Source organism: Oncorhynchus masou, chromosome 32 (assembly GCF_036934945.1).
Source record: "Oncorhynchus masou masou isolate Uvic2021 chromosome 32, UVic_Omas_1.1, whole genome shotgun sequence".
Lineage (NCBI taxonomy): Eukaryota > Metazoa > Chordata > Actinopteri > Salmoniformes > Salmonidae > Oncorhynchus > Oncorhynchus masou.
The window spans coordinates 28,358,684-28,502,862 of record NC_088243.1 but is presented as its reverse complement, the minus strand read 5'-3'; the positions used below and the strand labels follow the sequence as shown (position 1 = coordinate 28,502,862).

Below are 144,179 nucleotides of genomic sequence, written 5' to 3'. Positions count from 1 at the left end.
ATGTACACACCAATAACCCATAACGACAAAGTGAAAACAGGTTTATGGAAATGTTTGCTAATTTATTAAAAATAAAAAACAGAAATACCTTATTTACATAAGTATTCAGACCCTTTGTTATGAAACTCGAAATTGAGCTCAGGTGCATCCTGTTTCCATTGATCATCCTTGAGTCCACCTGTGGTAAATTCAATTGAATGGACATGATCTGGAAAGGCACACACCTGCCAATATAAAGTCTAACAGTTGACAGTGCATGTCAGAGCAAAAACCAAGCCATAATGTCTGTCACGACTTCCGCCGAAGTCGGCTCCTCTCCTTGTTCGGGAGGCGTTCGGTGATCGACGTCACCGGCTTTCTAGCCATCGCCGCTCCATTTTTCATATTTCCATTTGTTTTGTCTTGTTCCATTCACACATGGTTTTCATTCCCTATTCACACTGCATGTATTTAGTCCTCTGTTCCCCTCTATGTCTTTGTGTGAAATTGTTTTATTGTTATGTGGGTATTGTCACGCGCCAGACTTTTGCTCATGTTCCGTGTTTTGGGCACGTTTATGTACTTATGTGCTTTCACTTGGACCGGAATAAAAAGTGCACCTGTTAACTACACTCTGCTCTCCTGCACCTGACTTCGCCTCCAGTACACACACGTAACAAGGTCGAAGGAATTGTCGGTAGAGCTCCGAAACAGGATTGTGTCGAGACACAGATCTGGGGAACGGTACCAAAACATTTCTGCAGCATTGAAGGTCCCCAAGAACACAGTGGCTTCCATCATTCATAAATGAAAAAAGTTTGGAACCACTAAGACTCTTCCTAGAGCTGGCCGCCCGGCCAAACTGGTCAGTTAAGTGACCAAGAACCTGATGGTCACTCTGAAAGAATTCCAGAGTTCCTCTGTGGAGATGGGAGAAACTTCCAGAACGACAACCATCTCTGCAGCACTCCGCCAATAAGGCCTTTATGGTAGGGTGGCCAGACGGAAGCCACTCCTCAGTAAAATTCACATGACAGCCCGCTTGGAGTTCGCAAGGCCATGAGAAACAAGGTTCTCTGGTCTGATGAAACCAAGATTTGAACTTTTGGCCTGAATGCAAAGCGTCAAACCTGGCACCATCCCCACGGGGAAGTATGGTGGTGGCAGCATCATGCTGTGGGAATGTTTTTTAGCTGCAAGGACTGGGAGACTAGTCAGGATCGATGGAAAGATGAACAGAGCAAAGTACAGAGAGATCCTTGATAAAAACCTGCTCCAGAGTGCCCACTTTGAGATATCAGCTGATGTACGAAGGGCTATATAAATACATTTGATTTGATTTAGACCCTCTCAGGAGGTTCCGGACTGTGAAACGTCGCTGGAAGCTCTGGACTGGGAACTGTCGCCGGAAGCTCTGGAATGTTGATCTCAGGGCGAGTGCGAGGAAGAGGCACAGGACGTACTGGACTGTGGAGGCGCACTGGAGGCCTGATGCATGGGACTGGTGACACGCACCTCAGGGCGAGTGCGGGGAAGAGGCACAGGACGTACTGGACTGTGGACATGCACTTGAGGGAGAGTGTGAGGAGCAGAAACAGGACACACCTGACTGGGAAACCTCACTTGAGGGAGAGTGCAAGGAGTTGGCACAGGATGCACTGGGTCTTGAAGGTACACTGGAGACCTGGTGTGTATAGCCGGCATCAATTGTTCCGGAACTTTAACACACGTTTCAGGACGAGTACGGGGAGCTGACTCAGGTGGCACCAAACTGACAACACGTTCCTTTATTCCAAATCCGTGCATCCTCCACCACCTCATCAAGTCCCCCATTTCTCTCTCCTCCGAATTCTCCTTCTTCTCCCAGACTGGCTCTGGTTTACTCCTCAGCTCTGCCGACTGCTCCATGTACCCCCACCAAAAAAATTATTGGGGTTTCTGTGGACTACCTCTCGGACTTAACTCCTCGTATTGACGCCGTTCCTCTCTCGCTGCTTCTATCTCCTCCTTTGGACAGCAATACTCCCCGGCCTGCGTCCAGGGTCCTTTTCCATCCAGGATCTCCTCCCAAGTCCAATCCTCAAGTCCAATCCTCAAGTCCATTTCCTCAAGTCCATTTGTGGTGGAATCTTCTGTCACGTTCGTCGTAAGAGTGAGATCAAGGCGCAGCGTGGGATGCGTACATTCTCATTTCATGAATTAAACACTTAACAAAAAACAACAAAAACAACAACCAACAAACGAAACGTGAAGCTATAAAACTTAGTGCAGACAGGCAACTAAACATAGTCAAGATCCCACAACACAAACGAGGAAATGGCTACCTAATATGATCCCCAATTAGAGACAACGATAAACAGCTGTCTCTGATTTGTGAACCATATCAGGTCAACATAGACATGCAAAACCCCCTAGACATACAAAACCCTAGAAATACAAAAACTAGAGTACCCACCCTAGTCACAGCCTGACCTAACCAAAATATATAGAAAAACATAGATATCTTAGGTCAGGGCGTGACATCGGGGCTGTAATCGCTGCCAAAGTTGCTTCAACAAAGTCCTGAGTAAAGGGTCTGAATACTTTTTATTTTTAATACATTTGCTAAAATGTCTAGAAACCTAGTCATTATGGAGTATTGTGTGTAAATTAATGAGGGGGAAAAACTACTTAATCCATTTTAGAATAATTCTGTAACGTAACAAAATGTGGAAAAGGTCAAGGTGTCTGAATACTTTTCCCGAATGCACTGCATGTAGTAATTTAAGTAGTAATGAGTGGTAAATTGGGACATTTCATTACTGGCGAGCACTACATATTTCCCATTCAAATCACTACATAATTCTCCCTTAATGACTAATGTGTAACTACTGAGCTTTTGGGTATCAACTACTTAAAACCTACACAATTCCTACATGTTAATTTTTTAATTACCACTTAATGCCTACACATTACTTCTGTATGCCTACTCAATCCCTAGTGAATTACTACTGCCATTTGTGAGTGTAATGTTTTGTCACTACTGAATTGCTCCTGATCTTTTTACTTTCCTCATTTCTCATTACAGTATTCAGAGGTAGTCTACAAACCTCAATTGAAAAGGTGAACCTTCAGTTCTACCGTTAAACTAAACTACACTATTTCAGCCACACCCGTTGCTGACATGTGTATAAAATCGAGCACACCGCCATGCAATCTCCATAGACAAACAATGACAGTAGAATGGCCTTACTGAAGAGCTCAGTGACTTTCAACGTGGCACCGTCAGGATGCCACCTTTCCAACAGGTCAGTTCGTCAAATTTCTGCTCTGCTTGAGCTGCCCCAGTCAACTTGAAGTGCTGTTATTGTGAAGTGGAAAGTCTAGGAGCAGCAACAAAGGCTCAGTGGTAGGCCACACAAACTCACAGAATGGGACCGCAGAGTGCTGAAGCTTGTAGTGCGTCTGTCCTCAGTTGTAACACTCACTACCGAGTTCCAAACTGCCTCTGGAAACAAAGTCAGCACAAGAACTGTTCGTCGGGAGCTTCATGAAATGGGTTTCCATGGCTGAGCAGCTGCACACAAGCCTAAGATCACTATGCGCAATGCCAAGTGTTGGCTGCACCACCATTGGACTGCAGTGGAAACACATTATCTGGAGTGATGAATTACGCTTCAACATCTGGCAGTCTGATGGACGAATCTGGGTTTGCGGATGCCAGGAGAACGCTACCTGCCCGAATGCATAGGTGCCAAAAGTTTGGTGGAGGAGTAAATGGTCTGGGACTGTTGGTTCGGGCGAGGCCTCTTTGTTCCAGTGAAGGGAAATCTTAACGCTACAGCATACAATGACATTCTAGACAATTTTGTGCTTCCAACTTTGGGGCAAAAGTTTGGGGAAGGCCCTTTTGCTGTTTCAGCATGACAACGCGCCCATGCACAAAGCGACGTCCATACAGAAATGGTTTGTCGAGATTGGTGTTGAAGAACATGACTGATCTGCAGTGCCCTGTCCTCAACCCCATCAAACACCTTTGGGAGGAATTGGAACACCGACAGTGAGCCAGGCTTAATCGTCCAACATCAGTTCTCGACCTCACTAATGCTCTTGTGGCTGAATGGAAGCAAGTCTCTGCAGCAATGTTTCAACATCTAGTTGAAAGCCTTCCCAGAAGAGTGGAGGCTGTTATAGCAGCAAAGGAGAACCAACTCCATTTTAATGCCCATCATTTGGAAATGAGATGTTCGACAAGCAGGTATCCACATACATTTGGTCATGTAGTGTTGCTATTTACGAGGCTACTGTGAAGTGGGTACAATTATAAGTATGAAAGATGGGACGAATGGTAGCCTATCCTAACTTGTTGTAGGTCTATAGGCTATTTCGCGGGAATGAAACCACCACAGTCAGAAAAGGTGAGGAATTTATTCTGCAATGATCATGGAAATAAATAATAGGAAATACATGCCCATTTTAAGGCCTCCCAGGTGGCACAGTGGTTAAGGGCGCTGTACTGCAGCGCCAGCTGAGCCACCAGAGACCCTGGGTTCGGGCCCAGACTCTGTCATAACCGGCCGCGACCGGGAGGTCCGTGGGGTGATGCACAATTGGCCTAGTGTCGTCCAGGTTAGGGAGGGTTTGGTCAGTAGGGAAATCCTTGTCTCATCGCGAACCAGTGACTCCTGTGGCAGGCCGGGTGCAGTATGCGCTAACCAAGGTTGCACGGTGTGTCCTCTGACACATTGGTGCTTCTGGGTTGGATGGTGCTGTGTTAAGAAGCAGTGCAGCTTGGTTGGGTTGTGTATCGGAGGACGCATGACTTTCAACCTTTGTCTCTCCCAAGCCCGTACAGGAGTTGTAGCGATGAGACAAGATAGTAGTCGAACTTGGGGGGAAATTTTTTTTAAAACACAAAAGAAATACATGCCCATTTCTAATTATTTTTAATGCAAAGATAAAATAGATTGTAGCTGTTCTCACTAACGGCAAATAATTGCATCTTGTTATTATATTTAGCTACCTGTTGTATTGTTATGAATAGGAGTGTCATCATACAGGACAATCCCATTTCCACAAGGCTACTAGGCTTTAGCTTTCTTGCAATGCAATACCTCAACCACTAGAAACAGTGCGTACATGGTCTGAAGTTTGCAGGAGGATCAGCACATTATCATGTCAAGTTCAGTTTTTATGAATGCCATCTTTTGGTTGAAAACTGACTGCATGAATACATTTTGTGTAACAATTCAGTAGTTATTTGTCATAAGGGATATGACCCTGACACTTTCCATTCAGATAACTGATTAGGTTTGGAGAGGTGGAATGCTGGAAGCCACACTCTGCCAAATGATAAAATGGCCTGTAATGACAGACAATCACATTGAGTCCCAGAGAATAGGATGGTTTAAATGGTTAAATGTTAACTATCCCTTAAGTAAACTTAAAAATATGTTTTAAAAGACTCTCCGGATTGTAATCTTAATTGTAAATGGTTTTAAATAGAGAGACAAGAGAAGGTGTTCCTAACATTATCCACATCTCCATCACATCTCCATCACATTTCAAAAACATTTTTGAAAATAGATCTTGAGATAGAAGCCATCCTTAAAGTCAAGCGTAATATAAATGTTGGGTTTATATTGGCAGCCTGCTGCAGTATGCAAACCTGTTGCTGGCAAATCTGAACTAAAATGTATGGAGTTAAATGGGAGCAAGACCCAAACTACAACCTTTTGTTCCCACTGTTGAAGCCAGTTCAAGACCAGCAGTGCATAAAGTTGATATCTGTCTGTTTGATGCTGTTTCCACCATCCTAGGATACTTCCAAGATATGCTATCCAGTCATAATTGTTTTTTAATAATCCATGTGAGCTGTGGGCAAGCGTTTAGAGTATAGAGTGCAGAATCAGCACTTACAATTGGCCATTTCATCTTTTGATGTTTTGAATGTCATACTAAGTGTATATGATATCCGAGTTGGCAATCTCCAGACCACGACCCATTTGTATATTACTGAAATCTCCTAATGGGAGCTAAACTGAGGTCAATTAGACCTGTAGTTACGCTTAGTACAATCTCTCCCCAAAGTACACGATTCATAACCTAACAGGCCATTTTTGCCAACTGCATATTGCGTTGTACGGTCAGAACTGATATTGATCATTCAGTACAGATTAGTCTCTCCAAGTAACGGCCATGGTGAAGTGACCTTATCTATGTGATTGACTTGGCTAGGCCTCGGACCTGACAGATTTGAGCTTTGAGAGAGCTGGCAGTGGGTTATGTTCTACAAACTACTCACAATTTCCGGAAAACGATTGTGAAATATTATAATCTTATAGTAACTGAGTTCCCAGTCAGTGTCATCATTAGGTCATTCTTCCACAGAATGAATTTGTCTTTTATAAGATGCCAATGCATAACTTTTGACAAAGTCTATTCTGGTCTGTTCTGACTGAGCTCAGAGAGTAACACTGAGTGAGAGTGTCAGTGTTCATCATGTCTCTCTGCACTGACATTGATAATATATACCATACCAGCAGCATGGCCGGACTACCGCATTTGGGGCCACGGGACACATACCTCCAGGGGAAAACAGCTAACTTTTTTAGGAAAACAGCGAACTTCCTGCATTTCAATACATTTTGCCATGGGGCAGAGAGAAAAATGTGCAGTTTTATAATGCTATTCTACACATTTTGTCATGAGGCTGAGATATTTAAAAAAAAATAGTTTTGAAGGTAATTTCCTGCTATTCTACACATTTTGCTATGAGAATGAGAGTAAATGGTGTAGTTTTACCTTCTTAAGAATCGGAGTCCGGTGAAACTGGAGTCCGTGCAATTAAAAAAATAATCATAAATAATACGGATTTTAAACATTTATGTACATATACAGTGGGGCAAAAAAGTATTTAGTCAGCCACCAATTGTGCAAGTTCTCCCACTTAAAAAGATGAGAGCCCTATAATTTTCATCATAGGTACACTTCAACTATGACAGACAAAATGAGGGAAAAAAATCCAGAAAATCACATTGTAGGATTTTTATGAATTTATTTGCAAATTATGGTGGAAAATAAGTATCTGGTCAATAACAAAAGTTTATCTCAATACTATGTTATATACCCTTTGTTGGCAATGACAGAGGTCACACTTTTTCTGTAAGTCTTCACAAGGTTTTCACACACTGTTGCTGGTATTTTGGCCCATTCCTCCATGCAGATCTCCTCCAGAGCAGTGATGTTTTGGGGCTGTTGCTGGGCAACACGGACTTTCAACTTTTTAAGTGGGAGAACTTGCACAATTGGTGGCTGACAAAATACTTTTTTGCCCCACTGTAAGTGTCTTATATCGGCTGAAAGCTTAAATTCTTGTTAATCTAACTGCACTGTCTGATTTACAGTAGCTATTACAGCGAAAACATACCATGCGATTGATTGAGGACAGGTTTCATAAATTCACATAAAGATGAAATATTCACTTACTTTTTGAAAATCTTCCTCTGATTTGTCATCAAAATGATACCAGCTATAACATGTAGGGTCATTTTGTTAGATAAAATCGTTCTTTATATCCCAAAAAGTCAGTTCAGCTGGTGCCATCGATTTTAGTAATCGACTCATTCAACTTGCAGAGAAAGGAATCCAAAAATCTACCCTTAAACTTTGTTTCAACAAGACAAAATATTTGTTTATTTACGCCTCAGATACCCTAAAATGTAATCAAACTACAATATTTCATTCGGAAAGAACTATGTTCAATAGGAAACCGATTTTAACAGGTGCATAACGTCTTCATGGAGCGCGCAAACACAAATTTCCAAGACTGTGTCCCTCTACTAAAACTGTTACTTCTTCTTTGTTTTTGAAGTTACAAGTCTGAAACCTTGAACATAGACTGCTGACACCCTGTGGAAGCCATAGGAATTGCATCCAGGGAGCTAATTTCCCATATGAAAATTCTTTCTCTTGCATTTCTAAGAGAATGGTTTCTCCCAAAACATTATTTCCAGTTGGTTTTTCTTTGGATTTTCTCCTACCATATCTATTGTTATATTCTCCATCTCCTGATTTTCTTTCCAATGGTACCAATAACAGTTGAAGTCGGAAGTTTACATACACTTTAGCCAAATACATTTAAACTCAGTTTTTCACAATTCCTGACATTTAATCCTAGTAAAAATCTTAGGTCAGTTAGGAACACCACTTTATTTTAATAATGTGAAACGTCAGAATAATAGTAGAGCTTTTATTTCTTTCATCACATTCCCAGTGGGTCAGAGGTTTACATATTCTCAATTAGTATTTGGTAGCATTGCCTTTATATTGTTTAACCTGGGTCAAACGTTTCGAGTAGCCTTCCACATACTTCCCACAATAAGTTGGGTGAATTTTGGCCCATTACTCTTGACAGAGCTGGTGTAACTGAGTCAGGTTTGTAGGCATCCTTGCTCGCACACGCTTTTTCAGTTCTGTCCACACATTTTCTATAGGATTGAGGTCAGGGCTTTGTGATGGCCACTCCAATACCTGGACTTTGTTGTCCTTAAGCCCATTTGCCACAACTTTGGAAGCATGCTTGGGGTCATTGGCAATTTGGAAGACCCTTTATGACCAAGCTTTAACTTCCTGACTGATGTCTTGAGATGTTGCTTGAGAGTTGGACTAGGAACCGAAAGGTTGCAAGATTGAATCCCTGAGCTGACAAGGTAAAAATCTGTCGTTCTGCTCCTGAAAAGGGCAGTTAACCCAGTGTTCCCAGGACGTCATTGAAAATAAGAATTTGTTCATAACTGACTTGCCTAGTTAAATTAAGGTAAAATATAAAAATGCTCCTTCAATATATCCACATAATTTTCCCTCCTCTTGATGCCATCTATTTTGTGAAGTGCACCAGTCCCTCCTGCAGCAAAGCACCCCCACAACATGATGCTGCCAACCCCGTGCTTCACGGTTGGGATGCTGTTCTTCGGCTTGCAAGCCTCCAAATTTTTCTTCTAAACATAACAATGGTCATTATAGCCAAACAGTTTCATCAGACCAGAGGACATTTCTCCAAAAAGTACGATCTTTGTCTCCATGTGCAGTTGCAAACCGTAGTCTGGATTTTTTATGGCAGTTTTGGAGCAGTGGCTTCTTCCTTGCTGTCGAGATAGGACTCGTTTTACTGTGGATATAGATACTTTTGTACCTGTTTCCTCCAGCATCTTCACAAGGTCCTTTGCTGTTGTTCTGGGATTGATTTGCAATTTTCGCACCAAAGTATGTTCATATCTAGGAAACAGAACCCGTCTCCTTCCTGAGTGGCATTACGGCTGCGTGGTCCCATGGTGTTTATACTTGCTCATTATTGTTTGTACAGATAAACGTGGTACCTTCAGGCGTTTGGAAATTGCACCCAAGGATGAACCAGACTTGTGAAGGTCTACAATTTATTTTCTGAGGTCTTGGCTGATTTATTTTGATGTTCCCATGATGTCAAGCAAAGAGGCACTGAGTTTGAAGGTAGTCCTTGAAATACATCCACAGGTACACTTCCAATTGACTCAAATGTTGTCAATTAGCCTATCAGAAGCTTCTAAAGCCATGACATAATTTTCTGGAATTTTCCAAGCTGTTTAAAGGCACAGTCAACTTAGTGTATGTAAACTTCTGACCAGCTGGAATTGTGATACAGTGAATTATAAGTGAAATATTCTGTCTGTAAACAATTGCTGGAATAATTACTTGTGTCATGCACAAAGTAGATGTCCTAAACGACTTGCCAAAACTATAGTTTGTTAACAAGAAATTTGTGGAGTGGTTGAAAAATGGGATTTAATGACTCCGACCTAAGTGTATGAAAACTTCCGACTTCAACTGTATATGCATATCCTGGCTTCAGGGCCTGAACTACAGGCAGTTTTCTTTGGGCATGTAATTCAGGCAGGAAGTGGAGAAAAAAGGGCAGAGCCCTAAGAAGTCCTGCACTTCTACACAGTTTGCAATTGTTTATGATGTGTTTATATGCTATCTGGGGGCCCCCTGGTGGTTGGGGATCCCGGGGTACGTGCCTTGCTTGCCGGTTCAGTAAGCCAACCCTGACCAGCAGGTCATAAAATGCTATAGTATACTCAGGTGCTTTTGTAGAGGAGCCAAACATAAACATAAGGCTATAAGGCAGTATGATTGTAAGTTATCATGGCTCAGGACAAGACCCAGATGCAGACACTTCAAATAACAGACGTCTATTTATAAAACAGGGGGCAGGCAAATGACAGGTCAAGGGCAGGCAGAGGTCGGTAGTCCAGGGCAGAGTCCGTAAGGTACAGAGCGGCAGGCAGGCTCCGGGTCGGGGGCAGGCAGAGGTCAGTAGTCCAGGGCAGAGTCAAAAGGTACAGAGCGGCAGGCAGGCTCCGGGTCGGGGGCAGGCAGAGGTCAGTAATCCAGGGCAGAGTCCGTAAGGTACACAGCGGCAGGCAGGCTCCGGGTCGGGGGCAGGCAGAGGTCAGTAATCCAGGGCAGAGTCCGTAAGGTACAGAGCGGCAGGCAGGCTCCGGGTCGGGGGCAGGCAGAGGTCAGTAATCCAGGGCAGAGTCCGTAAGGTACAGAGCGGCAGGCAGGCTCCGGGTCGGGGGCAGGCAGAGGTCAGTAATCCAGGGCAGTGTCAAAAGGTAGAGAATGGCATGCAGGCAGGCTCAGAGTCAGTGCAGGCAGAATGATCAAAACTGTGATCAAAACTATAAAACAGGGGCTCAAGAAAACAGGAGTATGAAAAACACGCTGGTAGGCTTGACGAGACAAGATGAACTGGCAACAGACAAACAGAGAACACAGGTATACATGCACAGGGGATGATGGGGAAGATGGGTGACATCTGGAGGGTGGTGGATACAAACACAATGACAGGTGAAACAGTACAGGGTGTGACTATAAGTAATCATTTGGCAAGGATGGAGTGAGACGTGATATTGATTTCTTGTTGTTCCTGGAAATACAAAGTACCAAAGATTAAATTGAACAAATAAAAAAACTTCCAAAGAAATATAGGGACCATCTATGGACATCTAGGTCATACTGGCTGTCTTTAGCAACAGCTAAACTGTGTCACAAGTTTCCACGTGATCATCCTCATTCTCAAACCATTGGAGGAGAAACTGGTTGGATGGATTTCCCAACTTTAAAACAGTTGTTTCATATACCCAGTTTGGCTGTAACTGGTGGTTAAAGCAGTCTTCCAGGTGGAAACAGACGGGAAGCTTTAAACTTGTGAAACCTCAGATAAAGTTTGTGGGAGTTTCCCTGAGCCCAAGCCACTGTGCTCCGCCTTGACGTCATACATACTCAGCACACAACCACCTGCTTAGATACAGGAACTAGATAGGCTACGCAGAGTGCACAGTTTACACAGAGAATTTCCTATCTAGACTTATGCTTCCTTTTCAATTGTTCATGGTGGAAACTGTAACATGAAATTGTATCATGATGTAATCAGCTGTGTGATCAGCTGTATAATAAAGCTGTGATTGACCATACTTGCTTGGAACTGGTTTCGATAGTATTATTATGTGTGGCAAAGGGACACCATTACATTATGGATCGAAACGGAATGATTTCACACAGGTTTCAAAGTGATTTACCCTTTCCACATACTATGCCCATTTTTAGGGACAGATTCAAAACTGAAGTCGGAGGCCTGTGATGCCTGTCCAGCTTGAATATAGTCTTAATGCTGACCACTGCATGAATTCAACAGGACCAGAGTCTTTTGCACTTCCCAACACCATGGCAACCCTGTGGAAATTGGGAGATAAGTGTTGTGCCTCTGAAACGGGTGCCATCTGGCCTGGTGTGGCGGCTGGGCTTTGCCCATTGACTCGAGTGCCTTAACACACAACCCAAGAGTGTTTGGTTAATGCTTTGTGCTCCCATGGCTCTTGAGGAAAGGTCTTTGTGGGAAAGAAGAGGCTTTTGGGAATTATTGAGAGCATACACAGACTTAAGGTAACCTCAGAACTGAATCCTACTGGAACACTTAATCCTACTGGAACACTTAATCCTACTGGAACACTTAATCCTACTGGAACACTTAATCATACTGGAACACTTAATCCTACTGGAACACTTAATCCTATTGGAACACTTAATCCTATTGGAACACTTAATCCTATTGGAACACTTAATCCTACTGGAACACTTAATCCTACTGGAAAATTGCAGCTCATTCCTAACCCCATCAATCTATTTGTATTATGCAGTTCTATCTACACTGCAATTTACTATAATTATTGAACTGTCTACACAGTTCTTAAAAGAGGGGTAATGATGATTACAGAATAAAGTATTGACACAAGGCCTTGAGGGCAATTGCTGTTTTACTAGCACCAGTTTAAGGAAATACGCAATAAGGCCAATCCACTCAACATGCCCACACCATAGACACAATTGTGTCCCCTAGTGCACTTACTTTGTATTACCTCAATAAACAATTACCTCCGTCCTCATTACTGTCTTGTTCATGCCTTTATTAAATATATCTAACTTGATTGTTGAAATATTTGATAAAGTAATTGCACCTGTAAATAAAAAATACTGTAGATCTTATGGATAAATGCAAAAACCTATAACCTAATGCAAGTTTGTGCTGCACAGATACTGACATCATGAATGCTGTTAGGCTACATTGGTCCGGGGCAGATAATCAGACTGACCTAACTCTCTACATCCTGAAAGTGATCATTCCCAGTGGTATAAAGTACATTTACATTTACATTTAAGTCATTTAGCAGACGCTCTTATCCAGAGCGACTTACAAATTGGTGAATTCACCTTCTGACATCCAGTGGAACAGCCACTTTACAATAGTGCATCGTAGAAATACTTTAAAGTACTACTTAAGTCGTTTTTTGAGGGCATTTGTACTTTACTTTACTATTTATTTTTTTGGACAACTTTTACTTTTACTTCACCACATTTCTCAATAAAATAATGTACTTTTTGCTCCCTAAATTTTCCTTGACACCCAAAAATATTTGTTACATTTTATATGCTTAGCGGGACAGGAAAATGGTCCAATTCACACACTTTTCAAGAGAATAAGTGGTCATCCCTACTGCCTCTGATCGGACTCACCAAACACAAATGCATAAGTTGTAAATGATGTCTGAGTGTTAGAGTGTGCCCCTGGCTATCTGTAATGATGTCTGAGTGTTAGAGTGTGCCCCTGGCTATCTGTAATGATGTCTGAGTGTTAGAGTGTGCCCCTGGCTATCTGTAATGATGTCTGAGTGTTAGAGTGTGCCCCTGGCTATCTGTAATGATGTCTGAGTGTTATAGTGTGCCCCTGGCTATCTGTAATGATGTCTGAGTGTTAGAGTGTGCCCCTGGCTATCTGTAATGATGTCTGAGTGTTAGTTTGCCCCTGGCTATCTGTAATGATGTCTGAGTGTTAGAGTGTGCCCCTGGCTATCTGTAATGATGTCTGAGTGTTAGAGTGTGCCCCTGGCTATCTGTAATGATGTCTGAGTGTTAGAGTGTGCCCCTGGCTATCTGTAATGATGTCTGAGTGTTAGAGTGTGCCCCTGGCTATCTGTAATGATGTCTGAGTGTTAGAGTGTGCCCCTGGCTATCTGTAATGATGCCTGAGTGTTAGAGTGTGCCCCTGGCTATCTGTAATGATGTCTGAGTGTTAGAGTGTGCCCCTGGCTATCTGTAATGATGTCTGAGTGTTAGAGTGTGCCCCTGGCTATCTGTAATGATGTTTGAGTGTTAGAGTGTGCCCCTGGCTATCTGTAATGATGTCTGAGTGTTAGAGTGTGCCCCTGGCTATCTGTAATGATGTCTGAGTGTTAGAGTGTGCCCCTGGCTATCTGTAATGATGTCTGAGTGTTAGAGTGTGCCCCTGGCTATCTGTAATGATGTCTGAGTGTGAGAGTGTGCCCCTGGCTATCTGCAATGATGTCTGCGTGTTATAGTGTGCCCCTGGCTATCTGTAATGATGTCTGAGTGTTAGAGTGTGCCCCTGGCTATCTGTAATGATGTCTAAGTGTTAGAGTGTGCCCCTGGCTATCTGTAATGATGTCTGAGTGTTAGAGTGGCCCCTGGCTATCTGTAATGATGTCTGAGTGTTAGAGTGTACCCCTGGCTATCTGTAATGATGTCTGAGTGTTAGAGTGTGCCCCTGGCTATCTGTAATGATGTCTAAGTGTTAGAGTGGCCCCTGGCTATCTGTAATGATGTCTGAGTGTTAGAATGGCCCCTGGCTATGGTGCCGTCTGCTTTGCTTAATATAAGGAATTTGCAATGATTAATACTTTTACTTTCGATACTTAATAATATTTTATCAATTACATTTAGTTTTGAAACTTAAGTACATTTAGAACCAAATACTTTTTTGACTTTTACTTAAGTAGTATTTTACTCTGTAACTTTCACTGTTACTTGAGTAACGTTCTATTAAGGTATCTAAACTTTTACTCAAGTATGATAATGTGATATGTTTTTCACTACTGATCATTCTAGTGGATTCTGTGAACTGTTTCTTCCCAGGAGGACATTCACTAGAACCACACCACCCAATAGAGAACACATCAAGATAAATCTTCACCCATATAGTGTCCTGTCAGTCCTGTCAAGTTAGGGGTGTGGTCGAAACTGGGGTTTATCCATTCTTTTTCTATGCTCTGGATACAGCATAACCTGTTATATGAAATAAAGACAACTCAATTCTATCTGTAGTCAGCAAAACCACACATATGGGCACCCTATTATATTTGTCAGAATATAAGTCCTTCTAACCTTTGTTGCAATAGAGATTGCCATTTTGGTGGGCATATCAATCTTGTCAGTTGTCAGGAATGAAGATTATGTTTGAATTGAGTTGACATACTGCATACAGGGAAAAAAATAATTCAGAAAAAACATTATGAGCTTGACTGAAATGACTGAAAATCACGTTGATGAACAGAAGAAAGTCTTCTGAAAATATATTCTGAGCTTGACTGAAATGACTGAATCTCACTTTGATATATGTTCTCCGCTACCTATCCTACTGATGAGGCAGCCGCCATGGAAAATTACATCTCCAGAAGACCCGAGATCACAGATTCATCCAAAGATATTCACAGTTCTCCTGAGTCCCAAGCCCAACATATAGGGTGTAAACACAGACCAGGAGAGCAAATGAATGCTATTAAGAGAAACAACACATTAGCAAGAAGCATAATATCATTTGATGATCCACATAAACCACTAAGCACCATTCCCAAAAGAGATGGTATGCATCCTGACGAACAGGTACTTTCATGAATAGCTGCAATTGCACAACAAACAGCGTAAACTCTCACAGTGTATCAAACAATCACTTGTTTGTGAAGGAAATTGTCTTTTCCCCATCTTCCCTCTGTAAGAACAAACTGTTGAAATTGTCCACATTGCGTTGTATACTGGTTGTCCACAGGGTGGCAGTCTAGTCATATCCCTAAAATCGATGTCAATAGGCAAGTAAAATAACCCAAAAGATCAGTGTATGCTACTGTATACTCTCTCTATGCCTTTAGAAAGTATACATACCCCTTGACTTGTTCTTCATTTTGTTGTGTTATAGCGTGATTTCAAAATGGATTAAATTTGAGGGGGTTTTCTCACGCATCTACACACAATACCTAATAATGAGAAAGTGAAAACATGTTTTTAGAAAATGTTACAAATGTACTGAAAATTAAATACAGAAATATCTCATTTACATAAGTATTCACACCCCTGAGTCAATACATGTTAGAATAACCTTTGGCGGTGATTACAGTCTTTCTGGGTATGTCTCTAAGAGATTTGCCCATTTCTTAAAACAATTAAGGGCCTTCAAGGGCCTCCTGAATGGAGCAGTGGTCTAAGGCACTGCCTCGCAGTGCTTGAGGTGTCACTACAGACCCGGGTTTGTTCCCAAGCTGTGGTAGGTGTCACAGGTGTCACGACCTTGTTGTGGAATGCGCACTTATAAGCCCTTAACCAACAATGCAGTTCAAGAAAGAGTTAAGAAAATATTTACCAAATAAACTAAAGTAAAAACGAATAAAAAGTAACACAATAAAATAACAATAACGAGGCTGTATACACGGGGTACAGGTATAGAGTCAATGTGCGGGGAACAGGTTAGTTGAGGTCATTTGTTCATGTAGATATTGTAGGGTTAAAGTGACAATGCATATATAATAAACAGTGAGTAGGGGGGGGGGGGCAATATAGACAGTCCGGGTGGCCTCGAGATTGGTTGTTCAGCAGTCTTATGGCTTGGGGGTAGACACTGTTATGGAGCCTTTTTGTCCTTGACTTGACGCTCCTGTACCACTTGCTGTGCGGTAGTAGAGAGAACAGTCTATGACTTGGGTGACTGGAATCTTTGACAATTTTCCTCTGACACGCCTAGTATATAGGTCCTGGATGTCAGGAAGCTTGGCCCCAGTGATGTACTGGGCCGTACACACTACCCTCTGTAGCACCTTACGGTCAGATGCTCTCAATGGTGCAGCTCTAGAACTTTTTGGGGATCCGGGGCACCATGCCAAATCTTTTCATTCTCCTGAGGGATAAAAGGTGTTGTCGCGCCCTCTTCACGACTTTCTTGGTGTGTTTGGATGATGATAGTTTGTTGGTGATGTGGACACCAAGCAATTTGAAACTCTCGACCCACTCCACCACAGCCCCGTCCATGTTAATGGGGCCCGTTCGGCCCGCCTTTTCCTGTAGTCCACGATCAGCTCCTTTGTCTTACTCACATTGAGGGAGAGGTTGTCGTCCTGGCATCACACTGCCAGGTCCCTGACCTCCCCCCTATAGGCTGTCTCATCATTTTTGGTAATCAGGTATACCACTGTTGTGTCGTCAGGCAAACTTAATGATGGTGTTGGAGTCGTGTTTGACCACGCAGTCATGGGTGAACGGGGGATTAAGGGGATTAAGCATGCACCCCTGAGGGGCCCCAGTGTTGAGGATCAGCGTGGCAGATGTGTTGTTATCGCCCCTGATCATTGCTAGACAACCATTTTCAAGTCTTGCCATTGATTTTCAAGCAGATTTAAGTCAAAACTGTCACTCTGCCACTCAGGAACATTCACTGTTTTCTTGGTAAGCAATTCCACTATAGATTTTGCCTTGTATTTTAGGTTATTATCCTGCTGAAAGGTGAATTCATCTCCCAGTGTCTGGTAGAAAGCAGACTGAACCAGGTTTTCCTTTAGGATTTCGCCTGTGCTCAGCTCCATTCCATTTATTTTTTATCCTGAAAAATTCCCCAGTCCTTAATGATTACAAGAGTACCCATAACATGATGCAGCCACCACTATGCTTGAAAATATGAAGAGTGGTACTCAGTATTGTGTTGTAATGGATTTTCCCCAAACATAACACTTTTTATTCTGGACAATAAGTTAATAGATTTTCCACATTTTTTTGCAATATTTCTTTAGTCCCTTGTTGCAAATAGGATGCATGTTTTGGAATATTTTTATTCTGTACAGGTTTCCTTCTTTTCACTCTGTCAATTATGTTAGCATTGTGGAGTAACTACAATGTTGTTGATCCATCCTCAGTTTTTCCTGTCACAACCATTAAACTGTAACTGTTTTAAAGTCACCATTAGCTTCATGGTGAATTCGCTGAGCGGTTTCCTTTCTCTCCAGCAACTGAGTTAGGAAGGATGGCTGTGTCTTTGTAGTGACTGTGTGTGTTGATACACCATCCAAAGTGTAATTAATAACTTCACCATGCTCAAAGGGATATTCAATGCCCTTCTTAGTGAGGCATTGGAAAACCTCCCTGATCTTTGTGGTTGAATCTGTGTTTGAAATTCACTGCTCGACTGAGGGAGCTTACAGATAATTGTATGTGTGGAGTACAGAAATTAGGTAGTTCAAAAATCATGTTAAACACTATTATTGCACATGGAGTGAGTCCAAGCAACTTATTACGTGACTTGTTAAGCACATTTTTACTTCTGAACTTATTTAGGCTTGCCATAACAAAGTGGTTGAGTATTTATTGACTCAAGATATTTCAGCTTTTTATTTTTTATTCATTTGTATAAAAATCTGAAAACATACTTCCACTTTGACATTATGGGGTATTTTGTGTATGCTAGTGACAACAAATCCAAATGTAACACATTTTAAATTCAGATTGTAACACAACAACATACTTTCTGAAGGCACTATATTACTATTTCAACAATATGTGAAATATACTACAGCCTAAGACAGAGCATTTCTGTCAAATACAGGAGGCTGATGAGTGCTCAGTAATAGTTCAGCTCACTCAGATCAACAATAACAGTCAGATCTTGTTGTCGCAGGCAGCAGTAGTGTTGAGTGTGGTTCTGCTATAGAAGAAGCCACCTCAAGGTCATGAAACTCATGTTTCTCCCATGAATAACCCAGAGTCTGTCTTAGGTGTCTCTGACTGTACTGGAGTAGAGAGTAGACAGAGATCAGCCTGACTGCAACCAAACCTCAACAACAACAGGGCCGTCAAAGCTTTATTTACTGTAACTCCACAGATGCAAATCAATCCTATAATCCCATCCATTCATACAACATAATACAGATTCCTTAGCTAATTAATTACTAATACACAGAGGGTGATGCCATCGTTAACCAGTCATGGTCAGGTCATGTCACATGTAAGGTCTGGTAAGTAATGCCTACTGGGTTGAGTTACAGAAATATCACTGTCCAATTACTCATACTAGAACCCAGAGGAGATCTTATGAATGATCCATCAATGATCCTATCTGGCTGCCAATACCAGGCAGGATTGGTCCGTTTTTGGCCACAGAAGAAATTCTCTGGGCCAGTTCAAGCCAAGGGAACAACCTTGGGGTCGGGGAGGCATTTATCAGAGGGCATTGATTCCCTGTTAAGTTGCCCTTGGGTAGACAGTGATCATGGGAGAGAAAGCTCAACCTTGTGCCTTAAACGTCAGACTGGACAAATTGGTTTGGTTATGCTTGCCCTCTCGGGAGGAGAGAGGGGCATTGTGGGTTATGTGGATGCATGCGCTGTGTCTTTTGTGGTAAGGCAGATCAATATGTGAAACAGGGAAGCTGTCAGACTGAGATGGAGGGTGAGCATGGTGCTGCAAGCAAGAGATGGCTGACAGGATACATCAATGGAGTGCTTAACAGTTATCTGGCATGTTAGTGGATAAACACTAAGCACAATGATCTTTGTTCGAATCAAAATCAAATCACATTTATTGGTTGAGTTCACATATTATGCAGATGTTATCGCAGGTGTAGTGCAATACTTACACTGTATGTTCCGAGCTCCAATGGTACAGTAATACCTAACAATACAAAAAAATACAAGCAAATTCCAAAACTAATATGGGGTGAATATGGGGTGTTACAGCACAGAACATAATGATTACACAAGTAAGAGATATAAGTTTAATTGTAACCCATGGAAATCTCTGCATGTATTAGGTAATCCCAGTAGTGGTCCAGTATTATAGGGGCCAGTATGGCAACCCTAAAGATGAGGACCTATGGACATGGATACCCTTACAAAAAAAAACGTTGAAATACGCAGTTTTACATATGAAAAATAAGCGTGAAAAAATCCATATAAAACTTTGCACGTGTCTGACTCATGAATGTGACATTTTTCATGTGATTTGTTTACAAGTCAAAAATCCATGTAAAACTTCTGTCTGAAAATCAGGTATTTTAGATTTTTTATGTGACATTTTGTCACATCTCCTGCTCCTCCCCTCCGACGTACAATGTTGCCGGAATACTAACCACCAGTCCTGGGATTCATCATTACGCACACCTGTCACTCATCATTACGCGCACCTGTGAATCATTTTGATTACCTTCATCATTTCCTCCCCTTTATATGTCACTCTCTTATGTTCACTCACCAGTTGTTATTATTCTTGTGTACCGATGTGTAGCCACATGGAATTGTCTCGTTCTTGGTTTTGTTGTTTTATTAAACGTTTCACCTGCTCCATTATTAATCAATCAATCACATTTATTTACAAAGCCTTTCTTACATCAGCTGATGTCACAAAGTGCTGTACAGAAACCCAGCATAAAACCACAAACAGGAAGAAGTGCAGGTGTAGAAGCACGGTGGCTAGGAAAAACTCCCAAGAAAGGCCAGAACCTAGGAAGAAACCTAGAGGCACCAGGCTATGAGGGGTGGCCAGTCCTCTTCTGGCTGTGCCGGGTGGAGATTATAACAGAACATGGCCAAGATGTTCAAATGTTCATAGATGACCAGCAGGGTCAAATAATAATAATCACAGTGGTTGTCGAGGGTGCAACAGGTCAGCACCTCAGGAGTAAATGTCATAGCCGATCTGATATTACTAGCCGATATTACAGAATACCAACTCAAACTATGGAAGCAGCAGGAAAATCTTATATCTCTCAGACGGTCGACGAACAAGGGTACCTTCTACGTCAACACCATGACCAGCTGGCTCAACTGGGGATGGCCATGGAAGAGGTTCTCAGTTCTATTTTTCACACCAGTTGGGAGCCCCCACCACTGAGAGGTCTAAGGTTGCCATGGTTATTTCTCTGCTGACCGGGTGGGCATTGGAATGGGCTATGGCCATCAAGGAGAGAGGAGAGAAGGAACTAGATTCTTATGAGGGGTTCATGGCTCTGTTCAAAATGCATTTTCGATCATCCCGCGGAAAGCAGAGAGGGAGGTGAGCGTCTGCTTCAACTACAGCAGGGGGATCAGACGGCTGCTGAGCATTAGCAGCTTCCAGTGGATAGAATGAGCCGGCGCTTCGCTCGTTATTTAGAAGAGGGCTGCGTGAGGAGGTCCAGACAAAACTGGCCTGTCGGGATGACAAGCTCCCCCTGGATGCACTCATTGCGATGGCCATCCGTCTGGATAACCTTCTCCTGGGAGCGTTGAAATTCTCTTCGTTTCTCTCCCTCCTTTGGCGAGTACTCGGGATCAGGGCCGGAACCAATGGAGGTAGGGGTCACATGCCTTTCTGCTGCAGAATGACTCAGACGGATACAGCAAGGGCTTTGTCTGTACTGTGGGCAAGGAGGGCACAAGCTCCAGCGGTGTCCGGTACTTCAGAATCTGAGATTCACTAGAGCAGAGGGACGGTCACGGGATGTTTCATCCCCTGGACCAGGAGTGAGTATTCCAGATTCAGCTCTTCCTGCTAGATACTTTTTTGGTGTTCATCACTCTGGCAGACTGTTCCTCATGTACTGTGTCTACAGCTTTAGTGGATTCTGGCACCGCGGGGAACTTTATGGATCAGACCCTTGCCTTCTCCCTCAACATTACCATCTGCTCTCCTCTCCTTTTCCGGTTTAAGGTCTTGACTGTCGGCCATTAGGATCTGGAACCATCACACACATCACTCAACCACTCACCCTCATCATGGAGTCCAATCACCAGGAGAACATCCCCTTATTCATTACCAGTGCTCGGGTTCACAAAAACATCCTCGGCCTCCCATGGCTCCAGCGCCATGACTTTACCATCTCATGGTCGTGGATGAGAATCACAGACTGGTCACCTGAATGCCGGAAGACCTGCATCCCTGTCCCCTGTGGTTCCACGTCGGTTGAGAGTCCTGTGGCTGCCCTTCAGCCCAACATCCCAGAGGAATACCAGGACCTAAGGGAGGTATTCTCCAAGACCTTCGCTACATGTCTCCCTCCTTATCGCACCGGGAACTGTGCCATCGACCTGTTTTCTGGTGCCATACCTACATGCAGACACATATACCCTCTGTCTGACTGAGACCCAGGCCATGGAGGATTACATTCAAGAGGCGCTCCAACCGGGTTTCATCCGCACATCCACGTCTCCTGCGTTGGCTGGTTTCTTTTTTTGTGGCCAAGAAGGAGGGAGGATTACACATGTATAGATTACAGAGGACTCAATGACATCACCACAAAGTATTGTTACCCTCTCCCATTGATGCTGTCAGCCATCGACCAGCTCTGCGGGGACCAGTTCTTCACCAAACTGGACTTGTGGAGTGCCTACAATCGCATCCACATCCACGAGGGGGGGATGAGTGGAAGACGGTGTTCAGCACGATGTTTGGTCACTACACGTACTTGGTTATGCCCTTTGGCTTAGCCAATGTCCGTCATTGTTCCAGGCATTTGTAAACGAGGTGTTCAGGGACATGCTCGGACGTCAGGTGACTGTATACATCGATGACATCCTGATATTCTCGACCAACCTGGAGGATCACATCACCCACGTTCGAGCAGTCCTGGAATGCCTCTTGGTCAGTCACCTGTTCGTAAAGGCGGAGAAGTTCCAATTCCATCAGAGGGCTGTATCCTTCTTGGATTACCAAATCAGCCCGCAGGGAGGGAAGATGGAGGACAAGAAGGTAGATGTGGTAATGTCATGGCCAGTCCCAACCACCATCAAGGGGTTACAATGGTTTTGGGGTTTGCCAACTTCTACCGCCACCTCATCAGGAACTTCAGCGCCGTCGCTGCCTCTCTCACCTCCCTACTCAAGGGTGGGCCTCGTAGGTTGGTGTGGTCTCTTTCACCTCCGCCCCCTTGCTAAAACACCCAGATCCCACGCTACTTTTTGTGGTTGAGATAGAAGTGTCTGAGGTGGGCGTGGGGACAGTTTTATCACAAAGACGGGGAAACCCATTGAAATTGTATCCTTGTGCTTTTTTCTCTAAGTCCGCGATCGGAAGCTACAGGCGGTGAAGTTGGCATTAGAGTAGTAGAGACACTGGCTGGAGGGCGCCAAGGAACCATTTGTCATCGGAACCGACCATCGGAACCTAGAATGCATAAGGACATTGAGGAGACTGAATCCGCACCAACCCAGGTGGACACTTTTCTTCACCAGGTTTGACTTCACGCTGATCTATTGCCCAGGTTCTAAGAACATCAAGGCCGATGTCCTGTCTCGTATCTACGATTCGGGAGAGGTTCCTGTCCAGAGTCGTAGGTCCAGTGGTTTGGGACGTAGATGTGGACATCCTTCAGGCTCTAGAGAGGGTGCCCACTCCCCAGAATTGTCCTCCCGAGCGCATCTACATTCCCACAGGGATACGGGATTGGCTGCTGACCTGGGCACACACAGCTGTTGTTGCCGGGCATCCAGGTATTTCTCGCACCATCCATTCCATCGCTGAGAAGTACTGGTGGCTCACCTTGGTGCAAGTTGTTACGCAGTATGTCAACTCCTCTTCCGTATGTGCTCAAACCAAGTTCCCCCGGAATGTTCCAGCAGGGAAGCTCCTGCCGCTTCCCGTGCCTCAGCGACCTTGGTCACATCTATCCATTGACTTTGTATCCGATCTCCCCCCTGTGATGGTTTCACCACCATTCTGGTGGTAGTGGATAGATTTTGATGTTGATTACTCCCTCTTTCTGGTCTCCCTACTCCAGGTCTCCAGGAGACTGAGGCACTCTTCCATCAGGTCTTCCAGCATTATGGCTTTCCGGAGTACATTGTCTCCGACCGTGGCCCCCAATTCACATCATGAGTATGGAGGGCCTTCTTGGATAAGCTCGGGGTCATGGTCAGCCTCACTTCCGGGTATCGGCCTCGGTCCAATGGGCAGGTGGAGAAGATGAACCAGGAGCTGGGGACGTTCCTGAGGAGTCACTGTCAGGAATGCCAGGGTGAGTGGACACGATTCCTTCCATGGGCAGAGTACGCCCAGAACTCCCTACATCACTTCCCCACTGGGTTGACCCCCCGTCCAGTGTGTTTTGGGTTTCCAGCCGGCCCTGGCCCCGTGGACCCGGGCCAGACCATGACTCCTGCAGTAGATGAGTGGTTCCAGGGTGAGGAGGAGGAGTGGAGCAACGTGCACGTGAGACTCCAACACGCCGTCCATTGTCAGAAGGAACAGGCAGACCGCCACTGCAGTGAAACCCCTGTGTTCCATCCTGGGGACCGCATCTGTCTCTCTACCAGGAACCTCCCACTCCGCCTGCCCTGCAAGAAACTGAGCCACCGGTTCATGGGGCCGTTCAAAGTTCTCCAGAGGGTCAACATGGTGACATACAGGTTACAACTACCCAGTCACTATCTTATCTCACCCTCTTTTCATGTCTCCCTTCTCAGGCCGGTGGTTCCTGGTCCCTTAGCTGATACTGTTCCCCACGACACATCTCCACCCTCCCCGGATATCAATGTGGTTCCAGATCACTACTTGACTCCCGACGTCGTGGGGGTCGGCTCCAGTATCCTGTGGACTGGGAGGGGTATGGCCCAGAGGATCGGTGTTGGGTTCCAGTAGAGGACATTCTGGACCCCAACATCATCCGTGATTTCCACCTTCACCGCCTGGACCGTTCCTCGGGGTTGTCCCTCTGGTCTGCATCGTCCTGTGGCTGGAGCCAAACATTAGGGGGAGGGGGATTACTGTCACAACTTCTCCTCCCCTCCGGCGTACGGCATCACTGGAATACTAACCACCAGTCCTGGGATTCATCATTACACACACCTGGCACTCATCATTACGCACACCTGTTCAACATTATGCTTCACACCTGGACTTCATTACCTTCATAATTTCCTCCCCTTTATATGTTACTCTCTTATGTTCACTCACCAGTAAGTATTATTCTTGTGTACTGGCGTGTAACCACAAGGAATTGTCTCCTTCCTGGTTTTATTGTTTTATTAAACATTGCACCTGGTTCGCGACTCATAGCTCCATTATTACACATTTTTCATGTGATTTGTTCATTTGTGTGCTCAAACGTCTGAAAACCATGTTATTTTTGTTGTTGTTGTAAGGGCACTCTCAGGAGTCACGGTCATAGTGCTAAATCAGGCTTACTTCCATCGTAAAGACAAGAGACCATACCACACTATAAACTTTCTATTACACAACAACACAGACACTTCAGTATGCTCACTTTGAAAAGCAGGCCAGAGGAGAGTCATCAAAGGCAATGTGGAAACCATCCCTCTACATGTCTCATATACCATGTGATGTTAACTGTTCTCTCTCTCTAATTTCATAATAACAAATGGCTGCCATTGGCATGTTATATAGATACAGTTTAGTGAGTGGTCAAGTAGGAGCAACTCATGACAACACTTCACTTGGTTAGGGATTCTACATACGTGAGGAAATGGGCCAACCGTAAATACCCAGAGCTTAATGAGTGTGTGTGAAGCCAGTGGAGGAGGACTGAGCTGAGAGAGGCTGATTTAAAGCGACACTGGTCCTGACCTGGGAGGGCATCATGCTCGGCCAACCATCTCCATACTGCTCTGAACACCAGCTAGTGGAGAAATCTTTGCTTTTAGATTGCCAATCTCCAAAAACATTTCTCTCATTACAGACAAATGACAGAGGCTGGTACAGAGGGCTCTTTTGAGACTTCCCAAATCCCTTCACCGGTCTCTTCCTCTCTGGTGACGTCGACCTTGAATCCCCAGAGTAAGTGGTGCCTCTTCTACCACCAGGGCTCAATGGGTTTTGGTCTGAGGAATGAACTCTCTTAATGACCGATAAAAGAGTGGCTACAGGCTGCGTGGTCAATGTTAGGGTCATAAATCTAGTCAGGGAGTAGAGTGGAGTGCAGACACCCACCACTACACTGACTCCACGGTAACATAGGCTTATCTCATAGTGCTGATGCATTTCAGGAAGGAAACTGCAGCGCAACCATAAACTTCGAAAATGACTGTCAACAGATAATTAATAGTTGATTGTGGATAATTAATAGTTGATTGAGTGTCTAGGTCTTCATCGATTGGTACTTTTATCAGAGATGCAGTACTAAGGTTTGGTTGATTAAGTGATAGAACTCCCATGGGACCTGGTCATAAACATGTGTTTTACAGAAGACACCTGATAAAATTCCATATCCATTCACCTATATTCATCTCTTCTTTCAATCAATGAGATTTGTATCTGGTAGCTGATAAAGAGAAAAGGTGGTTCTATGAATTTCATCACGTAGGTCTCAGTTTTTAGAGTGAAGTTTTATGGTGGAGGTGGTCAGTGATGAATGGCTTGATCATTCTATGTTTTTCTATTTTGGACACTCGCCTGCATTTTACACTTGCCTTACTCTTGCTTTCTTCAGAGACTTTTCCCCTCATAATTGTCTTAATCTCTGAGAATTATGTAAACCAAAACTATGAAATAACAGATATGGAATTGTGTAGTGTTAAACAAATCCAAATATATTTTAGATTTTAGATTCTTCAAAGTAGCCACCCTTTGTCTTGACAGTTTGGCACATTTTTGGCATTCTCTCAACCAGCTTCACATGGAATGCTTTTCCAACAGTCTAGAAGGAGTTCCCACATATGCTGAGCACTTGTTGGCTGTTTTTCCTTCCCTCTGTGGTCCAACTCATCCCAAACCATCTCAATTGGGTTGAGGCTGGGTTATTCTGCAGGCCAGGTCATCTGATGCAGCACTCCTTCACTCTCCTTATTGGTCAAATAGCCCTTACACAGCCTGGAGGTGTGTTTTGGGTCATTGTCCTGTTGAAAAACAAATGATAGTCCCACTAAGTGCAAACCAGATGGGATGGTGTATCGCTGCAGAATGCTGTGGTAGCCATGCTGGTTAAGTGTGCCTTGAATTCTAAATAAATCACTGACAGCGTAATCAGAAAAGCACCCCCACACCATCACACCTCTTCCTCCATACTTCACAGTGGGAACCACACATGCAGAGATCATCCTTTCACCTACTCTGCGTCTCACAAAGACATAGCAGTTGGAACCAAAATTCTCAAATTTGGACTCATCAGAACAAAGGACAGATTTCCACCGGTCTAATGTCCATTGCTCCTCTTCTTCTAATTGGTGTCCTTTAGTAGTGGCTTATTTGCAGCAATTCGACCATGAAGGCCTGATTCACACAGTCTCCTCTGAACAGTTCATGTTGAGATGTGTCTATTACTTTAACTCTATGAAGCCTTTATTTGAGCTGCAATTTCTGAGGCTGGTATCTCTAATGAACTTATCCTCTGCAGTAGAGGTAACTCTGGGTCTTCCTTTCCTGTGGCGGTCCTCATGAGAGCCAATTTCATAATAGCGCTTGATGGTTTTTGCAACTGCACTTGAAGAAACTTTCAAAATTCTTGACATGTTATGTATTGACTGACCTTCATGTCTTAAAGTAATGATGGACTGTCATTTCTCTTTGCTTATTTGAGCTGTTCTTGCCATAATATGAACTTGATATTTTACCAAATAGGGTTGTCTTCCGTATACCACCACTACCTTGTCACAACACAACTGATTGGCTCAAACGCAATAAGAAGGAAAGAAATTCCACAAATGAACTTTTAACAAGGCACACCTGTTAACTGAAATGCATTCCAGGTGACTACCTCATGAAGCCGGTTGAGAGAATGCCAAGAGTGTGCATAGCTGTCTTCAAGGCAAAGGGTGGCTACTTTGAAGAATCTCAAATATAAAATATATTTGGATTTGTTTAACACTTTTTTGGTTACTAGAAAAACCCTGGAATGAGTAGGTGTTTGTTTGTTTCCAAATGTGACTTTTTTTTTCTTCCCCCAGACAGGGACAACCAGGTAGGATATACAGTGCCTTGCAAAAGTATTCGGCCCCCTTGAACTTTGCGACCTTTTGCCACATTTCAGGCTTCAAACATAAAGATATAAAACTGTATTTTTTTGTGAAGAATCAACAACAAGTGGGACACAATCATGAAGTGGAACGACATTTATTGGATATTTCAAACTTTTTTAACAAATCAAAAACTGAAAAATTGGGCGTGCAAAATTATTCAGCCCCTTTACTTTCAGTGCAGCAAACTCTCTCCAGAAGTTCAGTGAGGATCTCTGAATGATCCAATGTTGACCAATGACTAATGATGATGAAAAATACAATCCACCTGTGTGTAATCAAGTCTCCGTATAAATGCACTTGCACTGTGATAGTCTCAGAGGTCCGTTAAAAGCACAGAGAGCATCATGAAGAACAAGGAACACACCAGGCAGGTTCGAGATACTGTTGTGAAGAAGTTTAAAGCCGGATTTGGATACAAAAAGATTTCCCAAGCTTTAAACATCCCAAGGAGCACTGTGCAAGCGATAATATTGAAATGGAAGGAGGGCACTGTAACCTCACCCACTTTAGCAAAGCACAACCCCAACACCACTAAAGGGATATCAATAGGCAACTAACTTACTACCCTGAGACAAGGCCCGAGTATAGCCCACAAAGATCTCCCCACCTCCCCAACATTGACAAAAAATACATACTGACATTGTAAAATAAATAAAACGGTGTTAAAAATAATATTTCATGCTGAAACCCTCATATTCACATTTTAGCAGAGGCTCTTATCCAGAATGAATTACAGATTAAATTAGGGTTAAGGGCCTTGCTCAAGGGAAATTGACATATTTTTCACCTGGTCCGCTCAGGGATTCAAACCAGCAATCTTTGTCTTACTGGCCCAACACTTTTAAACTCCACCTATCATACACTGCAAATGTAATGTTCCAGGAATTCCTTCTTCTCCACTGTTATTGACATGGTTGTGCAGAGTGTTACTTGTCAGGCTCCTCTGCTGCATTCATGTTACCACTCTGGAGACCTTGACCACTTCGGGAATTTTATGGAAAAGGTACGAATATGGAAGAAAGCCAGTTTAGAGGGTACTAGAGCGCAGCCCCAAGGTTGATGTCACATGGTTTCCGTGTGGTGGCAACGTGATGGAATGAGAGAGGACAACACCTTCACCACCACAGACTTCCTCGAGTACTTGTCTCTGTAGTGGCACATCTGACTGTCTCTCGCTAAAAGCGTGTTCAAACATGTATGAAATCAAACAGGTCGGAACTTGGCATGTTAGAGTAGCCCAGCGCTGTTCATCTTCTATTTTTTTAAATGTAGTCTGTTTACTATATGTTTTATTCATATAGAGACTGGCTGAGGACTACTTACAGCAATTGAATTTTCTAGAGGCAAAACCAACCTTTGAATGTCAGAGGAAGAGGAAGAAGAAATGTCATGGGCCGACCAATTCACAGCAAGACCAAGTTACAAAAAAAGCTGACTGTACTGTATGTGTGTGCTGCAGATCAAAACAACAAAGAAAGGTCATCATCAAATGGCATCTTGATATTTCATCTAGAGTGCATTGTCCATGGAGGTGGAGGCAATATTATTCCATAGATAGGCATTTTGTTTCAATGATGAAGCAAAGCTCACACATGTAAGAATGGCCCTAAGTATTATATTACTGTATGTTATATTAGGGCCTCAAAGAATACTCTACATTGGGGAATAATTCAGTGATCAGGTTCAGACTGCATGCACAGTTCGTTCTGTATTGGCTTTTGATTATACATAACTCCTGAAATGCTATCTGGCGACTGCATGGCCAACATCAAAGGTGTTTGATCACACATATTATCTCCTCTCTGATTTGGCTGAGGCTGCTATAGTTTGCTTCCATCCATCCCAGTAGGTACTGACTCTATACTTTCCCGAAAGTGTTCTCAGTCCTGCCCCACCTCCACCCCCTTTGATTAAAATTACAGCGACCCACTGATCAAAGACATCAAATATTTAGCAGCCTTTTAAACCTTTAAGCAGGTCAACACAGCATGCAGCCACAGCTGGCCTTGCTATATTCTAATGAGAAAACATTTTCTACAACAGACCTCTTTCTTCACCACCATGGCACGAGCCATGCAGGTTAGCTTTAGTGCACATTGAATAATTATATGGGCAAGAGGCTGGGAGCACCGCCACTGATCTCTAAGGTGACATGGGTACTTTTGGATTCTTCAGATTATCTGTAATCTGTGTGTCTGTAATTATCTCTGGCCCTCTGTGTGGCCTTATCACATGTATAATATATGAAATAATTAAACAAGATGATTTGAAAATAAAAAATAGAATGAGAAAGCTTTAAAACATTATCCTAAATAGTAACCATAAACCAATGAATACCATTGGTGATTAATACAAGACAGCAGGTAGCCTCGCTGTGAAGAGTGTTGGGCCTGTAACCAAAAGGTTGTTGGTTCAAATCCCTGAGCTGACTAAACAATCTATTAATGTGCCCTTGAGCAAGGCACTTAACCCTAAATGCTCTGGATAAGAGCCTCTGCTAAAATGTAAATATGAGAATTTCAGCATGAAATACTCTTTTCACAGTTTTATTTAATTATGTATTTTTTGGTTTTGGCTTCAAACTGGTGGCAGTTTGAAGTAAATAGAAGAGTTGCAGAGTTCATTGAAAGTAATGCTAATGTTGATAAGACGCTTTTTTATTATTAATTAAGAATAAATATTAATATTTTAAAAAGTCACTCAAGTATAAATTACCAAAGTTATGAAAGATTGCCATCGATTTTCTGTTATTTACCAAAATTACTAAAGATTACAGTAACATTGGTATATTACCGGTAGCTTTGCAACCCTATGCTGGTGGAGGGGGCTGGCAGTGCTGGGGGAGGGGGCCTGGCTTTCAAAGAACGACCATCTGCACAGTGTCACATTGCACATCACTCTCTCGTTTAATGACATGTGCCACTCATCCTGGCAACCCATTCATCCGTAAAGCAGCACACTGTTGTAAACCATAACAGCGTACAGTATGACGAACATCACGTCGTACCATACATAACATTTCACACCCCTTTCCAAAACCAGGGACTTGTACCATGTATAAAAATGTCCATAGGGCAAAAACCTAGAGTGATATCTGTAAGAAAGAAACGTTAACCTTTAAATGGAAGAGGTAAATAACGACTCTCCAAACTAGCCAGTTCAGTCCATTAACCTGGAGGCTGACTAAGACGCCTAACGGAGCCTAAGAATGAAAGGAGGTTAAGTAGTCCCCCAGATGAGTAGGGCAAGTTCGTGCCCTCATAGGCCGTTCTTCAGCCATCCCCGCATATGGCTCTGGACCTTGGGGAGCCCACAGAGGCTGGGGCTTGGGTGGTAGAAGTGGAGGTGGTCCATCAGGTGGCGTCTCTGGTCACTAAGTCAGTTTTGTGGGCATTTGTGTTCCTTGAGGGGCAGGGACTTTTCCGAGGCGGCTGGCATGCTAGCGTGATCCATTGCTCAGCATGAAGGTGACGGGCCCCAGTTGTCGACTGACCTGCAAGGTGTCTGACCAGAATTAGGCCATTTTGTTGCACCGCTGAGGTCGTCGGGCTCGGACCCAGTCTGACACTTGGATGATTGGCTTCTTCACCCTGTGTGCCTTGTCAAAACTCTGTTTCATTGCTCTTTGGTGCCTGGTCACTGCCTGCTTTTCTTGGGTGTGTCTAGTCGCCGGTTCTGCTACTCTCTGTTCTGAGTCTGTCCAGTGGCAGTTCCATCTCACAACCTCGCATGAGAGATGCCGGGGAGACCTGTGTTGTTGTGTGTTTTCTTGCTCTGTAGTGCATTAGCGTTTGGTTCAAAGCAGTTTGGAACATGCACCGCTGGACCAGGTGCGCTCTGATGCTGTTCTTCAGCGTTTGGTTGAATCGTTCCACCCCTCTGTTAGCTTGTGGGTTGTAGTAGGACGTGCGGATGGGTCTGATTCCCTTGTTGCTGAGATAGGAGGAGAACTCGCCAGAGGTTAGCTGGGGCCCATTGTCTGTGGTGAGGGTGAGGGGTATGCCCCACCTTGTGAACAGGCTGTCTAGGATGTCCACGATGGCCTGTGTTGTGACAGTTCTGACAGGAAACACTTCTGGCCACTTAGAGTGGAGGTCATACACCACCACCAGGAAGCTCTGATGACGAGGGACTGCGTGACCATGGATCTTGCCACAGATGTCCAGCTGGGTGTACTCCCAGGGGCGGGAAGGCCACGCGAGAGGGGGTGGTGTGGACGGGGTGGATGTTCCTGTTTTCCCACTGAGGAGGCATGCAGCACAATCCCTGACCACAGCTTCAATGTCATGGTCGATGCTTGGCCACCACACAAGTTCTCGACATCGCTGCTTGACCTTCACTGTGCCCAAGTGACCCTCGTGCGCACACAGGCCACTCGGGACCACAGTGCAAAACCCCCCGAGAGACACAGACTTCTTTCCAGCACGAAAGTGTGTGCTTCACCTGGAGAAAGTCACGAGCTCTTCCGACACACGTGCTGGCCGTCCAGTGCGTATGTAGATGTGCAGGGTAGACAGTGTGGGATCCTGTTTCGATGCTTGCTTCAGCTCCTCCAGTGAGACGGCTGGCTGATGGAGAGCGTAGAGCATTTGTATGAGCTCTGTTTCATTGTCATCTGGCAAAACGGTCGGAGTAGGAGCATCAAAGGAGCGTGAGAGGGGGTCTGCCACCACGTTATCCCTCCCCGGATTGAACTTCAGCTGATAGTCATACTGTCTGAGGGGGTCTGCCACCACGTTATCCCTCCCCGGATTGAACTTCAGCTGATAGTCATACTGTCTGAGGGGGTCTGCCACCATGTTATCCCTCCCCAGAGTGAACTTCAGCTGATAGTCATACTGTCTGAGGGGGTCTGCCACTACGTTATCCCTCCCCAGAGTGAACTTCAGCTGATAGTCATACTGTCTGAGGGGGTCTGCCACCACGTTATCCCTCCCCAGAGTGAACTTCAGCTGATAGTCATACTGTCTGAGGGGGTCTGCCACTACGTTATCCCTCCCCAGAGTGAACTTCAGCTGATAGTCATACTGTCTGAGGGGGTCTGCCACCACGTTATCCCTCCCCGGAGTGAACTTCAGCTGATAGTCATACTGTCTGAGGGGGTCTGCCACCATGTTATCCCTCCCCCCCGGAGTGAACTTCAGCTGATAGTCATACTGTCTGAGGGGGTCTGCCACTACGTTATCCCTCCCCAGAGTGAACTTCAGCTGATAGTCATACTAGGGTGTCTCCGGAAGGTGGTGATTGACTCCGCTGTCCTGAAAATTAAGTGAGGGAGTTTGTTCCACCATTGGGGGGCCAGAGCAGCGAACAGTTTTGACTGGGCTGGAGCGGGAACTGTACTTCCCTCAATGGTAGGGAGGCGAGCAGGCCAGAGGTGGATGAACGCAGTGTCCTTGTTTGGGTGTAGGGCCTGATCAGAGTCTGGAGGTACTGCGGTGCCGTTCCCCTCACAGCTCCGTAGGCAAGCACCATGGTCTTGTAGCGGATGCGAGCTGTCAACTGGAAGCCAGTGGAGAGAGCGGAGGAGCGGGGTGACGTGAGAGAACTTGGGAAGGTTGAACACCAGACGGGCTGCGGCGTTCTGGATGAGTTGTAGGGGTTTAATGGCACAGGCAGGGAGCCCAGCCAACAGCGAAGGCACGTAATCCGGGACGTGAGATGACAAGTGCCTGGATTAGGACCTGCGCCGCTTCCTGTGTGGGCAGGGCCGCATTTCCGGATGTTGTAGAGCATGAATTTCTGGTTAGGACCGGGCCACCGCCATGCATGTTGGTTGAGAGCGACAGGGTGTTGTCCAGGATCACGCCAAGGTTCTTAGCGCTCTGGGAGGAGGACACAATGGAGTTGTCAACCGTGATGGCGAGATCATGGAACGGGCAGTCCTTCCCCGGGAGGAAGAGCAGCTCCGTCTTGCCGAGGTTCAGCTGAGGTGGTGATCCGTCATCCACTGATATGTCTGCCAGACATGCAGAGATGCGGGTCGCCACCTGGTCATCAGAAGGGGAAGGAGAAGATTAATTGTGTCGTCTGCATAGCAATGATAGGAGAGACCATGTGAGAGTTATGACAGAGCCAAGCACTTGTGTATCGATGAAAGGGAGAGGGCCGAACAGAGCCCTGGGGGACACCAGTGGTGAGGAGCGCGTGGCGAGGGACAGATTCTCGCCACGCCACCTGTGAGGAGCGACCTGTCAGGCAGGGCGCAATCAAGCGTGGGCCGCGCCTCGGGAGATGCCCAACTCGGAGGTGGAGAGGAGGATCTGATGGTTCACAGTATCGAGCTGGCAGCCGGGGAGCAGGTCTAGAAGGATGAGAGCAGAGGAGAGAGAGTTAGCTTTAAGAAAGGAGCGCCTCCGTGATGCAGAGAAGAGCAGTCTCAGTTGAATGACTAGTCTTGAAACCTGACTGATTTGGATCAAGAAGGTCATTCACAGAGAGAGATAGCGGGGAGAGCTGGCCAAGGACGGCACGTTCAAGAGTTTGGAGAGAAAAGAAAGAAGGATACTGGTCTGTAGTTGTTGACATCGGAGGGATCGAGTGTAGGTTTTTCAGAAGGGGTGCAACTCTCGCTCTCTTGAAGACGGAAGGGACGTAGCCAGCGGTCAGGGATGAGTTGATGAGCGAGGTGAGGTAAGGGGAAGGTCCCTGAAATGGTCTGGAGGAGAGAGGAGGGGATAGGGTCGAGCGGGCAGGTTGTTGGGCGGCTGCCGTCACAAGAAGCGAGATTTCATCTGGAGAGAGAGGGGAGAAAGAGGTCAGAGCACAGGGTAGGGCAGTGTGAGCAGAACCAGCGGTGTCCGTTTGACTTAGCAAACGAGGGATCGGATGCTGCCGACTTTCTTTTTCAAAATGGTTGACGAAGTCATCTGCAGGAGAGGGAGGGGGGTGGGAGGAGGAGGATTCAGGAGGAGGAGAAGGTGGCAAAGAGCTTCCCTAGGGTTAGAGGATGCTTGAATTTAGAGTGGTAGAAAGTGGCTTTAGCAGCAGAGACAGAGGAGGAAATGTAGAGAGGAGGAGTGAAAGGATGCCAGGTCCGCAGGGGAGGCGAAGTTTTCCTCCATTTCCGCTCGGCTGCCCGGAGCTCTGTTCTGTGAGCTCGCAATGAGTCATCGAGCCACGGAGCGGGAGGAGGACCGAGCCGGCCTGGAGGATAGGGGACATAGAGAGTCAAAGGATGCAGAAAGGGGAGAGAGGAGGGTTGAGGAGGCAGAGTCAGGAGAAAGGTGGGAGAAGGGAGCAGAGGGAATGATAGGATGGAAGAGGAAAGAGTAGCGGGGGGAGAGCGAAGGTTGGGACGGCGCGATACCATCCGAGTAGGGGCAGTGTGGGAAGTGTTGGATGAGAGCGAGAGGGAAAAGGATACAAGGTAGTGGTCGGAGACTTGGAGGGGAGTTGCAGTGAGTTAGTGGAAGAACAGCATCTAGTAAAGATGAGGCCGAGCGTATTGCCTGCCTTGTGAGTAGGGGGAAGTGAGAGGGTGAGGTCAAAAGAGGAGAGGAGTGGAAAGAAGGAGGCAGAGAGGGAATGAGTCAAAGGTAGACGTGGGGGAGGTTAAAGTCGCAGGACTGTGAGGTGAGCCGTCCTCAGGAAAGGAGCTTTATCAAGGCATCAAGCTCATTGATGAACTCTCCGAGGGAACCTGGAGGGCGATAAATGATAAGAATGTTAAGCTTGAAAGGGCTGGTAACTGTGACAGCATGGAATTCAAAAGGAGGCGATAGATAGATGGGTAAGGGGAGAGAGAGAGAATGACCACTTGGGAGAGATGAGGGATCCGGTGCCACCACCTAGCTGACCAGAAGCTCTTTCCGGGGTGTGCGAGAACACGTGGGGCGGACGAAGAGAGAGCAGTAGGAGCAGCAGTGTTATCTGTGTGGTGATCCATGTTTCCGTCAGTGCCAGGAAGTCGAGGGACTGGAGGGAGGCATAGCTGAGATGAATCTCTGCCTTGTTGGCCGCAGATCGGCAGTTCCAGAGGCTACCGAGGACCAGGAACCCACGTGGATTAGATGTGCGGGGACCACCAGATTAGGTGGCATGCGCCACGCGTGTGGAGTTGTATGGTCTGTGCAGAGGAGAGAGAACAGGGATAGATAGACACATAGTTAACAGGGGTACAGAAGAGGCTATTTTAATGCAAAGGAGATTGGAAATGAGTGGACTACACGTCTCGAATGTTCAGAAAGTTAAGTTTACGTAGCAAGCCCCCGGAGTGAACTTCAGCTGATAGTCATACTGTCTGAGGGGGTCTGCCACCACGTTATCCCTCCCCGGAGTGAACTTCAGCTGATAGTCATACTGTCTGAGGAGGTCTGCCACCACGTTATCCCTCCCCGGAGTGAACTTCAGCTGATAGTCATACTGTCTGAGGAGGTCTGCCACCACGTTATCCACTCCCCCCGAGTGAACTTCAGCTGATAGTCATACTGTCTGAGGAGGTCTGCCACCACGTTATCCCTCGGAGTGAACTTCAGCTGATAGTCATATACTGTCTGAGGGGGTCTGCCACCACGTTATCCCTCCCCGGAGTGAACTTCAGCTGATAGTCATACTGTCTGAGGGGGTCTGCCACCACGTTATCCCTCCCCGGAGTGAACTTCAGCTGATAGTCATACTGTCTGAGGCGGTCGGCCCATCAGTACAGTCGAAGTGGCTTGTGGCCAGTTCCTGATGCTGACAGTAGCATTGTGAGGGACTGGTGGTCAGTTCAGAGCGTGAACAGCCGGCCGTATAGATAGAGGTGCCACCTTTCACATGCCCAGACACAGGCCCGTGCTTCTGCTCACCCACAGAGTACCGCTGTTCAGTGGGGCCGGCCTCTGAGGCGAAGGCGACGGGCATCAATGCCATTCTGCAGCTGTTAGAGGACAGCTCCTATTTGCTCCAGCTGAGGCGTCTGAGGTGACAATGGTGGGGCAGACAGGGCCAAAGTGGAGCCAGAATTTGCTGTGGTGAGCTGGCTCTTCAGTGAGCGGAATGTGTCTGAGCTGGCTGCCGTCCAGGCCCATGGCCTCATCCTTCTTGAGGAGCTAGCACAGGTCGCTGCGATCCAGGGTGGGGCAGAAACTGGAGGTGGGCGGGATGTCATGCCCAGGTACTAGGCCACTTGAGAGGCTGAGATTGGTTCCGGGGATGCGGAGGACGCTTCAATGTTCGATGAGTGGGGCAACGCCTTGGCCGTTAGGCGGAAACCCGTACAGGGTCAGGTTGTTCCACATTAGAGCACTGAATACTCTGTGGAGTCGATGGTCATGGATGTGGAGATCGGGGACGTGGACCATGATACCGTCAGAAAGACTGCCACCCCAGGTATTCCGGCGAGGATGGTGCTCATCGCCTTCTGGAAGCAGCTGGGGGCAGAGCTAAGTCCAAAAGGCATGCATGTGTATCTGACCACGCCAGCATGTGTGACAAAGGCTGTGAGGTCTCTACTGGCTGGGTGGAGGGGAACCTGAAGATAACCCCCGACGCAAGACAGAGCTTCGTGAAGACAGTGGAGCCATGAAATTGTGCTGGTCAGCTCCTCAGCTGTAGGCAAAGAGTACCTATCCGGGACAACAGCCTTGTTCAGTAAACGGACATCCACACAGGTCTGGATTCCACTTGACTTTTTGGTTGCCATGACCAAGTTTGAAATCCAGGGGCAGCGTTGACGCTCATGATGCTTCGCTTCCAACTGTGACTGGAGATCTTTTGTGACAACATCACGCAGTGCAAAGGGAATGTGCCGCAGGGGCTGCATGACTGCGGTCACGTCCGGGTTCACTAGGGGCCTGTGAGTAAAAGCTGTGAAGCAGTCGGTCCAGTCCATCATACAGAGTTAGCCAGTTCTGTTGCCATGTGCCAGTAACGGTGGATAGCTGACCAGTGTGAACCCCAAGCCTGTGAAGAGGTCGAGGCCCGGTTGGCACCCCTTTGCAATGTGAAATGTGAATGATGGCAGGTGCTTGTCGCCGTAGTGCACTGGGACCTGGAGGGTGCCTGCAATGTCTGTCTTGGATCTCCCATACCCACACAGGGCAGTGGAGGGCTGTTGGAGTGTTAGGTGACTGGAAAAACTTGTAGTAAGACGCAAGGTTGAGCAATGAGACAGCAGCGCCAGTATCCAGTAGCAAATGCAAAACCCACCTCCAGTTGGCATTCGTGCATGTCATGAATGACATTGTTAGTGGAGATGATTCGGATTTCAGTAATGTTCATGTTGAGAGCGAGATGAAAATAAGGGTCTGTTCTGGGTGGAGCTAGTGGCTGGGGCAGAATGACACACTTTAGCGAAGTGATTGTATTTTGAACCTTTCTTGCATATTTTCCCATGGGCTGGGCAGTTTGAAGCCCTTGAATTGTGAGAGCTAGCTCCACAGTTGCCACAGCTTATTCTGTTTGTTGTCGGTGTGCCTGCTGGTGGCATGTCTGTGTCCATGCAGCTATCGATGTGGGACGGCGTGTGCTGCGCGTGATCGTTGTAGTGCGCCTGCTAGGGCTGAAGCTGCTGTGTGAGAATGGCTGGGTGCCAAGTGTATGCTGCAGAGCTGTCTGTTAGCACAGTAGAGCACAGAAACCGCTTCAACCTGGAGTGCTATTTAAAAGCTCCATCAAGTTTTAAATGATCCAGTTCCAAAATCTGTTTCTCCCTTGTCTTGTCACATGATGTCCCCCTCTATCAGCTGATCCCTGATGATCTAGTCCTGAAGTGTCCCGTAGAGAGTTCAGCTTCATTGACAAGACTCGTAAGACCAGACCCACATGGGTTAGCTGTGCCTGAGAAACATTAACCACCGTCATCTTCACAGAGACAAGATGACAGGCTGAGAATGCTAAGAATACTGAGCAGGAGGATGTAGAAGTGTCAGAATGCATCTTCATCCCCACATCCTCATGTTCTCCTTATTACTCAGGGTATGTCATATAACAGATTCGGAAATGTATTTATTATGAATAAATAATATTATGAAGAAACCAGTCCCCATCCAACCTTGTGAAGACTGGACTCCGGTGACCAATAAAAGAATGACAGAAACAAAGCTCATAAAGCCTTCGAGGGAAAACACTTCTGGGCACTGGCATCTCTGCGTCGTTGCAGCCATTAAGCTTTCATGTCCCTGCCAGGCAGAGGGGAGATAACTGTTCTGGAGAAAAACAACCAGAGACAATGGAACATGAGGTGGAGATTGGTTTAGTAAGTAAGAGAGGGAGATGAAACACTGCTGGCACCCAGGGGCATCACCACAACTCAGCGAGTGTCTGCACAACAATGCCAACAGGGGTGCAAATTCTCCACACTCTAGAAATCAATTACACACAAAGTGCCGAGGACTTGGACAAAGGCGAATCAGAAAGACATTGAAATACTGCAGCTTGTGTCCTTGAATTTGGAGCCGAATAGTAATCACTTTTTGGGCAGCATCTAGAAACTAGGGGATCCTGCCAAGATGAGCTCCCCTTCTTTCCAACGTCAGCCCTGGAACTTCTGGCACCCCCTCAGCCAGCAGGAGAAAATAAATTGTTCGGGGCTTTACCTCACATTTAAAGTTATGTCCTCATATTTTAATTAAAAACGTTTTGGTTGCTTATAGTTATACTAGAGAGTATGACTACTAACTCTGTAAGCTACTCTATTGTAAAGTGCATGCTTTAACTATCCCTGACCTATGTTTATGTAAAATACCTTCTCCTGATGTTGGCCTAATACCCTGACAACTACCTTTGTCCTGCCACAAATCAACAACAAGATACCCCCTTTCCCTTCAATAAACTGTATTTGCAGAATCAAAGGTAGTTGAGGGTATTAGGCCTACATTATGAGAAGGTATTTTACATGAACATAAGCTAGGGATAGTTAAAGAAAATGTGAGAAAAATACCAGGAATTCGGCTAAAAATGACTTCAATTTAGGAAGTCTGTTCACAAAAAAAGAAGAGAGATATATGATCGTGTCTCAATGTCATCAAGGTATGAAATGATTGTTATTTTCAAATACAATCTCTTTTTGGGCTGAGGCTAAATGCAGTCAATTTGCAGTGTACAAATTACTCTAATTAATTTTCAGCCCCTCAAACCATTTGACCATTTATACCCTAACCATAACGCCAACCTTATACCTAAACCTAACCTTAATTACAAACGAAAACATAATTTTTGTTTTCATTAATATTTACGATATAGCCCAAGTTAATTTAGACTTTGTGGCTGTGCTATCTAATGGAAAACTTGTACAAGAGAGAGTTATCGAGATCCAAACCCACATCGACCGCTTTAGGTCCTATAGCTATGCACTTGTGGAGATCTGAGCTGATTTAATTTGTAAGCTATAAGAAATATGGTTAAACTACCATGTAGGCTATTAAAGGGCACAGCATGGCGCTATTGCCATATTGATTGCACCTGTCAAACACTCTCAGATTTCCAAAAGGCTTTTGGGTCCATCTGGGATCGGGCCAGAGACGAGCATACTACACATGCATTTAGAAGCGGTAGTGACCCGCCCCCTGGTGTACGATGTCTGTCATGCTCATCAAGTTCCAATAACCTTGCGCACAGTGTGGTGGAATGTGAAATGTGAATGTCCTTTCATAGCTGTTGATTGATGCCATTGATACTATCGTTCACATGGTGAGCGCGGAACACCCGAATTATTTCCTTCTGACTGCCCGTTTTGACTTACGATGATCAGTACCGAAGGTGCTGAAAGTGGAGGGGACCAGCCCTGCTTTCGGCTGGAACCGTTGAACACGCACCTACCCGTCAAAGCGGGTGACAGCCACCTTCTCTTCGGGGACATGGACACCCCCTCCAAAGTGACGGCCAACGGTGTGCAAGACATTGAGGATAGAATTCTGCGGATCACTGGTTATTACGGCTATTACCCGGGCTACTCCAGTCACAGAAGTAAGTCATGAAAACGACATTTATACATGTTTTTTTAAACAGTCGGAAAAGAAAGTAGCCTACAGTAGCCAGCCTAAAAGTCAACTAAACGAACACGTAAAACTAAAGGGATTTTTTCAGACAATGGCACAGATCGTAGTAGACTATGTATGACCCGCATATTATAGAGGGGGAAAAGAGCTTCGCTTCCCCATTTTACATTCATGTTAACCATTTATGGGGGGTTGCAGGAATAGGCCAAAACATTATCTTCACTCACAAAATGAAATACAGTGATTGATGTTAATTATACTGGTTTCTACTGTTCTGTCAATCACTGAGTTGTGTTTAATGTCAAGTGGGCATCTGTTTTTCATTCTAAGCTGACAGTCGCTGACAGTCGCTGACAGCGTCAGCTTTGTCGACTAAGAGGAAGTAATGTTTCTCCTTACATCCCTATTGACTTTTGGTCTGAGACACAAACAATCAACAGCAGACAGACAGACAGTCAGCCGCAATGCAATATCGTAATGTGATGCAAAGCCTCAGACATATTTATTACACATTGTATAGTGACTTGATGTCTATGCAAACCATTGTGCCTGTTACCATGACTGTAGTGTTTACTTAATCATTTAACAATCTAGATGACGAGGAGTCAAAATATGTTGAGGAGTGTATTAGGTGTTGGGTGCCTATTGAATTGTTTGTTGCTGGTCATGTTAATAGTTGGCACTGTATTAAAATAGTACATATTTTTCACGTAAACCCCCACCATTGTGCATGCATTGCAGGATACATTGGATATAATGTACTTTGTTTTTTTGCCAACTCAGAGTACTAGAAGAAGCTGCAAGCAGTATGCCTGGGCCACCCTTAATTGGATTGATCTTGATTTGCTATAAATCTATGTTTGCTGTGGTGAACCCATGGTTTGAGATGAACCTAGATTTAATTATATGGGTTGTTCATGGGATCTCTGTCTAGGAGCTCTTATACATCCCCTTTACCAATGACAGCAGGAAGAAAGAAAACCCTTTGGCACTCCACAATGCAATTACTGCCAGCAATATATATTACGTATAGCATATAGAGAATCTATATGAGATTACGGCCAGTATGCTTCACGTAAAATGCTACAGTGGTCAGAAATCCTATATACTGTAATTGGTCCATTCATTGTGGTATATGTGGGTGTAAATGTAAGGAAGATCTGATACTCTTGTTGAAGATGTCAGAGGAAAAATATCAATGATTCAGTGTCCCTGAGCCTGTTGCGTTTCAAACTCAAAATACCCTACTGAATTTAATTTGACGTGTCACACAAGCTCCTTTGCATTTCCTAGACGTTATATGAAAGTTCATCTACATGAATTAGTTGTGAAGTTACTCAGACCTAAAGAGCAATACAAGTCAGTGACACACAGTATCACTCAGGGTGGATAACAAGTCTTTACCAGGCTTTAGTGCATCATACAAGAGGATTTGAGATCTTAATTCAGTTATACGAGGTAATCAGCTTTCCAGTTAGACGGGGAAATAACTTTCAGCATAGCTAGGGAATGTCTGAATTGATAAGATATTTGCTTTCACACTGTTAAAGCCACTCTGGAAGATGAGCATACCATGATTTCTGTGGTATATCTGCTCAAGGAATGACATTCCATGAGTGCACCATAACCTATAGTGTTGGATACCTCACTGACTCTCTGGGTTCCTCTGCTGTAGCAGTAACTGCATCTGGGGAGGAACATGTATATCTCTCTCTTATTACATGGCTTTATTATCTTTGCTTCTTGGCATCACTTATGATAGTCTAACTAGGAAAGTAATAAACCATGTTTAAATGGACATTCCCACCTGTCCAATCTAATCAGATGAAAGAGAGCCTTCTCTAAACCAACAGTGGCATAACAAACTATTTGGTAATATAGCCATAATGAATGGATAGGATACCAGCTGTGATGAAATTACAGGTGTAAGGAGCAGGTGTTTTCAGTGTGGAGGGGAATAGCACCCGCAGTCACGTTCTTATTACACTTCTTATGACAAACCAGATGTGGGTCTCACAGAGAAGCTTTATTTGACATCTCGTCTCTATGATGTTGATGTCTGAGGGCTGCCTACCACTTGTTCGTAAGTATTTGTTTCAATTTTGAATTCAGAATTTAGATGTTTCTTGAAATGTTGCCTATCATTTACAAAGAGGTTGCTGTTGGGATGAAGCAAAAATAGCACAGATATAGAACATTCATTTAATCTTGCTAACGCCATTGGGTAATTATATTTTTGGCTTTTTTCTGTTGACATTTTGCTTTTGTTGCCAGCGGCAGTGAATTAATACTATGCCTCCAAGGAGGATCATGGACTACATTTTCAGAAAGGTTGTGGGCTAAAGTTCACATGGTGGCTGTGATGACAGTGATATGACCAAAAATGTAACTGTTTTGCTGACATTAAGTGATAACTGGCTGAAGTTGGAGTGTTGCTTTGAAATGGTAAAAATTATATAGCTTGCTCTTACCCCAGCACCAGTTCTCAGATCGATTCTGGGGACTCCTCATTGGCCCTGCTCAGTCAAATTGCCCAACAGTGTCCCTTGAACAAGCATTTTTTATATTTTTTTATAATTCTTGGTGTATAGTATCATGCCTGTGAAGTGCTGAGATAGCTTGTTCAGTGATCCAGAGGAGCTGGCTGGCTGGCACTGGCATCCCACTGGGCAGACTGGCAGAGGAGAGAGGAAGTGAAATGAAAGGCCTTGGCAACGCCTCTCAGCACCGGGCTAGGCTGGCAGCTCACATTAACATTGACATTGGAATAAGAACTCTGTTTGGAAACTCCAGAGGCTGGAGTGTTCTCAGAACAAATATGACAAGGAACACTATGATACTTATAGCTCTAAAAGTCTCCCCAGACACACAGACAACACATTCACATTTCTATTGAATCATTTAACATGTTCCCATCCCTAAACAATGCTCCATATCAGTGCTTGTTGACATCAAAATACAGTTGAAGTCGGAAGTTTACATACACATAGGTTGGCGTCATTAACATTCATTTTTCAACCACTCCACACATTTCTTGTTAACAAACTATAGTTTTGGCAAGTCGGTTAGGACATCTACTTTGTGCATGACACAAGTACTTTTCCAAACAAGACAGATTATTTCACTTATAATTCACTGTATCACAATTCCAGTGGGTCAGAAGTTTACATACACTAAGTTGACTGTGCCTTTAAACAGCTTGGAAAATTCCAGAAAATGATGTCATGGCTTTAGAAGCTTCTGATAGGCTAATTGACATCATTTGAGTCAATTGAAGGTGTACCTGTGGATGTATTTCAAGGCCTACCTTCAAACTCAGTGCCTCTTTGCATGACATAATGGGAAAATCAAAATAAATCAGCCAAGACCTCAGAAAAAATTGTAGACCTCCACAAGTCTGCTTCATCTTTGGGAGCAATTTCCAAACGCCTGAAGGTACCACGTTCATCTGTACAAACAATAGTACCCAAGTATAAACACCATGGGACCACGCATCCGTCATACCACTCAGGAAGAAGATGTGTTCTGTCTCGTAGAGATGAACATACTTTGGTGCGAGAAATGAAAATCAATCCCAGAACAACAGCAAAGGACGTTGTGAAGATGCTGGAGGAAACAGGTACAAAAGTATTTGTAACTACCATAAAAACGAGTCATATCTCGACATAACCTGAAAGGCCACTCAGCAAGGAAGAAGCCACTGCTCCAAAACCACCATAAAAAAGCCAGACTATGGTTTGCAACTGCACATGGGGACAAAGATCGTACTTTTTGGAGAAATGTCCTCTGGTCCGACCAACTGTTTGTCCATAATGACCATCATTATGTTTGGAGTAAAAATGAGGAGGCTTGCAAGCCGAAGAACACCATCCCAACCGTGAAGCACGGGGGTGGCAGCATCATGTTGTGGGGGTGCTTTGCTGCAGGAGGGACTGGTGCACTTCACAAAATAGATGGCATCATGAGGTGGGAAATTATGTGGATTTATTGAAGCAACATCTCAAGACATTAGTCAGGAAGTTAAAGCTTGGTCGCAAATGGGTCTTCCAAATGGAAATTGACCCAAGCATACTTCCAAAGTTGTGGCAAAATGGCTTAAGGACAACAAAGTCAAGGTGTTGGAGTGGCCATCACAATGCCCTGACGTCAATCCCATAGAAATGTTGTGGGCAGAACTGAAAAAGCGTGTGAGAGCAAGGAGGCCTACAAACCTGACTCAGTTACACCAGCTCTGTCAGGGTGGATGGGCCAAAATTCACCCAACATATTGTGGGAAGCTTGTGGAAGGCTACCTGAAACATTTGACCCATGTTAAACAATTTAAAGGCAATGATACCAAATACTAATTGAGTGTATGTAAACTTCTGACCCACTGGGAATGTAATGAAAGAAACAGAAGCTGAAATGAATAATTCTCTCTACTATTATTCGGACATTTCACATTCTTAAAATAAAGTGGTGATCCGAACTGACCTAAGACAGGGAATTTTTACGAAGAGTAAATGTCAGGAATTGTAAAAAACTGAGTTTAAATGTATTTGGCTAAGGTGTATGTAAACTTCCGACATCAAATGTATGATAGAACAACCTGCTATGTTGAACATATTTGTATTGGCTGGTAGTCAACCTACAAGCAGCAGGTGAATTGAATTACATTTTCACTCAGACATTCTTCATGTAGGCCGATGTCTGCACTCACTTTCCCCTTGTCCCTCTCTCAGCCTGCTATTTTTAACTAGTGTCTAATGGGTTGTGAGCTTTCTCTTGAACCACTAGCCCTCAGCTCTTTTGAGAATGGATAAAAAACAATGATTTATACAGTACCAGTCAAAGGTTTGACACACCTACTCATTCAAGGGTTTTTCTTTATTTTCTACATTGTAGAATAATAGTGAAGACATCAAAACTATGAAATAACACAAAAAAAGTTTTAAACAAATCAAAATAAAGTTTTAAACAAATCACTACCCTCTGTAGCGCCTTGCAATCGGAGGCCGGGCAGTTGCCATATCAGGCGATGTTGCAACTAGTCAGGATGCTCTCAATGGTGAAGCTGTAGAACCTTTTGAGGATCTGAGGACCAATACCAAATCTTTTCAGTCTCCTGAGGGGATATAGGCGTTGTTGTGCCCTCTTCATAATTGTCTTGGTATGTTTGGACCATGATAGTTTGTTGGTGATGTGGACACCAAGGAACTTGAAGCTCTCAACCTGCTCCACTACAGCCCCATTGATGAGAATGAGGGCATTCTCGGCCCTCATTTTCCTGTAGTCCACAATGATCTCCTTTGTCTTGATCACGTTGAGGGAGAGGTTGCTGTCCTGGCACCACACTTCCAGGTCTCCGACCTCCTCTCTATAGGCTGGAAACTATGCAGTATTTTGTTTTTTTTATGTACTATTTCTTACATTGTTACCCCAGGAAATCTTAAGTCTTATTACATACATCAGGGAAGAACTATTGGATATAAGAGCAACGTGAACTTACCAACATTACGACCAGGAATAGGACTTTCTCGAAGTGGATCCTCTGTTTGGACCACCACCCAGGTGGATCCCAGTAGGCAACCCAAAACAATGGCACCGCAGAAGGGTCAGACGGAGCGGTCTTCTGGTCAGGCTCGCTCACCGCTCCTGAGTATACCACTCGCCAATGTCCAGTCTCTTGACAACAAGGTAGATGAAATTCGAGCAAGGGTTGTCTTCCAGAGAGACATCAGAGATTGTAACATTCTCTGTTTCACGGAAACATGGCTCACTCGGGACACGTTATCAGAGTCGGTACAACCACCCGGTTTATTCACGCATCTCGCATCTACCAAGAGAATTCTCTTCGATTATAATCACAGCCGTGTATATATCCCCTCCCCCAAGCAGACACCTTGATGGCCCTGAAAGAACTTCATTGGACTCTATGTAAACTGGAAACCTTATATCCTGAGGCTGCATTTATTGTAGCATGGAATTTTAACACGGCTAATCTGAAAACAAGGCAAACAAAATTTTATCAGCATATATTGAATGCGCGACCCGGGCTGACAAAATTCTGGATCATTGCTACTCTAAATTCCGTGACGCATACAAAGCCCTCCCTCCTTTCGGCAAATCTGACCACGACTCCATTTTGTTGCTCTCAGCCTATAGACAGAAACTAAAACAGGAAACACCCATGCTCAGGTCTGTTCAACACTGGTCCGACCAACCTGGTTCCATGCTTCAAGATAGCTTCGATCACGTGGACTGGGATATGTTCCGGATAGCCTCAGACAACAACATTGATGTATACGCTGATTCGGTGAGCGAGTTTATTGGCAAGTGCATCGGTGATGTTGTACCCACGGTGACTATTAAAAAACCTTCCCCAAACAGAAACTGTGGATTGATGGCAGCATTCTCGCAAAACTGAAAGTGCGAACCACTGCTTTTAATCATGGAAAGGCGACCGGAAACATGACCGAATACAAACAGTGTATCTATTCCCTCCGCAAGGCATTCAAACAAGCTAAGCGTCAGTATTGAGACAAAGTAGAGTCGCAATTCAACGGCTCAGACACGAGACATATGTGGCAGTCAATCACGGATTTCAAAAAGAAACCAACCCTGTCGCAGACACTGATGTCTTGCTCCCAGACAAACTAAACAACTTTTTTGCTAACTTTGAGGACAATACAGTGCCACTGACACGGCCGCTACCAAAACCTGCATGCTCTCCTTCACCGCAGCCAACGTGAGTAAAACATTTAAACGTGTTAACCCTCGCAAGGCTGCCGGCCCAGACGGCATCCCCAGCCGCGTCCTCAGAGCATGCGCAGATCAGCTGACTAGTGTGTTTACGGACATATTCAAATCAATCCCTATCCTAGTCTGCTGTTCCCACTTGCTTCAAGAAGGCCACCATTGTTCCTGTTCCCAAGAAAACTAAGGTAACTTTAGCTAAACGACTATCGCCCCATAGCACTCACTTCCATCATCATGAAAGTGCTTTGAGTGACAAGTCCAGGATCATAAAACCTCCACCCTACCTGACACCCTAGACCCACTCCAATATGCTTACCGCTGCAATAGGTCCACAGACGACGCAATCACAATCACACTGCATACTGCCCTGACCCATCTGGACAAGAGGAGTGTTGATTACAGCTCAGCATTTAACACCATAGTACCCTCCAAAATCTCCATTAAGCTCAAGACACTGGGTATCGAACCCACCCTGTGCAACTGGGTCCTGGACTTTCTGACGGGCCGCCCCCAGGTGGTGAGTGTAGGAAACAACATCTCCACCCCGCTGATCCTCAACACTGGGGCCCCACAAGGGTGCGTTCTCAGCCCTCTCCTGTACTCCCTGTTCACCCATGAGTGCGTGGCCATGCACGCCTCCAACTCAATCATCAAGTTTGCAGACGACACTACAGTGGTAGGCTTGCATACCAACAATGACGAGACGGCCTACAGGGAGGAGGTGAGGGCCCTTGGAGTGTGGTGTCAGGAAATAACCTCACACTCAACGTAAACAAAACAAAGGAGATGATCGTGGACTTCAGGAAACAGCAGGGACCACCCCCCTATCCATATTGACGGGACAGTGGTGGAGAAGGTGGAAAGTTTTAAGTTCCTCAGCGTACACATCACGGACAAACTGAAATGGTCCACCCACACAGACAGCGTGATGAAGAAGGCGCAACAGTGCCTCTTCAACCTCAGGAGGCTGACGAAATTTGGCTTGTCACCAAAAACACTCACAAACTTTTACAGATGCACAATCGAGAGCATCCTGCGGGCTGTATCACCGCCTGGTACGGCAACTTCTCCGCCCTCAACTGTGAGGCACTCCAGAGGGTAGTGAGGTCTGCACAATGCATCACCGGGGGTAAACTACCTGCCCTCCAGGACACCCACACCACCCGATGTCACAGGAAGGCCAAAAAGATCATCAAGGACAACAACCACCCGAGCCACTGCCTGTTCACCCCGCTATCACCCAGAAGGCAAGGTCAGTACAGATGCATCACAGCTGGGACCGAGAGACTGAAAAACAGCTTCTATCTCAAGGCCATCACTGACTGTTAAACAGCCATCATTGAGTGGCTGCTGCCAATATACTGACTCAATCTCTAGCCACTTTAATAATTAAGAATTGGATGTAATAAATGTATCACTAGTCACTTTAAACAATGCCACTTTATATCATGTTTACATAACCTACATTACTCATCTCATATGTATATACTGTACTCTATACCATCTACTACATCTTGCCTATGCCGTTCGGCCATTGCTCATCCATATATTTATATATACATATTCTTGTTCATTCCTTTACACTTGTGTGTATAAGGTAATTGTTGTGAAATTGTTAGATTTACTTGTTAGATATTACTGCACGGTCGGAATTAGAAGCACAAGCATTTCGCTACACTCACATTAACATCTGCTAACCATGTGTATGTGACCAATACAATTTGATTTGTAGGCCTATGTAGATATTCCATAAAAAATCTGCCATTTCCAGCTACAATAGTCATTTACATCATTAACAATGTTTACACTGTATTTCTGATCAATCTGATTTTATTTTAATGGACAAAATATGTGCTTTTCTTTCAAAAAGGACATTTCTAAGTGACCCCAAACCTTTGAACGGTTGTATATATATATATATATATATATATACATATATATATATATATATATATATATATATATATATATATATATATATATATATATATACAGTATGAATCAGTTTTCCTCTTGTCATTGCATTTCTTCGAGAGCATAACTTGTCAGAAATGTCCAGATCAACTAGCCCATGTCAGCTAACGTTTTTTAGCTAGGTTTCTTGGCCCATTGATTTTGTTGTAATGTTTCAGTCACTCAAATATCACAGGACAATATGTGTAGAATTGTAGGAAATAAACTTTGAACTTGCAAAATGTTCTCTCCCCCACGAGAGGTGTGAACAGTTTGTGTCATGAACAGTACTTGTGCGTGTGGGAGGTTCCCCAATGCTGGAAGGAGGGACCTTAGTGAAAGGGTTTGGGAACCGCTGCACTAGAGGACTGATGGGGGGGGGGTTGTTTTGGAGCGCCTCCGTCTTGGCACTACCCCACCATTGTAAAATAAAGTTATGCATTTATTAATGCCATGTTTATTCTATTACATACTTTTAAATGATATTATGTGAGCTAAACTTAACGCTGCCTTAGGAAGTCTCTGCTAGTCGAAACACGTTGCAGTTGTGCATCCTGATGTACTATGCTAACTGCTTCTATATGTATTATTTTGTCATTAGTTCACTAAAGTTAATTGCAACATACTGGCTGCCTAGTTGTCTTCTTTCTTGGATTACCCACCATTTAGGGGCCTACCTTCCCACTGCCCTCATTTCACCTGTGAGCTAAACATTAAAAAAAGAAAAAGACTTCTTAAATTAACATATTTTGAAAGTCATAATGTTACTGTCCCCACTACATCAACACAAATACATCAGAAATACTGTAGAATTCCACTCATTCCTATTGAGGAGTGCCAATATGACCAAACGGTGGCTTCAAAGCCTCTCACTGGCCAATACATAGCATCAGCAATACTACAGGATGTACATGCATCATTGGTAAAAGCCCTACAAAGTCATTGGTGTAATATTTCTTAAAAATGGTTTAATAAGGAATAAGGAATTGCCAATGTAGCAAACATACAAACATGGGAGGCAAATTAGGAATCTAGGTACTTAGGATAGGTGATTAAGGCTAACTTGGCATACACTTCTTAAAAGTGTGCTTGACCACATATTCTCAGTGTTTGTGAGACTTTAGCAACAGTATAGCACAGTGTAAAACGGGTGGAGGAAATGCATATACCTGCAATACCACACAGATCTCTACTCCATTAATGGATTGGCTGTTAGAGGTGGGGGTTTCCATGCATTGTCCCCTCTCTCCTCTGGTCATTATTTTCCTGAGCTTACGCCAAACAGCAGCATAGTACGTTTTCAGTATATCCAGTCCTCCAGCAGTCTCATAGTGCCCTCTGGTGGTCTATTATCTAAACCTCAGCGTCAAGTCTCCTTCAGTCCTCCAATGAAATTCCAGCTAGTAAAAGGGGAGCTGTGACTGGAAGCCTATTTAGCCTTATTACTACCTGCATGTATAAATCAACATGGAGAGCTCCTTAAATCACACCCACTCTGACATCCATTATCTCCCTAGAAGAACCACTGAATACACATAACATGGGCATATCTATGGCATATGATACTCCTTATTTGCATTAGTTAACAAATACGTAAGATGACCAAAGTCCTATTGGTACACAGTTACAGTTACATCATACAGAAAATAATGGGTAATGCTTCTAACTGCTGCTCCTAGTCTGCTACTCTCCCTTATGCCCACTAGATGTCCCCCTCTTAAAATTTGTGATTTCTTCATCAACAGATGATGGGCATTGGTTTTAATCATCAATCTTAGCTTCACAACCTCACACTATTTTGTATAGTCCTGTAATTATTTAATATGTTTAACAACAATGTAGATGAAAATGCTATGCTTTGTTATAATCATATGGGTAGTCAGAATACTATTATACCACTGCCTACTCTAATACGTTATTTCAGGAACTCTCTCCCCTCTCTGTCCTCTCGTCCTTTTCCTACTCATCTCTGAGACGTACTGATTAACAGAGAGATGCATAAAGACAAAAGGCTGTATGGTGGCAGAGGGACATGGGCTAATCTGAATGACAAAGGCCCTGAATGGGGCTACTGCGTCAGTGTACTGGGCCAGAGCACACCAGAACAATGCCGTTGCTATGGAGGAGTACTGAGTTTTTTGGGGGGACCTGTGCCCTGGTCCAAGATGCAACAGCAGCACTGTGTTGGCCACGGATAAACCCTGGTCGGGGGTCTCTGGGGTTGTGATGAGAGGGGGAAGTGTTTGGTAGGTCTGAGGTGGAGATGTGTATCATTGGGATCATTGAGAGGGCTTGTCCCAGTCCTTATGGTCATCCCATCCCAGCACTAGGACTGAGAGTCACACCAGATGTTCCATCTCACCAGCTGCTGTTGTTGCTCTACTCTACCAACCTAACATGTGGCTGAAAGCAAACATCCCTCAGATGAATGAACATGTTTCAATAAGATGTTTAATAACAATGCTAGTTAGTTTAACTGTTTTGAACTCTAAACACAGATAGGACCCATGGAAATTAATTTGCTCAGGCATTAATCATGCAAACATTTTTTTTTTATTGTGGCACAGCATCAGTGGAATTTAAACCTATGCTCTTCTGTTCTATATCTATGGAATTAGTCCACTGTGCCACCAGGATGGAGCGAGCATGCCATGTTTTTTTTTATTCATTCAAAGCTGTTAATATAAGTCTATTCAAACAGGCCCCATTTCAAAGGAAACAAACACTCATTAAGATCAGGTGTGGCCAATTAGTGGGCGCTGCAACACACCTGAACACACTTATTAACAAGACAGGATAGAGAAGGTTTTGTTGATGCTGAAAGGAATGTATGTTTTTTAAATAACATTTTTAAAACATTCTCTGAACGTTACTAAAGTTTTCTTGTGGTTTTGATGGAAAGTTTTCTTAATGTTTTCTGACAAATTTGAGAACATGACTTTAAATAGAACCACGAGGAAACCTGCAGGAAGCATTATGCTGAAGTACTGAAATTCCCACAGAAGAACGCTGTTTCTTAACGTTCTCTGAACTATTTGAGAACATTTCCAATGTCAAACCAGTTGGAGAACATTCATAGAACATTACCAAATTTTAAATTAAATGTAACCATGTTTGAACTTCTAGGAAACGTTCTGTTAAAGTAATGAAATACCAGAAAATAATGTATTTTTGTCAAGTTCCTTAAAAGTGCACTATGAAACCTTTCAATTTTGTGGGGAATAGTTTGCCTTATTTCAGTTTATGTGACAAAAGAAGCAAGTATAGTGTAGAGGATCATTGGAACATGTGAAATATATTTTCCATAACCAAAAATATGGTATTTTCAGCAGTTTGAAGCTGGTGTACAAAACCGAAAGTAAAAGCAACAGAAACTGAACTTAAGAACGGGAAGCATAGAAATAGTGCACATAGGACAGCTTCCTAGACTTGCTTTCAATGAGATTTGACAGAGCTCTTTACTCACATTTTTTGTGAATTTGGTCAGGTCGCCCCAAAAAGTTACATATTGCAGCTTTAAATGTGCAGAGAATGTTCTAAAGCCTAGCAACTATCCTGCACCATTCCCAGAAAGTTGTGGGAAGATTGTATGCAAAATAACCATAGGCCAACCACACTCTCACCAAACTCTAAGAAACATATGGTTCTCTGAATGCTATGTGCTAGCTGGGAAGCCAGCTCCAGACTCCACTTTTAAGGAACAATGAAGCACTATGATCTGCCATGCTCTCTGTAGCCTTGCCAGGATTATGACTGATAGGAATTGGACAGGAGAGCGGGAAGGAAGGTCAGAGTGACACTGATATAGTGACAGAGAGAGGCAGGAGTACACATGTCCTGGTAACTGTAATCAATGGGAAGGTGCTGCAGCACTGGTTCACATCTCTGGTGAAATAATGCTCACTTGAGCAATACATAACTCTCATCCCCAGCCGGCGTTGATTTTACTGGCTTGGGAGTATGCAGGGTGGGGGATTTATATTACAGGGTGCTGAACCTCTGCTCTGTGACTCACCTCCTTAATGCTGTAGTATGCTATTGATGTATAGGCCGAAGTGACAGCGAGGCCCATTAGAACGTTTGATTGTGAAAACCACTGGGAGAGGCAGGATGACCGGGAGAGATTGCACTGTTAGATGGGAAATCCTGACCACACTCACATGGGCCATGAGTATGCCCTGTGCTCACACCTCTGCTGGGGCATACTGGGATACCTACAGGTGGTGTGTCTCCTCTCCTGTGAAGGATGAGCTTAATAAAACAATAAAGCAGTGGGCACTCTCCTCAATCACTCTCCTCAATCACTCTCCTTAAACACTCTCCTCAATCACTCTCCTCAATCACTCTCCTCAATCACTCTCCTCAATCACTCTCCTCAATCACTCTCCTCAATCACTCTCCTCAATCACTCTCCTCAAACACTCTCCTCAATCACTCTCCTCAATCACTCTCCTCAATCACTCTCCTCAATCACTCTCCTCAATCACTCTCCTCAATCACTCTCCTTAAACACTCTCCTCAATCACTCTCCTCAATCACTCTCCTCAATCACTCTCCTTAAACACTCTCCTCAATCACTCTCCTCAATCACTCTCCTCAATCACTCTCCTCAATCACTCTCCTCAAACACTCTCCTCAATCACTCTCCTCAATCACTCTCCTCAATCACTCTCCTCAATCACTCTCCTCAATCACTCTCCTCAATCACTCTCCTCAATCACTCTCCTCAATCAAAAACAATAGCATGAACAGGGAGTAAACATTTCATTTCTGATACCCTGTTTTCCTCTATGATAATACTTTGCGGCTACAGTTTTTGTATCTGGTCCCTGCTCTTTCCAGCCCCCGTTTCTGTGGGCATGACAGAGCACCATGAAGTGGGCTGAATGTGTGGGTGTTGGAGAGAGGATGTGCAGCCAGACTCTCCTCATCTAGACTCTGGGAGATTGTACTGCAGCAGATCTCCCTGTCGTGAGGTGTATTGAGGCAACCTGGTCACATAGACTAGACGTAACATGGTAGGTAAATCCGGGACACTCAAATGAGTATGATGTTATGCTTGGTATTATCACATAAGACAGAAGGTTATTTAAGGCAAAAACAAAAGTAGGAATTTGTGACATATCATACGTTTTGCAGATTTGTAACATATTGTATGAATTACAATAGAGCCCCACAGTGTGTCACAGTTTCTGTGTTATTTGATTGTTGTTTCCTTAGCTTACCGTTGGAGGGCTACCTTACACTGTTTTCTAGTTTCCAGGTTACCCTGATTATTACTTATGGGATTCACCTGTGTTTAATTACCTTCTCTGGTCACCTGGTTGCCTTGTTATTTAGATTCCTCAGTTGGCCTGTATCTTTGCTTAGGTCTCATGTTTTATTAGTGTGCTCTTGTGCGGTTGCCTTGTTTCTGTTAAGACGCTAAGTAAAAGTTCTGGATTTACCCTTACCTCTCCTTGCTGTGTTTCTCTGTGCCTGGGTTTGAGTTCGTACTGGCATTATTATTAAGGTAGACCTAAGACTGCTATGGACCCAGCAGAGATTTTTCAGTCGTCCTAGGAACATTCCGAACTCCACCATTTACGGTCGGCTCTCACCCACCATGGAACTGTGATTGGTTGCCATGAGGCGCGGCAGCAGACATTGTCGGATGATTTAAGAACTCTTGTGTACGCTCTGCAGACAGGACAGACAGGAACAACGTCTGCTGCACCTGTGGCTGTTCCTGATACTCAACTCCCTACCAGCTCAGGGTCTTCCTCCCTTCGGGAAGCCTCATCTTCCAGCACCGGAGCGATGTGAGGGGCATCCTGGGAGGTGTCGTGGATTCCTGCTCCAATGCTCGCTGGCCTTCGAGCTGCAGGCATCAACGTTTCCCACTGAGCGTTCCAGAGTGGCATACGTAATCTCCTTGCTCTCATTACGGGCTCTGGCCTGGGCTACGGCAATATGGGAGCAACAATCAGACATTTGTTTTAATTGGCAAAGCTTCACCCAGGAGATGTGGTTTTTGGATCACCCCATCAGTGGCAGGAACACTGCTCAAAGACTCAATGCATTTGGCAGGGCAGCTGGAGCGTAGCTGATTACACCACTAACTCTCGGACGCTCGCCGCTGAGCGTTGTTGGACTACAAAGGCACTTCACTCAGCCTTTCTGAACGGACTCAGCGAGGTTCTCAAGGATAAACTGGCTTCCTGGGACAAGCCTGACACTCTGGATGAGCTTATCATTTTGGTCATCTGGATTGAAAACCAGCTTCGGGAATGTCGTCGTGAGATGACGGAGGGGTTCTGAGCTGTTTCCAGTATTTCCGCTCTGGAGTGCAGGTGCAGGATTAACAAGCAACGTTGTCTTTACTGTGGATAGTCTGGACATTTCCGTGCCTCCTGTCCCGAGCTGAGGGGAAAGGGGATGACTTGTCAGTAGATGGGAGAATACTGGGGAGTCAGATACAGTCTCCAGCTGCCGACACAGTACACACCTTGCTTCCAGCCAACCTGCGGTGGGACAATGGGCAGTTGGACATTCCTGCTTTCAATGACTCTGGGGCTACCGGCTGTTTTCTGGATCGCACATTAGCTCGCCAACAGGGACTGACTCTCACTAAGCTGGACATTCCATTGTCGGTCACTGCGCTGGATGGTCAACCCCTAGGGTCTGGGAAGGTGAAGCAGCTCACCATGCCTATTCAGCTGCGAGTTCTGGATTATCATGTGGAGTTTATCCAGTTGCATTTGGTGACACTCCTGAGCTTCCCCTGGTTCTTGAACCCCTGTGGCTTTCTATCCATAATCCTCAAATTGACTGGCCCTCGGGAAGTGTTCTGGGATGGAATCCTTCATGCGAGTCCACCTGCCAGCAACTCTCGCCACATCTTTCCGGCCCTGCTCGTCTGGAGGCTTCCAAATCTCCTGTTTCCCTGGCTGGAGATGACAAGCCTGATCTTTCCCGCATACCTCGGGATTACTGGGATCAGGTCTTCAGCAAACGAAGGGCCAGTGAACTGCCTCCTCACAGGTCCTACGATTGTGCCATCAACCTCCTGCCGGGCACCACTCCTCCGAGAGGAGGGCTGTATTCTCTCTCAGGTTTAGAGACTGCAGCCAGGCGCTGGTGGCTGGTTTTATTCGGCCGTCCACTTCACCTGCAGGATCGGGTTTTTCTTGTTTGAAAGAGGGATGGGGGATCCCTGTATCAATTACCAGGGTTTAAATAACATTACCATCAAGAACCATTACTCTCTTCCTCTTATGTCGTCAGCATTTGAAAGACTCCAGGGAGCTACAGTTCTCAAAATTGGATTTACAGAACACATACAATCTGGTGCGCATCAGACAGGGAGACGAGTGGAAGACAGCGTTCAATACCCCAAATGGACATTATCAGTACCGTGTCATGCCGTTTGGACTTACAAATGCTCCGGCCATTTTCCAGGCCCTGGTTATTGATGTGCTGCGCGACTTCCTTCACCAGGTGGTGTACCTGGATGATATCCTCATCTTCACCAGGCCCTGGTTATTGATGTGCTGCGCGACTTCCTTCACCAGTTCAGGTGGTGTACCTGGATGATATCCTCATCTTCACCAGGCCCTGGTTATTGATGTGCTGCGCGACTTCCTTCACCAGTTCAGGTGATGTACCTGGATGACATCCTCATCTTCTCCAGGCCCTGGTTATTGATGTGCTGCGCAGGTGGTGACTTCCTTCACCAGTTCAGGTGGTGTACCTGGATGACATCCTCATCTTCTCCAGGCCCTGGTTATTGATGTGCTGCGCGACTTCCTTCACCAGTTCAGGTGGTGTACCTGGATGACATCCTCATCTTCTCCAGGCCCTGGTTATTGATGTGCTGCGCGACTTCCTTCACCAGTTCAGGTGGTGTACCTGGATGACATCCTCATCTTCACCAGGCCCTGGTTATTGATGTGCTGCGCGACTTCCGTCACCAGTTCAGGTGGTGTACCTGGATGATACCCTTATCTTCTCCAGGCCCTGGTTATTGATGTGCTGCGCGACTTCCTTCACCAGTTCAGGTGGTGTACCTGGATGACATCCTCATCTTCACCAGGCCCTGGTTATTGATGTGCTGCGCGACTTCCTTCACCAGTTCAGGTGGTGTACCTGGATGATACCCTTATCTTCTCCAGGCCCTGGTTATTGATGTGCTGCGCGACTTCCTTCACCAGTTCAGGTGGTGTACCTGGATGACATCCTCATCTTCTCCAGGCCCTGGTTATTGATGTGCTGTACCTGCGACTTCCTTCACCAGTTCAGGTGGTGTACCTGGATGACATCCTCATCTTCACCAGGCCCTGGTTATTGATGTGCTGCGCGACTTCCTTCACCAGTTCAGGTGGTGTACCTGGATGACATCCTCATCTTCACCAGGCCCTGGTTATTGATGTGCTGCGCGACTTCCTTCACCAGTTCAGGTGGTGTACCTGGATGACATCCTCATCTTCTCCAGGCCCTGGTTATTGATGTGCTGCGCGACTTCCTTCACCAGTTCAGGTGGTGTACCTGGATGACATCCTCATCTTCTCCAGGTCCATGGTTGAACACATCCAACATGTTCACCAGGTTATTCAAAGCCTCCTCTCTCACCACTTGTTTGTGAAGGCTGAGAAGTGTGAGTTTCACATTCCTCAGATCTCCTTCCTGGGGTACATCGTGTCTCAGGGCTGTGTATGTATGGACTCCCAAAAGGTAGAAGCGGTGGTCAACTGGCCGCGGCCCAGCACTGTCAAGCAATTCCAGCATTTTTGATGTTTTGCTAATTTCTACTGGAGATTTGTGAGACTTTAGTTCGGTGGCGGTGCCATTGACAGCGCTCACCAAGGGCTTGGCATAAGCTGGACCCCTGCTGCTGAGAAGGCGTTCCAGGACCCTTACCTCTGCTTGCTTTGTTTCTCTGCGCCTGGGTTTGAGTTCATACTAGTATTATTGTTACATAGTGGAGGTGTCATAATACCCATAAAACCTAGCAGTCAAACAGGGAAATGATTCCAATAGTTTTTCCTCCATACATTGTTTCCCATTGGGGATTTTAGAAACACTTAAAATAAGGGCTGTGTTTTGTGTAGGCTTACCCTGGCATGACGTTTTGATAACCATCTCTAAGACAGGGTGGATTTTATCAATATATTCAGTTTTATTTTTTGAAAAATATGTAAAAATGCTAATTAGCATAGACATCTTCCAAGGCTATAAATCTATAACTTCCTGCATGTCCTCTCTAGCTCACACCTTTGCTAACAGGTATGGTGTCAATTTAAAACTTGCACAATCTAACCAATTTATTCGTTGCTACATTTAGCTAACATTAGATTGTTAATCCAAAGATACTTACTTTTGCCAAATTGAGGCAGTCTTGTCCAGATCATCTTTGCATTTTGTAGGTCTTTATGATAGACACATTAGCAGCCAATTAGCATTTCATTTTGGGGGGGGGTAAATACAGGCAAATATATTGGTAAAAGTCACCTTGGCCTCGAGCGATTAGTACGGTTATCAAAATGTCCTGCCAGTGTAAGCCTACATGGAGCACAGCCCTTATATTAAGTGTTTCTAAAACAAAATCCTATGGGGAAAATGAATGGTGGAAAAACAATTGGAACCATTTCCCTGTTTAACCGCTAAGTTTTATGGGTATTATGAATCCCACTGTGGTACTCTATTCGTAACATATCATATGAAACGGATGATGAGCGTCCACAAATTAATACATAACATACGAAACATAACATATCATACTAATTGGAGTTTTACTATCTTACGTCTACCCCAGGTTGAGTGATTCCAGGTTGAGTGAGTCCAGGTTGAGTGAGGAATTAAGGGTGGTGGGGGGACATAGGTAAGTTCTTTCCCATTCTCAGTTAAATTAATTTGTGTTACAGTGGCACACACAACAGGACAGGACCTCTATAAATAATCTAAGACTGAAGGAGTAGTGAAGTAGGAGAGAAGTGCCAGCAGAGGAGGGAGAGAGAGAAAGAGGGAGAGAAAGAGAGGGGGGATGCTTGGTTACCTTCCAAACAAAGCATCTGATTTGCACAGCAAACGAAGAGGAGGGGAAAGCAACGGAGGAGGAATGAAAGGAAAGAGATGAAGGGAGTGATTGCACGGTGCCACACACTTGAGTCTACCTTGAAGACGGTGTAGCGTTGGATCACGGCATGACAGCTCAACAGTAGTCTCCACTCCACAGCACTTCTACTGAGCTCCACCACTGTCCAGAGAGAAAGACAACATCTAAGTAAGAAACAGTGAGGGAGTCAGCTCAACTGATTGTGAAGGAGGGAGAGACAGAACTAAAGAAGAAGATAGAAGATGCACATCAATAGACATTTAGAAAGAAGAAGCGGATAGAGAGCTAAAACACGCTGCCTGTGGATGAGCCAGGAGCCCGGGGATGCAGAGGGATTGCAGGAGGAACGTAGCAGCAGCAGCCTAGCCAGGCGGACAGACAACATACACACATCTCAGAGAGGAACTGTTGGCTCTGCCCCTAGTGGAGGATGAAGAAGCATTCAGCCAGAGTGGCTCCTCTCAGCTCCTACAGCTCCCAGGTCCTCACCTGCTCCATCTCCGAAGGTAAAAACTCCTGATTGGGGGTAGGGGACAGGGAAAAAGGGATGGAGTCCCAGCCTAGGTGCCATGTCTAGGACATGTGTGTGTACATTTGTGTTTGCATATGCGTGTGTGTCTAAGATTGGCAGCATTGGAAACTCATCAAACCCTTCTATAAGAGCAGAGATATACGTGGTGATTACCATATATTTGTGCATTATTAATGCCTATAGCTAAACGACTCTGGCAGTTTTGCTGTTTTTACATATTAATACTTGTGTAATAGGGCTTGGTGTTAAGTGGTCGTTGCATGGCTCATTAAATCAACCCCAAAGGGCAGAGTATGAGAGAGAAAGAGAAAGAAGGAGAGAGGGAGGAAGGGAAGGAGGGAGGGAGAGTTAAGGTAGCTAAAACAAATTAGGATGTGTCCAGTCCTAGTATAATTGTGTGCTCTGGGCTTTCTTTGATTAAGTAAAGAGCACATGATGTGCCCTCCACAGAATAGTGTATGCTGGGCTTCTTGTTAAGTCTATTAAATGTCACAATGGCATGAACATTATATAAACAGTATAAATGATGTAAACAATATAAAGTTATCAAGTAGACTATTATCTTGTGATTATTCAAAATCATACACAATCAGATTAATGATTATATTACCAATCAACTGTTAGGATTATTTCAATATTTTCACTTGAATGACAATGTATTACAGAACTATGAGAAACGTCCATGCCGTTGCTCTTCCCCATTCTTTGGGAGGGGATACAGAACTTATCGACAGGGACTGTGATATCACAGTGTGTGTTTAGTTGTCATTTGTCACAATGTCACAATTGATATTGACAATCCAAACAGGCTGACGGCTGTTCTCACATCTTTTCCTTCTTGCTTACCTGTCTTGTATGTGATGAGTTTTAGGCAAAACCCATTTAGATCTGGACATGGGTACCACAGCCTTTAAATGGTACAGGCCTCTACACAGCCATACACTGTTTCTAGGGATTTGAGTTCCAAACCATTGCCTTCGTGTCTATTTTGCAGAGATGAACAAAATATACATTTAATCAATTCATCCATGTATTTTCGTCTCTCCTGGGATGGAATAAATGCACTGCCTGACTCCTGTATACCACTGCATGCCATCTAGGAACATCAGTGTTTACATTTCTCACCTTTGCTTATGAGTTGACTCAAAACATAGCTTTGGGCTTAATACAGGATGTATAGGTAGCTAGGTAAACACTTACTATACAGCATTGCTTAGAGATATTCCTGTCCTTTGCAATACCTTAGCCAAATGATGCTGTCAAGTGTCCAGACTACAGCTTGTGAGATACTGTAGGTTTCCTTTATAGTTTTGCTAAGCTATTCTTTGCTGTGCCATACCATAGTGTCTGTTATAGAATCGCAAATGTAGCCAATACTTCAGCATTAATGAGGTGGAATGTGGAATTATAGTTTTGTTTTAAAATCCGCATCCTGGCAAAGGATCACAGTGTGGTACTTTTGCCTGGGGAAACAGGATGCTAGCAAGCCTACAATGTGTTGCTCTCCGCACCTAGCACCCATTACAGTACTGTACACTGAATTATGTCCTCAGTATGGGAAAGATCTTTGAGTGGTTAATGAACCTCAGAGAGAGGAGGACAAAGAAATGTAGCTCAGCATACAACATCTACATCCAGACACGCTCATAGAAATGATGTTACTTCTGGTTTTAAATCATGCAGTTCTGGATCGTCTCCTATACTCCCCTTAAGGTCTGGCTGTCTGTCCCCATCTGGGACAAAGTGAGATAAAAACTTTAAGAGAAAGCATGTAATCAATCTTTAGTTTTAAGGCATAAAACTCTATAAAAGATGTAAGTCCACGTGCCAGGTCTTACATTTCCTGGATATATATTGGAGGGGACATTTTCATCCAAAAGTAAAACTCTGCAATATTAAACTCTGCACTGTACGCCAAGATCCCAAGCCAAATTGACAGAGTTCCAATTGCCAATGAAAGTTAGCTACTGTATCTAATTGGGTGGCAGGTAGTTTAGCAGTTAGAACATTGAGCCAATAATCAAAAGGTTTCTAGTTTGAATCCCGAGCTGACTCTGTAAAAAATCTGTCAATCTGCCCTTAGTCCTAATTGCTCCCGGGTTGCCGTCAATCATGGCTGATCCAATACTGTGACCCCACTCTCAGTGGGAGTGGGATATGCAAAAAACGCATTTCCATTTCACCACACATTTGTTAAGGTTACACATTGGTACGTGTGTGAAACAGGACAAATATAAGCACCCCCTATTTGACATTTTGAATTGTCACAGTAACCTCAGTTGCCACAGTAACCATGGAGCAAAGTGGGGCAGATATACAGTTTCCCTATCAAAATGATCTTTTAAAAAAAGAAGTCAAACATCACTGACTGGAACTGATTCTAATGCACTGTCTGTCTTCATCATCAGCATTGTCTGTTTGTCCAGCATTGTCTTTTCGTGTCTCTGGAAAGGCACTCTTTGGATAGATGCAATGCTCAACTAATATTATGGAGCAACTGTAGGTGTATGATTGCTGTTGAATAATGGTGTTACTGTTTGGTTTTGTCATCATGAAGTTTATGTAGGAAACTAGCAGCATTATTGTAACTTAGGGTCAGACAGCATAAAGTGTCTTGGGTTTCAAGGACATTATCGTTCTGGATGTGCTGCCCGACGTCTTTCTTCCTACTTCTAATGCTTTAAAGTCTAACAGAAACCAGCACACACACTCTTAAGCATCTATGACATGTTAAGCCAGCAATTAATGTTACCTTTGAAAGAGTTTAATCTCATGTATATTCCATTTCAGTACACTCTGCTTTCTGTTTTAGAGAACCTAAAGGGAAGAGTCACGGTATGAATCGAAGTGGTACTTTTATAGTCTTGATTGGATTTTTTTTTTGGGGGGGGGGGGGGGGTGGCGGAAGACTGCTCTGAACCAACAGTTTTCTCTCTGGGAGCAGAGGGTCGATACCTAGTGGTGCACATAGGGGTTTTATTGGATTACTTAGAGGCACTGATTGTACTCATCTTGTTTTGAGCATTATTAATGGCCCTCCTCAAAGGTCCAAGTAGAGAGGAGCGAGAGAGCCTGCTGCTTCCTGCTATACTGTAATGTAATGTCTATAGCCATGGTGGAAATGGCTGGGCTGAACCCATAGTGCTGAACCAGCAGTCTGAGAGAGAGCAGCAAACACCCAGCACATGTCTATTTTATTCCTGCCCTGGTGTAGGTTGATAGTGCTGTGGAGGCCTAGATAACGGATCCTGGATCTCCGGAAACGGACTCACATCATCTCAGTGACACACACATAAAACACACACGCGTGCACACACCATTCACACCCACAGTCCATTAAGGCAATGCACCAACCAACATTATTCTGCTTTGACTGCAAAATGACTGCTGCAAGGAATAACATTCAATATAAGTCCTTACATTTCTGTTCTCGATTCCTGTTTCTCTGTAGTAGTGGGTTTGATGTGCTCACAGTTAGCTTTACGGTTCTCTTTGCTCCCAGTCTCCCTGCGCACAGTGCACCAGTCCAAAAACCACCCAGTCTGCTCTGAAGCCACTGAATGCAGAAGTGCACACTCAGAGCTTTGGTAATCTAATCTCTTTACAGTCGCAAGCAACAAAAAAAGGCAGATCTGCTAAACTTTCAACAATGTTTTCTTGCGGTTGTAAAGATGTCAGCAGTCTACCATAGTGGCCCATGTTATGTCCACTAGAGAGTCCGAGTGGAACATCTTGCTCAGTGCTCTAAAAGGAATGTTGAAAAGTCTTATTCTACAATAGCCAGACCTCTGAACAATCAATCCTGTCGTTTCTTTAGAGCACAATATAAGGAATGGTAAGAAACAGGAGGCTGCCACAATTGACAAGGTTGTCATGTCTTTCCAGAGACGGATGCCACGGGATTGGGTGGACACATACATCATGTGGATCCTTTTTGGGGGTCAGGTTTCTGTGCATGTCTGAATACATGTCTATATTAGGACCGTATCCCCTGTGTTGTATAATGACTCAATGTTGCTATTCCTGACATAGGCAACCAGCATCCAGAATGCTAAGAACACATATTTTGATCAAAGCTATGCCTTAGTGCCTTTACAGCAGGTCATTCAAACTGGAGGACTGACTCACCAAGGACGAATTATCAATACTTGTTTATATATCTCAGTGAGGCAGCCAGGATAGCGTCATAGAATGGAGCTTGGAACCCATTGGTCTTTATGGAACAATCCACTCTAATTGTCTTTGTGAAAGCTGTTCCACATCAGCTTTATTTTCAAATGCTATGTGTTTTATTGTGGAAATGGAACATTCAAATTGACCAGTTGCTATCAACCACACACTGGAAAAACAAATACTGAAAACACATGCTTATGACTCTTTGTCCAGAGTGTCGCTGTCCACTGTGCTGAATGGGGTGCCACTGTCCATGGTGCTGAAGCATCTTTTATTCAGCCACACCTACACCAATGCCTCTTGTGATGCAACAAGCCTACAGTACATATCCCTCCATACTTTAACTACGGATGTGTTTACCCCCACAGGAGAGGAGGGTTCTGAGTCTCATGCGGACACACCAGGCAGTGAGGCCAGTGAAGAGGGGAAATTGTACCAGACGTGTGCTAACACAGTGCTGAAGGTGCTGGGGGGCCTCCTATTGGTCCTATGTGTCTCCTCCTCTTGGGTGGGCACCACTCAGCTGGTCCAGCTCACCTTCAAGTCCTTCTCCTGCCCCTTCTTCATCTCCTGGTTCAGCACCAACTGGACCATCCTCCTCTTCCCTCTCTACTACGGAGGCCACGTGGTCACCACCAGGGACAAGCAGACGCCTATACAGAAATTCAGGTGATTGATCATGACAGTGGGGAAGGGCTTATACAAGGTTGCACAGGCTAGGTACTGTAGCTCCTTGAGAAACCATAGACTCCATAGGCTACAATTCCAGGGTATTGAATCAGTTGTAACACCCAGAAGTGTTTATGGGAGCTGCAGTAGTAGCTGCAGCAGATTTGTAAAATGCTTTCTGTTCAGTTTTCGGGGGGTTTGATCTCCTCCAGTGCTGTGAGACGTTGTTTATATGACACACCCCTCCTCTAATTACCATGGGCACAGGCATGTGAAAGGGATATTAACTGCAACCATGAGAAATGGCCAGTATAATAATTTCAATGAAGCATTGCCTCTCAGCCAGAAGAACGGTTTTGACTTCCATCCAAAGTTTAGGAATTCCCATTTCCTCATGGGTATAGGACTAATCCCGTTGATAAGTTCTCTTACCAGCAACAAATTTGAGAATAAATAACCTCTTCCTTTTCTCTATCCACTATTTCCTCTCTATAATTCCATTCGTCAGAGAGTGCAGCAGGCTTTTTGGGGAGGATGGGATGACCCTCAAGCTGTTCCTGAAGAGGACAGCTCCCTTCTCCATTCTGTGGACCCTGACTAACTACCTGTACCTGCTGGCCCTGAGGAAGCTGACCGCCACTGATGTCTCAGCCCTCTACTGCTGCCACAAGGCCTTCGTCTTCCTACTGTCCTGGATCGTCCTAAAGGACCGCTTCATGGGTGTACGGGTCAGTACTCTACCACTACTATTACTTCATTGGGCTTGGTCACACAGCTATCCAATGAATCATACAGGGGAGGGAAGGTAGGCACAAGTATTAATGTTGATTGGTTTACTTCCCTCATTCCTACCTGCAGATTGTGGCGGCCATAATGGCCATCACAGGCATTGTCATGATGGCTTACGCAGATGGTTTCCATGGGGACTCCATCATAGGCGTGGCCTTGGCTGTTGGCTCCGCGTCCACATCGGCTCTCTACAAGGTTAGTTTACTAAGCAGGTGCCTGTTTATACTGAAATAATTAGAATTCTTAATTAGTTTTACATAGAGTTCCATCAGTATAACATATCTGGACATTGTTTCCTCTGCTGCAGGTGCTGTTTAAGATGTTCCTGGGCAGTGCCAACCTGGGTGAGGTGGCTCACTTCCTCTCTACCATGGGTGTCTTCAATCTCATCTTCATCTCCTTCATCCCCCTCATCCTCTACTTCACCAAAGTGGAGCACTGGGGCTCTCTGTCCTCGCTGCCCTGGGGATACCTGTGTGGCCTGGCTGGGCTCTGGCTGGGTGAGTGGAAACACACACACACACTATTTGATCTTACTAGAAACAATATTTGTGTTAACATTGTCATTTCTCTTTCAGTGTTCAATATCCTGGTTAATGTTGGCGTGGTGCTTACCTACCCCATCCTCATCTCTATAGGGACATTGCTCAGTGTGCCCGGCAATGCAGGTAAGTGTCTGTGTGTGAGCGCGTGTGTGTGTGTGTGTGCGTGCGTGTGTGTATCTCTGAAAAAATGTGTAAAGGGCTCTTTATTCTAATGCATGCAGAGGTATTGTATTCAGACGTCAGCACTTGAGACCCCGGCAACAAACAGATAACACAGCAGGTCTCACTCTCTCACCTCGGAAACCCAATCATCATTGTGCCTTCAGACGCAGCAACTATCCGTCACAAAGGGAGGATCAGGTTGCTAAGGCGACACTAAATGCCCACAGTTATTTTCCTTAACCACAGTGGCCTGTATGAAGGTCAGTGGGTTACTACAGCTTGGCATGGTGCAGGGGTGTAGACCTTTAGAGCAGAGAGGACATAGTGGCCCACTTGTGCTGATTGTAAGCTGCATTGTTAAGCTACATACTGTATATCCCCCCATGCAGTTCAGTTCACCCCACCTTTGCCCTACGGTTTCTGTTACTTTACGTAATCATTCAGAACATCTCTCTCTGTCTTTCTCCCTCTCTCTTCTATTACCTTACTTCTGCTTAATTAATCAAAACATCTCTCTCTCGCGCCGTACCTCCCTCCCTCTCTCCCTCCCTCCCTCTCTCCCTCCCTCCCTCTCTCCCTCCATCCCTCTCTCCCTCCCTCCATCCCTCTCTCCCTCCCTCCATCCCTCTCTCCCTCCCTCCATCCCTCTCTCCCTCCATCCCTCCCTCCGTCCCTCTCTCCCTCCATCCCTCTCACCCTCCCTCCCTCTCTCTCTCCCTCCCTCCGTCCCTCTCTCCCTCTCTCCCTCCCTCCCTCTCTCCCTCCGTCCCTCTCTCCCTCCCTCCCTCCGTCCCTCTCTCTCTCCCTCCCTCCCTCTCTCCCTCCCTCCCTCTCTCTCTCCCTCCCTCCGTCCCTCTCTCTCTCCCTCCCTCCGTCCCTCTCTCCCTCCGCCCCTCTCTCCCTCCCATCCATAGTGGTAGATGTGTTGAAACATGAGGTGATCTTCAGTGTGGTGCGTCTGGCTGCCACCTGCATCATCTGCCTTGGCTTCCTGCTGCTGCTGCTTCCTGAGGAGTGGGACTCCGTCACGCTGCGCTTCCTCGCTGCATTCAAGAAGTCTGAGGAGCATGGAGAGGAGCTGACTGATTCCAGCATCCACACACGCAGCCGCAGCCAAGCCAATGGCGCCGTCTCAATCCCTATGGCATGACCCCCGACCCTGTCAGCTCCCATGATCCTCCAAAGGCCCATCCCATCACCAACCCCTATCCTCGCACGGTTCTACATGTCCCATTTGGGAAGCATGGCGGGATGACTCCTGTGCTGACTACAGACCAGGAAGTCCAAAATCAGGAGAACAGGAAGTGTTTCTATGGCTGAGAGAAACTGTTGTGGAGTTGAATCTCCTCTGTCACTTTCTCCAGGAACTAATGGGGAGTTAAAAGAGAACCATACTGCTGATTTTGCTGAGCGTAAAGTTTGAAAGTCTTGAACTCCTTGCCACACCCAGTCTTGCCCCTAGACCACATAAGCCCAACCTTGAACCTGCTCCACGGACTATATTCTGTGAATATAAATATTGACAGGGCCAGTTTGGCTCAATCTTATGTGCATTTATTGAATTTACTCAGAGGTGTATCAATAGAGTATTTACATTTGACTTCTTATATAGTATTATATACAGGAATGGGTTGGGAAACATATGCTGAACATACAGGCTCTTTTTCTTTTTTAATAAAAGTCAAATAAAGACCAATAGCTTCTTGATCAGATCGTCTCATAAACACAACCTTTAAAAACATGCTATGTTCAAGACAGGAAAATGATTGAAATGGCTGTAAATGGACATTTCAGTTATCAATAGCCACTGAAGTGGATCAGGTCCACATTCGACAAAGCAGAGCCTCTGAAGTCTCTCTCCATAAAGCCAGGGCATTCCTATCATCCTATTACATCACCTCTGCATAGGCCGCGCACGTGGCACACAGACAGCAGGTTCATGTTTATATGTATAACTAACTGCTCAGTAGATCTGCTCACACATGTCACTACCATGTCTACTGACCTGATTCATCTTAGTCCCAAACATATCCAGCAGCGTGGAGTGTGATTCATCCAGTCTTAGTAATAATGTATTTAAGTAATTCTGCAGGGATGACAGACTCTCCTCTGTCATCCATTCCTCTCTCTACTCCCCCTGCTCACTTACACAGAGATCTCTGGTAATTAGGTGATGAAGGCTTTTATGGCCCAGCAGCAGCTTAGCACTGATTCAGCTGCAGGTAGCACACAGCTCCTCCTCAGCCAGTCCGTGACAGCTACCAGGCAAAACAGCCTTTCAGTGGGATAGAAATAGAATGAAACCAAAATGAAAGATGGAATAACTAAATTCATTTCAGGGCACTTGAATTACTTTATTCCTGGAGACGAAGTGGAGTGTGTTTGTTGGAAGTAATCTGTTCTCCTCTGAGGCTGTGAGACAGAGCTCAGTCCCCAGTCAGTGCTGTGATGACTGGTGTGCTGTCAGTGAGACATGACCTCTAATGAAGCGTTTGCTGAACTGACAGATTCAGACACTCTGTTGTGGATGCTGCCTCATTAAACCAAATGAGCGAGAAAAGAGGAGGTGAACGAATGTAGGGAGGGGTTTAAATCCTCATTACTGATGATTTTCACATCCACACACTGAGACAGAACAAAGTAAAGTACAGCATCTCCATGTTATGCTGGTAGTCCAAACTCTCTTCATCATTTGAAAAGTAATTCTCAAAACTTTTACCTTTATTTCTATGTCCTGCTGTGAATGACTTCCTTGTTGGAAACTGAAAGTATAGTGTATGTTGTCGGGGCAGATTCTGTAAATGATCTATTATTATGCCTGAACAGTTTGGAGTGTTGAGGGGAAGAGGTATGGGGCTAGAAAAAAAGCAGGGTCTTTCAAGCATTAACTTGGAGTTACAAAGTAACCTGTAGGGAGAGTTGTCATAGAAACAGCTCATTATAATGAAAAATGAAAAGTATAAAGACAGGGATGGGGGCACAGACCTTCCATTTTAACCACAACTAAAACTGTTAACTCACTTGTACAGCTGCAAACATACAGAATGGAGACCTGAGATGTATGCCACCACAACTGACTAGGGGAGTTATTATGTAACTACGGGTGTCATACCAAAGGGCTATGCTAATTTATCAAGAAAGAAAAGTAAACTACAGTACATCAAGAACCGTAGCAGCTGGTGACGGAGCATTAAACACCACATACAGCCAAACGAATGAGAACATGAGCGGAGGACTCAAAACAAGTGAGGTGAGACAAGTTCTTCTGATTTCAACACTGAAAGTAACTTAGACCGTCCGGATTTCATAATATTAACAAACCCAAATTAGAGTGTGATTGCTTGACTCATCAACAGACTTTCGCTAAAAAAGCATAGCATAGCAGCCTAACGGCCATAGCAGAGGGCTAGTGGTGGACTATGGGCTCTACAGGATCCAGGTCCAGGCTGAGTCAGGTGGCCCCGTGTCACAGTCAGCCAGAGGGAGACCTGGACCAGCAGGCCAGTCATCCCACCTCACAATGGACCATCTCTGCTGTGCCAACCCCACTGGAACCACAACATGGGCCCCTAGGACATAGTAGGACTATCCAGCTGCCCCCACTGAAACTGGAAAACTCTGCAAGCTTCCCCCCACTATCTACAGGTCAGTAGACAGATTATTTTGTCTCCAAATGTGGTTGTCATCATCATGAAGGCTTAACTGACTTCTGTGTCTATGTGTGTATATGCATGTGTGTAAGAATCATCATATGTAGCAAGCAGCCTCCCACAGAGTCATAGCAACATTTGGGGACCAAGCATCATTCATTCTCATCCACCACGAAGACTACAGGTCAGAACAGTATAGCTTTCGCTACCATTTTACTACAAACTGTCACAAACATTCTTGTTCAAGTGTTCCTAAATTCCTACTTTATTATCCTATCTCTGTAAAATAAATTGTATTTCAATTTAGTGTCTCGGACTTCACATTGGGGGAAGAGTGGCTGTGTTATTGCATTGACTGTTGTTGTGATGTACTGCACTGTGTACCCATGCAGACCTCCCATCATTCTCTCTCCTCAGGCGTTGCAACCACTGGCCCCTCTTAGTGCAGGCCTCAAGGTTACTGCCAATCACATGGCCATGGTAAAAATAACATACAAAAACATCAGTGTCATTTGGTCTCTGTTTATGCTCTGTTGACATGTATACAAAGCCTTTGTCAATTTTGAAGCTGTTTTTATGACCTTTATTATGCTTGTGTTTGGTTTGTTCTTTTTCTCTTGTCACAGGGCAGAGACTGGAGAGACGGGGGTGTCCTCCACTTTTCTACCCCCAGCCAGGGTGCACACGATGGCACCGGCCGCCATCCGCAGGTGCAGATAGAGAATGTAATGGACTTACAGGGCCTTCAGAAAGTATTCACACCCCTCTACCTTTTCCACATTTTGTTGTGTTACAAAGTGGGATTATAATGGATTTCATTGTAATTCATTGTCCACAATCTACACAAAATACTCTGCAATGTCAAAGTGGAAGAAAAATTCAACAACAAAAAATATACTAAATGGAAAATAAAACATGAATATATCTTGATTAGTATAAGTAATCACCTTTGGCAGTGATGATATTTGTGTCTTTCTGGGTATGTCTTGAAGAGCTTTGCAAACCTGGATTGTACAATATTTTCCCATTATTCTTTTAAAACAATTCTTCAAGCACTGTCAAGTTGGTTTGCTAGACAGCTTTTTTCAAGTCTTGCCATAGATTTTCATGCCGATTTAAGTCAAAACTAACTAAGCCACTCAGGGACATTCAATGTTGTCTTGGTAACTAACTCCAGTGTTTTAGGTTAAGGTGGATTTGTCTCCCAGTGTCAATTGGAAAGCAGACTCAACCATGTTTTCCTCTAGGATTCTGCCTGTGCTTAGCTCTATTGATTTTCTTTCTATCCATAAAATCTACCTAGTCTTTGCCGATGACCAGCATACCCATGACATAATGCAGCCACCACCATGCTTGAAAATATGAAGAGGGGTCTCTGTAGTGACTGGGTGTATTGATACACCATCCAAAGTGTAATTAATAACTTCACCATGCTCAAAGGGATATTCAATGTCTGCTTTTTTATTTAAAATGTTTAAACCCATCTACCATTATGTGGCCTTCTTTGCGAGGCATTGGAAAACCTCCTGGTCTTTGTCTTTAAATCTGTGCTTGAGATTCACTGCTGGACTGAGGGACATTACAGATAATTCTATTTGTGAGCTACAGAGATAGGGTAGTTATTCACAAATCATGTTCAACACTATTATTGCTCACAGCAATTTATGTGACTTGTTAAGCACATGTTTACTCCTGAAGTTATTTTGGCCATAACAAAGGGATTGGATACTTACTGACTCAAGACATTTCAGCTTTTCATTTATTTGTTTTTACATAATTCCACTTTGACATTATGGGGTATTGTATGTAAATCAGAGACACATAAGTCGGGGCACAATTTTTTTATTTTACCTTTATTTAACCAGGCAAGTCAGTTAAAAACAAATTCTTATTTTCAATGACGGCCTAGGAAGAGTGGGTTAACTGCCTGTTCAGGGGCAGAACGACAGATTGTACCTCGTCAGCTCGGGGATTTGAACTTGCAACCTTTCGGTTACTAGTCCAACGCTCTAACCACTAGGCTACCCTGCCGCCCAGCGTTGCCCAGGTTAGGGGGGTTTGGCCGGGGTAGGCCGTCATTGTAAAATTAAGAATTTGTTCTTAACTGACTTGCCTAGTTAAATAAAGGTGAAATTTAAAAAAACATAAAATCGAAATGATCAATTTTAAATTCAGGCTGTAATACAACAAAATGTGGAAAATGTCAAGGGGTATGAATACTTTTTGAATGCACTATACATGCTTATGTTCCTCAGTCTCCAAAACAATTACATGGGATTTGATTAAGTCAGGAATGTTGTTATGAGAGGTAATTTACCAGAGAGAGCGAGAGCAGCTGGTGAGCTGCGAGCCTGGGCCCCTTCTGTCCCAGTGGGCCTGATTAAAGCGCTGGTGGAGTGGAAAGTGGGGTGGTCTACAGCTCTGACTGGCCCTCAATGGGATGCGCTTTCAGGGTACAGGGAACAGGAAAAACCCCACTACCAGGCAAACACACACGTGCGCGCACACACTCCCTCACAAACCGACATACTGTATATAAGAATTTGTACATTTTCATGTTTCATTGCATAGGACAGGATCTAGGGATCAACATTTTATCTGTAGCATATCATTGATGCGTTGTGTATTCCATGACGTGTGACTATATTATATTTTAAACTACCATTTGGTGGTGACTCATGCATGGTCTCTCTGGCTGTGTGGGTTGGGTTGTGTAGGGTGGACTCCTGGAGGCACAGATGGTCCTCAGTCAACAGGCCCAGCGAAGAAGGAGAGCCCACCAGAGACGAGTCCGAGAGCAGCGGGTCCACGAGAGGACAATCTACATAGATAATGGTGAGACTGGAGACATTTTGTTAATCTGGCTGACACCAAACTCAAAGTCTTCCTGACTGCAGTGTCACAGCTCTCCCTCACTGTGTACTACATGGGTCACATCAGCCAGGCTAAAAGAAATTACCACCAACTTGAACATGTTCTAAGTGATACGTACAATCCATAGGGCTGCAGTACTTAAATAGATTGTGTACTTTGTCTTGCTCCCTTGGCCTCTGTAGTTGAAGCACCAAGCAACAAAGGGATACAGAGACTGCATCTGCTAAACAGGCCAACCCAAAGGGACATATTTTGGGATGAGATGACAGGAGAGAGTCTCGACCTCAAGGAGATCCTCCAACCAAGCCCCCTTCCCCTGGAGCAGGGAGAGAGACAGCAGTCCCAGCCTGGACCACCACAGTGCCTGTGTAGGGATGAAGAGCTGATCAACAGAGACTTGGCATGGGGAGGCCTCAGGAGTCCTCATCGGAAAACCAATACTCTCACAGACAGAGTGGAAGGGGAGACAGATGGTGGACTGACCATGAGGAAAACCTTACCTTCGATGCTGGACTGGAAGACAGAGAAACAAAGAGATACAATTCCCAAACACTTGAGCTCTTTCGGGGATAGTGAGAGGGCTAGTAGGAGGCCTCTGAGAGGCTGGCAGAGAGAGGGCATTAGAGGTATATGTCATGGGGAGAGAGGGATTTGGGAACCTGACTTGGAGTAGGAGCTGTTTGAGAGGTTTACTAATCTGGATTAGATCGGATCTCCAATCTCAGTTTGCGAAATGCTAATGGTGTATAGGTGGTCACTTCATTTTGAAAAGCAGAAATTGTAGCTCATTTGTCTTTTAAACTGTTAGCATTTTTACTGAATGATCACATGGCAAACTAAATATTGGTTTGTCATAACCAAAGTATTTCAGAGAATGTGTCCACCACCAGTGTTAAACTATCACCTGAATGTATTCATAGGATTGCTTTATTAAAATAGCAGCTGTGGTTAAAGTCTAGGATTGCTTCATTAGAATAGCAGATGTGGTTAAAGTAAGTCTCATTATGGGAACAAATCTGTTTTCCATAACAAATAAATGTGTTTATGAAAGTGAATCAGTGTGTTTTTATTCCAGCCTGTTTGAAGGCAGTGTGTGGCGCCCTCTAGGGATGATAGTGATACTACAGGTGTGGAAAGGTCTAAAATTAGCTTGATGTAACACCAGCTTAATGTTCAGAAGGTGAGAAAGCACATTTAAAAAATAATACATTTGGCTTTTTGATCTTATTTCCATCATGATTAACAATACATGGTACTTATATAGCGCTTTTAAAGGACCAAAAGTTACTTTAATTTTGTTACTCAATCTTAATCTCTAAAACAATGGATAATGGACAGACAAAATATTACCACCAAAAAGTACAAAATCCCAGCAATGAATGACCAAATACATTACTTTGTCCATCTTACATTGAAAGGTGTCTTGCGATACACTTTTGAAAGAAGACCCATAAAAGATATCTGACCATATTTTGTTTCATGTCTTCAAGACCTCTAGACAATGGTACAGAGACAAAAATGGGTACGTACAAATGGTACTAAATAATTTCCCTCAATGACCGTTTAATTTAACTTCAAAGATAATGTATTTTCTAAATTATCTTTGGGGCTGAGTTTTTGTTTAATGAGAAGCACACTGAAGACCTTTTGTGCTCCCCAATTCCCTTCAACATTGAAAAGATATATTGCACTTCAGGGCTCCTTTTACCCCTAACAGGAAATTGCTTATTGCAGCAATCCTCTCCACCTTTATGAAAATCTTGGAAGCTCTTAGCAGGATTAGAGAGAGAGTAGAACTGGCCAGCTACCACACACCTGGGGCTACAGTGAACACACAACAAGACAAGGGACAGCTGCATTTAGTTCTTGAATCAAGTGAGAGATATCCTCTTTTCTTATGACGTCTGAAGCATTTAGGCTGTATAGCCCTTATAAATGGCTTTATGAAAACATTCACTTTGCATAGTCTTACTCTTCTTCCCAACTTGTGTTTTCGCCATGTTTTTTAGTCCTCTAAATAAAAAAAAATAAAAGGACAGAGGCAAGCTGTTGTTTTGTTTGTAATTGATTTAGTTTGGTCAAGGGCTAGGGTGTGGTTATTTTCAGTTCATTTCCACTGGCCACTAAAATGCCACAAGTACTCCCAATTCAACAAAGAAAACTGTGGTACCGGTCTCCAATTTTCCTTCCTGATCTTTCTGGATTTTATGTGGCTTTGATGTTTCCCTCGTAGGGAGGACGTTTGTTCCTGAGACTGGGAGAAAGAGGTCTCAGAGCCAGAGACACTGACTGTATTGCTACCGAAGCCACAGTTTGAGCCGTAGAGCATCCACTCCATTTAAATAGTATTGGAAGAGCCTCTTGTCCCTTACAAAGCCCAGGTTCTCATACAGTTTCTGGGCTGATTGGTTGGTGATCTCAGTCTCCAGCACCACCTGTTTAAAGTTAACAAAACCAAGTAATTTGTAAGAGATTGTTACCTCTATCTCCATACTGAATACTATACAACTATGCAAAATGGTATTCAATGGCATTTTCAGTTTCAAATGTGCATTGGTGTAATGAGATTAGAATCAAGCTTAAACGTGTCACTATTTATGGTAAAGAGTATGGCCTGTTATCCTCTAGCTAAAATGTGGCCTAATGTAAGGTGACCAGAAATGATTTTGTTTTTGCGTGGGGAGGATGGGGGGGGGGAACCGTTTGAAAATAAAAATGCCATGGAACTATATTTAACTATCAATTTTTGCTATTGTCCTTTAAAAATACTTCAAACACAAATGGAATAACCCTCCACAGTTCTTAAAAGCCTAGCTAGTCATTTTTTAATCACCCAGGTTTGGTAGCCTATGCTGTTGCATGTACTTCCTGACCATGGTGTGTTCATGTTTTTTTTTAATTTAACCAGACCATTGAAACCCAGTCCCTTTTTCAAGGGAAACCTGGCCAAGAAGACAGCAACATTCAATATATTACAGAATTAAAACATACAATTCAACAACATGATCCAGCCTAAAAAAAAGCATTTACACTCCTCCGTAACAGAGTCTCCCACCAACATTTTAAATTCATTCAGTGGCACTAACATATCTAGATGAAGCATGGATTGTAGATTATTCCATACGTCTGGTGCACAACAAGAGAAGGCAGTCTTGCCTAATACTGTAAATGTCCTGGGGACTTTAAGTAGCAACCACCTAGCAGACCCGGTATGGTAACTGCTGGTGGTGAAGGAGACCAGACGACAGAGGTAAAGAGGGAGTTTACCCAAAAGGGCCTTGCAGATGAAAACATGTACGTAGCTTCCTGCACATATAAAGTGAGGTCCAACCCACCATTTGGTATAAGGTGCAATGGTGGGTGAGTGACTTGGCATTTGTAATAAAGTGCAAGGATGCATGATAAACAGAGTCCTGTCTCTGTATCACTGGTCAAACGTTCTCATAAAAGGTCCATGGCAAAGCCTCGGGAGAAAACAAGTTTGGCAAAGGGATTGATATATGCAAATCTGATTGGACAGCATTTGATTATTTAACAATCAGTCCCAATTTAACTTCAATATTACTTTTTTCTTTCTAATGGCTAATCAGGGACATTTTCGGGGACAGGCCACCAAAATCGGGGACTGTTCCTGGAAATTGGGGACGTCTGGCCACTCTTGCCTAATGTCTTCCAGGGTAGATATGATTATGTAAAAGAAACATACCTCATCACAGTCCTCATCCATCATAGCATAGATAGCCTTTTTGACTAGATATGTACCTGAAATGACAGGAGTGATGACATGTTAGAAGTAAACATGAAACATTATAACACAGTCTTGCAGGGGTGGGTATAATTTGTGGAATGTTCCAACAGGACTCTGTTCCAAAATCTTCGTAAAGTACAAGGTTGCCAACAAACATCTCATACAAAGTAACATGATCAATACACCTAGCTAACTAGCTGCCGAATAGGCATCAACTCACCATGTAGCTTATTTTTAATGTTTGTCGATAGGCTACCAGAGTGAGGACAGACATTTTTCGGAATAAACATGGTGAGTGAAAATGTAATTAAATAGCCTCCTCCCTACCTGGTACCTTATTCTGCCGCTAAACAACTTTGTATGCGTTGTTTGATGGCAACCTTGTTATTTACAAAGTTTTTGGAACAGATACCTTTTGGAATGTTCCACTAATTTTACCCACCCATCTTGGAGATCCTCCTAATGCCCACTTACCAATTCCTTTCCTCCTGTATCTGGAGTCCACAGCCAACATGGCAATGTAGCCACGGTGAATCTTCTTGTGCATATCCAGTTTGCACACAATGGCACCAACACAATCCTTGTCCACCATCGCCTGTGGCACAGAGAGGTAAAACATGTTATTATCTACTGGCTGGCAGGCGTGTAGGCTTTTTCTCCAGCCCGAACGCACCATATTCAGCCCTGAGCATAGGCTGGCAGTGGCAAACTACAAAACATGATCAGTTCCTAAAATGCATACAACTTTATATCCGATTAAACGCAACTCCACGATTTACGATGGAGTTGATTTTGCGACTACTGTGGGCGTACTGGAGATCCGACGCCACATATAAACGTCATGTTTTGTGTTTTTTTACTCTCGATTTCAGCACCCAAAGTAAATAATTGCCGGGAATTACACATTACATTGTTATTTTATGTGATGTTGGAGCTCCAGTCCGCCCACACGCAACTCCACCATAAATCGTTGAGTTTAGTCAGCTAGCTAACAACTTTATACGTACCAGGAAGCAGAGTTGAGGCCAGTTATGAATGAAATACCTATATGTATAAATCGAATAAGGCTCTGACAAGTCCTTGGTAATAAGCCTTTTGATGTCTGACATTTGCAGTTCAGACTCGTATGGTACGTATTCCACGTTTCCCTCTATGTTTGAACATAACCCAAGCCTTCTCAGTTCTTCCACAATAACTTGAGAGGTGATAGTGGCAGCAAGCGCGGATGCCACCAAATCTTCTTCAGCACACAGCGTCCCGAGGTCTTCCCTGTCTCCCTCCATCACCACCACTTCTTTGCTGCATGTTAGCACCCCGTCGACACTGCTGGAATCCATTTCAGCCATTCCCATGGTTGGCATGTTGTTGTTGATTTCGTTATTGTTCGCATGCAGACAGTGCGTTTAACCAGCTAACGTTAGCTAAAACGGAAGAAAAAAAAGTCGCTTGCACGGTTAAAGTTGCCACCAGTTGCGAATCTGTTTTTAAATTATATAATGTATTTTCTGTAGCTAACCCAACTAATGTACTGTAGCTAGCTAATAACTTCTAAAGTTTGTTGCTAGGCTAGCTTCTGCCTGTCAAAATTGCTACCGTAAAGCATTTACTGTGCGAAAAACAACTTTACGACACTCAAAGTCGATTAAAATTTTAGGAACAGTGTTGTTGTAATGTCAAGAACAACAAGTTTTAAAAAATTATGAAATAATTTAATGAAGAATATGACATCTATAAATCCAATTTAAGTTGTTTTTATAGTGCGACACACCGACATAACTCAATAACATGTGCTCTAGCCCTACCACTGGATGTCGTAGTATGCTTGACAGTGTGAGGGAAAGGACATATGTCGATCAGTCTTGGTCCCTGGGCCAATGATTATTCATGTATACATATATATTATACCATTATATATTGGTCATTGATCACAATTTTTTTTTTTTTTTTTGTGAGCAAATCAATGTGGGGCTCCTTTTCTTGTGTTCTGTTTAGTATTATGTGGGTTCCACAGGTGAACACAAAAATGATCAAAAGACAAAAACCATGGGTGTCCATGGGTGTCTGCCACAGCATACTGCTACATAAAAAGGTGAAGGATGCCGTGTGAGCAATTGGTTCCAATTGACAGAGGATTGGATATGGTCAGTGGATTGGTCATGGTCAGTCTTCTGGGTGGAAATCCACATGAGAACGATTGCACCAGCAAGGAGGGCAAGAGAGGCCAGTACTGGACAATAGAACACTCAGAAGAATCTGGCTGCAGTGGAACACACTCAAAGTGGATCACAATCTCTACCTGCCTTAACACTTCAACTACCAGATGTTCACATACTTAGCCGTGTATATATGACCAATATACTGTATTCCTTTCTTACTAAAGACAGGCTGTTGTATGTCTTGGGAAACACAGCTTGGTTAACGTGAGGACACTTAGAAATATCATCCAGATGTTTGTGCCGGGAAATAGTCTAGGCTAGGGCTTTTAAAATGTGTTTTGTAGACACTTACATGTATACCTATGCATTTTCTTTTAATTGACAGGACTTTCTTATCATGGTCATGTGTGGATGAGCTGTACTCTAACCAAATTGCAATGATTTGAATCTGACCTTTATGCTGAACCAATTTTTGTCATGCAATATTTAAGATGGCCACCACACCCTGTTTCTCTTTACAAGTTTTTCTCCACTTAGCCAGTCATCTGGCCAGCTGGGGGTGGTGGAGGCCTCAACTTTTTAGAGGGTTGTTCAGTGCTCCATCTCAGGCTGGAGAGGCTAGGTATTTGAAGAGGCCACTGGCTGACAGGCAGTGGAGTCAGAGGGGGGGACCAGGGAGACCTGCCAGTTCTCCTGAGAGGCTCTTTGTGGCACAGACGCTGCCCGGATCAGCCTACCCTTTCACATCCCAAGCCCCATCTCCCACAGGACCTCAGCTCCAGCCGACGACAAGGCCCCAGCTGCTAATTATCTGGCTGATGGAGAGGCACTGAAGTGGGACTGTTAGAGCTTGGGGTGGCCCCTCTCTCTAAAGAGATGTGGCCAGTGGAGTGGGATGTCCAAACATTTCCAAAATATAGGAACTGGCAGCATCAATAAATAAACATGTACACAAATGCAGACATTATTGTATTAACGTCAATATTTAATTGCAATAATTCAATATGTTCTCTTTCCAGTACTAATACTCTTTAGTAAGATTCAGTTGAATAACCATTATCTGTATTTAAAGCTCGAATCCTTAGTAGCTACATCCATTTTTGGACATACATTAAGGATATATACATTTATACCCATTGATTCTTGAAGAATATAACTTATAAATGACTTAATTCAACAGTCATACCCCATTAGAACCAAAAATATAAGATTGTTTAACTCCAATGTTTGTGAACAATGTAAAACAAAAAGCACTGTATAGCCTCAAAACATAGTTAAAACTATAATTTTGATATCATGGATAGTCAGTCCTTGCAACGTAGCTATGTTATTGATTTTGGGAGTGGTTACATTTCTAAAGACCCATCCCTCAGCTTTATACCAAAACAGAGGTGGGGTGAACACTTTGTTGTTGTTTCAATTAAGGATTCTAGCTTTAAGGCATATTCGTTCACTGAAAATTGATTGGTCTGTTCAGTACGGATGAGAAATTGCATTTTGCGTCTTAGATGAGACCAAGGCTGTCAGAAGAACAGCAGATACAAGCCATTCAGTTACAGCACTTTGACCATTGTGTTCATAATGTTGGATGCTGTTTGTTACACAGATTCAAACCTTGTCACCAGAATCGAAAGCAGTGTCTGTTGTCCAGCAATGATCTTATGCTCTGGAGATCCATCATGTGTTTGGCCCATCCCAGATATGGACGAAGTAGTAATTTCCTCGATGCTGGTCTATACTGTAGAGTTCCATCCTACAGCATCATGTGTCCGGAGGACACTGGTGCAGTTCCAGTTGAGTTCCAGATAAAGTATTCTGAGGATAACAACTCCCGGGCTGCAGAGAGAAGAGAGAGCGCACATTCAGGCTTCACAAATACATGTTTTTCATGAATATATTTTCATAGAAAATAATTAAACCAGCATTAGAACCCAAATCTCTCACTCACATGTGACTATACGAGGTTTTGCAGAGGAATAGACCTGCACTGAATGCTGGTCCACACAGCATCCAGACAGAGTCAAGTCTGGCACTCGGAAGTACAACTGAAAAACATGAAGGAATGTTTTTTCTGGTATGTTTAGTTTTAGATGCATCTCCAATGTCTAGAAAGAATCTGACTTACTTTGATGTAGGCTGTAAGGTCTGTGCAGAGAGGATCTGTAGGTCCTGGGAGCTCCCCTGAAAAACTCACACTGCCCTCTAGTGACACCTCGCGGGACTTGGGGAACTTCTGGCCTAAAGAGTGGCAAGGCAGAATATGCACATTGTTTTTCCATAAACAAAGGGTATTTGAAACTTAAATATGTGGTAAACTGGGTCATTGCACAGTGTAAATGTTGTCCCCAGACCAATGAGACGTACCGAGGACCCAGACCAGCAGGTTCTTCTCCTTGGACACTTCCAGCTGTCCCGAGCTCACTTTCACATCCACACTACCCATCTGGTCCCTGCAACAACACAGAGGTTCAAAGGTTAAACGTAACCTCAAGTCGAGATGTGTTTCTTTACAAGATGCTAGAAACACTGCATTTCAAGCAACACTAGAAGGGATGATTATGTGTAATAAGCTACTATATTGACATCAGGAAGTGCATCATCAATGTGAGATGTTATGTATTGTTTATATGTACATAGGTTACCTGTTAAAGAACGGCAGATGTGCCTCACAGTACTCGAAGCTGTTCCTCACACTCTCGTGAAGTTTGAGACTCACAGTAATACGCAACTGGTTGTCATCATCCTTCAGCTGATAGGTGCCTAGGATAGGAGGCACGGGAACCTGAGAAAATACATCATTCAATCTGACGAGATGAAGACAGCAATGTATGAAGGAGTGAATGCATGTATTTAGCTATTTATACAAGCTCTGGACTTGTGTACCTGAGATGTGTAGCTGCAGAGCCTGAAAGGCTCAAGAGGAGGGGAGAAGGGGAACTTGTAGGGGCCAGAGAAAGCGGAGCTGTCACAGTCCTCAACACTCATGGCAGTCAGAACACTGGCATCCAGTGAAGACACACAAGGGTGGACCAGGACATCCATCAGTGGTGAGCCATTGGGTGGCAGTGTGAGAGTGACTGTCACATTGGGAAGGACCCCTTCCACTTCACACTGATGACACAAAGGGAAAAAGCACAAATGGGTTAGAGAGAATGAGTAGACAGCAGAAGGTAACAAGAGACTTCAGTATTACATTACCATAGACATAGACAGTATCACTGTGCTCACCTTGCAAGTCACTGTGCCATAGACATCCCAGAGGTCCTGCCTGTTTCGGTTTCCATACTGCATGGAGCGCACCATCTCCGTTAGAGCTACATTCACCACAGCCCGACCACGGTGCACCCCTGTTTTCCAGGCTGGCTGTTTCTGGGTCCCTGCAGGAGTGGGCATTGCTGATGCCGATGAGGCCCCTGGCTGAGGGATGTCCAGTGGGGTCCCGAGGGGGCAGATCTGCAGGAGGATAGAGGGCATCATGGCCAGGCGAGAGGTCAGCCCCTCTCTGTCAGGCTTACTCCCAGACCCACAGAGGAAAGCCTGCAGGCCCGCCAACAGTGTGAGACCCTGGGAGACAGAGAACAAGCTAGCCAGAGGAGGCCGGGGATCAGCGGGGGCATCCACCACGGCCAGACAGGCCAGGATCAGAGGCCCCTGGGAGATGACCAACATTGGCCAAAGAACCCCTCCACTGGGGCCTTCTACATGGAGCTCCAAGGCTGGTGAGCGCTGCTGGTGGAGACAGTCATCTCGTAGAGCCATGTAGGGTTTGTCAGAGTCAGAGAGGCCCAGCTCAGTGAGTAGGAGCTGGAGCACAGTGCCATCCTCTGGGACAGACGTATACAATGAGCCGGCCATACACTTAGCACGCTGCTCCACTGTTGGGTATCGCCTGTGTGAGAAGCCAACACTTTTACCAACTATGCACATAGCCAAAACAGCAATACGGGACAGGTGTGAATTAACATACACATACTTACATACACACACACACACATACACACGATGACATTACATTTTACACAAACAATGGAAGGAAAAACATTACAAACCTGGAAAAGCGCACTGCTACAGACTCTCCCCTCTCGTAAGATATAATCCACAATGCCCTCACACTCATTTTGTCCAGAACAAAATGCCTGTGATTGACAGGTTATGCATACATATGATAACCACGTTTCTTCTGTGATAGATCTATGAGGGAAATCTTAAAGTAGTCCAACAAAGGGGGACATAACATTTTGCCTCATTTTAAACTTGCACGACTGAGTTTTCATCGATATTCTGTTCTGTTTTCGTTGCAAAATTAACTTCCTATTTTTACAATCATGTGACAGCCTGAACCAATCAGGATACTTTTGCGCGTGTGTGTTTACGCAGTGTACCTTCCGGGGTGTCACTAGTTACCCCAGCCACAAAGTCAAACATTTTTTTTTTTACATTTTGGTATTAATTTAAGGTTAGGCACACGTTTTGCAGTGTGGTTAAGGTTAGGTTTAAAATAAGATTTCGATACGAGAAATTGTAGGCGGGGTTTAGTCATACTAATGGACACGCTCGACATTGCAGCCGACTTTAAATGCGAGTCGAGACTGACTGATTTACAAATTCCCTTGCATCCTAAAAAACTGCTCAATATTATTGATCGATTAGTCAGTCAGTCACAATTAACCCATGATACACCACGGGTTTGACGCTCTCGAATACGGCCTAAGGCTATGGAAACTAGTGACGACCCGGAAGTAGAGCTGTTAAATGTATCAACAAAGGGCAAAACATAAATCCAGCTGATCAGTCAGTCGGCTGTCATACCCGAATGTTAGTTTGCCTAAACTGCAATTTGTACATTGCAGATATAAGTAGAACATGGCAACGACTCCTCAACTATTCGAGGTAAAATAAACTATGTTCCCTTGGCCTAACTGACTGCTAACTTTATTGGTAGCTTAATAGCTAGCTAGGAGGACAAGTATGAGCTAGATAACCCCCTGTTTAAACGTTAGATGAGTAGCGTTAGTTGAAATGTGAAATGTCTTAATTTAGGCTAACTAGCTAGCCAGATATAGCTATAAGGATTGGAAATTGTGCCTCAGCTAGGAAGTTGCCTTGCCAGCAGATGCGACCCGCTTGCTTACAGCTGCACTAGGGTCGGATAGGCTTCCTCTGTAGGTTAAGACACCACTGAGCCAGCGCGAGGTAAGGCTCGGAAAACGTACTTTAAAACAGGGATGAGAAATGCGGTGTACTCCGAATTGTCCCAGCATCCCAACTGTTACACCGAAAAAATCGTGAGTACAACGCATTTCCCAGGATTGAGGTACGTTTTCCGAGCCATATCTCGCGCCAGCGCCGTGGTGTCAACACAGGAATCCTATCCGAACCCAGGCCTAGCGCAGCTGTAAGCAAGCGGGTCAGATCTGCTGGTTAGGAAGTTGCCCTGCCGACCATTTGCTAGCTATTTTGCACTGACAGCTAGCTAACAAAGCTAGTTACTGTAGTGTTTACCCAGGCAGATGTTGACGATGTGATCATTTGTCAATTATGTAAGTTGACTAGAGGGTTATACTACAAAGTAGGTTCAGTGAGTTAGCCAGCTAACTTGATAAACAACCAGAAATAACCGATTTTTGTTGTTTAATTAAGAACGCTACACTCGTGTGTTTTAAAATGCTGAGCCCATTTCAAGTTATTTGAGCGTTTAGACAAGTTAGCTGGTTAACTCATTGAACCTGATTTGTAGTATACCCCCAGCTGTACCTTAACGATTTGTGATTGTTACCAAAGTTACCTCTAGCTTGGGGGGCAAAGTGGTATCAATCTGGCCCGCAAGACGTATTACATTATTATATATTATTTATTTTTTGTAAACATTTTTTTATCCCCAATTTCATGGTATCCAATTGGTAGGTACAGTCTTGTCCCATCGCTGCAACTCCCGTAGGGATTTGGCCCAGCCCGCCACAGGAGTCGCTAGACAAGGAAATCTCGGCCTGTCAAACCTTCTCCTAACCCGGATGATGCTGGGCCAATTGTGCGTCGCCTCATGGGTCTCCCAGTCACGGATGGCTGTGACACAGCCTGGGATTGAACCCGGGTCTGTAGTGACGCCTTAAACCGCTGCGCCACTCGGGAGGGCTCCGCAAATTGATTGCATCCCTCCGTTGAATTTCAAAATCCCGATGTGTTCCTCGAGCCAAAACGTTTGCCCACCCCTGCTCTAGCTGCTCTATGTCTTATGTTATTGCCTAAATTACCTATTTATAGTAGCATGGGCTAGGTAACTTGTCACGCCCCTAGATATCAGTGTTGGGGAGTAGTGAACTAGCTACATTGTTCAACTAGCCATTTAATGACATTTTGCAATAGCTTGGTGGTGGTTGAACTAAAATCAAATCTTGGTAGTTAATTACTTTTTTTGGCCATGTTTTGGTGTAGCTAACTACTAACTGCACGCTACGTTTTTGCAAAAAGAAAAGATGGGTGAGGGAAAGAATTTCCTTTATTTTTTGGCATCAAACCTAGCTAATTCTCACTTGAAACACGTTGTGTGCCTATTTCTAACTTTGTGTTAAATAGGCTAAATCATACATTGTTAACACCTGACTGTAGGGATCCGTTCTTGCAATTTGTTGTATATGACATTTCAGATTTAGATGTTATTTTTTCCACTAAGTAGTTTGGAAGAAGTTAACTTTTTTCCTAAGTAACTTTAGTTAAGTAAACTATATTCTTCTTAAGGGTAGCTTAACTTCAGTGTGAAGTAATTGGTAGCTTGGTAAACTGTGCAGCGGTCTAAGGCACTGCATCTCAGTGCAGTCGCATAGGGCGGCCCACAATTGACCCAGCGTCGTCCAGGTTTGGCCGGAAAGGCCATCATTGTAAATACGAATTGTTCTTAACTGACTTGCCTAGTTAAATAAAATAAAAATAGCAACTATATTTTCAGAGTAGCTTCCCCAAAACTGCCAAAAAAGCATTGAAACCATGTAGGCAGCTAGCTACTTGAGTGCACCTGTAATCAATCATTGACCATTTGACACAATAAGGGTTCATGTATGCCATGGTCAAGTCAACTAAACTCAACGATTTACGATGGAGTTGAGCAGCGACTAGTGTGGGCGGATTTGGAACTCCGACATCACATAAAATGAAGTTTTTATAAAAAACTACCGATTTCAGCACCCAAAGATTAGCCCACAATTATACAGTCGTTGAGTTTAGTCGGCTCGCCAGGTTCCAGTATTGCTCATGTCACATCCCATGCTCACCATTTATCTAAGACAGTCTTGACAGGACAGAGATTGACACTGTCTGTGTGTGCTTGATCCACAGGAGCCATTTGATGCAGATGAGTACATAGAGAGGTTGGCCTGGAGAACCCCTGGAGGAGGGTCCAAAGGCGGAGCTGAGGCATTCGACCCCAAAAGGTAGTCTTGTTCTAAAGACATGGCTTTATTGAAAGTTACTGTAATCATGACTCTTGACCTCTTTTCAAAAGACTAACTAACCCTAACACCTACCACCAGCCTAATCTTGATCAACCAGCAGCCAATCCCCTGTCTTATTGCAGGTCCTTGTGCTTCCCCTTTTAAGACCCTTACCTTTGTTTCAGTCTTATCCCCCTTTCTTAAAGCTCTAGTCCCAACCATACAACAAGTTCTATTTAAACCTCCATTGAAGATAACTCAGAGGCAGTGCGTAATGGGAGGCCACCAAGCTCTGAGTCATACAGTAACTGACAGCAAGGAAATGAATGTGCATTGGGAAGGGATGGGAGATGTCCCTAAGCTGAAGCCACTGCTGCGGGAATTAGCTAAGAGATTAAATACTCATCATTTTGGGACGTTTCCTAGTCTGTTAAATATGGTGCTGACTTACAACATTTGCTCCACAGTACTCACTTTAAATGCAGCTGACGTAGCTCCCAGTTTGTAGAGCTTCGTAAATGTGGGGACCCAAGGATTAAGCCCTCAATACTATGTATAAATATTAACTGAATGAGTGTAAGGTTAGTACAGTGGTCACCAACCGGTCGATCTCAATCTGCGAGGCATTCCTAGTCGATCACCAAACATTTCTGAAGAAAAGTCAATGATAAAGCCTTGCACTCATATATATATATATATATATTATTATTTTTTTTGCATCTTGCTCTGTTGGCAGTAGGTTCATTTGATTCAGAAGTTCTGCACGCCCGGTAGGCAAAGTGTTCCCATTTTAAACTACATTTTAATTTGTCTGGCTGGACAAACTCTGCCTACCCGGCAGACCAGGAAACTTAAATCAAGTGTGCCTACTGCGCTGGCCAGTCTGTTAGCTAAAATCACTGTGCATACAGCTTCCACAACCCCACAGCAAAGTTTGATATTAGCCTAGGTGAGATTTCATAGCTTTTAAAACCTCGACCAGAGAGAGACCGTCAAAGAATATAGCAAAGAGCTGGTGTATAATGAGTGTGTTCATGTTTCTGTTTTCATTCAATCCTTTTTCAAAACATACATGTGCTTTTCCCTACTTCCACTCGCGCTGCAACTCCAAGGAATGAGTATCGATAGACCTGCGTCTTTTATTAATTGCTCATTGTGTCAAGGAATATTTAACTTTTTCTGGTCATATGCACAAATTCATGTTGTTCCTGAGGCAGAAACATGATGCCTCCTCTCTCTGGTCAGTCTCACCGGAGGAAAGGAGAGAGCAGGGACCATGAGGCAGACCCCTCTGCTGTGCTCTCCCTCTGCTGAGACTGACCATCGGATGCAGGCACCATCACTCTAGTAAAATAAAAATGCCAATTATTTAAATGTATGCTCAGCTGTACCTCGCAAGTGATAGAACTTATCTATTTTGTTATCAAACCTCGAGTTTTGAAATACAATGTGGTCTGAGAAGAACAATATTGGCAGGCCAGTCATATAGTTAAATGCTGTGATTATGTACTAGGCCTATGGCACAAACCTCATTCCTTACAGAACTGTTTTTTTTATTGCATAGGCTTACACTTTATAAGTCATGTTTTTTTTTTATCTGAGTGGTAGATCTTGGTTTACATTGTGACCCCGAACGTGATCTTGACTCACAAAGGTTGGTGACGACTGAGTTCGTAGGACAAATCCAACCCTAAATTACTCTCCCATGCTAGTATACTAAAGCATTTTGTCTACCCTTTGTTTGCTGTGAACTTATGGCTATAGATCAAGTTGAAGGCCAGCTTGTAAGTGAACTCATGTCTATGGAGAGTCTAGACCAATGTGAGGTAGGCCTGCAGTCTTTTAAAACCCTTGTCCTGCTTCCCTCCTAGGCTGCTGGAGGAGTTTGAGAACCACATAGAGGAGCTGAAGCAGCTAGATGAGAAGATCCAGCGGCAGGTGGAGAAGCTGGAGCACCAGTGTCACAGAGAGGCCAAGGAGTTTGCCCACAAAGTGCAGGACTTACAGAGGAGCAACCAGGTCAGTTTCACAACCCACTGGACCCACCACAACCTCAGATCCCTAGCCTTTGACCCTGTAGACAGGCACGTTTTGAAGAGAATGTCAGAATCCAGTGTAATATAAAAGCATTATGACCCTTGCTACTTTTGAAAGCCCTGCCATCATGCAAGATTATGTTTATCCCCATTCATTAATCATGTCACACAATGTGTGATTTCGTTTTGCACAACTCTGTCTCCATACAGGTAGCCTTCCAGCACTTCCAGGAGTTGGACGAGCACATCAGCTATGTGGCCACCAAGGTGTGTCACCTTGGCGACCAGCTGGAGGGCGTGAACACGCCCAGGCAGAGGGCAGTGGAGGCACAGCGTCTCATGACCTACTTCAATGAGTTCCTGGATGGGGACCTGCGAAGTGATGTCTTCAACAACCCAGAGAAGGTCATGATACACACATTACCATCCACCCTCGTGTATTCTTGGAGATTGACCTTTTTTATGTTTTTCAAAAATGAAAAAGATTGACCCTTGAAAATAACACCACTACAGCAGTGAAAGATTGAAGAACTGAAATAAGTCAATGAACAGGATTGAGGTAACCACACATTGTAATTTGTGGAATTGATCCCTTTAGTTGGATCCCTGACCTAATTTGGATTAATCAACTGGCCTTTACTTTTTGACAATAGCTAGAGGATTGACTACCATGGATGTCAACATGCTCATGTCTGTCTTAATCGCATTAATTGCAAGGTGTGAGAGAGAGCTTTTTTTTTTTTTTTGCTGTTGACGGTCTTGGTCATCACCATTTTGTCCTACTACTGCTAAATGTGTCATGGGAAAGCACATCAAAATATATTTCTTATGGGAGACAACTGGGCCTAATTAATCTACGTTTCCGATAAGAGTTCAAAGCCATTTGAGTGACCTCACTATCAACCCTCAAAAGTTTGATTGGGGATTGTCAAAACAGTTTAAGAGCGAGTGGGGAAACTGTAATCAAAGCGGGCGGAGAGTCTGGAGGTCAATCTCAGAGACGGGACCTGGAGATGGGATGGGAATGCTTCCAGAGAGGCATGGTGGGAATATCGGACGGCTCCCTTTTCCTGAGCATACCTCCAGATGAGGGGGAAAGAGGAAAGCTGCGAGTGAATAGCTGAAGGGGGGATGGCTCTGCTAATCCTTCTGAAAGGGAGGGCTGGGCCGCCAGCGAGGAGACAAGTGCTGCTAAACCCTGACTGCAGAGAGACGGCTACATTACTTACATGGGATTTAGCTAATCTTAGCTGGGGGACAGATACTTAGAAAACCTTTGCCGCGCAGAAAGGCTGGATCCTCCTCATGGGAGCGGAGTAATGATGTTAGCTGAGGCAGGCATCTGCGGGAACAGAAGAGTTGCGGACGGCGGGCCTTTACTAGGTCTGGGGTTTTCAGCCAGCGTGTATGTCAGGGGGAGGGGAGTGGCGGGTTCTCGACAGGGCCCATTTTTTAAGAGATATCCCTGGCCGGACAGATTATTGAAGGCGATTTAGGCTGCAGTGGGATTAGAGCCCATTCAGAGGAGGCATGCCAATAAAGAGTTAGATATGCTGCTAACCCAGGGCTGCTGCTGCAGATGCTGTTAGCCAGGTGAGCGGCGGCTGCTTGTTATCAGCTCCATGGTGTACAGGGAGGAGGAGGAGGGCTGGTTTAACATGATCTCCTAAGTGGAGATGCTGCTACTGTTGGTCTGCTCTCTGTTTGGGTGTCCATTTCTTATGTTTCTCTCTCTCCACCCCGACTCCTTCCCCCCTATTTCTCCCTTTCCCAGATTAAGGAAGCTGCTGATATCATTCAGAAGTTGCATCTCATAGCGCAGGAGCTGCCGTTTGACAGGTGAGTCGTCCTGGAGGCAGGCAGTTTTACACGAGGTCTGTGGTACAATGTAAACTGTATCGGTGCTGCTACTCTGTGCCTCCAGCCCAACCAGACTAGTTTTGTAAATGTTATGTTGCATTAACTAGTGTTTCTGAGTGAGAGAATACATTTCACTTCAAGTCAGAGGGACTACAAATGTCACACATGCAAGAATACATTGACATCGTTTTGGGTTTGAGTCTTTTTAATCTCCGATATCCTCTTTGGTGAATGCCTCTATTCTTGTCCTCTTACAGGTTTGCAGATGTCAAGGCCAAGATTGCAAGTGAGTGGTTGCACTCAAAATGACCTTTGTTGCTGATTGATCAACAAACGATCGCACAGCCATGATAAGAAAGGCAACTCAATCTGAATGTGTCTCTCTAGGTAAATACCACGACCTGGAGCGCCAGCTGGTCCAGGAGTTCACGGCGGCCCAGCGTAGGGGCGAGATTGGCCGCATGCGGGAAGGCGCCGCAGTCCTCTTACATTTCAAGGTGACCCACAAACACTGGACTGTTTTGATACGTCTCCATATTAAAGAAAGATTAGTGTTATTGTTTGAGCGGTGTATGTGTAGTAGTAGTGCATATTGTAACTTACAAATATGCACTTGTATCTCATTTAGCGTCTATGCAACCATGCATCTAGTTTGTTCTTTGGAGATGTTGGATTGTGGTAGTGATGCAGGTGTGATTGTGACATGTCTTTGTTTCCTGCAGGGCTATGCGCACTGTGTAGATGTTTATATCAAGCAGTGTCAGGAGGTGAGTGTGCAGTCTTCAGTTGAACATGAACCCTTTCATAACAGTTTAGTATAGAGTACCTGTGCGCTTCTGTTGAAGTCTCACCACAAGTTGTAGTCCTGAGGCCTGTAATTAACTCTGTGTGTTCAGGGAGCGTACATGCGTAGTGATGTGTTTGAAGACACGGCCCTCCTCTGCCAGCGAGTCAACAAGCAGGTGGGCGAGGTCTTCCAGAGCCCCGAGACCGTCATGGCCAAAATCATCCAGAACATCTTTGAGAACAAACTACAGGTATAGTGAACAATATCTGCCACTAGATTTGCCAGTTCTGTTGGACTGACTGAGCAGCTTTTTGTTTCCAGGCACACGTGAAAGGGAAGCTGGACGAGACCCGCCGCTCTGACATAGAACAATACCTCAAAAACCTCTACAACCTCTACACCATGTAATGTCTGTTCACCTTTGAACTCTCACTCTTAAAGGTCCAATGCAGGCTTCTTTTTTATCTCGATACTAAATCATTTCTAGCTAACAATATATACCTTACTGTGATTGCTTTAAATTAAAGCATTTTCTCAATCAATAATTTTGCTAGGTCTGTCTGGGAGTGGACTGAGTGGGGAGGGGGAAACTGAAAACTAGCTGATATTGGCAGAGAGGTTTGGAACTCTAATTGGTCTATTAACTTATTTACCACCTGGTGATGTCAACAGGCAGGCCAAAACTCCATCCCACCACAACAGGTTGACATTTCAGTCAATCTTTTCAAACAGCTCTTACTAAAAGGGAATTATCATAGTGTGGAAATATATATAAAATACAGGAGATCAAGTTTTTGACTGCACTGGGCCTTTAATACCTCATACCCTCCAGTCTGACCATTGGTAATCTTGGCAACCCTGTGTCTCCAGGACGACAGCCTTGGCTGCCAAGCTAACAGAGTTCAACCTGGGCTCAGACAAACACACGTTCCTGTTCAAGCTCATCAAGAACATCTTCTCCACCTATCTGGAGAGCTACATTGAAATGGAGAAAGATTACCTCCGCACACGCAGCGCCATGATCCTGCAACGCTACTACGACTCCAAGAACCACCAGAAACGCCCACTGGGTGGGGGCAGGTAGGAAGTGACTGACCACCTCTACCCTAGAGCCCCCATGACCCTCTCCTCTCTCCTCCATCTTCTCCCTTTACCCTGAACTTCCTTCTCCGCCTTGGTGTCAGACCTGAGTTGTATTAAATAGTGAAATGGCTTTAAATAGTATATCCCTCATCTCTCCACTCCTCATATCAAGGTCCTGTCTTTGAGTTCAGACTCCTCCCTTAATGGTGTAATGGTGAGGGAGTTCTGTTAATGACCTGGGTATGGTGAAGCCGGTTAGTGTTGATGCATTAGTTTTAGAGCCTGGCTGCCTCCCGGGTGTGAGCCAGGTGCCCTGTTTTGGCCGACGACATAGTCTGCTCAAAGCAAAAGTGGTGTAGTTAAGGCACTTGGAGTAGTGAGTAGGATTCTGTGTTTTCACGTGCAAACATGATTGCTTTTGATGAAAAGGCTTTATCTGCCTTCCCAATGAACTTTTTTGAAAATTGAAGCATTTTATGGAGAAATAAGAAAGTGGTGTTTTTCTGAATGATGCACCATGCTGCTTTGTTGATGACATGACAGAGGTGCAGATTTCAATTTGATAAGGGCACTCCTCCGTTCACGTCACAGGCCATAGCCCGGTGCACTTAATCAAACTCCCTCAATGTAACCCTCTCTGTCCTATCCCCCCTTCAGTATCCAGGAGCTGAAGGAGCGGATCAGACAGCGCACCAACCTGCCATTGGGGCCCAGCATCGACACCCACGGGGAGACCTTCCTGTCCCAGGAGGTGGTGGTCAACCTGCTGCAGGAGACACGCCACGCCTTCGAGAGGTGCAACAGGGTGAGGCTGCTACGCTGCCCCCTACAGGAGAGACAATAACTCTGACTGCAGTGATGTCACAGTCTACTGAATTATCATAACAGGATCCTTTGTGACAGTGGTCATACAGTTGAAATCGGAAGTTTACATACACTTAGGTTGGAGTCATTAAACTCGTTTTTCAACCACTCTATTAATTTCTTGATAACAAATTGTAGTTTTGGCAAATCGTTTAGGACATCTACTTTGTGATTTTTCCAACAATTGTTTACAGACAGATTATTTCACTTATAATTCACTGTATCACAATTCCAGTGGGTCAGACGTTTACATACACCAAGTTGACTGTGCCTTTAAACAGCTTGGAAAATTCCAGGAAATTATGTCATGGCTTTAGAAGCTTTCGATAGGCTAATTCATCTGTACAAACAATAGTATGCAAGTATAAACACCATGGGACCACGCCACCGTCATACCGCTCAGGAAGGAGACGCATTCTGTCTCCTAGAGATGAACGTACTTTGGTGCGAAAAGTGAAAATCAATTCCAGAACAACAGCAAAGGACAGTGAACATGCTGGAGGAAACTGGTACAAAGGTATCTATATATCCACAGTAAAACGAGTCCTGTATTGACATAACCTGAAAGGCCGCTCAGCAAGGAAGACGACACTGCTCCAAAACCGCCATAAAAAAGCCGGACAACGGTTTGCAACTGCACACTGTACTTTTTGGAGAAAAAATACTCTGGTCTGATGAAACAAAAATAGAACTGTTTGGCCATAATGACCATCATATGTTTGGAGGAAAAAGGGGAATGCTTGCAAGCCGAAGAACACCATCCCAACCGTGAAGCACGGGGGTGGCAGCATCATGTTGTGGGGGTGCTTTGCTGCAGGAGGGACTGGTACACTTCACAAAATAGATGGCTTCATGAGGAAGGAAAGTTATGTGGATATATTGAAGCAACGTCTCAAGACATCAGTCAGGAAGTCGCAAATGAGTCTTCCAAATGGACAACAATACTTCTAAAGTTGTGGAAAAATGGCTTAAGGACAACCAATTCAAGGTTTAGGAGTGGCCATCACAAAGCCCTGATGTCAATCCTATAGAAACTTTGTTGGCAGAACTGAAAAGGCGTGTGTGAGCAAGGAGGCCTACAAACCTGACTCAGTTACACCAGCTCTGTCAGGAGGAACGGGCCAAAATTCACCCAACTTATTGTGGGAAACTTGTGGAAGGCTACCTGAAACGTTTGACCCAAGTCAAACAATTTAAAGGCAATGGAACCAAATACTAATTGAGTGTATGTAAACTTCTGACACACTGGGAATGTGATGAAAGAAATAAAAAGCTGAAATAAATCATTTTCTCTACTATTATTCGGACATTTCACATTCTTAAAATAAAGTGATGATCCTAACTGACCTAAAACAGGGAATTTTTACTAGGATTAAATGTCAGGAACTGTGAAACTGAGTTTAAATATATTTGACTACGGTGTATGTAAATGAGGCTGTGTTGTGAACCAGCTCTCAGATCCCTCGGACCTGCCCAAGAACGCCTTCTCAATCTTCTTGCTGCTGGTGGAGCACCTGTGTGTGGACCACATTGACTACGCACTGGAGATCGGCCTTTCCGGTACACACAACTCTCACTAACTGTCACTAACACAGTAAAGGTCGAAAAACCTTTTAGAAACATTGAGTAAATCCTTTTTACGTGTGGGTGTAAAATGAATCTTCTCTTGTGCCGTTTTAAATGGAAAGTGTTTGTTTCTCTCGCCTCTCTCTACAGCCATTCCATCAGCTGATGCCAAGAATGCCAACCTTTACTTCCTGGATGTAGTTCAGCAGGCCAACACCATCTTCCACCTGTTTGATAAGCAGTTCAATGACCACCTCATGCCTCTTATCAGGTTAGCATAGGGCGTGTCCTGTCAATCACACCTATCCCCCCCCTGTCCCATTCTGCAGTCTATTGCTAGCACAGACTGGAATATTTTCCGAGATGTCTCCGATGGCGTTGAGGAGTACACCACATCAGTCATTGGCTTCATCAATAAGTGCATCGACGACATCGTCCCCACAGTGACCGTACGTACATACCCCAACCAGAAGCCATGGAGTACAGGCAACATCCGCTGTGTTGGAATTATTGTAATCAAAGGGAGACTTTGATTTCTTCAAAACAATCAAACTTGATGATTTAATTACTGCAGTAATGGAGCTGGTCGGTAATCACCCCTGGAGGTGATCACTGAGAAACCAATGCGCGGATTTGAGCCACAGCATTTTATAGCACAGCTATAAAGTCCATCCTCCTGGATGTTGATGACAAAAAACAGATGTATGGAATGGGTCACAAGGTTAAGATTTGTATGAAAGATACTGTCTGCTGTTAATTATAAGTATCTAATTATGTAGAGACCAGGATCTGGCTCTGGAGTCGTCTCTCCCTGGTACCTTATCGAACGGAAACATTAACTCATGTTCTGGAATGCGGTATCCCCAAGGACATCCTATATCTCCTGACAGTGTTATCTTCCAGAGGCCCACTTTCAGTTCACACCGACACAATAGAGTTATAAGAACCCTCTTTTGTTTCATAAAACGACCGTTTGATGCAATAAAAGTATTATAACAATCTTGCAATTTTGCTCTCACACTGCACTGAGCTAAAGGTTAGAGCTGTCGCTTTCAATGAGCGGGACTCTAACCTGGAAGCTTATAAGAAATCCCGCTATGCCCTCTGACGAACCATCAAACAGGCAAAGCGTAAATACAGGACTAAGATCCAATCGTACTACACCCGCTCTGACGCTGGTCGGATTTGGCAGGGTTGGCAAACCACAGTCTCCAAAGGGAAGCACAGCCGAGTGCTGCCCAGTGACACGAGCCTATTAGACGAGCTAAACTAGCCAATGTATGTAAAGTCTTTAAACATGTCAACATTCACAAGGCCGCAGGGCTTATCAGGACGTGTACTGCAAACATGCGCTGACCAACTGGCAAGTGTCTTCACTGACACTTTCCACTTCTCCCTATCCGAGTCTGTAATACCAACGTGTTTTAAGCAGACCACCATAATGCCTGTGCCCAAGAACACTAAGGTAACCTGCCTAAATGACTACCGACCCGTAGCACTCACATCTGTAGCCATGAAGTGCTTTGAAAGGCTGGTCATGGCTCACATCAACACCATTATCCCAGAAACCCTAGATTCACTCCAATTTGCATACCACCCCAACCCCAGGCAATCTCTATTGCACTCCACACTGCCCTTTCCCACCTAGACAAATGGAACACCTATGTGAGAATGCTGTTCATTGACTATAGCTCAGCGTTCAACACCATAGAGCCCTCAAAGCTCATCAATAAGCTAAGGACCCTGGGAATAAACACCCCCCTCTGCAACTGGATCCTGGATTTCCTGACAGTCCATCCCCAGGTGGTAAGGGTAGGTAACAACACATCTGCCAAGCTGATCCTCAACACAGGGGCCCCTCAGGGATGCATGCTCAGTCCCCTCCTGTACTCCCCACTCATGACTGCACGGCCAAACACGACTCCAGCACATTCATTAAGATTTCCGATGACACAACTGTGGGAGGCCTGATCACTGACAACGACGAGACAGCCTATAGGGAGGAGGTCAGAGACCTGGCAGTGTGGTGCCAAGACAACAACCTCTCCCTCAACGTGATCAAGACAAAGGAGATGATTGTGGACTACAGGAAAAGAGGACCGAGCACGCCCCCATTCTCATCAACGGGGCTGTCCAGGCACACCAAGACAGATATGAAGAGGGCATGACAAAACCTATTCCCCCTCAGGAGACTGAAAAGATTTGTCATGGGTCCTCAGATCCTCAAAAGGTTCTACAGCTGCACCATCGACAGCATCCTGACTGATTGCGTCACTGCCTGGTATGGCAATTGCTCGGCCTCCGACCGCTAGGCACTATAGAGGGTAGTGCGAACGGCCCAGTACATCACTGGGGCCAAGCTTCCTGCCATCCAAGACCTCTGTATCAAGTGGTGTGAAAGGAAGGCCCTAAAAATTGTCAAAGACTCCAGCCACCCTAGTCATAGACTGTTCTCTCTGCTACCACACGGCAAGCAGTTCCGCCCCCCCTCTTTTACACCGATGCTACTCTCTGTTATTATCATCTATGCATAGTCACTTTAATAACTCTACCTACATGTACATATTACCTCAACTAACCGGTGCCCCCGCACATTGACTCTGTACCGCTACCCCCTGTATATAGTCTCGCTATTGTTATTTTACTGCTGCTATTTAATTACTTGTTACTTTTATTTCTTATTCTTATCAGTATTTTTTTAACTGCATTGTTGGTTAGGGGCTCGTAAGTAAGCCTTTCACTGTAAGGTCTACCTGTTGTATTTAGCATTTCACTGTAAAGTCTACACCTGTTGTATTCAGCTCGTGACAAATAAGATTTGATTTGTACTGTACACTATTACTGCCTCTTACGGTTTGATAGCCTCCCGTTGTTGTTATTGTTATTCACTAACAGGTAGCGACTATGTAGCAAGCTTCATGATTTCCAGATAGTTGTTCTGTGCTACTTTGTATTACCGTTGACCTTTTATGGACCTTCTCTCTCCACCAGCTCTTCTCCCAAACTGACAGAGTGCCTGCACAAGAAGGAGGAGGTGATTGAACAGATGGAGGTGAAACTGGACACCGGCATAGACAGGTCAGTAAACCACTGTTTTTTTTATGTTATCAACAACATCATGGGAAATTAGTGAATGTATTATATTAGTGTGTGATTGGTGGTTGTCATGGTGTTGTCCTCTCTGCAAGAACGCTGAACTGCATGGTGGGACAGATGAAGCACATCCTGGCTACGGAACAGAAGAAGACAGACTTCAGGCCTGAAGACGAGAACAACGTTATGATCCAGTGCACCGCAGTAAGGAGTGAACTGCACCCAGCCTCCACCCCTTGTCTCATATGCAAAGCAAAGAGAAACTGTAGTCGGATGAGTTTTAAAAAGTACAAAACAAATCAGTGCCATTTCACTCGACCTGTGACTCCCAACCAGACGGTCTGATGTCCCCTTCCTGCCTGTGCTCCCCAGGCCTGCTCCAAGGTGTGTGTGTACGTAAGTCGGCAGGTGGAGCGTGTGCGGAAGTCCATGGACGGTAAGAACGTGGACACAGTGCTGACGGAGCTGGGTGTGCGTTTCCACCGCCTCATCCACGAGCATCTGCAGCAGTACAGCTACAGCTCCATGGGAGGCATGCTGGCCATCTGCGACGTGGCCGAGTACCGCAAAAGTGCCAAGGACTTCCGGGTGAGAGGTCACACCAGAGTTAGCATTACAGCTGTAGCAACAATTTACATCATAATATTAAGCGCTAGTAATGCTACTGAGTTAATGCTAGCTAGCATACTGGCTTGGGTTGGATGTTGTAAAAGTTCTGTGTATGGTTGACTGTCTGTCCCTCAGGTTCCTTTGGTGCTGCAGCTCTTTGACACGCTCCACGCCTTGTGTAACCTCCTGGTGGTCGCCCCCGACAACCTCAAACAGGTTTGCTCCGGCGAGCAGCTTACCAACCTGGACCGGAACCTTCTGCACGCCTTCGTCCAGCTGAGAGTGGACTACCGCCAGGCCAGACTGGGACGCCACTTCAGCTAATGGCCCCGGTCTATGGGTCACTGTCCAGCCCTCTGTCTGTCCGTCCATCCATCCAATCACCAGGCCCTATGATTTCACAAGATTCACCATGGAAACAGAATTCAGCCAACCTGGATGTTAGTCTTTCATTCTCATCTGCAGTTGCACCTTTTGCTTGTTTGTCCGTCTTAGAGGCCAAGAAAGACCCCCACCATTCACAGTTGGGCTACCTGCATTTTTCCCTTGATTTCTGCAATGCAAAGATATATTGACTGAGCTCTCTTGTTTCTAAATACTAATCAACCAAACCACCGTAGAAGATTTTGTCATATTGCCGGTAATATGGACCTTGATTTCCAAGATTTCTACTGTAAAATAAAGACGTTTTGATTGTGCCAAATATATGTTCTGTGGCTGCACTTGTCCACAGGAACAAACTCTAAAGCTGCAGGATAGGGAAGGTTGAACTCTGCATAGCTCAGGCATGTCATGGCAATGACTGACTGGAAACAGCCACCCCTCATAGAGAACTCCCAGAGGAATCTACTTTACTCTCACCACCACTACCATCTCTCTCATATCGCTCTCCCTTATCTCTCTCATACACTATATGTACCAAAGTAAATGGACACCCCTTCAAATTAGTGAATTCGGCCATTTCAGCCACACCCGTTGCTGACAGGTGTATAATGTTGAGCACACAGCCATGCAATCTCCATAGACAAACATTGGCAGTAGAATGGTCTTATTGACAAGCTCATTGACATTCAACGTGGCACTGTCATAGGATGCCACCTTTCCAACAAGTCAGTTTATAAAAATTCTGCCCTGCTAGAGCTACCCCAGTCAACTGTAAGTGCTTTTAGTGGGAAGTGGAAATGTCTAGGAGCAATAATGGCTCAGCCATGAAGTGGTAGGCCTCTAGACTATTCTGTGCTTCCAACTTTGTGGCAACAGTTTGGGGAAGGCCCTTTCCTGTTTCAGTATGACAATACCCCCGTGCACAAAGCGAACTCCACACAAAAATGGTTTCTTGATATCGGTGTGGAAGAACTTGACTGACTTGCACAGAGCCCTCACCTTAACCCTAGTGAACACCTTTGGGATGAATTGGAACGCCGACTACCAGCCAGGCCTATAATCGCCCAACATCAGTGCCTGACCTCACTATTGCTATTTTGGCTGAATGAAAGCAAGTCCCCGCAGCAATGTTCCAACATCTAGTGGAAAGCCTTCCCAGAAGAGTGGAGGCTATTATAGCAGCAAAGGGGGGACCAACTCCATTTCAATGCCCTTGATTTTGTAATGAGATGTTTGATAAGCAGGTGTCCACATACACTAAATTACCAAAAGTATCTCTCCATATCTATATCTAACCAAGCCTGGTATAGAGCTCTGCTGTGCCTGGCAGATAGTCACATGACCACCTCTCTCCGACCCCTGACCTCAGGGCAGAGGTGAGGGGTCTTCACACTGCCCTGTGATCCCAGCCGTAAGCATGTCTGAGAACCACTCAGAGGTCCTGGGTGGTCTGTCTGTGGCTGGGATGATGGGGAATTGCCTAGATCGACACCTGTTCATCCGCAGGGGCTTACGATCCATCCTTTGTGGCCTGGATCAGTCCTGAATCAGGGTCAGGACACAGTGAAATGCTGCTCTTCAGTGCTTAAGGAGATAATGAGTGAAAGTTAAGTGGACTTCACAGGGAATACGGGAGGCCAGGGAGGGTCAAGATCATTGTGCCTCGGCGCTCACATGGTGGTCATTGACTGTCAGTGTCAGTTAAGATCAAACCTGAAGTTCTATTGTCTTATGATGCTGTTCCCAGTGTACTGCTCTTGACCTTAATCAATGATTGATAAAAAACATTTTGTTTAATTAGTGTCTTTACTTCTAGCACAACCTTACCGGTTCATTTTCATAAACAGTCAGTTGAGTTTGAGATGTTAGTACTGTTATTTATTTGTACCATTTTCTACATTGTAGAATAATAGTGAAGACATCAGAACTCTGAAATAACACATATGGAACCAAAAAAAGTGTTAAACAAATTAAAATATATTTTATATTCTTCAACGTAGCAATCCTTGGCCTTGATAGCTTTGCACACTCTTGGCATTCTCTCAACCAGCTTCACCTGGAATGCTTTTCCAACTGTCTTGAAATATACATATGCTAAGCACTTGTTGGCTGCTTTTCCTTCATTCTACAGTCCAACTCATCTCAAACCATCTCAATTGGGTTGAGGTATGGTGATTGTGGAGGCCAGGTCATCTGATGCAGCACTCCATCACTCGCCTTCCTGGTCACATAGACCTTACACAGCCTGGAGGTGGGTATGGGTCATTGTCCTGTTGAAAAACAAAAGATTGTCCCACTAAGCGCAAAGCAGATGGGCTGGCGTATCGCTGCATAATGCTGTGTTAGCCTTGCTGGTTAAGTGTGCCTTGAATTTAAATCACACCTCCTCCATGCTTCACGGTGGGAACCACACATGCGGAGATCATCTGTTCACCTACTCTGAGTCTCACAAAGACACAGTGGTTGGAACCAAAAATCTAAAATTTGTACTCATCAGACCAAAGGACAGATTTCCACCGGTCTAATCTCCATTGCTTGTGTTTCTTGGCCCAAGCAAGTCTCTTCTTATTATTGGTGTCCTTTAGTAGTGATTTCTTTGCAGAAATTCGACCATGAAGGCCTGATTCACTCAGTCGCCTCTGAACAGTTGATGTTGAGATGTGTCTTCCTTGAACTCTGTGAAGCATTTATTCGGGCTGTAATTTGAGGTGCAGTTAACTCGAATGAACTTATCCTCTGTGGCAGAGGTAACTTTGGGTCTTCCTTTCTTGTGGCGGTCCTCATAAGAGACATTTACATTACATTTAAGTCATTTAGCAGACGCTCTTATCCAGAGCGACTTACAAATTGGAGAGACAGTTTCATCATAGTGCTTGATGGTTTTTACGGCTTTACTTGAAGAAACTCTTGAAATTTTCCCGATTGACTAACCTTCATGTCTTAAAGTAATAATGGACTGTCGTTTCTCTTTGCTTATTTGAGCTGTTCTTGCCATGATATGGACTTGGGTCTTTTACCAAATAGGGCTATCGTCTCTATACCCCCCCTACCTTGACACAACACAACTGATTGGCTCAAACGCATTAAGGAAAGAAATTCCACAAATTAACAAGGCACACCTGTTAATTAAAATGCATTCCTAGGTGACTACCTCATGAAGCTGGTTGAGAGAATGCCAAGAGTGTCCAAAGCTGTCAAGGAAAAGGGTGGCGGCTTTGAAGAATCTCAAATATAAAATATATTTTGATTTGTTTAGCAAGTTTTTGGTTACTTCATGATTCCACATGTTATTTCATAGTTTGTCTTCACTATTATTCTACAATGTAGAAAATGGTAAAAAAAAAAATAATGAAGAAAAACCCTTGAATGAGTAGGTGTGTCCAAACGTTTGACTGGTATTGTACCTCTATGAGTCATTGGGTATTCTTAACTTGCCAGACCTTCTTCCTGAAAGAGTACAGTTCTCCTCTAGTCTACAGGAACAGAATTTGTTCGAGGGATTAGACATCTAGCGGTTCATGAAATGTGTGCAGTTGTCATGGACTGGAGAGACAGGGCGAGATAGAGATGGTTGAGAGCTCAGCCACAGCTCCGGCTGGCTAGTGTTGTGTAGAAGGTACACAGGGTGCTGAGTAAAGTCAAACAACACAATTAATTAGGCTAATATTAATATTATCAATGTCACTGAAATTCAATTCTCCCAGCCCTAATCACAACTACGTAGCTTGTAAAAATGATTTTGTTAGGCCACGGCGCAAACACTGGGCCTTTTCCAAACATTTGAAAACTATTTGTTTTTGTGGCGATTAATACATGCTGCCTGGGGAAGGGTTGGGGTAATGGGCCCCAGCCCGGGGACGATAACTGGAGAGGAGTTGAAGGGAGAGGCACAGGCTGCCCCCAGGGATGCCCCGCCTGGGCAGATGGGAGGGAGGGATGTTGTTTTGGGGGGGTGTTTGAGCAGGTGGAGGGGATTAGTAACACTGTCAATACTGGAGAGCTGGATAAGACGGTTCCCTCTTACTCATCAGCTGCCACAGTTTGAGCAGTTCCTGCATAGACACACACATCCAGACATGTTTACACACACAGGGTTATCTGTCTGGAGAGGGAGACAAAACACGCTTGGTCTTGTTCTACGTTGTCAAACCTCTGGTTGAGGAAAATATATTTCCTGCTGCTTTGTCTTGTGCCTATTACAAGGCAGTCCAGGATCTGGATGTAGAGAACCGTATGTAACTTCTGAAGACCTAACACTGCCCATGTTTTTTTTGCTATCAATCATCTTACCTTCCTACAAGGAAATCCAAAATATTTATCCAAACCCATTCACTTTCCCTCCACACTCTTTCCACCTCTCTCCCTCTCCTCTCCTCCCCCTTGAGCTAGATGCTCACCCAGCAGGCTCAGGTAGAGCTCAGCCAGCTAATACACCTGTATTAGTGCCCTGATATGGAGTGCCCCACTACCAAACCTTCCAACCTGCAGTGTCACCAGGATAATTATCTGTCACACCCTCAGGAAGGGGGATGTCAGTCAATTTGTTTGCGGAGTGCGTTATTGTATTCAAGTTCTGTTTCAGACTCTAGACTCTCGAGTGCTCCACTTTCTATGTACAACTGCAACAACTCTTAAAACTCCTTTCATTGTCTGTTCTGTTAAGAGGAAGTTTGATTCCTCCAGTCCTCTGCTCTGACCGTCAATATCATCCTTCTCTCCTCAAGTCATATTCTCCCCCCTCATCCACACTTAAGCACCAGTCTTCCAGCCACCCCCTTCTCCACCCTCAGATGTCATAGCACTTCCAGTTTGTCCGCTCTGTCTACGCTACGAGCCCAACTAGTCCTCCAGCATCCCACAAATCCCTGCTTTCGGCGTCTCCATAACACGCCGGTCCTCCCTCTGCCTCCTGGAGCACTGACAATAAAGCATTACAGCAGTCAATCCATGTCAACAACAGCTTCGCTTAATTCCTGCTAAACACAATTTAAGCTAAATCTTCAGCTAATGATCCATAGTGATTAGCACTTGCTCTTTCGTCTGCCGGCAGCTTGTATCAATTTCACTTATGTATTTGATTTTCCTGCCATCATCAGAGAGATGACTCAGGTGTGGGAGTTGTGGCAACCAGGCTTGGGAGGGGGTTAAGGATTCCCCTTCAAATTAGTCACCAAGTAATTAACACTTTGTGTTCATACAACACCCCTCATCAGAATATTTTACGTGGGAATCAGAGTAATGATGCCAGAGCCAGCAATAACTGGTGCTATTCAACTGCCTGTTGTCACCAACTACATTTCATATCAGACATTTGTCACTTGGCATTTAAGGCTGAGAAAGAGGGAGTGGAGATATACAAAAGGAGTCATAGTGCATAGTAGTCAAACGGGAGGTTGGATACAGCTATGATAGGGGTTGTAAATAGGGTGCTATGATAGGGGTTGTAAATAGGGTGCTATGATAGGGGTTGTAAATAGGGTGCTATGATAGGGGTTGTAAATAGGGTGCTATGATAGGGGTTGTAAATAGGGTGCTATGATAGGGGTTGTAAATAGGGTGCTATGATAGGGGTTGTAAATAGGGTGCTATGATAGGGGTTGTAAATAGGGTGCTATGATAGGGGTTGTAAATAGGGTGCTATGATAGGGGTTGTAAATAGGGTGCTATGATAGGGGTTGTAAATAGGGTGATATGATAGGGGTTGTAAATAGGGTGCTATGATAGGGGTTGTAAATAGGGTGCTGTGATAGGGGTTGTAAATAGGGTGCAATGATAGGGGTTGTAAATAGGGTGCAATGATAGGGGTTGTAAATAGGGTGCAGTGATAGGGGTTGTAAATAGGGTGCAGTAATAGGGGTTGTAAATAGGGTGCTGTGATAGGGGTTGTAAATAGGGTGCTGTGATAGGGGTTGTAAATAGGGTGCAATGATAGGGGTTGTAAATAGGGTGCTATGATAGGGGTTGTAAATAGGGTGCTATGATAGGGTGCTATGATAGGGGTTGTAAATAGGGTGCTGTGATAGGGGTTGTAAATAGGGTGCAATGATAGGGGTTGTAAATAGGGTGCAATGATAGGGGTTGTAAATAGGGTGCAGTGATAGGGGTTGTAAATAGGGTGCAGTAATAGGGGTTGTAAATAGGGTGCTGTGATAGGGGTTGTAAATAGGGTGCTGTGATAGGGGTTGTAAATAGGGTGCAATGATAGGGGTTGTAAATAGGGTGCTATGATAGGGGTTGTAAATAGGGTGCTATGATAGGGTGCTATGATAGGGGTTGTAAATAGGGTGCTATGATAGTGGTTGTAAATAGGGTGCTATGATAGGGTGCTATGATAGGGGTTGTAAATAGGGTGCTGTGATAGGGGTTGTAAATAGGGTGCAATGATAGGGGTTGTAAATAGGGTGCAATGATAGGGGTTGTAAAATAGGGTGCTATGATAGGGTGCAATGATAGGGGTTGTAAATAGGGTGCTATGATAGGGTGCAATGATAGGGGTTGTAAATAGGGTGCTATGATAGGGGTTGTAAATAGGGTGCTATGATAGGGGTTGTAAATAGGGTGCTGTGATAGGGGTTGTAAATAGGGTGCTATGATCGGGGTTGTAAATAGGGTGCTATGATAGGGGTTGTAAATAGGGTGCTGTGATAGGGGTTGTAAATAGGGTGCTATGATAGGGGTCGTAAATAGGGTGTTATGATAGGGTGCTGTGATAGGGGTTGTAAATAGGGTGCTGTGATAGGGGTTGTAAAATAGGGTGCTATGATAGGGGTCGTAAATAGGGTGTTATGATAGGGTGCTATGATAGGGGTTGTAAATAGGGTGCTGTGATAGGGGTTGTAAATAGGGTGCTGTGATAGAGGTTGTAAATAGGGTGCTGTGATAGGGGTTGTAAATAGGGTGCTATGATAGGGGTCGTAAATAGGGTGTTATGATAGGGGTTGTAAATAGGGTGCTGTGATAGAGGTTGTAAATAGGGTGCTGTGATATGGGTTGTAAATAGGGTGCTATGATGGGGTGCTGTGATAGGGGTTGTAAATAGGGTGCTATGATGGGGGTTGTAAATAGGGTGCTGTGATAGGGGTTGTAAATAGGGTGCTGTGATAGGGGTTGTAAATAGGGTGCTGTGATAGGGGTTGTAAATAGGGTGCTATGATAGGGGTTGTAAATAGGGTGCTATGATAGGGGTTGTAAATAGGGTGCTATGATAGGGGTTGTAAATAGGGTGCTGTGATAGGGGTTGTAAATAGGGTGCTGTGATAGAGGTTGTAAATAGGGTGCTGTGATAGGGGTTGTAAATAGGGTGCTATGATAGGGGTCGTAAATAGGGTGTTATGATAGGGTGCTATGATAGGGGTTGTAAATAGGGTGCTGTGATAGAGGTTGTAAATAGGGTGCTGTGATAGGGGTTGTAAATAGGGTGCTGTGATAGGGGTTGTAAATAGGGTGCTGTGATAGGGGTTGTAAATAGGGTGCTGTGATAGGGGTTGTAAATAGGGTGCTATGATAGGGGTCGTAAATAGGGTGTTATGATAGGGTGCTATGATAGGGGTTGTAAATAGGGTGCTGTGATAGAGGTTGTAAATAGGGTGCAATGATAGGGGTTGTAAATAGGGTGCAATGATAGGGGTTGTAAATAGGGTGCAGTGATAGGGGTTGTAAATAGGGTGCAGTAATAGGGGTTGTAAATAGGGTGCTGTGATAGAGGTTGTAAATAGGGTGCTCCTTCCGGAGACACCTGAAACCCCACCTGAAACCCCACCTCTTTAAGGAATACCTAGGATAGGATAAAGTAATCCTTCTCCCCCCCCCCTTAAATGATTTAGATGCACTATTGTAAAGTGGCTGTTCCACTGGATGTCATAAGGTGAATTCACCAATTTGTAAGTCGCTCTGGATAAGAGCGTCTGCCAAATGACTTAAATGTAAATGTATGATAGGGGTTGTAAATAGGGTGCAGTGATAGGGGTTGTAAATAGGGTGCTATGATAGGGGTTGTAAATAGGGTGCTTTCCATTTGAAAGAATAGGTTGTTGTTCATGTGCTGACCCTTCCAAAAGCTATTCTCTAGGATGTCACTATGTGAGGGGCTTAGAACAGGAGTCAGAAGGTGGGCATCGTGCCATACCCCCACTGACCCGCCAGGCTCTCTTGATGTGCTGCAGATGTTGCCCTGGCCTTGACCTGCTGCCCAGAGTGTACCAGCCAGGCCCAACATGGCACAAGTTTCATGCCACCTTCAGTCTTGGGCAGCCTGGAGCAGCACTAGGCATGGTGCCATTGGTCTCCTCCTTCCCTCTGTCTTGTTATACCAAAGGCTGAGTCCACTGTGGCCCAATTGAGCCCTCCCTTAAATCATTTAGTCATACCATCCTTTTGATAATATTAAACCAATGTGCCATAGTGTGCTTCGTTCTCCCCGCTCCTTCCCTCTATTCCATAAAAACTCTATTAATACTATGTTATTGTGGAGGGTTTTCTGGAGCTGCTGCCTGGCTTGGTGCCTGGGCTGTGCACGCTCTTGGCTGGACTCGTCTGTTGGACTGCTCCACAGGAACAGACTGTCGCTCTGACTGAGGGCTCTGTCTCCTAGGCCTGCACACACAATCAGCTAAGCATGGCTCTGTCTCTGTCTGTGATAAACAGGTTTGTCTTCTTACAAGAAATCCCAATATGAATTGTCTCATTGCAAAGGGCTTGCGCCTGTCAATAGATAAGAGTTTTCGTAGCTAATCTGCGTCCCTTAGAGACACGCGCACACACACAAAGCAATAGCTAGGTTTAATAGCGCTCATCCTACCCAGGGATGTGAGCAGTTAGGTGTCTGGATCATGGGATTGGGTTGTTTTCAAATAGAAACATCTGCAGCATGCTCCTGAATGTGGCGCAGTGGTGTAAGGCACTGCATCTCAGTGCAAGTGGTGTCACTACAGTCCCTGGTTCAAATCCAGCCTGTATCACATCTGGCCGTGATTGAGAATCCCATGGGATGGTGCACAATTGGCCCGTGTCGTCTGGGTTTGGCCGGGTTAGGCTGTCATTGTAAATAAGATTTTGGTCTTAACTGACTTTCCTAGTTAAATAAAGGATAAATAAATAAAATAAGTCTGTGTGGCCTGTGGTGTGCCAGCACACTTGGCAGAGAGAAACAATTGAGCTACATCTCCTCGACTGAGGATGAAACACTACGTCAACACATGCTTTTGTTTCATTAAACATTTGCCTCCAGGGTAGATCAAATGTAAATGAGTGTGTTCTGTGCTCACCTCGTATTTTTCTATGTGGAATGAGTATCCGTGCTGCTGTAGTAGAATGGTTCAGTACCTCTAAGAGACAAGCAGGGGGCAGTAGTGCACCAGTATTACTCTCCTCCCTTGACAACCCCTCTCTTTCTCAGAGCTACTCACAATGGGGTTCTGCCTGAGGAGGGAAATGTTGCTTTTTTAGGTCTGTAAGCCCATATCCCTTAATCCTCAACCATGATTGACAATCATGATTTAGGGTATATGGTATCCCATTCTAATCCACGAGCAATGATTTCATTTGCATACCTTCTGTGCGTGGCCTCATTTTGGAGGAGGAATCCATTGCCTTTGTAAGTGATACAGAGAGAGAGAGAGAGAGAGAAAGCGGAGGAGACAGTGTATGAGAGAGAGAGAGAAAATGAAGAAGAGAGCATGGATGGGGGAATGTTTGTGATTTTTGCCAGAAGGGGAGATGATAGCAGTCTCCATGCCTAACAATACCTTCCCTTTGCCCGTCTTCCTCTCCAGCAACATGTTCCTCTGACACAAGCATACACACACAGGCAAACAGAAACACGCACAACGCGGAGGCACACCACAAACATAACAGAAACAAACAGACACCAGAGTATAGAGACACAAGGGGACACAGAGGAACACACAGAGATGCTCCCTCACACGTTGCAAAACTAAATTGGTATTTGCTCATTTTATATCCAAGTCAGGCTTAATTATAATCATGGGAGTTTGGGAGTTACCGTATAATCTCTGGAAGGTATTAAGAATTACCCAGAACACACCACAGCAAAAAATAAACAAATACAAATACTTACAATTATTTTCCAGTTATAATACCAGAGGGACTGGACATCAAGTAACACGCTGTTTGGCATACCTTCAGAGAGGAGTCATCCACACTGTATCAATGAGGGTTTGTACAGAGGGGGATTACCTGATCAAGGGGTTGAGGGTCAATGCCTAGGCTTACTGTACTACATGTGTATCAAAATGACAATTGGTCTGTTTATCTAAATATCCCGTGAATGTGTAGGATGCGCTGAGGAATACATGTTTTTTATGTTAAAATGAGAATATCTCACTGTCTCATATGAAACACACTGTTGTTTCATGTTCATGATGTATGGATAAGGATGCTTTTGATTAACACTGATTTGAAGTGGATTAAACAAGTGACATCAATAAGGGGCGACAGCGTTCACCTGGATTCACCAGGTCGGTCTATGTCATGGGAAGAGCAGGTGTTCCTACTGTTTTGTTTTATTTCATCATCTATAATTGTGTAATTACAGCATTAGAGCACGTTCAATATTCTACCATTATAGCAATTATTGTAATTGTAGATAAATTAACATAAGATATGCCTATGTGGAAGCAATATTTGTTTGCGATGTTAGTGCTACACATGCAACTACTTAGACATGGAGAAATTACAGTAGAAATATCTATATTCTAAAATACTTATGTTAGTATCATATTGTATTAGTAGATGTCTTATAGTGCATACGAGGCAAGCTTTATCTTATGGGATATTTTCCACTGCAGTTCAAACATCTTTCAATACCACTCATATTACAGCAGAGGAGGCTGGTGGGAGGAGTGATATTAGGATGGGCTCATTGTAATGACTGGAATTGAATAAATGAAGTCAAACACATCAAACCCATGTTTGACTATGTTCCACGAATGCCATTGCAGGCACACAATAAGCCCGTCCTCCTATAACTCCCCCCACCAGCCTCCTCTGTATTACCGTATACATTTATTTTGAAAAGAAACCTGTAAAGTGACCTTGAACTTATCATTCTCACACTTTCATAATGGTTTATTAATCTTTGACTCAATCCCTGAGAGACCCAAGTTATCTAGGTTATCAAGTCTCAATAGGATTGAATAGATGTTCAGGTATCTCTTCCCCTAATGAATCTACCGTAGCGAGACCACCACATTTTGCTATTAACTTCCTTACACTCTTGACTGACTGAGCCTGGCCAAGCCTTTGTGACAGACTACTTCCCTTTGAGATGGTAACTGTGTGATAATCGTCTCTTATCTCCAGTAGTATAATGTCTGTCTGGTTAACAGGCTGTCTGTCGACAGGTGTAGATGTTTCCATACTGTAGCGTCAGTGTTAGTACTAGCCTGGAGAAGACGGGACATAGTGAGACACACTGACTACAGCAGATAATCTGGACACGACAGTTCACACAAATACAGGACCATATTGTTTAAATGCAAGGATGAACATATTGTTTATCTTTTCAGACTTGGTATTATAAGTGGCTTAAAATTATCCTATTTTTATTTGTAAAAATAATCGAAAATAAATGCAGTAACATAAAGTAATTAAAAATATTCCATATTAAATTATCAACTTCCCTTCCATAGACTGGCTCATTGCAGTGAACAGCAGCAAACATACCTGACAGTCCTGGTCAGTGCTACTTACTGTATCCACCATTGGTGCCTGCTGGCTACTCAGCCCCAGCCTCACCCCAAACCCAGCCCCACCTCATCCTCAACCTTAGCCTGACCTAGACTGTCAATGTGGGAGGTGCAGTGTGATTAGCACGCCTGCAGCAGGGCAGTGTGTTTTAACACAGTGCCCCCATCCCACCTCCTTGTGCCATCCTAACATCCCAACCCCTCGGCAATCAACACTGTTTACTGGCTTAATTGATTCCTTTGCTTTATCTCTGTACCTCGTTAGTGTTGTGAGTGAGTGAGTGAGTGAGTGAGTGAGTGAGTGAGTGAGTGAGTGAGTGAGTGAGTGAGTGAGTGAGTGGGAAAAGCTCCTCTTTTACCCCATTTTGAGAAATTATACTCTTGTACTTGATCCAGCTAACAGGATTTTCTTAAATTACTTTATAAAAGACCATCTTTTAACTTCTCTTTCTCGCTCTATCCATTCATTAGCAGGTCTGCCTCAAGGCCTGCTCACATCAATTGGTTGGGTTAAAGTTACAAAGTTAGGCAGCTCAGCTCAGCGCTCACGGTGGTTTGTGGATGAGAGGGGGTGGTTGGGGTGGGGTAGAATTAATAATTTCTGAAGTATAAAAAAATAAAGAGATTGAATTAAGAGTATTGGCCCTCTGTTATCCAGCACGGGGAGCCTCAGGGACCTAATGTGGTGGAGGACATTATGCTAATGCTCTCTCCCTTTCCCCGCTATCCCTCTCTCTCTTTCCATTTCTCTCTCTCTCCTCTCCCACACCCTCTCTCAGTCAATCTCTTCTCCCTCTCTCTATAATCTCTTCCTCTGCCCCCCTGTCCTGTCCCCGTCTCTCCCATCTCTCTCACTTTATAATCTTCATCAGTCTGCAGAGGCAGAGAGTCTGGGGAAAAGACAAGCTGTCAGAGTCTCCTGTCATTACACTTCCCTCTCTTTCCCTCTCGCTCGTTAAGTGCTGATTGCGTTACAAAGATTTCCAAGAGCAAACCAGAGGGGTTCTGTCTCTCTGTCGTGACAGCAATATCTCTTTATTCCCTCATTGTGATGTGTATGATAGTAGTAGTCAGAAGATGGAGATCTTTATTCAAGGGGATCTTCGCTCATTTACAGACACTGTTCACACTCCGGTGATCCTCCTGCCCAGATCATTCCTCCTATCAGGTCATTATATACTGCAACTGCAGAAACTATACATAAACAACAGTTATCCCCGAGCCTTCACTGTTTCCTTTTCAGTGGCCAAACATTGCTATGCCACACTGATGAGCCCTGGTCCAGTTAATTAAGACTCCATTAGGAGATGATGGAACGGTGTGGGTGATAAGGCGAGGATGGCCAAGGGGGAGGAGAGTAGGAGGAGGAGGAGGGCAGGGAGACGAGGAGTCAGTAACAGTGCCAGTAATCTTACAGCAGGAGGAGAGAGACTCCCAGCAGCACCGGTGACACGGGAGACACAATAGACAGGTTTGAGGTTTGCAAATATTAGCTTTGTGCAAGATGTATGGGTTTCTCTTCCTTTACAAACTCATTACATATTCAGAAGCAGATGTTGAAACGGCAGTAGAGAGGATGAGGAGGGCGGGTGGCCAAATGAAAGGCTGGGACGGCAGAGTTGCTGTCGGAGGAGCAAGTAATTGGCCCCTCGGCGATGGCGTGGCAGAGAGGCACTTGCACCCCCCCCCTGCTCTCTCATCTCCTTTTCCTCTCCCCAGATCTGATAAAGGTAAACGTGGAGCAAATGTGTCATTTGATGAGGGAGGATTTCTACAAACAGAGCTGACATGATGAGCCTGTGATCTGCCTGTATGAGTGTCAGCAGGGGCCCAGGCAGAGATCTCAATCCTCCCTCCTCTCTTTCTGCCTCTCACACACACACACAGCTCTGTGTGCATGGAGCCTCAGTAATTGCTGCCTGCCATCCAAATCTTGCTCTCTCTCTCTCGCTATCTCTCACTCTCTCTGGCTCTTGTTCACTCTTTTTCTTCCTCAAAGATTTCCTCTCCTTCTCTACTCCTCTTTTCCCATCAAATAAAAACCTTGGCAGTCACTTCTGCACCTCATTCAATGTCTGACTCTCACACTAATCTCTAGTCTCCATGTCTTGAACAGAGAACTGTATGTGAAATCTGTAGCATGCACCTTTCTCACATTTAAGCATATCATCTTGAAATATTCCAGGCCCACAAGACCACAGACACACAGGACAAACCAGAAAGATAAAGTTAAAACAATTAAAATGATAAATACCAACTTTAAAGAACAACATGGGTGTGTATCTGAAGCCCAGGACCAGAATGATCCAAGACCAGCTAAACGTATGGGGACTTTACCAATTTTGGGGGATTTAAACCTGCACTTCTCTGGTCAACAGTTCATTTATCTCACCATCAAATCCAAAAGAGATCATCTTCTAAAGAGTTCATCAATGACCCTTGAAAAACCGATCATGAGTCTCTCAGACCAGCAGAAATACATCTTCCTCATTCTGCTCCACTTACAGTAATTTGTTCATCTGTTCAACTGCTGCAGGCTTCATTCTATCAGACAGTCTTTTCCTTTCCACCTGAGAGAGAGTGAGTCCTTCGGTTTGAGCTCCTTTACTCAGGGGTAATGGTCCTGCCTGGTCCCATGACTGGTCCCATGAATAGAAATAAATTAATGAACTTCTTTGAGGAAAAGATCATGATTATTAGAAAGCAAATTACGGACTCCTCTTTAAATCTGCATATTCCTTCAAAGCTCAGTTGTCCTGAGTCTGCACAACTCTGCCAGAACCTAGGATCAAGAAAGACACTCAAGTGTTTTAGTACTATATCTCTTGACACAATGATGAAAATAATCATGGCCTCTAAACCTTCAAGCTGCATACTGGACCCTATTCCAACTAAACTACTGAAAGAGCTGCTTCCTGTGCTTGGCCCTCCTATGTTGAACATAATAAACGGCTCTCTATCCACCGGATGTGTAACAAACTCACTAAAAGTGGCAGTAATAAAGCCTCTCTTGAAAAAGCCAAACCTTGACCCAGAAAATATAAAAAACTATTGGCCTATATCGAATCTTCCATTCCTCTCAAAAAAATTAGAAAAGGCTGTTGCGCAGCAACTCACTGCCTTCCTGAAGACAAACAATGTATACGAAATGCTTCAGTCTGGTTTTAGACCCCACCCCATCATAGCACTGAAACTGCACTTGTGAAGGTGGTAAATGACATTTTAATGGCATCAGACCGAGGTTCTGCATCTGTCCTCGTGCTCCTAGACCTTAGTGCTGCTTTTGATACCATCAATCACCACATTCTTTTGGAGAGATTGGAAACCCAAATTGGTCTACAGGGACAAGTTCTGGCCTGGTTTGGATCTTATCTGTCAGAAAGATATCAGTTTGTCTCTGTGAATGGTTTGTCCTCTGACAAATCAACTGTAAATTTCGGTGTTCCTCAAGGTTTCGTTTTAGGACCACTATTGTTTTCACTAGATGTTTTACCTCTTGGGGATGTCATATGAAAACATAATGTTAACTTTCACTGCTATGCGGATGACACGCAGCTGTACATTTCATTGAAACATGGTGAACCTCCCAAATTGCCCTCGCTAGAAGCCTATGTTTCAGACATAAGGAAGTGGATGGCTGCAAACTTTCTACTTTTAAACTCGGACAAAACAGAGATGCTTGTTCTAGGTCCCAAGAAACAAATAGATATTCTGTTGAATCTGACAATTAATCTTAATGGTTGTACAGTCGTCTCAAATATAACTGTGAATGACCTCGGCATTACTCTGGACCCTGATCTCTCGTTTGACGAACATATCAAGACTGTTTCAAGGACAGCTTTTTTCCATCTACTTAACATTGCAAAAATCAGAAACTTTCTGTCCAAAAATGATGCAGAAAAAGAAATCCATGCTTTTGTTACTTCTAGGTTAGACTACTGCAATGCTCTACTTTCCGGCTACCCAGATAAAGCACTAAATAAACTTCAATTAGTGCTAAATACGGCTGCTAGAATCCTGACTAGAACCCCAAAATTTGATCATATTACTCCAGTGCTAGCCTCCCTACACTGGCTTCCTTTCAAGGCAAGGGCTGATTTCAAGGTTTTACTGCTAACCTACAAACCATTACATGGGGTTGCTCCTACCTATCTCTCTGATTTGGTCCTTCCGTACATACCTACACGTACGCTACGGTCACAAGACGCAGGCCTCCTAATTGTCCCTAGAATTTCTAAGCAAACAGCTGGAGGCATGGCTTTCCATTTTTATGGAATGGTCTGCCTACCCATGTGAGAGACGAAAACTCGGTCTCAACCTTTAAGTCTTTACTGAAGACTCATCTCTTCAGAGGGTCATATGATTGAGTGTAGTCTGTTCCAGGAGTGTGAAGGTGAATGGAAAGGCTCTGGAGCAACGAACCGCCCTTGCTGTCTCTGCCTTGCCAGTTCCCCTCTTTCCACTGGGATTCTCTGCCTCTAACCCTATTACAGGGGCTGAGTCACTGGCTTACTGGTGCTATTTCATGCCGTCCCTAGGAGGGGTGCGTCACTTGAGTGGGTTGAGTCACTGATGTGATCTTCCTGTCTGGGTTGGCGCCCCCCCTTGGATTGTGCCATGGCGGAGATCTTTGTGGGCTATACTTTGCCTTCTCTCAGGATGGTAAGTTGGTGGTTGAAGATATCCCTCTAGTGGTGTGGGGGCTGTGCTTTGGCAAAGTGGGTGGGGTTATATCCTTCCTGTTTGGCCCTGTCTGGGTTATCATCGGAAGGGGGCACAGTGACCTCCACCCCTCCGGTCTCAGCCTCCAGCATTTATGCTGCAGTTGTTTATGTGTCGTGGGGCTAGGGTCAGTTTGTTATATCTGGAGTACTTCTCCGGTCTTATCCGGTGTCCTGTGTGAATTTAAGTATGCTCTCTCTAATTCTCTTTTTCTCTCTTTCTTTCTCTCTCTTGGAGTACCTGAGCCCTAGGACCATGCCTCAGGACTACCTGGCATGATGACTCCTTGCTGTCCCCAGTCCACCTGACCGTGCTGCTGCTCCAGCTTCAACTGTTCTGCCTGCGGCTATGGAATCCTGACCTGTTCACCGGACGTGCTACCTGTCCCAGACCTATTATTTGACCATGCTGGTAATTTATGAACATTTGAACATCTTGGCCATGTTCTGTTATAATCTCCACCCGGCAAAGCCAGAAGAGGACTGACCACCCCTCATAGCCTGGTTCCTCTCTAGGTTTCTTCCTAGGTTTTGGCCTTTCTAGGGAGTTTTTCCTAGCCAACGTGCTTCAACACCTGCCTTGCTTGCTGTTTGGGGTTTTAGGCTGCGTTTCTGTACAGCACTTTGAGATATCAGCTGATGTACGAAGGGTTATATAAATACATTTGATTTGATGACTCTCTAATCCAGGGAAACAGTGGCCGAGCTACTGCTCTGTGCTGCTCAGTACCCTCTGTGTATGGGCAATGGTCTCTCTCCCCCTTTCAACCTATAATGAACCCCTGGAACTATTGTTTTGATTGCAACACCTGAAAAATCCCCCCACCTTGTAATAAAGCACCTTATTTTAGCCAATGCAAATGCTTTACTAAATCAGTAGTCATCGTAGTCAGGACTGTAACTCTGGCCCTATTTTCACCACACTCAGATCCTGCTCTACTGGGAACAGGTCCCCAGCCTGTTTGTCAAAGCACAGCTCCCTGGGACGTCATTAGAAAGAGATGGCCTGCCTCTTATGAGAAGGCTGGTGTGGAGGGAGAGGAGGTTAGTGTAAGTGAGGAGGAGGGAGGCGGGCACTGAGGAGACCTGAACCTTTGTTAATGGACTGTTTCTGTGTGCGAGTCACCCAGCTTTGAAAGCCAAGCCCCCTGGGTGAGGGCTCTGAAGCGCCAGAATCAAACATGCACAATCAGTTCCACTCTTTAAATCTCCTTTAGAAGCATATCTATTTGAACAGCCTTTCCTTAATTTGTTTCTCTATCAGTTAGTGGGTTGTGATCTGGCGGAGTGCTTCGGCAATATGAGGCACGGTTGAATGGTGAATATGGAGATGGTTCTCTCTAACCTCTCTTTTTTTCTGCTGTCTCTCGTTTCCGCTCTCACCAAACGTCTGACAGAAGGATGCTGATACGTGTCGTATTAAGTGTGTTTGTGTGTAGCACATGGGGATGTGTGAAATGACTCTGCCTTTCACGTGGCGCTGATGGTAAGATGCTTCAGGAAGGTGGTCAAGTGTGCTAGCAAGGCACAGTTCCTGGGTTTGAGCCTCATGTGAGCCGAATCAGGAGGAATTGGTGATAAGCGAGCAGCGTTGCATCTTTTACATATGTGCGTGCCTTTTCAAGACCATTAATCATCTGTTTAGTTTGTCCAACCCAGAGCAATAGATGTCATTAGGTGGAAATAGTGAGAGGTACTTTGAAAAATGTCTTACAAAACACACCTTTGGCATCCAGAAAACATTAGGCATCCTATGGACTAGGACCCTTGGATAACTAACTAAGCTTGGCCTTGGGGCCATGGACTGTGCCTTGGCTAGCATAGCTTTGGGTGTGTGGGTGCCGCGTGCATGCATCCACGTGGCCTAGCTGGAAGCGGAGCGGGAGCATTGAGTCGACAGCTCTGGCCGTCCAGTGGCCCACTCCGGAGGTCACCCTGTTTGACTTTTCCTACAATCCCCTGGAACAAAGGCGTCATTGACATGAGGAATGTGCTAGGCCACCATGGCTGCCCCCCGTACCCCTCCATCCCCCACAAAACCTCCACCCACACTGGACTCACCAAGTGATTAGTTAGGGATTAAAATATTTGCTGTGCAAATATCTGCCTTGGCTGTCTGACCCAACACCGTAGTTCAAAGACATGGGCTTAACCATCACTTCTCCTAACTTCACAAACATCACAGGCAACCCTAGACACCACCCTTAACATCTTCAAACTCACTCTCCTTATTAGCAGGCAGAGTTGACTTGCTTGAAAGCTTAGGGGAGAAGAGATGTTGGTAACGGTCTCGTACAACATTGTGAGCAAATGAACGTCAGGGCCTATATGTGCATGTGGTGAGATGGCTTGTTATAAGTGTATCATGTGAGGTGCTGACATGCTGAACCTCCTGTTAGCGATATAGCCCACTGACACTGGGGTCAGACATGGGAACCAGGACCTCTTCAGGGTGAAGGGCAAAAATGCTCCAAAAATGGAAGAATATCGACTGACAAATGAAGAGGACTCATGGAGGACCTATGCTCACTGTTAGAGGTCCATTCTGTGTCCAGCATCTTAATTATTATTTATTTAAGGCTGGCTAATTTAGCATCAAATCTGGTTTATAATTTCCTTGGGGAATGGCTCTGGACATGCTTCTCTTGAACGAAAAACCATAAAATGTTTTTATTAAGAGTACTGTATATTGTGTATATTTCTTTTCAACGTTTTTACGAAAGCTTTAAAGTGCTGAGTAGAGTGGAGGAGAGGAGAGGAGACGCTGCCAAGTGCATTATTGCCCCTCCGGCCAGAACAACATGCATCCCTGACGCCTTACACCCCTCAGCAAATTAAGAGCTGGGCTTGTGGCTGGGGCCTTCCACCTTAACAGCCTCCACCTCGCCACGGAACAATGAGACCCGGTGGCCGCCACAGTGCATTCATCTCAGCTCTCTGCCTGGTCTTGTTATTCCTTTATTATGAGCCCGGTGACTCAGGGGGCTATTATTGTTTTGCTTCCGACAGTCATTTGGCACAGAGTGTTCTTAATTTCTCGCGCCCCCGTCTCCATCGTACCTTTCCTTTGTGGTGCGTGGGGGTGGGGGCAAAGCAAAGGTTTAATTACTTTCTGTTGAATTAATTAAGGGGAAAAACTTGTGGGTCCCTGGAACAAAAGTGAGGCTGGTTGCAGGCGGTGGTCTGGGATGGATGCAGAGCGGGGGGAAAGAGTCATAGCTGGCTGCCAGATTCTGGGGATTTAAATTAAAGTGGGTGCCCCGGCGGGCCCGTCTCCCAGGGCCCCATATGGACCTCTATATGGACCTCTCAGAGGGCCTTATTGGTACCAGGCTCACAGCCATCCATCACTGTCAGGCCACCCTGCATGTCCCAGCCGACAGGGCCTGGAGCTGGGGCGAACCACACCAACACTAGTGAGTTGTGAAAATTATATGAAGCACCACTGCTTCTCTCAACAAATGAAAAAAGGAGCTTTGTGGTATTTGTCTGTATTTGTCTGAAGGGTTGGAGGGGAAACAATGTTGCCAGTGGTAATAGGAGGAGGTGGCTGGAGTGGAGGTAGGGGGACAGGGAGGTTGAGTCAGAAGCATAATGCCTATTTATGGTCCTGGTCCAAACATTTCAGGACTGCTATTCCCCTTTCTCTCTAATCTGGATCCATCAGTGTTATGCTGCTCCACTGTGTCCCTCACTCTCATTCATTCCCAATCTGTAATTGCTTTGTTTGATTGTTTTGTTGTGGCTTTTAGTCCCCCTGGTCTTTTTGTCCCTCACCATGCCTCCATCACATAGGATGTGTTAGTCTTGAGGACCAGAAACGCTCATCCAAACATGTCAAATATGATCAGGAGTGGTGTTAAGGTTCACTAGTGGAGTGCTGTATGTGTTTGTGGCGCTGTGATGGGGGGAAGGGAATGTTGGTTGAATACAACATTAAAGTGTGCATGACGGTGATATCACCAAATTAGATGTCCCTAATCCCCCAGGAATTTGAATTAGACAGGAATGAATCAGTTCTGGAATGAGTGGGTGTTTTCAGAGGGGAAGCATTGCTGTGATGTGAGCTCTAGCCAGTAAAATACTATTCACAATGAAAATACAAAAATTAAGGAAAGTACTTATAGTGGAACTGACAGCATTTTAACTACTTTGCAGATATGAAACAAACAGACAATCATAATAATCAGTCAAAAAAAATCAAATTCCAGGTTTATGCTACAAAACTAACTTTGGGTCTGTTCGTAAATTCAATCTGGAGTGCCAGAGTTCGCTCACAGTGTGCTCTGGGCATTGGTAAATTCAGAGGTTGTCAGATTGTCCATTCATAAATTCAGAACGTTTCACTCTCGGAGCGCACACTGGATGAGGAGTGTCGCTTTGCAAGCTATACTGAACTTGAACAACTGTTATCCAGTTAGCATATTTCTTGTGTTCATAAATTCACCCTGGCTATCTACTCTGATTCAGAGCATACTCTGAGTGTGCCAGAGCGCAGAATAACTGATGAATTTACGAACGCGCAACACCCGCTGAATATGACCGGTGTCAGTAAACATAGGCCAAACAAGTAACAGTAAGTCAGGAATGCTCTAGATAACATGTGAACAGCCTAGCTAACCAGCTCTGCTAGGGTGAGTAAAATGGTCAGAGTGAAATGTTCTTTCATTTGTGTCTGGATGTATCTAGCTAGCAAGCTAGCCAACTTTAGCCAGTTAGCTTGGGTACTTGAATGCCGCTGTGAGGAATGCTTGGATCAACCCTACTCCTTGGCCAGAGCATCCAGCGTCAATCATGCAGTGTGTGCTCTGAATTTACTAACGACCCAGAGTGCACTCTGACACACTGGAGTCAATTTATGAACGTACCCTTAGCTAGTTGTCAATCAAATGTATTTGGCAGGTAGGCAAGTTCCCATTCATTGTCAAAACATGGGTTGGGATGCATTGGCGGGCAAGCTGCAGATGGACGAGCTGGCTACTATTCCCCATCGTTTATCAGTTCAACGTTGACGGCCAACTAGCTGAAAAAGTTTGAGGGTTTATTTAATGTTCCCTCGTTAGATCATCTCATCTCACTCTGGCATTAGTTGTGATCTTGTTGTTGTTGATGCACATAACTAAGGGGGAGAGAACCTACCTTTTCATGGTTGTTTGATCAATAGGACTGTAAAGTTCACAAATGTAAGAGGACTCTAGTGGTGTTTATATATTTGCAGAAATCCATTCAGGCGTATTTTGTGGCTTTTGACGAATGTGTTCTAATGATCTAAAGCCACGCTGTTGCTACTGCCTGTAAACACACAGTCCAGTTCAAAGTGAATGATGACAGGCCCTACTGCCTGTAAACACACAGTCCAGTTCAAAGGGAATGATGACAGGCTCTACTGCCTGTAAACACACAGTCCAGTTCAACGTGAATGATGACAGGCCCTACTGCCTGTAAACACACAGTCCAGTTCAAAGGGAATGATGACAGGCCCTACTGCCTGTAAACACACAGTCCAGTTCAAAGCGAATGATGACAGGCCTTACTGCCTGTAAACACACAGTCCAGTTCAAAGGGAATGATGACAGGCTCTACTGCCTGTAAACACACAGTCCAGTTCAAAGTGAATGATGACAGGCCCTACTGCCTGTAAACACACAGTCCAGTTCAAAGTGGATGATGACAGGCTCTACTGCCTGTAAACACACAGTCCAGTTCAAAGTGAATGATGACAGGCCCTACTGCCTGTAAACACACAGTCCAGTTCAAAGGGAATGATGACAGGCCCTACTGCCTGTAAACACACAGTCCAGTTCAAAGTAAATGATGACAGGCCCTACTGCCTGTAAACACACAGTCCAGTTCAAAGTGAATGATGACAGGCCCTACTGCCTGTAAACACACAGTCCAGTTCAAAGGGAATGATGACAGGCCCTACTGCCTGTAAACACACAGTCCAGTTCAAAGGGAATGATGACAGGCTCTACTGCCTGTAAACACACAGTCCAGTTCAAATGGAATGATGACAGGCCCTAATGCCTGTAAACACACAGTCCAGTTCAAAGGGAATGACGACAGGCCCTACTGCCTGTAAACACACAGTCCAGTTCAAAGGGAATGATGACAGGCCCTACTGCCTGTAAACACACAGTCCAGTTCAAAGGGAATGATGACAGGCCCTACTGCCTGTAAACACACAGTCCAGTTCAAAGGGAAGGATAACAGGCTGTGTGGCAAATGGGTTCTTCTTCTTCTGTGGGTTTTATGACAATCCAAAAAGGTGTATTTCTGCCTGGACGGATTGAAAACAAAACAAGGAAAAAAAGAAAATCTATGTGATAGGGAAACTAACTTAATTCACCCAAATAAAAATAGTACATTGACAAAACAAAACATAACTCCCACTCTTTCAATTCTCCATATCTCCCTTCTCGGGCTCTAGGACCTGAGAGGGAGGTACGGCTTGTGACAATATTCCATGTAACTCCTTGGCAGAGAAATCTTTCAGCCCCATGAACCGCTCTGCCGTTTCCACAATTATTTCTATCTTCCTGGACTTTCTCTCCACCTTGGCTGTGCCATTTATCACCATAGCTATAAAGGCCACAAAGTCCACCTTCTTAACATTTACACTGTCAGGATCCTGCTTCTGAAAGGCAACCCCTGCAGCCTGCGGTCAAGGCTTATCGACTAGTGATGGGTCGTTCACGAACAAGTCGGCTCTAAGAGCTGGCTCTTGTAGGTGAATGTTGGGAGGCGGCTCGCATATCAGAAGAGCCAAATCTATTTATAAAAATTTACAAAAGTTCAAAATCAAGATTTAAATGAATAGAATTAACTAATTCAAAGAACAAAAAATAAATAATAATAATATAGGCCTAAATGACATTCGTTCTGACTGTCTGCTCAGACTAACAGCCTCACCTGTTTTTCCTGTCAATCAGACATGCAGTGTCAACCAATGAACCAAAGATGCGTCAGTCAACTCTCTGTCACACACTTAGCAGCCGAGGAGAGAGAGGAAGGACAGCTGGAAAATGAGTCGGAAGCACAGTAGCATTTGGATGCATTTTAATAATGTAGAGCACAGTGTCAAATTTTCCAAAACAAAAGCTCATATGAAGCCGGTTCTATGCACAACCTACACCGGCATATGCAACTTTGCACCCAACTGTGAAGCTAGCTGCAGCGGAGCTTCCAGAAACTAGCGGGCCTGCTAGTGATAGTGGTGGAGCCAGCACCTTTCCACTCAGTCAAGTAGGCCTACTCCGCAACCCACAGCAACACAGTCTTCTATGGACCAGTTTAAAACAAGGTCAAATTGATATTGCATTGGATAAAATGATTGCCACCGATTTCCAGCCATTTTCGATCGTGGAGGACAGAGGTTTTCAAAATTATAGCAATAATCTAAATCCAATGGACACAATTCCAAGCAGGAAAACCCTTTCAAAATCACTTATTTCACAACTGTACGAGAGCACACAGGCTTCAGTGCTGGAAGAGTCCATAAAGCTACTGCAGTTTGCCTTACAAATGACTGCTGGACATCAAGGGTAACCACTTCTTAGATGTCAGTTACATGCCACTTCATTGAAGATTTATCGATGTCTAGCTGTCTCCTGGACTGCTTTGAGTTCAGCGACAGACACACCTCAGAGAACTTGGCAGAGGAGCTGTTGAGAGTGGCCAGAAAATGGCAAGTAGATGGAAACGTGGTCGGTTGTGTTAGCGACAATGCAGCTAATATAACCAAAGCCATGAAAATGTTTAAATGAACCCATCATCCATGTCTTGCCCACACAATCAACCTAATTGTAGGAGATAATCTGAAGGTGATGAAGCCCACTGTGGACAAAGTGAAAGCAGCTGTGTAATACTTCCACAGGAGCACAGTAGGTGCTGAAAAACTAAAGTCTACACATGCCAGATGGGGATGCCTGAGCTAAGGCCTAAACAAGACTGCACTACAAGGTGTAATTCAACATTTATATGTTGAAGCGGTTTCTTGAGGTTTCTTGAGTCAAAGGATGCCATCATCTCTACCCTGACCATTGTCAATGCACCTGTTGATGCTCTGACCCAAGAGGAATGGGAGGTGGAGGAGGAGGTGTGCAGAGTCCTGGAACCTTTTGAGCAGGTCACTTCTCAAAAGCAGTAAGCAGTTATTACTACATTTAATCCAGTATTATATATGTATATGAGCAGTAGATGAGAATGTAGTATCAGTAGATAAAACATGAAGCTGAACTAATAAGTTACTGTTCTCTCTTTTCAGCTATATGACAGCCTCAAAAATTATACTCCTGTGTAAGGGTCTGCAGCGAATCACAGCCAGCCGCCAGAGAGGAGCAAATGTAATCACAGGACATGTGACAGAGTTGATGGACACCCTATATTCATCAATGGACGAAAGTTCCACAGAATGGAATATAATCACGTGCTATCAGAAACCGCTGCACTTGACCCCAGGTTTAAGAAGTTAGCCTTCAGTGATGCCAGAGCATTTGATGTGGCTCTTCAAAGAATAACCTCAGCAGCAGGATGGGACAGCCCCAAGAGTCATCTGGCTCAGGCACCAGGGCAACAGGAAGAAGAGGGATCAGATGAAGCAGAAGCACCAGCAGTAGTGCCACAAACGTCTGCTGTTTGGAGGCTGTTTGACGAGAGAGCTCATTGCCTTTCACCCTTGTGGGGCATTAGGAAGACGTGGCTTCATGCTACCCACCACAATTGCAACATGTCATATTTTAATCACTTTCACAACACATAATATGATATTTTCCACAACATGGACATCTCGGCTTCTCCCTTCTGCAAAAACTTGAAACATGACCAAAAGCTTTACAATGATCACACTCCGTTGGTATCGAAATAAGTGCTCTGACTCTGTAGTTAATATATCCTAAATGCACGAGTAGGGAGACACTCCACATCAAAAAACTAAAGAACAGATAGACTCTTCAGTTTTTCTTCATTCACCACACGATTCATCCAATGTGCATCAATCACTCCAGGAATATTTTTAATCTCTTCAACATCTACTTCCCACGAGATTCCAGATATAACCCCCTTGTTCCTAAGAGACACACACGACACTTCAAACTTATCAAATCGGGTGAGACGCAATACACGTTTCATCTGATCCGCAAAAGCACAAAAAAAATCAAAATCAGCCTGCCTCTCGTGATCCTTATAGCCTTCATTCTACCCAGCACTCTCTCTCCACCAGTTTGGATATCTCAAATGGATTCCTCAAGATTGGTAATTCGATCAGCTGCTCCTCATTTACAAACCGTACTCCTACTTGATACGAAGTGACATTCTCATCACTGTACTCTTACTCTACTTTGCTCCGTTTTCCTATCTTTTGGACAATATTCCAATTCTCATTGATTCTACCGCCATTAGATTCAGAATCCACTTAATCATCCACTTCTGCCATCTTTTTTTCACAAACTCAGCCTCCCAATGGCAAATGGGTTATTTGCATAAAGGCCTACTGTAGCTCTGATTGGCTATGGCACACCGGTCTGTGTAGACTCCGGTCCTGGACATGACATGTTTTTATTAGATTTTATTTACTGCCATGTATATTAATTGTCCAAACGCACAGCTGCTTTCCCACTCTCTATTGCTGTAGAATATTCACAAATGCCTTAGTATACCTCATTCCCAAACATTCTAAGAATTTATGAACTTGAAAATGACCGTATCTAAACGCTCGCTTATCAGGAAAAAAAGTGTCATATTCTTCCTGAGAGTTTCTATGAACAGATTTGAATAAGATTTCATATTGCATAAACACAGTTCCACTTTAAGCAAGGCAAAACTACAAGCCAACATGATCTGAGAGACGTAACGTAGGGTAAAATGTATTGTGACAAACTGGGGACTGAGAAGACATTTTCAAATTTCTACTTACCTGTGGGTTTGTGTGAGAAACATTCTTTACTTGCATGTGAACTCAAAAACATCACACTGATTAGGCACAAAAGCAGAAATAAACACTGTCACACCAATGCAAATTATTTCCTCATCAAAGCTTTCAACTACAGCAGCCTATGGCTTTACCTCTGTCAGTAGAGCTATGTCTGAACTAATGACTACCTTTCACTGGAGTGTGAAGTAACAGCTACTGGGTGGCCAACCGTCCTACTGCTCTGTCTCTGCCTCATGCCCACCCACGGTACAGAGGTGTTCAAATCAGCATAAGGAGGAATCTACAATTCTACATCTCTCTGCCCCACGGCACACACACACGTACTGTACGCTCTGCTCTGATTCACTCCAGCACTACGCCTGCTAACGGTGGCGGCAGCAGCAGCATTATAACGCGCTGTGCTACCTTTACAGATGATCCTTTTCATGAGCAATTAAACACTTCTTGGGGAAAGCACAACACTGAGAGGCTTACCATACACACAGGCACACACATGCACAGACACACACTCAGCATCAAAACACAGAGAGTGCTGAGGAGTGGAGACTGACTCCCTGCCAAGACTCTGCAGCCACGCTAATGGATTCCCAATAAATAAAAAAATCACTGTAGCGTGGCCTGTATCTGTAAGTGTGCACTGTTTTAGAGGCACCGTCTCTCATACTATCTAGTTGAGAGATCAATAATGCTTAGTGATTAAGCTGCGTTTTATTTTCGGGAGGGGGGAAATGGACGCAGTGTACTCTGTAAATGTTCTTATTGGCACATGTGAATTTCTTTGCACTCAAATTAAGCAGGATTAAGGCTTGGGGGGGACAGAGGGGGAGCAGTGGCCTCTCCAGGCCCCAGCTCATGTGACAAAAGCTGAGTGGGGCTCAGTGTGGCCAGCTAGACTGTGTGTCCAGATTCAGTAGCAGATCCAGGGGCAGCCAGGCCTGAGAGAAAGGCTGCCTAGCCCTCCCTCTGTCAGCCCATTGGGCTCCCCTCTCACTCCACTAGGGGTTTCACATGGTCTTCAATACCTTTCCTATTGGGGATTCCCTGTTTTCTTGATACCCACCAGTTATTTGAGATAAGATGGTAATCCTTCCTTTGTTATTGAGGATTCACAGTATAATAAGAAAAGTAATATAATATAATATCATTGATAATATCATTGGTCTCTCTCTCTCTCAATTCTGTCACACTCGCACACGCGCACACAAACTTTTCTTGATCACGTTAACTGAAGGCGAATGAAAGCAGTGAGGCCCAGAGAATAGATGAGGCCACGGCCATCCTTAGTGTGAGGAGGGAAAGGGCCCCAGCAAGCTGAAATAGCTTAGGCTCCCAAAGAAATTAAATCCAGGCACTTATTTGTCAGCCTGTCTGCCTGCTCTTTCCCCGTCTCTGCACTGTGTGAATATGCATGAGGATTTGAGAGGTATAAATAGCGGAGGTGTCCATATTGCCACTGCGTTTTCCATCAGCACAGAGAAAGGCTTTAATGGGCTTATTATGAACAGCATTACATCACCAACGGCCAAGTAAAAATTCCTTAAGGGAGAAGGAAAAGGGGAAGCTTACACTTGCACAAAGTTTATACAGCTGACAAGTCACCTACCCCTCCGTTTGAGGGTGAGAATACTGCACTGCTCTATAGGGCCATACTCACTCCCTGGTTCTGAGGCAGGAGGTCAGGTTTGTTAATTCCTATCACATTGTGTTATTGGTGAATAGGATGCCACTGTATATTTCTGAGTAGTGTCTTTGCTTTCAGTGTCTACAATATATTTCTCTAGCAGCACGCACCCTGTCTTTTCTTCCTCCCAGTCAGTGTTCTGTCCCATTCCTCCCATGGTCCCCATTGGGACCTCTTCCTCCCAGTCAGTGTTCTGTCCCATTCCTCCCATGGTCCCCATTGGGACCTCTTCCTCCCAGTCAGTGTTCTGTCCCATTCCTCCCATGGTCCCCATTGGGACCTCTTCCTCCCAGTCAGTGTTCTGTCCCATTCCTCCCATGATCCCCAGTGGGACCTCTTCCTCCCAGTCAGTGTTCTGTCCCATTCCTCCCATGGTCCCCATTGGGACCTCTTCCTCCCAGTCAGTGTTCTGTCCCATTCCTCCCATGATCCCCAGTGGGACCTCTTCCTCCCAGTCAGTGTTCTGTCCCATTCCTCCCATGGTCCCCAGTGGGACCTCTTCCTCCCAGTCAGTGTTCTGTCCCATTCCTCCCATGGTCCCCAGTGGGACCTCTTCCTCCCAGTCAGTGTTCTGTCCTATTCCTCCCATGGTCCCCAGTGGGACCTCTTCCTCCCAGTCAGTGTTCTGTCCCATTCCTCCCATGGTCCCCAGTGGGACCTCTTCCTCCCAGTCAGTGTTCTGTCCCATTCCTCCCATGGTCCCCATTGGGACCTCTTCCTCCCAGTCAGTGTTCTGTCCCATTCCTCCCATGGTCCCCAGTGGGACCTCTTCCTCCCAGTCAGTGTTCTGTCCCATTCCTCCCATGGTCCCCAGTGGAACCTCTTCCTCCCAGTCAGTGTTCTGTCCCATTCCTCCCATGGTCCCCAGTGGGACCTCTTCCTCCCAGTTAGTGTTCTGTCCTATTCCTCCCATGGTCCCCAGTGGGACCTCTTCCTCCCAGTCAGTGTTCTGTCCCATTCCTCCCATGGTCCCCAGTGGGACCTCTTCCTCCCAGTTAGTGTTCTGTCCTATTCCTCCCATGGTCCCCAGTGGGACCTCTTCCTCCCAGTCAGTGTTCTGTCCCATTCCTCCCATGGTCCCCAGTGGGACCTCTTCCTCCCAGTCAGTGTTCTGTCCTATTCCTCCCATGGTCCCCAGTGGGACCTCTTCCTCCCAGTCAGTGTTCTGTCCCATTCCTCCCATGGTCCCCAGTGGGACCTCTTCCTCCCAGTCAGTGTTCTGTCCCATTCCTCCCATGGTCCCCATTGGGACCTCTTCCTCCCAGTCAGTGTTCTGTCCCATTCCTCCCATGGTCCCCATTGGGACCTCTTCCTCCCAGTCAGTGTTCTGTCCCATTCCTCCCATGATCCCCAGTGGGACCTCTTCCTCCCAGTCAGTGTTCTGTCCCATTCCTCCCATGGTCCCCAGTGGGACCTCTTCCTCCCAGTCAGTGTTCTGTCCCATTCCTCCCATGGTCCCCAGTGGGACCTCTTCCTCCCAGTTAGTGTTCTGTCCTATTCCTCCCATGGTCCCCAGTGGGACCTCTTCCTCCCAGTCAGTGTTCTGTCCCATTCCTCCCATGGTCCCCAGTGGGACCTCTTCCTCCCAGTCAGTGTTCTGTCCCATTCCTCCCATGGTCCCCAGTGGGACCTCTTCCTCCCAGTCAGTGTTCTGTCCCATTCCTCCCATGGTCCCCAGTGGGACCTCTTCCTCCCAGTCAGTGTTCTGTCCCATTCCTCCCATGGTCCCTAGTGGGACCTCTTCCTCCCAGTCAGTGTTCTGTCCCATTCCTCCCATGGTCCCCAGTGGGACCTCTTCCTCCCAGTTAGTGTTCTGTTCCAGTTTCTCCTCCTCCAGATCTGACCCAGTTATATTTACTTCACAAGGCTGTTCCTCTCTGAAATCCCCTGAAATATGTTATGTTATTGTCTACAAAAGGGACGAAGGATGGAAAAGTTTTGTTAAGATAGAAACCAATGGGTAACACTGTACAATTTATATACTGGGTCAAATCACATGGTAAGAGGTTAATGGTTAGGGGCACTCAGGGAGAGCAAAGAGGGGAATAACTGGGGTACCCCCTGTATGGCTAAAGAGAATGACTACAGCTGTGGGAGATTGACAAGGTAGATAAGACCAGGCTGACTGACTGTAGAAGAGAGGGAGACAGAAAGATAGAGCAGGCAGGATGGAGGGAGGGAGGAAGGGAGGGAGCTGAAGCGGTGATCTCATGATAAGCCTGATAGAGAGAGAGAGAGGGCTCAGAGCACTCACAGAGAGCATTAGACAGAGGGAGGCAGAGACAGCAGGCAGCACACTGGACACCCCCTCCATCAGCAGGACCCCGCTCTAACAGGGGCCCAAGGCTGGGTAGGTGCCAGTGCAGATGCAGACGGGCAGAGCTGAGGAGAGAAACAATTGGGCAGGGGGCATCAGGCTGGGCGTAAGGGGAGGGAGATAGAGGGAGAGAGGGAGTGAGTACCATCCCCGCCGCTCTTTATCGCAGCCATTGATCATGGCGTGTGTGCATTGATCCAAGTCGACCATCTGCTAGCGTTAGATAAGCATGCGAGGGCCTGGGCATTGTGCTGTCACTCACTGAGTGTGCACTGAGACAGAGACAGAGACACAGAGAGCAGGAGAGAACGAGAGAGAGAAGGGGGAGTGGTGATGTTGAGGAAGGGGGGGTGCGTTTGGCTGCAGGGAATTATGGGGGTAGGATTAGCCTCTTCACTTGCAGGAAACAGAATTTTAAACGGCTGTCTCCTGGCTCTCCCTCACACAGACACACGCACCACCTCCTTTCCATGTCTCCTCTACACCCAACCCAACCCAACCCAACCCCGCCCTGTCTCACCCTAGCTCCTCTCACACAATTACAGGTTGACTTCATCATATCCATAACAGTGTACGGTGGCGTGCGTACCCCGGACACCACAGCGTGGAGAGTCCTTACTCTGGTCTTAAGGCTCTGCGTCGATGCTTAACCTCCTCTTTTTCTCTGTTCACTCTCCTCTCACCTCTATTAGTCTCCAAATCTCCATTCTTTCAACTCTATCTCTCTTTCCCTCCTCCAATATCCTCTCTTTAGATGCATAGCAGAACACCAGAACCAAGGAGAAATGCAGGCCCAACTTTCAGTATCCCTCTACTGTTCATACTATAATTATAAACTGGGTAGTTTGGGTCCTGGATGCTGAAAATATACCAAAGGTTTGATGCAAAAACACTTGTTTACTGTTATTTGTATGTTGGTAACCTGTTTCTAATAGCAATAAGGCACCTCAGGGGGTTGTGGTATATGGCCAATAGAGCACTACCAAGGGCTGTATCCAGGTCCTCCACCTGTATCCGGGTCCTCCACCTGTATCCGGGTCCTCCACCTGTATCCGGGTCCTCCACCTGTATCCGGGTCCTCCACCTGTATCCCGGTCCTCCACCTGTATCCGGGTCCTCCACCTGTATCCGGGTCCTCCATCTGTATCCGGGTCCTCCACCTGTATCCCGGTCCTCCACCTGTATCCCGGTCCTCCACCTGTATCCAGGTCCTCCACCTGTATCCAGGTCCTCCACCTGTATCCAGGTCCTCCACCTGTATCCAGGTCCTCCACCTGTTTCCAGGTCCTCCACCTGTATCCAAGTCAGCCTTACTCTCTGTTGGGCTTGGAATCATCATCATTATCATCATCGTTATTATAGTTGTCATCATGTATTTTATGCAAAGTCCAAATTCCTTTATTTTTGCCCAAATAGTTCTAATTTATCAAAGAACGTAATAAAATGAGACATGGGACCTCACATTTTGATTTGCATGCATTACATGATTAACAAAAGTATGTATCCTCAATTAGACATAGAGCTTTGGTAGATGATCCAGTCTCTGAAATGAGAAAGGAAAATCAAAGCAGCCGTGTAACAGTCATCTGTTAATCACAGTGCGAGAGGATGGCATGGCGACATTTGTGTCCTTACCAGCTCATGTAGAGTTGGCAGAGGAACCCGTCCTGTCCCCTTTTCCTGTTTTGTGGGTTTAAATCAGAAAAATTGATACAGAAGATCTGGGGAATATTTTTGTTACCAGGGAGACTCACAAAAGAGCAACAGCAACAGGGGCTTGGTCTGAGGCGGTGAGTGGCAGGAGAGAGAGGGTGTGTTGAGGGGCCAGAGAACCTGCCATTCCCCCACCTCACCCTCGCCACAAAGCTCTCCCTATCTTCTGTACAACTGTCTTTATGTCCATTCTGCTCTGTTGTTGCAACTTTTTCTTTGCTCCATTTTCCTTTTTAGAATGTGCACATTGAGGTCCAAGTCTGGGGCCTGCTGCATTGTGGGAAGGTGGGGTGTTTTAGATGTGGAGGCGAGTGGGTGGATTAGTGGGCCGGTTGGATCATTTTACAGCCGCCGACCCCCCTAGACTCCTGGACAATGGGGATTAAACTTCTCTTATTCTTCACCCAGAAACGGCAGGATGACAAAGACAGTATTCCTCTGGGTCTTTTAACACCGGGCTTCACAGCTGAAGATGTGGACAAGGTGGGGGGGGGGGGGGCATGAGCAGCCTTCTTACACAAAATTAATCCTATGGAATTTTCTCCTCATTGCAAACAGAGATTTGCAGCTTTTGCCTTGCTATCTTTTCCAATCCACACAAAACACATCAATGTCAGTCAATCGAGGATAACAGCGGTGGCCAGTGTTAGTGTTTACATCTGAGGAACCCAGGGGCTGCGTGGAAGGCAGCGTTCATTCAGAGAGCTGATACTGATCTACACAGCAGTGCTGCGGCTGCCTGCATCAAAGGCAATGTGTCAGTAGCTCATTTGGAATTGATGTGATAGATTCATTATATTTCATTTACACCGGCCTCCCGCTGGACATCCACTCTGCCAGTTTTAAGGCCCAGGCAGCCAACATATCAGCACCGCCACATTCATCACTTCCCCACAATTTCACCTAACAGTGGAGGAGGAGTAATTGTTAAATCAACAGTGGACTTTGAGTGGGTGTTCTCATCCAAAAAGGATTGTGTGATTTGTTAATAGCATTGTTGTGATCATTTTAATACACATAACATTTTTCCTATTTATGCCTATAAGTGTTTTTGTAATGCATCTTAGAAGAGGACATATGTTCAATCATTTCATAATCCTCATTATAGAACACTTTGAACACAATGGTTTGTTTATTCCTACAGACACCAACTACTGTACATGCATGTGTTCCTCCTAATCTTGAAGAACATTGTTTAAACCATAATCCATCTGAGAAGCTCTCTGTTTCCATTGCTGTATAGTGTACCACTGGATAAGAGTGTATGGTGCTAATGCAGGCCTGACCCTGTACATGAGGCTGTATGGTGTTTGTGTAGCCGTTATTGTTATTTGTATCCTAATCGAGCAGGTGGACTATCCGTCTAACTATCCTTATTATTGACCAGCGACCTTATTCAAAAAATATGTAAATGTGTGTTATTATTTCTTATTGTTGTCCCATTATTGAGAGGGAACCTGCAAGTCAGCATTTCATTGCAATGTGTACACCACGTGTATCGTCTGCATATGACTAAACAAACTTGGCTTGACTATAAGTGTAACAACTTCAGTAATGACCTTTCAACCTCACACCTTAACCCGAACGCGTCATCACAAATACAAGTATAGAATCTCCATTGAAAGGCTGGAGCCAGCTTGCAGCAACCTGCCACTACTCCAGCATACACTACTGCTCTCAGGAGACAGAGGTTGTCTTCAGACGCTGTTATTGGGTTTCTAACTCATCACTCTGTGTTGTGTAGTTGTTGTTGCTTTTATCCCACCAGAGGAACTTCACAATGTCATTCCGTTCTCTTTCAGAGATAAATTAAATGAGAAATGCAGTGTTGTCTTTGGTGGTTGGCGCTGAGCAATCTCCAACAACAAATGATCCCCTCATCATCCTCCTCTCGAGTCTGTAGCTAAATTATTTCCCTAATAAAAATGCATCTTTCGATTGGGAGGGTGGGGATATTTTAAATATATGCATATTATCTTTCTCTCTTTCCCCCTACCCTCGCTCAACCCCTCCCTCCTATCACTCTTCCTCCTTCCCCCTCACTCACCCTTTTCCTCTCTGTCTCTTGCTCTCCCTCTCTCTGCAGTAAATACATATGAAATGAGTGTTCTAAAAACACAGACTGGTCACCAGAAGATAAATGTTTCAGCTGTGTTTATTGTGCGTGAGTGTTCTCTCTTTTTAGTCCTTTTTTCTTTTCATTGTGTCCATAATTAAAATTCCTTTAGTTCTAAAAGCGGGAGCTAAATTGCCTTTTCCGTGTTTATATGTTGTCATTAGCCCACTGTTGTATTTCAGGAAGAGGAGAGCAGGGGGAGGGAGACAGCACCAATGTCCTTGGGCTGGATGGGAAGATCAACTTTGTTGTGTGTGTTTGTGTTTGTGCATGTGTCTGCGTGCATGCATTCCCTGCAGAAATGTTGAAATAAAATCATATTCTCTATGGAATACAAAGTAAATCAAGTTTGTAAATAAAAATGAATTTGTTGGCTGTTGGACTAATCCAATATGTCCAAATTTATCATTATTTACAAATGAGGTGTTGATAGATCTAAACAACACAAAATATGGAAATTAAAATTAAAAGACCTATTCTGACACCTTATAATGAACACCACATATTTTCGAAACACAACCCCACAAACACAGAACTGAAACATGCTTATCTAGCAGCACAACAGAAACACATTTCCGGGGAGCGTGGCTCTTCATGCACATTGATGAAGTCAGCCCACATTGATACCCACATTGCAACCCCCACCACCTCCCCACTCAACCCCAAAGTCTACACGTCTTCATGGGGCAAAATCAGAACTGAGAACAGATCTGATGATCAGGGACCTCATTAGAAAAAGGTGACAATGAGGTTTTATAACTCAGAATTTATACCAGCCAATCTTCCACATCTGCCTTTGCTACTCAGGTCACGACCAGGGAGGCTGACATGGGTGGGTCCTGAATTGACACGAGGACGCAGAGAGACAGAGTGTGGAGATCCTTTGCCCCCTCTGCCTGTCGATGGGGTTCAGGGCCCTATGGCCATCCCATAAGCTTTCCTATAATTCATCTGCTGGACTGAGACCATCTCATGTCCAGCTATGCTCATATTCATGCACGCACGCACACACAAGCACACTCCTCTCTCCACAGCATACGATGCTATCCCCCTTCTGCTTAGCCAGGCGCGCATAATTGAATCTCAGGTTGGGATTAATTCTAGAAGCTGCACTTGACTCGGTCAAAACAACTATTACAGGGAGGCAATGTTGTTGTTTTTTTACACAGCACTTCACATTGATTAGTCAATGTGCAGCGAGGAGAAATGCATTGGATTCTAGATGACTGTCATTTGCATTAAATGAGGAGTTTGCCACTTCCAGGGGAAGGAGACCACCTGCCTGACAGCCATCAAGCGGAACAGAACAAATATCACTTTTTATATTGTACTGCGAGAATGAACACACACACACACACACACAAACACACAATACAAGCACATACTGATAAAACACAGGACAAATGTATGATGACATTCCTTGCAAGATGTTGCCGTGTTCAAATCAAAGTCGGGAACAGTCTATCAATGTGAAAATTGGCAAAAGCGGGCATTACAAACACACAGTAAAGAAGTCAACTATCATTTGAAGAGAGACCAATGTTCTATGACATAATAATCACTCAAGGTCAAGGAGAGGATCATCCAGGACTCAATCACATGATGTGAGCTCTGGAGATGGAGAGGGATGGGAAGAGAGAGAGAGAGAAAGAGATGGTCATAAACACTGAAGTGGACGGTGAGTATGCTGCAGGTTTGGTGCTTTAATAGAGTGATGTCAAGAGCATTTAAACCTGCTGGCTGCTCAAGGATGGGCTCAATTTGAGACCCAACTCAAATGGGGATATTATTTTAGGGGATAAGGTGAGAGAACGACAGAAAGACTGGCAGAGTAATGTTGAGAGATGTACAGATGTGAAAGAGCAGGAGAACACGAGAGGAATACAGAGAGGAGAACGAGAAATATGGAGGGAGAGTAAAGGTCCTTTGCCCCAGTCTAGTCTCAAGGGAGATGGTCCAGGGAAAGCATGGGCCTATTTAATTTCAGGGTGAAAAGAGGAGAGGCAGGAAGGAGGAGGGGTGGAGGGATGGGGTAAAGGAGGGGGCTGAAAATGGCCCTCTTTCAGTTTTGAATGAAAGAAATAAAACGTTTTTCTTGCCTCCTCCCGACGCGCTGTCAAACTCGATCAACGCTGAGTGCCGGTGACGCTGCTCACCTCCCAGACTCCCCCTTTGCACAATGGACTCTGTGAGGAACCACCATGCATTTCACATTCAATTTAGCCCTCCCCAGGACATGGCTGTCAGGGTCCTCACTGGCTGTATAAGACTGGGGGGATGGAGGGCAATGTCCTGGACTGAGGTAGGTTCTGGAAGAGGGGGCTATTGTTGACAGGTTCGGGCAAGCAGGTCGGAAAGGGGGTGCTGCTGGTTTGGTAAGGTGGGGGGGGGTCAGTGGGGACTGGGATTTGGGGGAGAATGAAGAGAAGATTTGGGGTGAAAACAGGGGTGATGGAGGGTGGCCTCTTCCCCATAATAAAATAAAGTCTGGCTGAAAGGTCTGGCTGGATCCTTTCTTCCACAGAGCTTATGCTGTTTTCCATGGGGTCCTCAAAAGGAGCTAGGAGACCATTACCCCACTGAAGCCCATTAGCCAGCATTAGGAGCGTCCACACACACACACGCACAAGGAGATTTGAGACAAGCCCCAAACAGCCCACAATAACCGCGAGGTACAAGCCCTGAGCCTTAAGACCTCGACTCGCCCCAAAAGAGCCCTGAATAGACGCGCCCCAAATCATGTTGTTGAACAAATCAGGTATTAAGGAGAGAGGAGTTTGTCCGAATATACTTTCCCTAAAGACTTTAGTTAAGCTAGTTACTGCGGGGCTTTAGTTAGGCATGGACCGCATGTGTGTGGAAGCGTGTGTTAGCTTGTATGAGTGCGTGTGTATGAGTGTGTGTCGAGGGGGCCATCATTCTCTGGACATATACACTGTGCCCCCCTCGAACATAAATCCCTCCATCCCTCACCCCCTCACACAGAAACACACACACCCAGCCTGAAGTCTGTGTTTACCCCTCCATCCCTCACCCCCTCACACAGAAACACACACTCCCAGCCTGAAGTCTGTGTTTACTCCTCCCTCCCTCACCCCCTCACACAGAAACACACCCCGCCTGAAGTCTGTGTTTACCTCTCCAAACAATAGGCTGCTATTGGCAATTAAATTAAATTTGGTGATCCGGGGTGCAATTTAATGGTATTACTGTTGCAATTCATCTCCTGAATGGTGGAAAGGATTTGCTCCTCACCAATAAAACACTACTCACCATCTTACCAGCATTACATAGCTTACCTTGGTCTTATGATTCACGGCTCGTCGATTACCATTTGAATATTTATTTTTCACGAGGACGACACGGATGTAGTTCAGGATTGGCGGGATCCATTTATTTCCTGGTGCTGGGCCCACAGCTCTCTGTGAATCAGCAGCCTGGACCTCCCCTAGTCTATAGACTCCATCACTTGACAATCATTACAGGTAGCTAGGCTACACTCTCTCTGCTCTCACTGTTGTAAAACATTTGTCACTCAAACTCAACAGAACATTGAGCCATTAAGCCAAAATTTCAAGCGTGAATCGGGCGGTCTATAGACAGCCCAGCCTGGCCTCAAAGGCGTAACGTAGTAAATATAAATCTGTGCGCCTCAAATTAGTATGATATGTTACGTTTGGTATGGTTACATTAAATCAAATAAGAAATCTAATTTCATTTGTCACATGCTTCGTAAACAAAAGGTCGACTAAAATGCTGACCAGACCAACCGCGTTGCATGTGCAAGCGTTGCAAAATAAATGTATATTTTATCATTTATCATTTCATCCCAATTGCTTGCGGCCGTCTGCGTAGCCAGGCGCAAACATTTTAGATGCTTAACGCTCTGAAAGTCCCACCTCTCCCATCTACTCAATGGTTTTTACGAGCATATACCCATGTGGGTGATTGAAAGATGAACTGAGGTCCACACTCCAGTCCAGTTGGTGGTGGCAATGCACCTTAAAGTTGGTTGCCAACCACCATATAAAGTCCAAAGAAGAAGAAGATAGGAGAGATTAATCAAAGAAAACAAACAAAAACTAACTAGGTTTCCACTTTTATCTGTGAATTAATTGTTGGAGTAGAGAACACATGATTTTGTGTTCCTCAAAATGGGTCAAACTTCTACAAAAATCCAGCAAAAAAATTGACCATATGCATTTCAGGTAAAATAACCCCCAATGTTTCAATTTTCAAGTTTTAATGTCAAATGCACAAGTACACGGAAATGCCTTTCTTGCAAACAAAAAAACAACAATGCAATTATCAATAACAATGTAATACTAGAAAAAAAAACAAGAGAAATAAGAAGAACAAAATAAGTAACTAAGTAAGAATACTATACAGGGTCAGTTCCAGTACCATATTTACAATGTGCAAGGACACTGGAGTGATGGAGGTAGATATGTATAGGATGTAAGATAAACAGAGTAGCAGCAGCTTTTATGTGAGTGGGTGTGGTGGATCAGTATAAATGTATGTGCACATGATGTGTGAGTGAACAGATGATGGAGTGAGTGTTTGTGTGTGATTGGGTAGGGCCCTGTGAGTATGCTTAGAGGGCCCTGTGAGTATGCTTAGAGGGCCCTGTGAGTATGCTTAGAGGGCCCTGTGAGTATGCTTAGAGGGCCCTGTGAGTATGCTTAGAGGGCCCTGTGAGTATGCTTAGATGGCCCTGTGCCCTATAAAGATACAAGGTTAACTCAGATAGTCCATGTAGCTATTAGCTATTTATCGGTCTTATAGCTTGAGGATAGAAGCTGTTCAAGAGCCTGTTGGTGACAGACTTGATGCACCGGCCTCGCATGTCGTGTGGACGCAGAGAAAATAATCTTTGGCTTGGATGATTGGAGTCTTTAATGATGATGTCAGGGAGCTCGGCCCCAGTGACACGTTGGGCTGTCCGCACCAACCTCTATACTGCCATGCGATCGAAAGTGGTGCCTTTGCCATATCAGGCAGTGATGCAGCCAGTCAAGATGTTCTCAATTGTACAGCTGTAGAATTCCGAGGAACTTGAAGCTCTCGACCTGCTCGACTGCAGCTCCGTTGATGTGGATAGGGGCATGCTCGGCCCTTCCTGTTTTCTGTAATCCACGGTCAGCTCCTTGATCTTATTGACGTTGAGGGAGAGGCTGTTGTTCTGGCATCACACTGCCAGATCACTGACCTCCTCCCTGTAGGCTGAATCATCGTCACTGGTGATCAGACCTACCACCGTTGTGTCGTCAGCAATCTTGATGATGTTGTTGGAGTCGTGCGTGGCCACTCAATCGTTGATGAACAGGGAATACAGGAGGCACTAAGCACACATAAGGAGGTGTTCAGACCCAGAGTCCTAAGCTTGATGACGAGCTTGGAGGGGACAATGGTATTGAACACTGAGCTGTAGACAGTGAACAGCATTCTCACATAGGTGTTCCTCTTATCGAGGTGGGTGAGGGCAGTGTGGAGAGCAATTGAGATTGTGTCATCTATGGATCTGTTGGGGCGGTATGCAAATTGGAGTGGGTCTAGTGTATCTGGGATGGTGGAGTTAGTGTGTGCTTACAACCAGCCTCTTAAAGCACTTCATGATTACATATCTGAGTGATACAGGGTGGTAGTCATTGTGGCATGAAGCCTTAGAGTTCTGGGGACAAGAATGATGGTGGTCATCTTAAAACATGGAGATTACAGACTGGGACAAGGAGAGGTTGAACATTACCATGAATATGCCTTCAAGCTGTTCTGCGCAGGCTCTGATAACGCACCCTGGAATACCGTTGGTGTCCCACAGCCTTACGTTGCTGACCTGATTAAAGACCTTTCTCAAGTCGACCTCTGAGAGCGAGATCACCCAATCCTCTGGGTCGGTGATGGCCCTCACACCCAGATGATGTTGTTGTTGTTGTCAAAGCGTGCATAAAATGCATTGAGTTTTTCTGGTAGAGAGGCATCGTTGGGCAGATCACAGGTTGGGTCTTCCTTTGTAATCCGTAATGGATTGTAGCCCTGTCACATGCAGCAGTCGTCGACGCCTGTGCAGTATGATTATACCTTTTTCCTATATTGTCCTTTTGCTCGTTTGATGACAGCAAAGGTCATAGCGAGGCTTCTTGTACTTATTCTTGTCCTTGGCCGTAGCCTCAGGATTGTCTACTATAGCTCTTTGTGGGGTAGCCCTGTCCTTTAGATTAGCTCCAACCTCGGTGTTAATCTCAATGTTTATCTCTCAGGACAAATTAACTAACAACAGCAAGCTAGCTACATGTCCATGAATGTTTCATATGAGTTTCGACCTGTCCCCATATTAAATCACAGTTGGTTCTGGTATTTTAACCTGCGTGTCATGAATGCGTCTGAACAACATGCACGACATACACACAGCTGGTTTGGTCATCATACAACAGTGAACTGCTTACTTACCGGTCCTTTTTCAACAATGTTAAAGATTTAAAAAAATGTATTAGCTATTTAGCAGTCTTGTTTAGCAGTCTTATGGCTTGGTGTAGAAGCTTTTCAGGGTTCTGCTGAGTCCAGACTTGGTGCACTGCTACCGCTTGCCATACAGTAACAGAGAGAGCAGTCTATGGCTTGGATGGCTGGAGTCTTAGAAAAAATGTTGGGCCTTCCTCTGGCACTGCCTGGTATAGAGTTCCTGGATAGCAGGGACCTTGCCGCCAGTGATGCACTGAGCCAAACTCACCACCCTCTGTAGCCCCTTGCGGTCGGGTGCCTTGCAGTTGCTGCGTACCAATCGGTGAAGCAACTGGTCAAGATGCACTCAATTGTGCAGGTGTAGAACCATTTGAGGATCTGAGGGCCCACACCAAATCTTTTCAGCCTCCCGAGGGGGAAGAGGCTCTTCACAACTGTGTGGGTGAGTGTCACACCCTGATCTGTTTCACCTGTCTTTGTGATTTTCTCCACCCCCCTCCAGGTGCCGCCCATCTTCCCTGTTATCCCTTGTGTGTTTAGACCTGTGTTTTCTGTTTGTCTGTTGCCAGTTCGTCTTGTTTGTTCAAGTCAACCAGCGTTTTGTCTCAGCTCTTGCTTTTCCAGTCTCTCTTTTCTCGCCCTCCTGGTTTTGACCCTTGCCTGTCCTGACTCCGAGACCGTCTGCCTGACCGCGCTGCTTGCCCCTGACCCTGCCTGCCGCCCGGTACCGTTGCCCCACCTCTGGTTTACTGACCCCTGCCTGCCTTAACCTGTCTATTGCCTGCCCCTGTTGGAATATTAAACTATTGTTTATTCGATGTGGTCTACATCTGTGTCTTCCCTTCATACTTGATAGTACAAACTGGCCATGACTGACCCAGCAGACCCGGACCAGCTGTGCAACTCCATCTCATCCCAAGGAGCCTCCATTGGTAGGCACGAGGAATTGCTTCGTGGACTGATGGAGGGGGTCCAAACTTTGGTTGAGTGCCATGACCGGGCGTTGGACATACTGCTGGAGCAATTCCGCGTGCTGTCTGGGGGGCAGCCTGCCCCGGTGGTAACACCTCCTAACTGCAACTCGGCAGTTAGCAGTGCCGCCCCACCGGCCACTCCACCTTCCCGGGAGTCCCAGTTACCTCCTCCGGAACGCTTTAATGGAGAGCCGAGCACCTGTCGGGCGTTTATAGCTCAGTGTGCCCTCATTTTTGAGCTTCAGCCCTGCTCCTTCCCCTCAGATCGCTCCAAAATAGCCTACATCATGCTGATGTCTGTAAGGGCTCTCACCTGGGCTACCGCCATATGGGAACAGCAGCCGGCCATATGCGCAAGCCTGGAGGGGTTCGTGGGAGAGGTGAGGAAGGTCTTTGATGCCCTGTTTTCTGAGAGAGAAGCTACCAGGAGGCCAATCCAGCTACGGCACGATGCCTGCGCTGTGGCCGACTATGCAGTGAATTTCTGTATGTTGACAGCGGAGAGTGCATGGAACCCAGAAACACTGTTCGACATGTTCCTGCCCTGCGTCTTGGAGTAGGTTAAGGATGAGCTTGCAGCTTGGGAGTTACCTACAGATTTTGACTCCCTCATCGCTTTGACCATCCGCATCGATGGGTGATTGCGGGAATGACGGATGGAGAGGAAATTCAATTTCACTTTCACGTCCAGGGATTCCACCTCGCCCTCCGAGTCATCCCTGGTGTTCAACCTTCCCAAGTTCTCTCACGTCACCCCGCTCCTCCGCTCTCTCCACTGGCTTCCAGTTGAAGCTCGCATCCGCTACAAGACCATGGTGCTTGCCTACGGAGCTGTGAGGGGAACGGCACCGCAGTACCTCCAGGCTCTGATCAGGCCCTACACCCAAACAAGGGCACTGCGTTCATCCACCTCTGGCCTGCTCGCCTCCCTACCACTGAGGAAGTACAGTTCCCGCTCAGCCCAGTCAAAACTGTTCGCTGCTCTGGCCCCCAATGGTGGAACAAACTCCCTCACGACGCCAGGACAGCAGAGTCAATCACCACCTTCCGGAGACACCTGAAACCCCACCTCTTCAAGGAATACCTAGGATAGGATAAGTAATCCTTCTCACCCCCCCTTAAATGATTTAGATGCACTATTGTAAGTGGCTGTTCCACTGGATGTCAGAAGGTGAATTCACCAATTTGTAAGTCGCTCTGGATAAGAGCGTCTGCTAAATGACTTAAATGTAAATGTAAATGTACCTGATGGTACTGTAGCCGAGAGCACCCAAGTTTTTCCGACCTTCCTAGAAGAGTCACAGAGGAGGGCCGAGGCACTGTTTTCTGAGCCCATGCAACTAGGCAGGGCTGGGATGTCGCCAGCGCAAAGGCAACACCGGATCAGCACACGGAGTGTGTCTGTATTTTGGGAATTTTGGTCATTTTGTGTCTTCGTGCCAGGTAAAAGACCATGCTCACTGGTAGGAGCGAGATCTCTGGAGGGCCATATGGGGAACTTTCTGCTTCCCTTACTCGCACAACTTTTCATGTCATTCTGCTGTGGGGATTCCAGTCCAAATTTCTTTGGGTCCTCATTGGCTTTGTGGCTGATGAGAGCTTTTTGGACGCCACACTGGCTTCTGAACTGAACATTCCCTCTCCGCCCCTCTCCATTCCCATGAATGTTAGAGCATTGGACAGGCACTCTATAGGTCAGGTCACCGTTAACATCACTCCCATCAACCTTACGTGTGTCAGGGAATCACAGAGAGACAATTCAGTTCCTGCTCATGAAGTCCCGCCAGATCCCCATGGTTTTGGGATTCTCCTGGCTCCAGCTACACAACCCACTCATCAGCTGGTCTACAGGTGCCATCATGGGCTGGAGTCCGTTCTGCGACACTCATTGTCTGATGTCGGTGCAACCTGCCCCGAGACATCTTCCTGTGTCCTCGGAGGTGGTCCCGGATCTCTCTGCCATTTCTGCGGAGTACCAGGATCTCCGGGGTGTTCAGCAAGTCCCTGGCCACTTCCCTTCCGCCACACCGCCCCTATGACTGCGGGATTGACCTTGTCCCTAGCACCACGCCGCCCCGGGGGCGTCTGTCTTTGCTGTCGGGACCTGAAACCTAGGCTATGGAGGACTACATTGGGGACTCTCTAGCTACTGGATTTATCCATCCCTCTTCCTCTCTCACAGCGCAGGGTTCTTTGTGGAGAAGAAAGACAAGACCCTGTGCCCGTGCATTGACTACCGGAGACTCAATGACATCACTGTAAAGAGCCATTATCCGCTACCACACATTTCCTCTGCATTCGAGACGCTCCAGGGGTCGACTGTGTTCTCCAAGCTGGATCTACGTAAAGCCTACCACCTGGTGCGGATACGAGAGGGGGACAAGTGGAAGACCGCCTTTCAACATGGCCAGCGGCCACTACGAATATCTGGTCATGCCCTTTGGCCTCACCAACATCCCTGCCGTGTTCCAGGCTCTGGTGAATGACATTCCATGTGACATGCTGAACCGGTTTGTCTTTGTATACATTGATGACATCCTCGTCTTCTCCCACTCCCCCCAAGAACACATGCTCCATGTCCAGCAGTTTCTCCAGCGCCTTCTGCAGAACAAGTTATACGTTAAGTTGGAAAAGTGTGAGTTCCATCGCACCACCATTCCCTTTCTGGCCTACATAATCTCTGCTGGGAGCGTCAAGATGGATCCCGAGAAGGTGAAAGCGGTGGTGGATTGGCCTCAGCCTAAGTCCAGGGTGCAGCTGCAACGCTTCCTGGGGTTCGCCAACTTTTATCGCCCCTTAATCTGGGGTTACAGCACCCTGGCCTTCCCCCTGTCTTCCCTTACCTCTACCAAGGTTCTGTTCACATGGTCCATGACCGCGGACTGGGCGTTCTGGGACCTTACACACCGCTTCACCACGGCTCTGATCCTGGTTCATCCAGACCATTCCCGTCATTTCTTGGTGGAGGCCAATGCTTCGGATGTCGGACTGGTGGCTGTTCTGCCCCAACATTCTGTCATGGACCTTAAGCTGCATCCCTGCGTCGCCTTCTCCCACCGCCTCACCGCCACGGAGAGGTATTACGATGTGAGGAATCGGGAGCTTCTCGCGGTGAAGATGGCATTGGAGGAACGGAGGCGCTGGCTCGACGGGGCGGAACATCCGTTCATTGTGTGGAAATACCACAAAAACCTGGAGTATCTCCGCACCACCAAGCGCCTCAACTCCAGGCAGGCAAGATGGGCCCTGCTGTTTACCTGGTTCAACTTTTCCATCTCCTACCGGCCGGGGTCCAAGAACGTCAAGTCGGATGCCCTGTCTCTCTGCTATAACCCCACGGATAGCACCCCGGAGCCCGAGACCATCCTTCACCCTCATGCCTGGCGACGGCCCTCAGCTGGGGTATCAGGAAATAGGTCCAGGAGGTGCAGCGGTCGCAGCCGGACCCTGGGGGTTTCCTGTATAATTGGATGTTTGTGCCTGACGCTGTCCGCTCCACGGTCCTAGAGTGGGCCCATTCCTCCAAGTTTGGAACGGAAATGGCTCCACACCAAACTGGAAGTCTTCCGACTAGCTTGGAAAGACAGTACCATGCAGTATCGAAGAGCCCTTATTGCTGCTCGATCATCCTATTTTTCCAACTTAATTGAGGAAAATAAGAACAATCCGAAATTCCTTTTTGATACTGTCGCAAAGCTAACTAAAAAGCAGCATTCCTCAAGAGAGGATGGCTTTCACTTCAGCAGTAATAAATTCATGAAGTTCTTTGAGGAAAGGATCATGATTATTAGAAAGCAACTTACAGACTCCTCTTTAAATCTGCGTATTCCTTCAAAGCTCAGTTGTCCTGAGTCTGCACAACTCTGCCAGGACCTAGGATCAAGAGAGACACTCAAGTGTTTTAGTACTATATCTCTTGACACAATGATGAAAATAATCATGGCCTCTAAACCTTCAAGCTGCATACTGGACCCTATTCCAACTAAACTACTGAAAGAGCTGCTTCCTGTGCTTGGCCCTCCTATGTTGAACATACTAAACGTCTCTCTATCAACCGGATGTGTACCAAACTAAAACTGGCAGTAATAAAGCCTCTCTTGAAAAAGCCAAACCTTGACCCAGAAAATATAAAAAACTATCGGCCTATATCATATCTTCCATTCCTCTCAAAAAATTTAGAAAAGGCTGTTGCGCAGCAACTCACTGCCTTCCTAAAGACAAACAATGTATACAAAATGCTTCAGTCTGGTTTTAGACCCCATCATAGCACTGAAACTGCACTTGTGAAGGTGGTAAATTATTA

At 45.0% G+C, this 144,179-nt stretch overlaps 5 protein-coding genes across 7 annotated transcripts; 3 read left to right on the top strand and 2 right to left on the bottom strand.

Annotated features, from left to right (window-relative positions):
• The first annotated feature begins 40,079 nt into the window (after positions 1 to 40,079).
• On the top strand, positions 40,080 to 67,829 carry slc35f4 (solute carrier family 35 member F4). Of its 2 annotated transcripts, none has more exons than XM_064953774.1 (7): positions 40,080 to 40,436; positions 64,326 to 64,626; positions 65,135 to 65,354; positions 65,485 to 65,610; positions 65,723 to 65,915; positions 65,994 to 66,083; positions 67,037 to 67,829. In XM_064953774.1, the coding sequence occupies exons 1-7, from the start codon at positions 40,214 to 40,216 to the stop codon at positions 67,270 to 67,272; spliced, it is 1,389 nt and encodes a 462-aa protein (XP_064809846.1). In that variant the 5' UTR covers positions 40,080 to 40,213; the 3' UTR covers positions 67,273 to 67,829. The 2 variants fall into 2 exon arrangements, with proteins under 2 accessions (XP_064809846.1, XP_064809847.1); XM_064953775.1 differs by lacking the exon at positions 40,080 to 40,436 and adding an exon at positions 59,281 to 59,758.
• Positions 67,830 to 67,913: 84 nt separating this feature from the next.
• LOC135525847 (uncharacterized) lies at positions 67,914 to 73,319 on the top strand. Of its 2 annotated transcripts, none has more exons than XM_064953777.1 (6): positions 67,914 to 69,767; positions 69,865 to 69,956; positions 70,190 to 70,252; positions 70,399 to 70,482; positions 72,490 to 72,607; positions 72,829 to 73,319. In XM_064953777.1, exons 1-6 carry the CDS (start codon positions 69,542 to 69,544, stop codon positions 73,317 to 73,319), a joined length of 1,074 nt encoding a protein of 357 aa, XP_064809849.1. In that variant the 5' UTR covers positions 67,914 to 69,541. The 2 variants fall into 2 exon arrangements, with proteins under 2 accessions (XP_064809849.1, XP_064809848.1); XM_064953776.1 differs by having other exon boundaries at positions 70,399 to 70,497.
• Positions 73,320 to 74,695: 1,376 nt separating this feature from the next.
• Positions 74,696 to 78,171, bottom strand: naa30 (N-alpha-acetyltransferase 30, NatC catalytic subunit). The gene is made up of 4 exons (XM_064953778.1): positions 77,402 to 78,171; positions 76,869 to 76,989; positions 76,353 to 76,408; positions 74,696 to 75,081 (listed from the first exon to the last, which is right to left on the bottom strand). The coding sequence occupies exons 1-4, from the start codon at positions 77,753 to 77,755 to the stop codon at positions 74,944 to 74,946; spliced, it is 669 nt and encodes a 222-aa protein (XP_064809850.1). The 5' UTR covers positions 77,756 to 78,171; the 3' UTR covers positions 74,696 to 74,943.
• Positions 78,172 to 79,520: 1,349 nt separating this feature from the next.
• Positions 79,521 to 82,894, bottom strand: ap5m1 (adaptor related protein complex 5 subunit mu 1). The gene is made up of 8 exons (XM_064953772.1): positions 82,600 to 82,894; positions 81,779 to 82,439; positions 81,434 to 81,661; positions 81,193 to 81,332; positions 80,915 to 81,000; positions 80,676 to 80,788; positions 80,499 to 80,595; positions 79,521 to 80,386 (listed from the first exon to the last, which is right to left on the bottom strand). The coding sequence occupies exons 1-8, from the start codon at positions 82,665 to 82,667 to the stop codon at positions 80,304 to 80,306; spliced, it is 1,476 nt and encodes a 491-aa protein (XP_064809844.1). The 5' UTR covers positions 82,668 to 82,894; the 3' UTR covers positions 79,521 to 80,303.
• Positions 82,895 to 83,264: 370 nt separating this feature from the next.
• On the top strand, positions 83,265 to 100,053 carry LOC135525844 (exocyst complex component 5-like). The gene is made up of 18 exons (XM_064953771.1): positions 83,265 to 83,440; positions 85,880 to 85,974; positions 87,846 to 87,993; positions 88,221 to 88,415; positions 89,785 to 89,849; positions 90,128 to 90,156; positions 90,258 to 90,367; positions 90,593 to 90,637; positions 90,767 to 90,907; positions 90,979 to 91,061; positions 91,528 to 91,737; positions 92,398 to 92,545; positions 94,056 to 94,164; positions 94,321 to 94,441; positions 97,162 to 97,248; positions 97,359 to 97,467; positions 97,636 to 97,851; positions 98,008 to 100,053. The coding sequence occupies exons 1-18, from the start codon at positions 83,414 to 83,416 to the stop codon at positions 98,194 to 98,196; spliced, it is 2,127 nt and encodes a 708-aa protein (XP_064809843.1). The 5' UTR covers positions 83,265 to 83,413; the 3' UTR covers positions 98,197 to 100,053.
• The last annotated feature ends 44,126 nt before the right edge of the window (positions 100,054 to 144,179 follow it).

Excerpts from the sequence above, each read along its gene's own strand:
- LOC135525847 (XM_064953776.1), top strand. The coding sequence starts at position 69,542 with ATGGGCTCTACAGGATCCAGGTCCAGGCTGAGTCAGGTGGCCCCGTGT. Across the intron at positions 69,768-69,864 it reads CTTCCCCCCACTATCTACAG|AATCATCATATGTAGCAAGC; the intron begins GTCAGTAGACAG and ends CATGTGTGTAAG. Across the intron at positions 70,498-72,489 it reads CGCAGGTGCAGATAGAGAAT|GGTGGACTCCTGGAGGCACA; the intron begins GTAATGGACTTA and ends TGGGTTGTGTAG.
- slc35f4 (XM_064953774.1), top strand. The coding sequence starts at position 40,214 with ATGATCAGTACCGAAGGTGCTGAAAGTGGAGGGGACCAGCCCTGCTTT. Across the intron at positions 65,355-65,484 it reads ACCGCTTCATGGGTGTACGG|ATTGTGGCGGCCATAATGGC; the intron begins GTCAGTACTCTA and ends TCCTACCTGCAG. Across the intron at positions 66,084-67,036 it reads CAGTGTGCCCGGCAATGCAG|TGGTAGATGTGTTGAAACAT; the intron begins GTAAGTGTCTGT and ends TCCCATCCATAG.
- naa30 (XM_064953778.1), bottom strand. The coding sequence starts at position 77,755 with ATGCCAACCATGGGAATGGCTGAAATGGATTCCAGCAGTGTCGACGGG. Across the intron at positions 76,990-77,401 it reads GGCCTCAACTCTGCTTCCTG|GCGATGGTGGACAAGGATTG; the intron begins GTACGTATAAAG and ends TCTGTGCCACAG. Across the intron at positions 75,082-76,352 it reads TGGATGAGGACTGTGATGAG|GTGGTGCTGGAGACTGAGAT; the intron begins GTATGTTTCTTT and ends AACTTTAAACAG.
- ap5m1 (XM_064953772.1), bottom strand. The coding sequence starts at position 82,667 with ATGAGTGTGAGGGCATTGTGGATTATATCTTACGAGAGGGGAGAGTCT. Across the intron at positions 81,662-81,778 it reads ATGGCACAGTGACTTGCAAG|TGTGAAGTGGAAGGGGTCCT; the intron begins GTGAGCACAGTG and ends TTGTGTCATCAG. Across the intron at positions 81,333-81,433 it reads TCTGCAGCTACACATCTCAG|GTTCCCGTGCCTCCTATCCT; the intron begins GTACACAAGTCC and ends GTATTTTCTCAG.
- LOC135525844 (XM_064953771.1), top strand. The coding sequence starts at position 83,414 with ATGGCAACGACTCCTCAACTATTCGAG. Across the intron at positions 94,165-94,320 it reads ACTGGAGATCGGCCTTTCCG|CCATTCCATCAGCTGATGCC; the intron begins GTACACACAACT and ends CTCTCTCTACAG. Across the intron at positions 94,442-97,161 it reads CACCTCATGCCTCTTATCAG|CTCTTCTCCCAAACTGACAG; the intron begins GTTAGCATAGGG and ends TCTCTCCACCAG.